Source organism: Halichoeres trimaculatus, unplaced genomic scaffold (genome assembly GCF_033239565.1).
Source record: "Halichoeres trimaculatus isolate MK-OKI-2021-1 unplaced genomic scaffold, fHalTri1.1 fHalTri1_scaffold_16, whole genome shotgun sequence".
Classification (NCBI taxonomy): Eukaryota; Metazoa; Chordata; class Actinopteri; order Labriformes; family Labridae; genus Halichoeres; species Halichoeres trimaculatus.
In genome coordinates, this window is record NW_027437194.1 from 384,790 (window position 1) to 525,994 (window position 141,205).

The 141,205-nt window shown below is 42.4% G+C and overlaps 2 protein-coding genes across 3 annotated transcripts; both read left to right on the forward strand.

Moving 5' to 3' along the window:
- The first annotated feature begins 65,070 nt into the window (after positions 1 to 65,070).
- tbx3a (T-box transcription factor 3a) lies at positions 65,071 to 73,172 on the forward strand. Of its 2 annotated transcripts, none has more exons than XM_074690379.1 (7): positions 65,071 to 66,184; positions 67,179 to 67,461; positions 67,885 to 68,031; positions 68,945 to 69,021; positions 69,352 to 69,509; positions 69,840 to 70,486; positions 71,514 to 73,172. In XM_074690379.1, exons 1-7 carry the CDS (start codon positions 65,793 to 65,795, stop codon positions 71,964 to 71,966), a joined length of 2,157 nt encoding a protein of 718 aa, XP_074546480.1. In that variant the 5' UTR covers positions 65,071 to 65,792; the 3' UTR covers positions 71,967 to 73,172. The 2 variants fall into 2 exon arrangements, with proteins under 2 accessions (XP_074546480.1, XP_074546481.1); XM_074690380.1 differs by having other exon boundaries at positions 67,179 to 67,446.
- Positions 73,173 to 89,548: 16,376 nt separating this feature from the next.
- tbx5a (T-box transcription factor 5a) lies at positions 89,549 to 121,491 on the forward strand. The gene is made up of 9 exons (XM_074690918.1): positions 89,549 to 89,622; positions 100,437 to 100,610; positions 101,275 to 101,369; positions 102,664 to 102,783; positions 103,868 to 104,015; positions 111,920 to 112,072; positions 117,399 to 117,490; positions 118,816 to 119,048; positions 120,795 to 121,491. The coding sequence occupies exons 2-9, from the start codon at positions 100,467 to 100,469 to the stop codon at positions 121,385 to 121,387; spliced, it is 1,578 nt and encodes a 525-aa protein (XP_074547019.1). The 5' UTR covers positions 89,549 to 89,622; positions 100,437 to 100,466; the 3' UTR covers positions 121,388 to 121,491.
- Positions 121,492 to 141,205: the final 19,714 nt, after the last annotated feature.

The following is a 141,205-nucleotide window of genomic DNA, read 5'->3' on the forward strand; positions in this document are numbered from 1 at the left end:
TAGCGCTCGCCGTGGGAGCTGGGGCATCCTGGTCACGGCAGTCAGAGCCATCCATCAGCCGCGCTGTGACGTGCGTGCCACCTAACACCAGGCAGCATTTGTGCTCGCCCTTCCCCTCGCCGCGTCTACGTGACATGCTCAGACACGGCGTGCTCTGCAGAGCCGGGATGGATCTGAGCGCTGAGCCTGTTGACATTTACTCTGCGTCTCCCACATAGTGACAAAACGGCTCCATCTGTAGCCAGAGCAGCACGCAGCGCAGCAGTTGGTGTGCAGCGAGGCACCCCGGGCACCGGCCTCCCTCTGTTTGTGTTGGAGCAGCCCTCCTGCTGCTCCTTCAGCTGGACGCCCCCCCCTCCTCCACCCTGAGCTTCCTATCCGCTGCTCTAAAGCAAACAGAGCCAAATCAAACACAGCTAACATAATGTAGCAGCGTGTCAGAGCCGGGCCCTGCAGCAGCTCTGAAACATGAGCCGCTCTGTACCAGCCATTAGCCACAGAGCAGCTACCACTGCTGCTGGACGCCAGGCCGCACGCCGCCCAGCACACGGCCTGATGGGAGAGTGTGTGTGTGTGTGTGTGTGTGAGTGTGTGAGCAGCAGATTGACTGATGTATCCTGTGTGGCTCTGCTGTGCTCAGTGGGCCAGAGAGAAGTCCCAGCAGGGGACCACTCCTCTCTGAGCCCCCGGGGCACTGCACTTCATCAATCTGTCCACTGGGAAAGGCCTGCTACACACACACACACACACACACACACACACACACACACACACACACACACACACACACACACACACACAGTTGTGTTAACTTAAAGAGAAGAAGAATCTTTAGAGTTAGTGAAATCAAACCCTGAGATGATTAAAAATCTTTTTATCATGATTTCACTCTGAGCGTCACCTTTCCTCGTGTTCATCCAAAGACTGTTTGTCTGTAAAGTCAACCAGGAAAATTTAATTTTTATTTGTAACATTTTCCTCTCATTAACCTCGCTGATATTTCTCTTTCTGTAATGTGTTAGTAATAATGAAATATTTAAACACTCAAATAGAAAAACCAGAGCATCAATATTTCTTTGTTTGTTTTGGGCCTCTTATTTTTTTTTATTTATTTTATTTTTTTTAGTTGTTTTATTTTTTTTAAGTTGTTTTATTTTTTCAAATTGCTTATTTATTTTATTTTATTTTATTTTATTTTTGGGGAGGGGTCGTTTTTTGTTTTTGTTTTTTTTTCATTTTTTAAATTTTTTTGTTTTGATTTTTTGTTGCTGATTTTTTTTTGCTTTGTTTTGATTTTTTGTTGTCGTTGTTGATTTTGCCAAGTCTTGTTGTGTTCTTGTTAATTTTCTTTTGTTTGTGTAGTTATTTTGTTTTGTTGTTGTTGTTGTTTGTTGCTTTGTTTTTTGTTTTTTTTATTGTTTTTTGTTTTGTCTTTTTTGATGTTTGTTTGTTTTTTATTTTTGTTGTTGTGGTTGTTAAGTTTTTTGTTGTTGTTTTCTGTTTTGTTTTTGTTTAGTTTTTTAGCTTTGTTGTTTCGGTTGTTTTGTAGGTTTTTTTTGTTGTTGTTTTTAGTTTTGTTTTGTTGTTTTTTTAATCTGAAATTACTTTTGTCAATAGCTTAAGTCAAAATGTTTCAGTGTAAATGGTCAAATGGAAACTAACTGGTTTGAACTGATACTTTATTTCAGTCGTATTTCTGAGTTTGAACAGAATTATTTGGATTATTTGTCATTTCTCTCTTTAATGTTATTATTTTTTCCTAGCTTGAATTTTATTTGTTTAAGATTTCACATAATTTCATAAAGACACTGAAAATGTGCAGATTTTTCTCTCAGAACGTGTAAAACAGAAATGACAGTGATGTTTATAAATACTTGGGTTTAAACAGCAGAACATTAAACGTTAAGTTGATTGACTGTTTAAGTTACTCGAAAAAAACTTCTCAACAACCAAAAGCAAAACTGAAACCTTTGACGAGAAGACTCCAGGTTTCATCCTGTCTGGCTCTGATCTGTGGGGCTGTTTTTCTGGTTTTCCTAAAGCGTACACGTGACGATCAAACTGATCTGATTTAAAGAGTTAACTCGTCTCCACTTCCTGTTTCTCCAGAGCTGATGTGCAGTAAACCTTCACTGCTCTGCTCACGCGACCCGTCTTATTGGAAAGGTTGTGGGGAATCCTGTCTCTGGATCCTTTAACTGCAGAGACGACGTTGATGAGGTGAGAGCTGAAAGCCTTCCTCTCCTCTGGTGAAATATCTGCGTCTTCCCGTGGCGCTGACATGATCCTGCTCTGATTGTAGCGTCAGCGTGCTGCGAAATGAAAATGAATAGAGAGGCGTGTAAAGGTGGTCTGATACTTGTCGTCACTTGTTTTCCCTGCAGCCGGAGGAATCTGTCGCTGTCGGAGTGGAGACTTCTCCTTGGAGACAGAGTTTAAAGGAGGCCTGAGCCCAGGGGAGCATGTAAACACAGCGTCTGTGACCTCGGCGAGGGCCGGGCCACAGATCCAGTGAAGGTGAGAAATATCTGAGCTCCTCTGGACTCCACCGTGACTCTGAACCCTGAGAAACATTCAGGGAATTTCTGGAGGCGCAGTGGGAAGCAGGGATCCTCTCCGGCTCGTTTGTGGTGTTTCTGTTTTCTGCACAGATGGAAATAGCAGCAGAGAAACGCCACGGGTCGAGCTTCAGCCTGATTTACGGTTTGTATGGTTTGTCCTCAGCCATGCGTGGTATTCAGAAACAGATCAGGAATCAGGGACTTTTCCAGTCACCCGTTCCTCTGCAGGAGCTTTTACAGTTTGATTCATGGCTTTGTCCAGTTCAGAGGAAGAAAAAGGAGAAACTGAGCGCGCTCAACGGAAAAGGAGCCGGAGCGGGCGCGGAGAGTTGGTTTACAGTGCAATCAGCATTAAGGAAATTGGTTTGCACTGGAGCCGCCAGAGGAGGGAGGTGATTGATGCTAAGCTAGGCTAGCAGGAAGGAAGTGCAGAAATTAGTGGCGGGCCAGGGCAGTGAGAGCTGTCAACTACTTCCTGGTGGATCTGGGGTGTGAAGTGGGCTTTCAGTGCCAGTGTTTGAGCTCTGTGTGTGTGTGTGTGTGTGTGTGTGTGTGTGTGTGTGTGTGTGTGTGTGTGTGTAGGCTAAGCTACATAAGCTAAGTATAGTCAAGGAAAAGAGGAGATCTGATGACTCCTTCTTTTTACAGCCACAAAAGGAAAACTTGTTATTCTTTGGGAGTGAGTCAACATCAAGGTTAGACCTTTAACAGTGACAGTGTGAGCAGGAGCATGCTGGGAAATATGTGTCCTCTGTCACACAATCAGACATAAAACAGCTCCAGGTGAAAACTCTGATTTGTTTCAGACACTAAATAAACTCTAAACCTCTGACATATCAGCCATAGACAGTAAAGTACATGGACACAGTCTCTGTGATGTCACCCATTTGTTTCTGATGCAGAGTTTTGCAGCCGTCAAATCAGACCAAACTCAGTTTAATAACTTAGAGAAGAGAAAAGAGCCTTTTAGACCAAAAACTGTTTTTTAAATCGGGCTGTAAATACGTTTATTAATCCTGTCAAACTGGCTCTCCTAGCTTAGTGTGTTTAGCCCGTTTCCACCCAGCAGTCCGTTTTGGATCAGTACGGTTCGGTACAGGTTGGCTAGTTAAGACTGATCCTGTTTGCGTTTCCACAGCAAAACGATTCTTTCGACCAATCAGCAGTCTGCCCCAAAAAAGTGTTTTCTCTTTGTTATCTGGGGATCCGTCCCAGGGTTAAAATGCGTGCCGTACTGAGGCGAACCGAACTGAACCACTTTTATTTTGAAGGGAATCCACGTCATGTCAGTGGACATTTATACCAGCAGTTTTTCCATAACCAGCCAGCGTTACTCAGTCAGTCAGAGTGTGATCCCTGTAAACACAAGAGAAGAGATACAAACTGCAGTTTCCTGAGTGTCCACTTTGGGGTTGTGCCGGATGTACTGGAAGCCACACACACAGCAAAACAAGAAGATGCGTCAGTCACATTAATAAACATTTTTACAGCCCAGGGCAAAAAAAAAAAAAAAAAAAAAAAAAACTGTACACACTGGATGGAGGGTGAACTTCTTTATAGCTCATTATTTTCGAGTTACTAACACTGCGTTCAAGGCAACCCGTAACTCGGAAATATCCCTGTTAAAATCTGAGAGTTTCAACCTGAAAGTGTTTCTGGCAAATTACGACTTTGGTTTGAGCTCAAGGAATTCTGGGATATTAACAAACCAACATGGCCGACATGATCAGCATAATTCTTCATCATTTCAATCACCAAAAAAACCTGCTACTTGCTAATTTGACTATAACTGAGTTTCCATGTGGGAGGTTAGACGGTAGACAGGTAGGAAAAACACGAGTTACAGTTGGAAAAACACGAGTTATGGGGGAAAAACAGGAGTTACAGGTGAAAAAACACGAGTTACAATTGGAAAAACACGAGTAACAGGTGGAAAAACACGAGTTACAGGTAGGAAAAACACGAGTTACAGGTAGGAAAAACACGAGTTACAGGTAGGAAAAACACGAGTTACAGGTAGGAAAAACACGAGTTACAGTTGGAAAAACACGAGTTACAGGTGGGAAAAACACGAGTTACAGTTGGAAAAACACGAGTTACAGGTGGAATAACACAATTACAGGTGGGAAAAACACGAGTTACAGGTGGAAAAACATGAGTTACAGGTGAGAAAAATGTCAGCTACAGGTGGGAAAAACACAATTACAGGTGGGAAAAACACGAGTTACAGGTGGGAAAAACACGAGTTACAGGTGGGAAAAACAGGAGTTACAGGTGGAAAAACACGAGTTACAGGTGGGAAAAACACAAGTTACAGGTGGGAAAACACGAGTTACAGGTGGGAAAAACACGAGTTACAGCTGGGAAAAACAGGAGTTACAGCTGGGAAAAACACGAGTTACAGGTGGAAAAACACGAGTTACAGCTGGGAAAAACAGGAGTTACAGGTGGAAAAACACAATTACAGGTGGGAAAAACATGAGTTACAGGTGGAAAAACATGAGTTACAGGTGAGAAAAATGTCAGCTACAGGTGGGAAAAACACAATTACAGGTGGGAAAAACACGAGTTACAGGTGGGAAAAACACGAGTTACAGGTGGGAAAAACACGAGTTACAGGTGGGAAAAACAGGAGTTACTGGTGGGAAAAACACGAGTTACAGGTGGGAAAAACAGGAGTTACTGGTGGGAAAAACACGAGTTACAGGTGGGAAAAACAGGTGTTACAGGTGGAAAAACACGAGTTACAGGTGGGAAAAACAGGAGTTCCAGGTGAGAAAAACATGAGTTACAGGTGGAAAAAAACAAGTTACAGGTTTGCCCATTGGAGGGCATGGATGACTTAAGAGACAGGAGATCAAAGCCCCGCCCCTTTTACCTCATCCTAACTCAGACAGATCTCAGTTGAATTCCCAAAGTGGCCTCCTACAATGACTGGCTCTAAAACTCTGAACCTGATCCACTAACCCAGGACCCTGGACTTTCTCCTGGTTCCCACAGGACACTCTCCTGGTCTGGACCTGACTCATACTGGGTTTATTTGGATGCCTGCTGTGAGGGACGGTCTCACAAAGTGCACACAGGATCCCCGTCCTGGAGTCGTCTGCTGGCCTCGGCTCGCTGGCCTCGGCACACGAGCCTTCAGCGCCACATCACAACAACACGGCGCGGTCTGCAGGGCACGGTGTCAGAACTTGGCTCGGCGCACGCCAACAGGAGCGGCCACGTCAAGCCCCTGACAGCAGCAGCAGTAGTCCACATGTAGTGTAATTAAGCAAGGCAACAGAGGACAGGCGGAGAGGAGGAGGAGGAGGAGGAGGAGGAGGAGGAGGAGGCACAGAGATGCCCTTGATACTCGGGTGTCGGCGCTGACAGCATTCCCTGTGACAGCTTCATCTCGTCGGCCAGCGCTGAAGCCCCTTACGTCTCCTGACATGTGCTTTACTCATCCCTGCCTCGCTGCTGCGATGCCTCGACATGACGGGGAGGAGGGGAGGAGGAGAGGAGGAGGAGAGGAGGAGAGGAGGAGAGGAGGAGATGGACGGAGGGATGGTGACGGGCGGTGCTTGTTGGTGTAAGCAGTCAAAAAAAGAGTCTGTGCACGGAGTCGTCTCTGGAGTGTAGGGACTGAGAAAAGACGTTATGGCCTCACATCCAAGATTAACGATATCAGAGAGAGATTTTGTTCAAATCTCTTAAAAAATCTTCACTTTACGTTTTATTTTCAAACATCAAAGTGAGAGTGACAGGAACAGGTGTTAAACTGGTGATACAACACAAAATAACACGTGGATTTTTGAAGTTATTAATTGATGCAGCACGGCACGATACGACACCACAGAGCCCGGCACGGTGCAGCGTCTGAAACCGTTTCCAGCCGCTGGTTCCAGCTCAGAGACTCAAAGTGACTCTTCCTGAGTCTGGCTCTGAGGTCTACAGACTGAGAGCAGAGGAAAGCTGGGCACTGACCGACCCTCTTCCTGTCTGTGATCTGATTTATCTCTCAGCCTCTTAGAAGAGGAGACAGATGGAAAAGCAGACGACTCCATCGGAGAGCGATGGCCACATCACAGAGAGCCATCTTTTACCCAGCACTCCATTCCTCTCAGGCAGTATTGAGTTAACATCCCCCTCGCCTCCCCCTCGCCTCCCCCTGGTCTCCCCCTGGTCTCCCCCTCCTCCCCGTTTCGCAGTGACTCGCTGTCTTGATTTATCTGATGGGAGGAATTCAGCACAGGGCTCTGGTCCTGCTGGTATCCCTATACTGTAACCTTTCCCCCCCACCAGATGTTCCCCTCTCAAAACACGCCAACGCTCACCCCCCAACCCTGCACAAACATATCAGGTGCTCGCTGCGCGTTTACACGGGACAGGGACGACAGAGGGGACAGGGACGACAGAGGGGACAGGGACGACGAGGGGACAGGGACGACAGAGGGGACAGGGACGACGAGGGGACAGGGACGGTGACACAAAGTTCAGGATGAGTGAGGAAATATAAGACAGACAGAAAGACAGAGAGATAGACTGAGGTGTTGGACACATGCTCCTTCCAGCTGACGACACCAGGATGACCCAGAGAGGTGCAGTCAGTCTGGGGCAGGAAGGAAGTCGCTAACGCTCATAAACCTTGTAGCGGCTGATCCTCAGGTTCAACAGTTTACCTGGATCCAAACGTCTGAGCTGATTTATTGGATCAGACCGTTTCTTCAGAGTCTACACTCTGTCTCCGTTCATCCCCGACAGCTCCAACGAGGGTGAGGACGGCTGTTAAACTCTCTGTGAGGAGGAGACGTTAACTCTGAGGAGCTGGGACTGAACATGGAGAAATGTGTGGATGACTGAAGCTCTTCATCTAATCCATGATCAGGTCCAAACACCTCATAGACACCGTGTCTCACTGTTCAGGACCAGACCCAGAGAGACCACCAGCCAGAGCAGGCTGCTCAGCTCCACTCAGAGAAACGGTTTGGACGCTCACTGTCCTAAGGGTTTTTAAGAGTCAGCTCAAACTAAGACTCCAGGAAAAAACAGTCACATGATCACTGATTGATCCTCTGACGACAGATAATGAAATGTAAACATGTGGGGACATGAGGTGTGATGGTTTTATCATTTGTGTTGTGATGTTTCATCTTCCTGCCCAGGATCCACAGAGCAAAATTAGTGCTAAAGCTAACTCTGGATGGACGGTTTCCTTTGTTTTGTTTGGTCCCTGTCAAAGAAACTGATTCAACAAATTAAATAAATAAATAAATTACATTAGAGATTGGGATCAATGAATATGATATATGAGATACTACGGTGGCCCTGAAGTTCAAAACATGCCATAAAAAAAAAAATAAATAAATAAAACAAACACAACAACAAAAAAACTTCAAAAAATAAAATATCAAAATGCAAACAGAGAAAAAGAAAACACAAAAAGGAAAGGTAAAAAAAAAAAAAAAAGCAAAAACAAACCAAAAAACACGAACAAGAAAAAAAGACATAAACATCAAAAAATTGTGCCAACAATTAACATGAAAAATTTTAAAAAACAGACACTTTTTTGTATTTGCCTTCTTTTTTGTGTTTTTGCCTTACATTTTTGTTTGTGTTTTTTTTGTTGAGGGTTTTGTTTTTTTGTTTGCTTTGTTTTTGTTTGATTTGTGTTTTTTTTTTTTGTCTTTTTTGTCTCTTCAGGGCCACCATAAACACAAACTCAGTTTTGTGTTTTTGTTTTTTCCTTTTTTTGTGTGTTTTTGTTTTTGTTTTATTTGTTTGCTTTGTGTTTTTGTTTTTTCTTTTTTTGTGTGTGTTTGTTTTGTTTTTGTTGGCTTTGTGTTTTTTGTTTTGTGTTTTTGCTTGTTTTTTATTTTTGTTGTCTTGTTTGTCTCTTCAAGGCCACCATAAACACAAACTCAGTTTTGTGTTTTTGTTTTTTTCCTGTTTTGAGTCTTTTGGGGGTTTTTTTCTTTGCTTTGTGGTTTTGATTGTTTTTTGTTTTTGTTTGTTTTATGTTTTTGTTTGTTTTGTATTTTTGTTTGTTTTGTATTTTTGTTGTCTCGTTTGTCTCTTCAGGGCCACTAATCCTGAAACTCTTTAATTCTCTCTCAGTTTTTCTTTGTCACCGTCAAACGTGACGGTTAGCGTGATGCTAACGCTCTGTTAGCTTAGTAAGCTAATCCTCAGGCTTGTTTTAAAGAGTCAAACTTTGATCTTCCTGTTGGCGCTCAGTTTTCTGATCATGTGACATCGGTCAATTTAAAATGACACGGGCTCTGCTCGCCTCTGACTTCACCACCAGTGTTTGATGTTTGTGTGATTTCTCTGTTTCGCCTTCGACAGGAAACGATAGATAACGAGATGAGCAGAAATAACAGAGAGAGAAAAAAGACGACAGTCCTTGTGATGGTGATGATGATGATGATGGAGGAGAAGCTTCGTCACAGCCGCTGACAGCTCCCACCGCCTCAGCCAGTGTTTGTCACTCTCATTTGATGAGCTTTAATTGATTCAGTCTGCCTCCTTCTTCTTCCTCTCTACCTTTCCTTCTCATTTCCTGTCTTCTTCCTGTGTGACATCACGGCGAGCGGGGTCCAGATGAATGGATTGGAGGAGGACGAGCAGCGAGCAGCTCTGCCCCGTCGCTGACCTCCTCCATGACACGAGGAGCCCCAAACTGCAGACATGACGGAGGATCAAGTGCTTCAAAGTGAAACGGCAGAGATAAACCCACCAGGCCCCTCGGATGATGGATGGCGCTGCGGAGCAGGAGAAGAGCATCATGTAGCGAGCGCGTCACCTGGGCTGTGGCGCTGGGAGCAGCACGTCGTGGAGCTTTAACGGAGTCGGTCTCATAAACTTTATTGGATGTTAGGATTGAAGCAGGAGTCTCTGTTTGAGGGCACAGGAAGTTTAAGACGTTAGGATTGAGCTGTCAGTCGATAACGCTCGATGGGGGAAATCTTCAGAGGCTCTCCACGCTTTCTTTGTTTTCAGGAACATTGTGTCGTTTGTCAAACGCTCGTCTCCAGGTTGGATTAAAAACATCCCTGAGCTCTAAAGTGTCCTGTTTCCATGGTGTTTGGACCAAGGCTAGCCTTTCTCCAGGCCTGTGTCTCTGCGCGCGTCTTTTTCAGGCTCAGATCGTCTCTGGACACGTTCACCTTGGTGGCTCCTGAATAATCTCTGCCCACTACAGAGGGAACCATCGCCAAAATTGATTTCCTCTTCTCCCTTTGTGACGCCAGGAGCTTCGAGTGCTTCCCCTCTAGAAGTGACGTCCTCCCCCTTTGGGTAGCCTTGGAGCAAATGAATGACGAGTGTGTGTGTGTGAGTGAGTGTGTGTGTGAGTGTGTGAGTAACAACAACTTGCTCCATAAACACACCTCTGTTCATGGTTTGTGCGTCACAGATTGTTTCAATGACAGAAAGCTCTGAGGAACGTCTTCACCGTGAGCTGGGTTGTTGAGAATCCTCCTTGAGGTGATGCTCAAGGAAAACAAGGAGGAAACGCTTCAAAGCTCTGGTTCTCGACCCCAAGGAGGACACAAGGGCACTCCAGGGGGTCCGCGAGTTTCAACAATGTGTATTTAAAAAATAACAACCACGCAAAATTCAGTTTATTCATTCAGTTTCTAAATATAAACTAAGCTTAAATTCATAGACTGAATTTTATATCCAGTAGGTTTTCAAATCCATTTCACCCGAGGCACAGTGAGTGTTGTGAAGGGAGAAATTAGCAACAGTAGCATGAAGCTAGCTCATCTTCAGCAGCATTTTTATTTTTTTAGCTAATCTTTATCTAGAATTGAGTTTATTTGTTCATTTTTTATTGTGTAGAAATGTCTGTTGTTAAAGCTGCTGTGAGGAGGATCTGTTTTAATGTGACTGCAGCGCCCCCTTCTGGCCTGGAGTCTCCTCACGCTATTGTAAAGACTTATAGTGAGGCGTGTGTTTGTTTTGGAATTAAAACGAGTATTTATCAGCACAGTTACGTAGCGATACGGTTTGAAACTTGTAGCAGCCGGCTATATGTAGCGCTATTGGCAACCCAGTGCTACTGTGACAACAAGCTAACTTTGTCAGATTGTAGCGTGGTTTAGCAGCTGCTATATTTCTCTCTCCTCACAGCCCGGTGCTCTGAGACGTGTCTGTAACGTGTAACGTTAGTGAATCCTGGTTCTGTCCTACCAGAGCTCATCTACCAACTCCAACCTCACCAAGCAGAGCTAACGTAACCTGGCTCTTCATTTTATTGATAGACTCTCAAGTTTGAACAGACCACTGCAGAATAACTGCTGACTGTGGATTGGAGTCAACATTAGCACAAAAACATTAACCTGGGGTTTAGCATTTAGCTCCTCTTTTAGCCTTTAGCAAGTGTTTAAATGTTTAGTCTGATATAGCCTTTAGCCTGTGTTTTAGCCTTTAGCCTTTAGTCTGTTCTTTAGCCTTTAGCTCATGTTTTAACCTTTAGTCCATTTTTTAGTCTTCAGTCCATTTTTTAGCCTTTAGCTCATGTTAAAACGTTTAGTCCGTTTTTTAGCCTTTAGCTCGTGTTTTAACCTTTAACTCCTGTTTTAGCCTTTAGCTCGTGTTTAAGCCTTAGCTCCTGTTTGAATGCATAGTCTGTTTTTTTAGCCTTTAGCTCATGTTTCAGCCTTTAGCTCATGTTTTAGCTATAGCTCCTGCTTAAACATTTGGTCCATATTTTAGCCTTTAGCTTGTGTTTTAGCCTTAGGTCCTGTTTAAACATTTGTTTGTTTGTTTTTAGCCTTTAGCTCGTGTTTTAGCCTTTAGCTCGTGCTCTATCTCTCTCCTGTTTCTCTTTCTTCTGCTCTTCTGTCCTTTTTCTGTCTGACAGTTAGGCTCCAGTGTCCACCATCACTACAAAATTAATCACAGAAATCATTTTCAGCAGAGAAAAACTCAGATCTCTCTTCTCTCTGATAAATTTCATCAGCTGATGTGGTGTCGCCATGGAGACTTAGACGAGCTGTAAATCGATCCAATCAGGAAGCTCAGAAGTATAATTTTAAAATAACCTGTAACCTGTGATATTGGTGCTGATAATCGCGTGGATTGGGGTCGGGCACGTTATAGAAAAAGCACATTTCACAGCGGGAACATGACTGAAAAGTTTGATCACCCCTCTTTAAAGCACAGCCCATCTGACGACCACGTGCTGAGAAGTTCCTGATGAACGGCGGCAGAAAAAGAGAGATTGGAGCTGATGGATGTGAAGATGCTCCTCTCATCAACTGAACTCTGCTTCATCTTCCGTTTCATGTCGGGTCGCTCTACGTCACGTGACACACCTTTAATCTGGGGCCAGGGCGCCGTTTGACGACCAGCCCGGGATAACAGAAGGAGCAGCACTTCCTTCACAGGAAAATCCCCGAGCGCCTTCGCCGAAGCTGTCAGCCTGAAGTTTGAACGCACGCTTGATGCTTTTAAAGCGAGCGCCAGCTGACTTCCTGCCACCATGTTTCTCCTGAGGAGTGGGAAAAGCTGGAGAGGAACTTGTTTCAGGCGAGCGTCAGGAGGACGAGCACGCCGCGGCGTTATTAAAGAGAGCGTGGTGTGCTCCCCCCTCCTCCCCCGCGTGCGCATTATGTGGCTGTGCTGATGTCACATTGATTATGCTGATCGTAAACTGCCTTTGTTTGTCCCTCGCTGCCTCCCGTCACTCACCCGTCCGCGGCGATGAGCAGGACTCACACTAAAAGCCATCTTTTGCATGTTTTCTGCATTTTTTAGGTCGCGGCGCGGATGACGCCAGTCCCCCTGGAGGCCCCGGGCCCCCTCTCCTCCTCCGCGCTCTGGTCGTATTAATTGCTTTTTAATGTTCCCTTCTCTCCTGGAAGTTGTTGCGTACCAACAAATCAACAACAATCAGGTTCCTGTGGAGGTTGCGGGCCACAGCCAGGACTAAAAGGCTCAGCCCCTGAATAATCCATGCAGGCTGCGCTGGAGCCAAGGCGTGGCGCTGCGTGGAGACGGCGGGAACAGGAGGCCATTTGGCTCGTCTTCCTCCTCGTCTTCCTCCTCGTCCCCTGTGTCCTCTGCTCCCAGCTGTGTGCGTGGCGCTGAACGGGGACCGTGGTGTGAGCAGGGACGGGGAGATGTAAAACGGATCCAAGCGATCAGATAACCCCGTGAAGCGAAGTGACAAGCCCCCTCTGTCTGCAGCCACAGCTGAGGAGAAATCAGAGTTTTTAGCATCCATTTTTAATCTGCGGTGATGAGGAAAAAGCTGCAGCGCTTCAGAGAAAGTCCAACAGATTAGGCTGAATCTCAGGAAATCCACGGAGACACACGATGTTACACATTATACTTTAAAGAGGAGAGGAGAGGTTCATAACCAGGAGAAATCCTTTAAATCCTTCAGGGAGAGGCTGGAGACATGCGAGCAAGACGTAAAGATCCAAGAGGAGTTTCTGACTTCAGCGAGCTGAGAAACACGAAATGGTTTCTCCTTTTATTCAGCTCCACGCCCTGACAGCGTCTTTACTCGTCTGCAGAGAAATCCTCAACGAACGAAACAACGAAACACGAGCGATAAACCCAGAGTTTATATTTACTGAGAGCTGCTAACTTTTATTTTTATTACAGCTCCCATATCCTGCTCCTTTCCTGCAGTTTAATCTGGATCATTGATGTCTTCATGAAATGGTAGTAACATGTTTTGGTCCAAAAAGCCAATAAATCAAGCACAGCAGCATTGTTTCCAGGCTCTCATAGCCCCTCTGTTCAGAACGCTCTGATTTAGTGGGCGTGGCCTTCATATGTAAATGAGCCACCGCTGATACCGCCCCGCTCTTCCACGTCACTGAGAGCGGCGCCACGAGCTCCGAGTGCACAATGTTTAGAAAACAGAGAAGCTCCTTTACCGTAACATTACAGGCTAAAACAACAGGCTAACTGCAGCTAAAGTTAGCATCCTGAAGCTAACACAGAGACAGGGGGGACACTGAGGAAAAGCTCTTCCATCTGCTCCACAGCACACAGCATTTAAAATACTCACATTTCCAGGGTCCCAGGTTTGTTGGAGGATGGTTGGTAATGCGCCTGGATTCAGGACCAGTCTATTGGCTAGCCCTCTGTTGGACTGTCCAAAGTTGGAAAAGCAGTCGGCCGTGAAGTGACTAGCACACACATGCTCAGTTTTACTGAGTGTAGCTGGAACATTTCCTGATAAATGAACTCTAGACACTTAGTCTGTCTTCTTCTGAGATGGGAAGCTTGAGCATGGAGCTATGTGACTGTTTACAGACAAAAACAGAGCAGTGATGGCTCTTCAACTTTGGCATTCTGAACAGCAGTGGGGAGAGGATTGGGCCATATCTTGCTCCTGATTGGTCAAAAAAGGGAATCGCTGACGTCAGCAAACCCCCAAAATCCAAACAGCTGGTTTTAGGTCAGGATTTTACATTAACAAGCTCTACTAAGAACAGGTTTGATCATTAAATATCACATTTTGTGGGCTGGGAGGAAAGACAAAGACCCACACATTTCACTAAAAGACTTAATAAAGTGATTTTTGCAGAATATGGGACCTTTAACTGGTTTTGTAAAAAGATGCACAAATATCACTTGTTTTGTTCCCGAGCAACAGATCAGAAAACTCACACCCAAAGGTGACAGGAGGACGAACTACAGAAACTTGTGTTTTTCCAAGCACCACTGCCCAGCTGATCAGGTAAATATAAAGAAGTGAGACTTTCTTCCAGATCGCTAAAAACATGACAAAACACTAAAACAGTGAAAGAAGTTTGTGTTAACACGGCCATAAAGCGGAGCGTGATGTCAGCATTTCTACTAAAAACGCCGCCTTGCTGTTTGTGTCATATTTCAACTAAAACGCCAATTTTTGTCCAGACCAGAGGCTGAAACACAGAAATACTTTAGCGTTTCATCCCAAAACACCCTGTGTCGCAGCAAAAAGCGCAGACAGCTAACGTTCAGCCTAACGTTAAGAGTATTTTTAGTGAAAGAAGTAAAGAAAGTTTGTTGTGTCTTTGAGGTGCTGAAATATGGTTCACACTACGAAGCGTAGGGGGCGCTGGTGTGGCCTAGCGGTCCCACCCCCAGCCATGGGTCCAGCTCTATCCTCGCCCTGTCTTTCTGATTAAAAGCATAAAAAGCCAAAAATAAATTTCTGCTGTTATCAAGCTCAAACCTTTTCCAGCTCATGGTTCAGTTTTTCCAAACAGGCGGCGGCGTCTCCTCAAACATCAGAAACTCGCCCCGACACGCCGGCCGTTAGCCGTCAGGGTCAGATTCAGGAAACTTAGCAACAAATTGTCTGAAGGATGAATTAGTTTCAGCTTAAGCTGCTTTGAAGGCCTCCTGCGCAGCCTGCAGCAGATTCAGGAGCTCGCTGGGTTTAAGCTGCGGAGCTGCTGCAGGCTGTGGCTGTAACATGACGCCTGCTGCTGCTGCTGCTAACAGACAGCGAAGAGGAGCAGGAGCTCAGTGGGAAAACTGTTCGTCAGGTTTGTTAAAGAGACGTCTGAACGTGACAACACGACGAGCTGCAGATTTTATTTTCTTGTTTTCCTCCACACCAGCGATCATTTTCAGAGATCAGTCTGAAAACCACTGATCACGTTTGTTGTAGTTTGTTTCTCCTGTTTTGAGTTTTCCTGCTCGTAGCAGCAGCTCTGCAGGGCGAGGAGCGCGGGGGGCACGGGGGGTCATCAGCGAGTGTTTGGAGCTTGAGTTACAGGACCAGCATCTGCCATCCGGCCATCAGGCCCTCAAATCCATCACTGGGCCGTGGCGTGGCGCAGCCCGGCGTTTGTAAAAACACCCAGAGGAAATGGAGTCTCTGGGCCAGACGAGAATAAAATTAGCTTGATGACTAAGTTCCTCCTCGGGTCCCAGCGGGAAAAGAACTCTGCCATTTGTTTTCATTACTTCCCTTCGCTGTGGATGGGAGGACAGCGTGTGTGTGTGTGTGTGTGTGTGTGTGTGTGTGTGTGTGTGTGTGAGGCCACAGGAACAGGCGCTGTGTGGTGTGTGTGTGTGTTTTCCAGGACTGTGTGAGTTTAATCAAACATATTCTCCCATAAACACACCACTTCAATCTCAAACCTCCGTCCACGCACGCCGTATTTTCTTCTTCTGTGGAGGTGACATTACGTTTGGACGCCGTCCACCGCCCTCCACGCCACACACACGCTCCGCTCCGGCCACTTTACTGCATCAGCCTCAGAATATCTAATAAACACGCAAAGGTTATAAAAATTGATCTGCTCGCAAATGTGTTTTCATCCGTTCTCGGCGTGATGACCTCAGCTGAGTTTAGCAGAAATAAATGTGTAAAGATTTGATTTTTGAAGCTGATGTGAATGAAAAAGACACGCCACAGTTTGTGCACTGCAAAAACTCACAGTTAGATTATCTCTTTGTGATCAGAGACAAAGGAAATGTCTCATTTTCAGAGGTCGTTAGCAAAGAAGAAAGGCTGGAGTCCTCGAAACACAGGAAGCTGAATGTTTCAACACTTTTTTTTTTCTTCAGCTCATTTTACAAACAGAGCATCTGACGCAAACACAACAAACATAAAGTGACAAAATCTACCATGCTCTTAATAAACTGATTTAAAAATATAAACATTTGAAAAATATATGAAAAGTTCAGAGTGGGCCTGGGACCCCTGGGCCCACCCATAGCACCACCCCTGCTAAATCAGAGGTTTGTCTGAATTTTTCCTGTGAGTGTTTTCTGTGTATCCGAGGCACTAATCAGAGAAAATGTCAGAGTGTCTCCATGAAACATCATGTATCATGAAGAGGAACAAAGGACAGGCCGTCCCTGCTCTGTATGGTGTGTTTCAGTAACGTCTGCTGAAGCAGGAAGTAGATGAAACTGAAAATCATGAAACATCAGAAACTCTCAGGGCGTGTTTCTGTCAGCGAGCTGCTGCAGCTTCTCTGAGCGTCACCAACAAACAAATTCACCTCCTGCTTTGAATAGCTCTCACCTCGTCCCTGGCTGTCTGTTTCACACCCTTAAACACACACAGGGACACACACACACACACACACACACCTCTGTGGGATTAGTTCCAGCTCCTGCTCAGGGTGTGTGTCGGAGCTGAAGTGAAGACGTCTTCTTTAAAGCATGAAGCATTAACACCTCTGCCCCCTGAGTAAACCCCGAGTACTGACCCACAGCGGCCTGGGACACACACACACACACACACACACACACACACACACACACACACACACACTTTAGGATGCAGCAGAGTGTGTGTGTGTGTGTGTGTGTGTGTGTGTGTGTGTGTGTGTGTGTGTGTGTGTGTGTGTGTGTGTGTGTGTGTGTGTGTGTGTGTGTAAATGTCAGGGCTGCAGGTTTGAGTCAAAGCTCTGGAGGAAGGAAGGAATCAGGAAAGTGTGTGTGTGTGTGTGTGTGTGTGTGTGTGTGTGTGTGTGTGTGTGTGTGTGTGTGTGTGTGTGTGTGTGTGTGTGTGTGTGGCCTTGAGCTGGAGGTGTGAACACAGAGATCCGCTCAGATATTTGACACATCACCTCCAGTTTCTCTCTTTCAGCTCTCCTGGTCTCTCCTTATTTTTAATCAGATAAATAAATAAGAAAATAAGAAAATAAATAAATAAAAATATTTGAAAATAATAATAACAATAAATGAATAAATACTTATAAAAATATAAATAAATAAATAAATAAATAAATAAATAAATAAATAAATAAATAAAATATGAAAATAAATACATAAAATTTTGAAAATAAAATAAATAAGTAAATAAAATAAATAAATAAATATATAAAATAAGTAAATAAATGAAAAATAAAATCAAAAAAATATAATTAATTAATTAAATAAAATACATACATAGATAAATAACTAAATTAACTGATTAATTAATTTAGTTTAATTAAATAAATAAATAATTGAAGATCAGCTGAGATGAAAGGTAAAGGAAAGGTGGATAAAGATAAAGATCCTCAGGAACCAGAGAGGCTGAAACCTGATGATTTAACTCTTTATGTTTTGACTTTCTTTTTCCTGCAGCTCTGTCTTGTTTAATATGACTTTATTTTCAAGAATTTAAATCTCTGTTCTCGTAAATTAACTCTGAAATTCTAATGAAACTCATTTATTCTCAGACGTGTTCAGATGTCTCCTCTCTTCTGAGCTGAGTTTGGTAAATCTTTAACTTTACTCTTCAAAATGTTTCACATTTGGTCTCTAACAGCTTCATTTTATAATATAATGGCCTTCATGTTGTAAATGTACAATGTAAGATTTTTTTCTGCCATAAATATTTTAGAGTTTTATTAATTTTCACTTTCTTTTGTGAAATAACGTTTTCTGACTTGTTTGTGTGACACCAAAGCTCAAATCTGAGAAATTTTGACTTCATTTAAATAAATTTGCATCTATTCTTTAGATATACACTGAGACTCTTATGATACTGTGCAACTTTTAGTCTCTTCTGACTTAAGTTTTCTTCATTGTCAACTTTTTGTTTGTCAACTTTGTTCTTTTTTTACCAAAACTTTATCCTCATTAACTAAAACTTTTAAAACTGTTGTTAAATTACTGTAAAATCTTAATCAAACTAAAGTTTATCATTGTAGCTGCTTTAGTTTTTGTCTCAGGAATTAATTTTTGAAAGAAAAACAAACTTTTCTTCTGAAAACTGTTCAAACTTTGCTCAGTCTCTTTTTCTTTCTGCCTTGTTTTGTCTAAATATCTCAATCTCTGTCTCAATTTATCATCCAACCAGAAACTATCAGCCTAGATGATGATTATTATCTTGTAAAGTAGGTATGGGTATTGGATGTTTAATGACATAAATGATATGTGGTGTATTGACTGTAAATGTTTAAACCTGTTGATCTAACGTCTCAGTTTGGAAGAGAATAAAAACGTCAAGGATCAGATCAGTTTAGACTTCCTCTTATTTGAACTCCTGTGAACTGAAATGACTGGTTCCTCAATCACCTGTTGCTTTACAGTCCAAAGAAGACAGAAATAAATTTGTTAGAATATGAAAAAAACTTTCAAATCAAACAAAAAGACGTTTTGTTTTCATGTTTTTCATGGACGAGCTCTTAAAGACGAACTTCCTGTTGAGCTGTTCACGGTTAGAAAAGAAAAACTGAAACTACAGAATCGTGATGAAATGAAGTGGTCCTGTCCTCACCAGGAGCAGCCTGACACACACAGACAGCCTGACGTCTGCAGAGCGGCTCGAACGTAATGAGCTCTGATCTGCTCATAGACAGAACAGAGACGGAAGCATTACTCCATTTCCCAGAGCCCCCGGCTGCTGGAAGCAGGAAGTGATTTCCTCTAACGCATCTCTGGGTTATGTCCCCGTCCTCCCACACCGGCAGAAACACAGGTCAAGGAGAGTGTGTGTGTGTGTGTGTGTGTGTGTGTGTGTGTGTGTGTGTGTGTGTGTGTGTGTGTGTGTGTGTGTGTGTGTGTGTGTGTGTGTGTGTGTGTGTGTGTGAGAGAGAGAGCTGGACAACCAGAGAGGGAGGAGAGAGCAGTGACAAGGCAGTCGAATAAAGGGAAGAAAAGCTCCATTTCCCCAGCTAAATGTCCCCCAGGGAGGAGGAGGAGGAGGAGGAGGAGGAGGAGGAGGAGGAGGAGGAGGAGGAGGATTTACAGCCAGTGAGTCCTGAGAGCTCTGCTTGTTTCTTCAGCCAGGTTAAACTATCTGCAGCTTTGAGTCAATCACACACTTCCTCCTCTCTCTGCTCCTCCTGAAGAAACCCTGTCTCCTCCTCAACCAGGCCCCAGCCTCCTGGAAAGTCCACGGCTGCTCCCAGCCCAGATGTTCTCCTCCTCTCTCCTGGATGAGGGTCTGGGAGTGACAGCAGGAGGAAACCCACAGTGTTTGGAGGAGCTGTCTGCACTCCTGATTGTGTTTGCCTGAGTTATGTCATCAGCCAGCAGCAGCTCCTCTGGAAAACCAACAGGACGGCTCAAGCTTTATTGAGTTATCTGCTACCAAAACCAAACGCAGAGCGTGCACAGAGCGTGCACAGAGCGTGCAGAGCGTGCAGAGCGTGCAGAGCGTGCACAGAGCGTGCAGAGACCGGGCGCCGACGTGAGGAAAAACTCTCCATTTTCTGTTTGATTGCAACTTGTGGTAGAAATTGTTTGTAACTTGATCCGCTGTTTGATTTGGGCCGAGAAGAGAGAAGGAGAGGAGGAGGTAGGAGGAGAGAGGAGGAGGAAGGAGGAGGTAGGAAAGAGGAGGAGGGGAGACTGAGGATGGTTTGGGGCAGGTACGGGGTCAGCAGAGTGTCTTTTTCATGTTGCAGATTAGAAGCAGATGTTGGTGGATTACACCGCCAGTGTCATCACTCACCCCACAGCCCAGCCTCTGTCCATACACAGCCTCACTACTCACACACACACTCACACACACACACACACACACTCACACACACTCACATAAAAAAGAGTAAGGGGGTTGGAAAGTTTCACTGTAATCCCCCACAGAGGAAGGAGCATCAGCGCCTGATTTGATGCACGAACCCGTCATGAAACTTGTTGATCTGAGCTGGATCCTGATCTGAGCCGGAGAAAACACGGAGCTCTGACGTCTGAACAAATCCTTTAACTGACTCTGATTCACATAAATCAGGCCGCGTTCACACAACGCTTCAAACCGAAACACAAAAACACAGTGAAAAAAAATCTGCTTTTACACAGAAACTCTGAGGGAATGAACACGCTGCAGTGAGTATGCCGGGCCTGTAGTTGGCGCTGTAACTGTCTTGTCCAGAAGCAGCTTTTGGTAGATCTCAAGTTCAGTCCTGTGCTCTGTTTCCTGTTGAGAGCATCAAAGGACGCAGTTCACCAGGCGGCAGGTTTAAAATCATGATTCAGTCGCTAATATCATGTTTGTCTGCCCTTCAAAATAAGAGTCTCCTACACCTGTTTGATTTGGGGTTTGGAATGAAATAAGAAAAACAGAAAATATTTCAAGATCACTTTCAATTTTTTCTTTTTTTTTTTTATTTATTTATTTTTTTTTTATCAGAGTGCACTTTTAGCTTGCTTTTTTCCATCACTTTTTTAATTTGTATAATTTCTAAAAGGTATTTTTCTAAATTTGTTTCCTTTTAAAAAAATTATTTATCGTTTATTTATTTATTTAATTTTAATTTAATTTGTATTTATTTATTTATTTATTTATTTATTTATTTATTTATTTATCATTTATATATGAATGTATTTAATTTTTATTTAATTTTTATTTATTTATTCATTTATTTAACTTGTATTTCATTTTTATTCAATTTGTATTTATTTATTTATTTATTTATTCAACTTGTATTTATTTATTTGTATTTTATCTTATTTTTTAAACTTAATGATTATATTTTAGGCTGCCTAACTGATAACTGGCCGGGGACTACAGCTGGAAATTAGCTGTAAGGGCTAAAGCCGCCTCTTTTACTGTACATTAAATTAAAGGGACTGTTCACGAAACAATCAACAATCCTCAGATCCTATGAACGCTGGACGCAGAGATGTGGGATGAGCAGCCATGTTTGTCCTCATCCTCGCTGTGTGATGTCAGCAGAGCTGTTTCCTGCTGTTCGTACAGACTACAGGAGCCTGGAGGACCCAGAAGACGCTGCTGTGGGGAGTCAGAGCTGAAACTGTCAGTGTTTATGGTTTGTGACAGCGTCCACACTGAGGCCGTGAGCACAGACACATCTGCTGAGAACGCCGCCACATCCTGACAGGGTGTCGCTCTGCTGACCACGGCGAGCGGCCGGCGCAGCCTGGCAGCGTCTTTCTGATGGAGGTCAAAGGTCAGCAACCAATGTCAGAGGTAACTGTGGATCAAGTGTTTCTGTGGGCGCTCAGAGGAGACTGCTGGTCGTACTGGGAACAGTTTCCCACATTCATGATGACCACGATTGAGACGACTTCCTGTACCAGAGAGGAATGACGTTGTGTTGTTGACAAACACCAGTAAAAACTCTGTGAATGGGTTTGGAACAACTGAAGTGATTTCTCGTCAGAGTCTAAGAACTACAGAAAAAGTAGCGAGGTTTTTAGCTAATCGCTTTTTTGACAGAGTTGACTAAAGAGTCTGAAAAGTTTGTTCATTGTAAAAATCAAAGTCACTAAATTGGAAACTCAGACAGAGCCTTGGACTCAGAGGCCTCTGGATAGTTTGCACTGAGGGTAAGAAAGCATGTTAGTCATGTTAGTCATATCACCTTCTTAGCATGTTTCAGAAGTTGCATCATGTGAACACACGGTGATTTTCCTTGAGCTGACATGTAAATGTCCCAGGTATGAGTTGTGATGTTTGCTTTATGGTCATTTCTATTCCTTTGTTTGTTTGTTTGTTTTTTGTTTGTTTGTTTTTGGTCTTTTTGTTTTGTTTTTATTTTTATTTTATTTTATTTTTTGTTTGTTTTATTTCTTTTTATTTATTTTGTTTTGTTTTTATTTTTTTTCCTTTTTGTTTTGTTTTGTTTTGTTTTTTTGTTTGTTTTATTTTTACTCATTTATTTTATTTTTTTCTCTTTTTTTGTTTATTTTTGTTGTTTTGTTTTTGGGTGTTTAATGCTAATTGTTGTTACCAAGCTAACCAAGAGAGCTGCTCCAGATTACCTTTCCTTTAGGGTGTACCTGATGCTAGCTGAATTAGCTCTGTTTGTTTGTTTGTTTGTTTGTTTGTTTGTTTGTTTGTTGTCTCAGGAGTTTCCAGGCCTATCAAGTCATTTGTAACTTGAAGCATTATCATTAATCTTGCAGGGTTTGTTTTCTGGGTATTTTAATGGTTACGTGTGTAAAATTTTAACTATTGGTTAATCCAAGAGGTTTTTAACTTTAACTCGTCTTCTGCTTGTGTTTTGTATTTTTTTGTTTTAGTTTTAGTTTTTGATGATGGTTTCTTTAGTTTTGTCTTGTCCTGACCCTGATGCTGTTTAAAGGAAGGAAATAAAGATCTTTAAAGAGGCCTGTTGAGAGTTAAACCCTGGCCTTAGCTGGAGACGCCATGTTTTTTGGGCTCTGTATATTTTACACTGATGAAGAATAAAGGAGTCAGTTCATTTAAAGACCTCGTGTCGTGAATCAAACAGGAAAAAAAACAATAAACAGAATTATCTCACAGAGGTTTTAAATCACCAGGAAACCTCTCCTGCAGTATCAACCCTGGTTATCTCGTCCCATGTGTGTGCAGCAGTGTGTGCAGCAGTGTGTGCAGCAGTGCGTGCAGCAGTGTGTGCAGCAGTGTGTGCAGCAGTGTGTGCAGCAGTGTGTTCATGCTGTGTCTCCTTATCTCTTTGTTTTGGTGACAGATGTTCAAACACTTCAGCAGCACAGAGTCGTTCACTGAGCAGGAGAATCCTGAGACGAACCCAGACGTGTTTGGATCCTGGGACACGGGCCTGACGCTGCTCGCCGTGACCTATATTTAGCTTCAGCGTTGGCCGTGTCCCCTCACATTTCCTGCTCTACGCGCTGACTGCGAGCGAGCCCTGAGTGCTTTCTGAGAACGGCCCTAGAGCCGAGAGCCTGCTCTTGAGTGACTATCTGTGCGCTCTTGACCCAGCAGCGCGGCTCGCAGACGGCCTTAACCATGGTAACCGATGAGCAGGGGCGACATTTATCTCCTCAAAACTTGCTGCGAACTTCTTCACAGAGTGCCGAGAAAAGCTCTCTGAGTGCTTTGTTTGCTGCGCGTTGGATCATCAGGGGCTGATCAGTTGAGGCACTTGGCGGCGAGGCCGAGAGCGGCTTCAGGACGGAGAAATGAGACAAACTGAGCACAAAGCGAAGCCTCTGTTTGGGCTTTAGCTCCTTCAGTCCATGTTTCTGCTGCTTCTGCTGAGAATCCAGGGATAAAAACACAAAAACACTCGTCGTCCTCCTCCTGCCAAAAAAACACCTCTTCAGAGTGTGTGTGCGTAAAAGTGTGATGCTTTTTTTAACAACTTATTTTTGCAAATTTGTGCATTTTTTTCTCATTTCATCTGCAAAAAACTAAAATCTTACGAAGTGTTTTTGTTTTATTCCCCATAAAAAATGTTTTTTAGAAATTTCTTCTTAGTTTCATCAGCAGATTTTGTTTTACTTGTTACTTGAGCAATTCAGACCTGATTTCGTCTTAAAATAACTTAAAATAAGATGTTTTCTGAACTGGAGAGGAGAATGTGGCTCATATCATGTAGAAAAATATTTTTTTTGCTTGAAATAAAATAAAAACACTTGATAAGATTTCAGATTCTTGTGACGCAGATTCCTGAAAACGTCTCCAGCGTAGTTTCACTGCGTCGCTGACTCATAAAAACCTCCTTTTTGAGGAGAAATGTAATAATTCATAGGGAAAAGGTGAATACTCCTCTGTGGGCTGAATAACGGCCGTGCAGTCGGCCCTGACAGCAGTTATTGTTGCAGCGAGGTGCAGCTCAAGGCCACTTATTCATGTTTAATTCCTCTTCATTGCCTTGACCTGCGCCCGTATCAAGGATTTATACCCTGAATCTGCTCCCTGTGACCTACAATTAACCTTAATGAAAGCAGGAAGACACTCAGGCCCTTGTGCTCACATATGTCTCCTAAGTGGGCCTGTGCATACACACCATGTATGTTTTTCCACATCCTCTCCTCCTCTCCTCCTTTCATGTTACTCCTCAGCAATTGAAATCAAAGTAATGACTGGGCAGGGAAAAGAATGTCCTTTCAATAGATAATTAGGGAGATTGGTTTACCAGGGCCACTCAGAGCCTTTTCACATGCAGGGCTGAGGCGGGCCCTTGTTGTCTGCCGAGCCCCAAAGGCTCCCAGGAGAGGCATTCGCCTTGGCTTCATTTCTCAGAGCAGGTGCCTGGCAGGTAGTCAATGGAGACGGCCGCTTGAGATATAGGAGGGACCCATCCCCCTGGACACGGGGTCAACATCACAGGTCAGGGGTCATGAGCAGAGGTCACAAGGTCAATGTTTAGCACACGGGACGGGCAGATGACTGGAAGCGCAGCACGGACGGGCGGCTGTCAGGTCTGTGCCTCAGAGGGAGCAGGAAGAGGAGGGACAGACGGCGTTAGCTGATGCTTTCACACCATGGAGGTTTACGCCTTTACAGGGCGCAAAGACAGCAGTCACAGAGAGGAGTCCCTCTGCTTCTGTTCAACGTTAACAAACATGGATCAGACTGTCACTGCTGTCAGTGAAGAGGAAGAAAATCTGTGTTTTTATCCATATGATGGTCCTCAGGGCTATAATCATGAGCCTGTTAGGAAAGATGGAGACCAGGAGCAGGGCAGGATCAGGAGGAATAACAACTGTTAGCTGTTAGCTAGTGCTATGTAGCTTAACGCTGTGCTTACATCAGCGTATTTACAGTTTGAAATCAGATAACTGACTTCAAAAGTGAGCATGAGAGCTGATCATAAAGCAACGCCCTTCGAGTCGTCATGATAAAGTCCATAGAGAGAAACACAGAGAGGTCTATCAGAGTCTGTCCACTGATCCAGAGTCAGAAAACCAAGATCACGTTTCCATCACGTTGAATCTCTGATAAATCCTCGTTTACGTCTGTCACCAGGATCCGAGCTACGAGCTGCTGCTGCGTCAGTCTCACCTGGACCTGGATCCAGTATCCCATCCTGAACTCCATCCACAGACTTTATAAAACAGACTCCATCACTTCACCAGGCTCAAGACTTCCTGTGGAAAAACGGGCTCCAGGGACGACTGTGTTTTGTCACCTGCAGGAAATAAATCCTAGCACAAGCTAACTCACCAAGTCTGAAAAGGCGGACTTGTCCTGTCAAGCTCATATTTCTGAATCCATCCATCCAAAAACAGTTTAATCATCTTAAAGCTATGGTCTACGATTTGGAAGCTTTGTACATCTTAATAACATCGTTTATAGCGCTGTAATGGTCCAATCTACACAATAAAAAGACCAAAAAAAATCCATTCAGTATATCCATGAGTCCATCCAATCCCCTGTCTCCCTCGCGTCGCACCATCATGCCCATGGTCCCACCTCGTCCTTCCCCACTACCCCTCTCACGTCAGCTAGCTGCTCAGCTACCGAAGCGTCATGGAGCCAGAGAAGACCCAAACCAGGAAGCTGTTACTGTTACCCTCCACAGGGAAGGGAAGAAACTGCAGAGGGATTTGGGACTGAAGACTGACACAGAGACAGGTGAGTTTCTGTTGAACAGGTAATGGCTTTGTTTCCCACAGTGGGAGATGTCAGCTGAATAACTCTGGTTAGTCTGAGCCTGTACTGGCTAATGACCGAACGCTGCTGGTCTGAATGGGTCAGCTGTCAATAGATGTTAGCATAAGTTAGCCACGCATCTTTAGCATTGTAAACTGAGCTAATGAAGACACACAGAGAAAGGTAAAGCCCCGCCCACAGTCGGCTCTGTTCTGATCAGCTAGCGGTGGCAACGCCAGACCTGCTTCTCCAGCTAATTCATGGTTTTGGTCGCGCTGGTCTGATTGAAAAAGCTCCCACTGTGTGTTACAGGAGGATGACTGTCTGTTTGTTACATTTTCTGCTTCTTGCTCTGTCTGAGGGGGCGTGTTATTAGGAGGTGAAGAAGGGCGATATGAGCCTCTCATCAGCCAAACTGGGTTTCAGATCGTAGACCAGAGCTTTAATGAACGGTCCATCGTCTTTATTTCTGCCTTTTTTGGTTGAATATCATAAAATCAGTGACTGACTTATTCTCCTGTTATCAGACCATGTTAGGTGTGAATTTAAAAAACAGTTAAAGCTGCAGTCTGCTCTTCAGCTGATCCTTTCTGACTGACTCTTTCTCAGTGTTTTAAATCAAACTCGTTTCCCTCATCCATCCACGTCCCATCATGAAACAAGTTTAATTGGAGCTCTTTTATTTCACGTTAACGCCGTCCTGCCTCCCCAGCGAGCTCTGAATTCCTCCCCGTGATAAGAACGCAGCGTGACTGCAGGTCAAAGGTGACTTTCTCTCTAATATCTAATTAAATCTCAGCGTGGAAAAGTGATCTGTCACTGCCCATCGGCTGTGATTGACACGAGCTCTGCTGCCACGGCTTCACACGCAGGGACCGAGCCCCCACCCCAGCACCCTGAGGGAAACACTATATAACTGTCAACGTCCCAGAAACTGCTGCTGCAGGAGGCTGTTTAGCCCCCTCTGTCACTCTAGTGGTGGTTCCTGGAAATGCAGCGTGATTTAGGGTCAGATCTTCTTACACAGCCCTGGTTGTTGTAACTGAAACTCTGTTTGGCTGGCAGAATGTGCACACCCAATCCCTGCAGGGCGTGCACGCCCCCGTACACATGTAGAGGAATGATCAGGGGGTACGGCAGCCCGCAGAGGAACCAGAACTCAGCCCGGTCCTGGTCCACTCTGCTCAGGTATTTCATCTGCATCTGAGGTGATCAGCTGAGCAACATTTCCAATATGCATGTCAATTTCCCCTCCAATCAAATAGAAAGCCTGTGAAGTAAATATCTGCTTTCCTACAGCCTGCCTGTTTACAGCATGGGGGAGCAGCTACATAAACACCATGAGTCCAATGAGGAATTTCTTTTAACATATCGGCCCGGCCAGCATATGCCAGATATAGGAAACCCATAGCGTCAGTGGCTCCATATCGGCTGCAGGGGTCAAAGGCTAGGGAGGGTCAAAGGTGTCATCCTCCTCCTCATCGTGAAGTGCATTAACATCCTCTCCCCGTGCCGTCTCCTCCAGATGGCTGAGCGCTCCCCGGGACAGATGCCCCCATTTCCAAACGTCTCAGGGATCCAAAATGCACCATCGAGAGCAAATATGGCTTCATCTCCACGACATCATATTTCAAAGGAATATGGAGGCGGCGTGAGGAGACGCGCATTGATCCACGGCCGACTCGTGACAGCTTGCTCTTTAAGGTTCATGTTTTAAGCAGAAAATGTTTCATATGGGGTTAGCAGCAGTCATCACAACACAGATTTGGATTAAAAAATATAAGAAATTAAGAAATGTTGGAGTTTACATACTACAAACAGCTTTATAAGTGAATCCATCATGTGCTGGGGTGGATCCTTCAATAACACAGCTTCATAAAAAGTATCTGACGCTAAAAACACGTCACAACTCAACTTTCCACCTTACCCCTTTCTCTTTCAGGGTCACTCAGAAAGCCTCTGCTGGCTGTCAGTGGGCTAAAGGCAGGTACACCCTGAGCGAGTCACCAGCCAATCACAGGCAGGGCTAACATGTAGCGACAGGCAGGGCTAACATGTAGCGACAGGAAACATCACACACACCAGAACTTGATAAACCACCAAAAATTAAAACTCTGTAGAGAAACTGAGGAAATGTTGAAGATGCACAACATTTCATTACTCATTAGGCACATTAAGCCATTTAAAGCTAACATTTAGCTTGCTAATAAACAGTGTTCATGGCCAGAAAGTGGCTTTAAGCTAATGCTACTCTTTGTATGATTGATAGATAGGAAAGTCACTTATTCCTAGCTCGCCTGACGTTAGCTTTAAAATGACTTCCTTAAAGTTAGCATGACTGTTTGATAGATGGGTAAGAATAGCATTCTTTCAGCTAACATGATGTTAGCCTAACAAATACACAAAAAAGTGCCATGAAGCTAATTATCATGTCAAATGAATGTTAAAAAAAATAGTGTTTTCTTAGCTAGCTAGCAGAACAAAAGCTTGAACATGACTTACTTGATTGTTAGAAGGGGGATAGTTTAGCTAGCATAATGTTAGCATTAAATTGACTGAAACAAGAACCTCAAAGGTTAATGTCACAGACAGGCGTTTGTTACTTGCTAGCATAAAGTTAGCCTAAAAGTTACTTCCTGTCAAAAAAAGGCCTTTGCCTCTTTGGCTAAAATTGTTTGATAGTTAGGAAAGGCATACACTTGGCTAGCATGATGTTAGCTTAACATTTACCTGCTCACTAGTGCTTTAAAAGTACATTACTTTTGTTCCTAGCTAGCATAGTTAGCTTAAAATAACCCCTTCCTAAATGAGAGGCTATAAGCTCTTGTAACTTTAGCTGTGGTTGGAAAGACATTCATTCAGTTAGCTGGACGTTAGCCTGACACTTACCTACTTACTATAGCTTTCAGGCTAATATCATGTTTAAAAATAAAGACGTTGCACAAAGTTAGCTTAAAAAATACTTACTTGAAAACAAGTAGCTTAAAGCTAGTCTAGGCTAACTGTTGGAAGGAAAGACTTTCATTTCCAGCTAGCATAACATGAGCTTTAAAATTACATCTTTAGTGCACTGTTGTGTTACATACATTTGCCATAGGTGACAGAATGTTAGCTTTAGCAAATGTGGACATTTAGATAGCTGGTTAGCAAAGATAGCTAAGTGGTTTTACCCTGAAATGTGCCAGAATGTTCCTCCAGATTTTCACCCATCACCATGATGTAGTTTATCTCTGAGAGAAAGCTGGAGGATGATTTTTCAGAGAGGTTTGTTGTGTTTGTGTGACCTTTGACCTTAAACATTTAGAGTCATAAACCACGAGGACGACATCAGAACCAAGATCCGCTGGAAACAGAAAAACTGTGAGAGGAAAGAAGTGTCCAGAGAAGTTTTGCAGCTTGGTTTGTCTTTTGTTGTAGTATTGAGAAAGTTTGACATGTAGCTGTTTAACCTGTCATCTGTCCACTAACCAGCACAGCCCATAAACAGATGATCCCTTCTTTCACAGCCCGTCTCACTTTTTACGACACCAGAACTCTTCCCGGCACGCTGCAGTCAAACGGATGGAGTCGCTCCAACCCAAACAGAGCACGGCACCCTGCCGGGAGCTTTGGGTTGGCTCGCCTACAGCTCCTCAAACATACACACACATTATGTTTGGAGAGAGCAACAGCGTCTCACACACACACACACACACACACACACATGCATAAGTGAATGTGGCACGCTACCCTGCCCAGAGACCTCTGACTTGAACCTGCTCCACTCACTCAGCGATACATAAATCACGGGCTCTCAGCGGCGCTGCTGGCCCTCAGTGCCATGCTGAACTTGACTCCACGGGAATAAAAGTCGTAACCGGAGACAAAAACTAATCCAGGGCAGAGACAATCGCTGGCATACGGCGGCTGGAGAGGTGCTGATACCCCGTGTGATGATATGCAGTTTGTGTCAGGGGAGATCTGACTGCTGCTCTGAGGAGACACAGGCCGGCTGGGTGCTCCTGCTCCTCCTCCTGCTCCTCCTGCTCAGGGAGAGAGGAAGGAGCCGATGAGACAAACACATTTATTCAACTTATTCTGGCTTTTGAAACTGACTTCATTTCAACTTTAGATATTTAAGTTTTGCATGTTTCTGCTGAAGACGTACAAACACTTCCAGTTTAACCACCAACAACCACTGATCTGTGACAACTCTCAACCTCATGAACCACACTGACCCAAATGTTCGACCTGTTTTCTTCCTGGATGTTCGTCTAAATAAAGAAATCAGCTGTACACCTCAGTGTGTCAGCCTCAGATGTCATTATTTGTCTATAACACAGCCCAACGCTGATGGAGAGGCACGGTGATAATCTGGATCACAGAGGCTCAAAGTGCCAACGATACCAGCGTCAGGGTCGGTAAGACTGTTAGCATCTGTTAGCATCATGTCAGTAAACAATGTAGCTGAAACACTGTCATGCGTATTCTGCAGGTTAAACAACACAGATGTTTCTGTCCCAGACCTTTTTGACGGCAGCAGAGCGGGTGATAGAAACTTTAGGTTATGGGTTTCTACAGAGGAATGTCGACATGAGTGACACTGATGGTGTCGATGGCGGTGATGTTAAATATTGTGACATTTTGTTTCAGCTGTTACAGACGGATAAAAATCCATCCCCAAGAAATTAATCATACTTTTTCTAAAAAATGTGTATTTAAATCATTTTGAAGGGAAAAAAAATCTTTTAACCAACATTTGTTTTTACATAAAGGCTCTGTGAGGACGTCCAAAGCGATACTGAAAAAAGTTACTTCTTTTAATTTCCCCGTTTATAATCCAAGACTTAAAATGTTTTAATAATCCCTGAAGTAGGTTATTTCTAAAAGCTATATTTAGTTTCCTGTCCAGGTCATCCAGGACGGGGCTGATATATATATATATATATATATATATATATATATATATATATATATATATATATATATATATATATATATATATATATATATATAAATTTAGTAAAATTAATAAATGTATTATATTATATTAGATAATTATATAAAATATTTGATTATAACAAAAGGAAAAAAATAATAACAATAACAATTATTATTATTATCATTATTATCATTGTTGTTGTTGTTGTTTTTTTTTTATTTTTATTATTATTATAAAAACCTTTATTTCTATAGAACTTTTCAGAAACAATTTTACAAAGTGCTTTACATAATAAAAACAAACAGTTATTTAGAAATAAAACAGTAAAAGTAAAAGAGAGGTAAAAGAGAAACGTCTGAAAAAATATAGAAATATAAAAAAGGCTAAGAACCACAACCAGATAAAAGAAAGAAAAACATCTGTAAAATAACATAATAAAGACTACTGTCAAAGCAAAAAGTTTAAAATAAAATAAGATGAAATAAAATAAAATAAAATAAAATAAAATAAAATAAAATAATAGCAGCATTTGACGATTCAAACACACTCAGCTGAAATCTCCAAACTATAAAAATCTGTTTTTAAAAATGATTTAAATGAGGACAAACCCTACCTTAGCCATCTTTAACATCATCTTTATCTGGGCATCAACAAAACAAACTTATACGTGGTTAACATAGATCATGACCATTAAACCAGAATAAGAGAACAGCTCCACCTCTCTGTCTCTATAAAACCATCACCTGTCAGGTGTAACCTGGGAAAAGTTGTGTCCCTGATCCGTCTGGGTGTCAGGACGCTGTCGTCTAACCAAACAGAGCTCTGATAAAAGAGGGTGTCACTTTAATCAGCTCAGCTGCTCAGAGCAAATAATGAAAGTTACAGTCAGAGACGAAGGAGGGGTGCCTTGATAATTGCTCTGGAGATTTACGAGGCCGTGCTGAAACACAAAACTGCGTTTGACATCCTTTTGTTGCCCTGTTAGTCTACTTAAGCCTGCAAAACAAAGCCCTAATAACACCCCGCTGTAAATAATCCAACAACACAGCAATGTGGCAGCCTCCCACACCACTCCCTGTGCTCCTGCAGCGTCCTGCAGCGTCCCGCAGCGCTCTGAGCCTCCTGCAGCGTCCCGCAGCGCTCTGAGCCTCCTGCAGCGTCCCGCAGCGCTCTGAGCCTCCTGCAGCGTCCCGCAGCGCTCTGAGCCTCCTGCAGCGTCCCGCAGCGCTCTGAGCCTCCTGCAGCCTCCCAGCCTCTGAGAGCTCCGGCCCGTACGAGCTCAGCGGCCCCCAGCCGCAGCGACAGGCCCGACAGCAGCCGGCTGATACAGGAATGCCTCTGTACTCCTCTGCTGTGATAGCAGGGCCACTGTTCCCTGTGATAACATCAGGCACCGGGGCCGTGCAGCCGAGAGGCTCCCAGACACACTTTTATGACTCGAGTATCTCAGACTGATATCTGCAGCCATCAGCTCGGTACACCCTCATCACACACTTACACACACACTCACTCAGACACACACTCAGACACTCTCTCTGGCTCTAAGTGAGGCATGAGTGTGTGCACACACTCCCCAGCAGGCCTGCAAACACACACAGCCTCACTTTGACTGTTGACTGTACAGAGTGTGTGTGTGTGTGTTTGAGTGTGTGTGTGTGTGTGAACACAGCTGAACGTCTGTGTTGTTTGGACCAAATTCAATCTGCAGTTACCTTTAATTCACTTCCTAATTCTGACCAATTAGACTAACTCAGTAACTTTAACTCAATCCCTGAGCAGACCCTCTCTAATTCCTAACCACACCGAGCTAAACGCTGCGTTTTCTCCGAGCCAGACCAGACTTTACTGTTTGGGATCAGAGATAAAACATGTCCTGAAACTGAAATGTGGATTATACATTTATATTATTTAATTTCAATGAAGTTTTCCTTTTTTGGCTTACTGTTTTTGTTTTGTTTTTTCATTTCAACTTCCTGTCACTCAGCTGGATCCTATGGACATTATAAAATGATGAAACAACAGGTTTGCAGAGGTCCGCTAAACAAGCTAGCCAGTGTTAGCTAATAAGTGTTACCTAGCTAACCTGCAGCTAATCAAGAAAGAGTCCATCTCTGAGATTTCTTTTGTTTCTCCAGGAGTTTGAGGCCAACTCATCGCCGACGAGGCCTCATAAACGTTTTAACCCAAATGTTCAGCAGCATCAAACTTCAGCTGAGTCACATCAGCAGGATTAGGATTATTACATCATGTTAAAGGTCCCAAATTGTGCAAAAATCACTTTATTAAGCCTTTTAGTGAAGTTTGTGGTCTCTGTCTCTGTGTTAGCTTCAGGATGCTAACTTTAGCTGCAGTTAGCCTGTTGTTTTAGCCTGTAATGTTACGGTAAACCAGCTTCTCTGTTTTCTAAACATTGTGCACTCGGAGCTCGTTGCGCCGCTCTCAGTGACGTGGAAGAGCGGGGCGGTATCAGCGGTGGCTCATTTACATATGAAGGCCACGCCCACTAAATCAGAGCGTTCTGAACAGAGGGGCTATGAGAGCCTGGAAACAATGCTGCTGTGCTTGATTTATTGGCTTTTTGGACCAAAACATGTTACTACCATTTCATGAAGACATCGATGATCCAGATTAAACTGCAGGAAAGGAGCAGGAGATGGGAACTTTAACTTAAGTCCATCCCACTTCTTGATGAACAGCAGCAGAAACAAATGGACTGACTCGTGGTTTTGCAGCTCCAGGTGAACCTGTGGATGTCTAACCCAGACATGTAAGAAAAAAACGTATCCAGCATGTTGGATGAAACCAAACAGCATCTTTTTGTTCTGATTATTAACGTTGGGATAAATGAAGCGACAGTGAGGTCACTTCCTGTCTGTGCTGAGGCCAGGATGAATCACCAAAGACGGTTTCAGACCTGAGGATTGTTTGAATCTCTTCATTTCACGTTAGTTTGATATTTATTTGCAGAAAGCTGACTCAGCTCTCAATATTTGCATATTTCACCAACAATGTTTACATATGCTAATTACACCCTCATAGCTCCTCCCCCTAAGCTTTCACCTCCGCGCCAAAGGAGTGACAGGAAGTTGAAACTAAAAATGATAGTAAGCCAAAAAAATCAAAAAAATATCTAAAAGAAAACCATGATCAAAACTAAAAACTGTCATGAATCAAACATCAAGAACAAATAAATAGAATATGATTTAAATTCAAAACTTTATAAAGAAAAATATAAAGAATTTAATGCCTGTGTTTGTAACCGTTATAAAAATGTTATCAATACCATTTCCTGTTTTGATGCCATTATAGATTTTTCTAATACTAGTGTTTCTTTTTTAATTTCTGGATATGTTTTTAATACCAATTATTAGAGGTGTCCTAGTCCGATATTGATATCAGATATCAGTCCGATATCAGTAAAAAAACAAGTATCGGTATCGTATCTGAACGTATCTAAAATCTCTGATATCAGCAGTTTCTGTTTCCCATTGGTTAATAATAAATGGGTCAGTTTTTCCTCATACCTACTGTTGCTGACGACTGTTCTTTGTTTGAATAATATCACTTCATCAAGCCTTTTCTAACATGACAAACTACAGAATAAGTAATCAAAGTATGCATGTTTAATGCTGATATCGTATCAGATTAATATCGGTATCTGACAGTACTCAATACTGCAGTATCGGTATCGGAAGTGAAAATGTAATATCAGGACAATCCAACCAATTTTTTTGTTTCCTTCGCGATCATTAAAGTCTGTGTTTTGTGTTTTGTCCCCTCACACTCTCAGACCCAGTGACTGTAACCCTGACTCGACTCTATCGGAGCAGAAACAGATCAATCCAGCTCCTGTGTTGTTCCCCGTGCAGAGATAAGCATCAGAAGCAGCTCACAGGACGACTGGTGCCAGAGAAAACGGCGTCTGAGCTCCTGATCTGAAGCATCCCGTGAATAAAAACCCAAACCGAGCACCTGCTGTCTGACAGGGAGGACCCCACTTCCCCTCCTCTCTGACCCGGGACAGGCAGCGCCGGCGTCCTCCCTTTGATGGACAGCAGCACTTCAGTCGTCTCATTGATGGTCAGTCACAGAAACACAAAGCGGGATGAGATGAGCTCCTCAGGGGAGTGCGGATAATAAAATCAGGGTGTCTGTGTGTCCTGAGCGGGGCACGTTCGATGCTCTAACAGAATGAAGGTCTTTGGCGGCCCGGTCTCAGCTCTTTTAGCTAAAGCAGCACTTTCTTTGAAGCCGGCCACCTTGGCAGCCGAGCCATTACTCCAGCTTTTTCTTTACATTAACCACGCTACAGCAGCACAAGTGCATTACAGGCCGCCGCCGCCGCCGCCCACCAGGGCCCGATTGTACTCCCTCTTGTTAAATATTAGCCCAACAGAGCTTTTGATTTTATTGTCATTTTTTTCTCCCCTCGCCGCTCGTCCTCCTCCCCTCCCCCGATCGGATTAGGATCGATCGCTGCGTGGCAGAGCCGGCCCAGACACGAGGACCAGAACGGCGCTCCGGCGCGATTGTGCTCCTCAGACCCCGCCTTGGAGACTATTCAGGCGACTAAATAGAAAGATTTGCCCTTAGATGTCAAATTTCCTCCGAGACAAGGATGTCAATACCAATTAGATTGTCTGCAGTTGCCGTAGTTACGCCAGCCTGCCCCTCGCCGCCAACATCGCCACCCCAGCCTCTTTCCCTCCAAAGATGCTCTGGCTCTCTCCGAGCGTCTCACTCACATCTCTCCCTCTGTGAGCAGAGTGGAGGTCTCGGCACCAAGCCTTCAGCCTCAAATCAGCTTTATGGCTGGCGCTGTGCAGACATTAGGCTAACTCCATTAGCCTCTCTAAAGGAGACGGCCTGAGGGGATACTGAGGGGCCAGGACGCGCTGAGTGTGTGTGTCACTGTGTGTGTGTGTGTGTGTGTGTGTGTGGGCACGGTGAAAGGGTGAAGGGGTAACATTGTCTTGCAGAGTCTTTTGGCATCTCTTTAAAGGTCAGAGTCTGCTGGTCTGAGGAGGCCGAGGAGGCCGGAGCGCTGGAGCAGGAACATAAACAAGGAGGAGAAGTGGGCAGAAAATGGATTAATGAAGAAATGTGATTAGGAGGAGGAGGAGGAGGATGGAGGGAGTGGGAGACGACTCTGTCTCCACTTAGCATCGGGGCTCCTGCAGGCGCTTAAGTGCTAACATGACAAACAGATGTGGCCATGGCCGGCCAGACATGGGTCTGCAAACACACACACACACACACACACACACACACACACACACACACACACACACACACACACACACACACACACACACACACACACACACACACACACACACAGAGGAGGGTTAATACACTAACAGGAGCTGCCTCTCAGCCTCACTGCGCACAGTGAGAAGACGGATGAATCCCGTCAGTTCTCAGAGAGTTAGCGACTCGTGGCGTTCCACAGGGCTCAATGCTAGCTCCTCAGATGTTTCTGTTTTAAACTCATCATATCTGACAATCGTCCAAACTTTGACTTTTTGCTTCTTTGTTGAAACCTTTACAGCATCATGGCTTCTCCGTACATTAAACACAACTCAGGATCTTTCAAATAAAGTCAAAATTTAAACAATTTAAGGAATTTTGCGAATATCTATACCTTTCGTCAAATTCATTTGCACTAATTCTGTCATAAATGTTAAAGCTTGGGCAGTTATAAACCAAACAAACCAACTATTTCAAAGCAAGAAATCCATCTTAAAGCAGATGTTAATAAAGAAACAGCCACTTCAGTGTGTTGGAGAAAAGAAATCCCAACGTTCAGGTCCATAAATAATGTTTGATTTTCTTTTTCTGAAACCATTTGAGAGTCAACTTTGCCGTGTGCTTTGGATTGTTGTCCTGCTGGAAGGTCCAGCCACGTCTCATCTTCATCATCCTGGTGGATGGCAGCAGATTCAGATCAAGAATTTCCCCATACATGGCTCCATTCATTGCTCCGTCAGTTGTATGAAGTTTGCCAACACCATGAGATGAGAAACAACCCCATGCCATGATGCTTCACCTCCAAACTTCACTGTTGGTGTAGTGTTTTTTGGCTGATGTGCAGAGCCATTTCTCCTCCAAACATGGTCTGTAGTATGACAGCCCAAAAGTTCAGTTTTGGTCTCATCTGACCAGACAACATTCTCCCAGTATTCTACAGGCTTGTCAAGATGCTGTTTAGCAAACTTTAAACCAGCTTCAACATGCCTTTTCTTGAGGAATGGAGTCTTGTGGGCTGAGCGTCCATAGAGGCCATGGCGGTGGAGTGCATTGCCTGTTGTTTTCTCTGTAACAATTGTACCTGCTGCCTCCAAGTCTTTCTGGAGCACTTTCAGGGTGGTCCTTGGCTGGTTGAGTCCTCTTCTGACTAACTTTCTGACTCCCTGGTCAGAAATCTTCAAGGAGCTCCTGTGCGTGGCCTGTTGATGGTAAGGTGGTGCTTCTTCCACTTGTGAATAATGGCCCCAACGGTGCTGACTGGAATATTCAGGTGCTTTGATATAAGTCTGTAACCAGTTCCATTCTGATGCTGAGCAACAATCAGGTTGTGAATGTCTTCAGAGAGCTCTTTGCCTTTACCCATCATGAGGTGTGTGCTATTTAACTGCTTGGTGAAAAAAACATCTTTTTTATAGGACCATCAATTTGCTCTAGCCCAGCTGATGTTGGTTTGCACTAATTGGAAGTTCAAGTAATAATTACTGACAGATTTCAGGTGGTATGGTGCATTTCCTGTCCAAAGTATTCAGCCTTTCCATGGTGTGTTCAATACTTTTTTCCTGTGTTATCGTACTTAATTCACCATAATCATTATTTATGGACCTGAACGTTGTGATTTCTTTTCATGTGTGGATTATTTGAGTTAATACCAATGTCTGGGAGAAATTTGGTTTGAATTGCAGCTTTAGAAATAAATGTGATGAGAAAAAAGTTGATGCGTTCAGTACTTATTTTTCCCACTGTAACTGCTAATCCTGAGTCCCAAAAAGTTCAAGTTTTTTCTGTTGCACCTGAAGTTGAAGAAACTACACACAAGTATTAGCTGTGCTGATTGCTATTAGCTGCTTTTGCTCAGTTTGTTCATAGAAGACAGATTAAAGTTACACATCTTGCTAATAAACCTGATTTCACTGCAGACACTGGAACATTATCTAAACTACTGCACGCCACCTCTGCATGTGACTGTTTTGGGTTCGGCCACCCCAGCCAGACAGTCGGGACACACCCCTGCATACAAGACTGGAATTAAGAGACTTAACTTTGAAAAAAAAAAGACGGCACTTTTGGAAACCAGGAATAGATTCAGGGACAGGACGTTTGACCTTCTGCTTCCTCAGCCTTTGATCCGTCACGTTCGCCCCGTGGTTGAAGCTCCGCCTTCTTTACTCAGCTGTCCGCCAGCTCTGGCTGAAGTCTGTGGGAGCATCTCGTCTGGATTTCAGCATCAAACTACAGTTGGTGTGCTGTTAACTGCATAATGTGTTCAGGAAGGAACATCCTTGATGTGTTGATGAACTCATTACATTAAATATTTGCTCAAAGGGCTACAATGAGTGATTAATAAGTGTCTAACTCCCTTTTGTTTAGTTTACATGTCTGCAGCTACTGGAATATGAAACCTTAGACTTTCCTTTCCAGGTTTCAATTAGCATCTACAGCCACCATCAACTATTGCAACTGAGGGAATCGATAGCTTCCCAGAAAGCTCGGAAACCAGCAGAAGATAAAGTCAGCGGCTCCTTTTTCACTGCGTGGTTACACTTCAACGTGAAACAAGTGGGTTTCTTTAGGGAGACATGACACCAGCATAACCTGACCCAGAAATAACACCATGACCTGTGAAAGTGTGTGTGAAAGTGTGTGTGAAAGTGTGTGTAAGGGATCAACATAATGCACGCATGTTCTTGTTAAAGGCGCTCTGCTAACTTCTCTCCCTTCCCCCGTTTCTTCAGGACCCTGCAGCCTGCTGTAGGAAGAGGACTTGCATTTTGAAGTTGGTTTAACCTCGCAGTGACACCTATTGCGGATGCTTTGAAATGGTTGAGAACAATCGTTTCCGCATGGGGGAATCTGCAATTAAGCGGCACATCTGCAGCAGCGGCGGCGGCAGCACCCCGGCGTCCCCCCCTCAGTCTCCAGAAACCTGGCGTGCTCGGGGCTCGCGCTGTTGGTTGGCAGCCAACACAAACATCTCCCTCCTGCGTAACTGTGAATAATGTTGTGAGATGAATTTCAACCGCTCAATTAGACGGGTTTCAACTGTGAATATTTCAAGACAAAGGGCGCGGGAGCGGCGAGTCAGGAGCAGGCCGAGCAGGAGGAGGAGGAGGAGGAGCGCGCAGAGCCGGGATGAAAGATAAGGAGGAGAGACGGCCACCAGAGAGAAATTTACAACCAGATCATCAATTAAGCACTCCAATCACAAAGGATCAGGCCATTAAATGTGCATTTCTCCCAACGACGTCCTGACTGACGGGTCCTGATCTGGTATTGATGGCTGCGGGAACACGGAGCGGCCCGGAGACGGAGGAGTTCACTGTTTGTCATCTCATTCAACACATGCAGTCAGGGACAAAACAAATGTCCGCCCCCTCTCCTCTTACATACGTCTCATTAAATGCAATCCGCTTATTTCAAGCAGCAAGACGAATGCCCCGCGCTCGCCGGCTGGCATGTTTACCTAGCTCTCGTTTTTCTTGTGCTGAATAAGCACAGAAAGTGACCATTAAATATATTGCTGATGGGGAGACAAGCCGAGGGAAACGTCAATATTTAAGTGACCTGGAGTTACTGCCTGGCCGCGCCGCCTGATTGGCTCTGCCTCCGTGACATCACCGTCAGGTCAGGTGGGGGATCAGTGACGGCTCGACTTGCCGATGAAAGCCTGTGATTGGACGAGCTGTCTTTAACTTTACAACCTCAGAGCTTTGGATAACACGTCCACGTTTGCTGAACTGTCTGGATTTTAAAAAGTTAATAGAAAGTGAAACCGCAGAGAATCAAAAAGACCCGTCGGACACTATACCTCCTACTTTCAGCACCTCTCAGTTCCCACCTCACCTCCCCCAGAGGAGCTATTAGAGGAGAAATATCTCCTCCCCTGCTCCTTCAGAGACACACAAACTGTGTCTAACCTCCAGGACACCAGGAGAAGTCAGGGAAGGAAAGAGGACCCCGATCTCCAGAATAAGCCAGATGTTAGCGTGTCATGCTAACATGTGGAGACATGCGCGCGCCGTGGGCCTGCATTAATGAAGCTGGAGATCCACACACACACACACACACACACACACACACACACACACACACACACACACACACACACACACACACACACACACACACACACACACACACACACACTCAGAGTTAACCGGTCACATGTGGGAGCAATAAGTTGGCCTCGCTGCCACTCTGCAGGGACAAACAGACGGAGCTGAGTGAGTTTCTGAAAAACTCAACAACAAAAACCTGATCACTCAGAGAGAAGCAGGACTTTAAAAATCAGCTTTAATGAAGACGTTTGTTTCCTCAGGTGGTTTTAGGTTTATCACTCACCTGGCTGTGTGAAATACTGGATTCTGATTGGTTAAAAAAGCATAAAATAACAAGTAATCCTGAGTGAACACGTTGAGTATACGCATGGTATCAAATCAATCTGTGAAACAGGCTGACAGACTGAAGTGTTAGTCTATAAATCAACATGCATGAGTCTTTACTATAACTTTTATTTGAATATTGCTATATATTGAAAAAAAATAAAATAAAATAAAAAAAAAAAAAAAATAATAATAATAATAATAATAATAATAATAACAATAATATAAAATAATGATAATAATAATAATAATAATAATAATAATAATAATAATAATAATAATAATAATAATAATATAAAAATAATAATTATTATAATGATAATAATAATATAAAAAAATTATTATTATTATTTTTATTTTTATTTTTTTTTTTGGGGGGGGGGGGGGGGGGGGGAATAATCTTTTTTGGGGGGTGGTATCCGTTATAACAGTATTTTACAGCTCATTCATTGTTTATGAAAATTTCTTTCAAACTAAATAAAACAACAAAGATAAATCCTACTTAAAAATGGACAATGCACTTGTTGAGACAATCAAAACAATACACACAACCAGGGCAAATCTGGCCAATTTCACCACTAGCAGTCGGTAAATATCACTTCTGTTCACAGGGAACACGAGAGAAGTTCAACTGTTTATCAATTAAACCCAAATTAACTAAAATGGTTTACTCTTTGACGGTAAATGAGCCTGAATAAGTCAGCTTCATGTACAGACTGCCTCTTAAACTGAAGTTAAACTTCAAACAGGAGACAAATATGTGACGACTCAATCCAAACTGAGCAAAATGAATCACAAAAAGGACAAAAACCATCTGCAGCTTCAGTTCCTGATCAGGACTTCAATAAACAGGTGGATCCATTCTATACTGCACAGCTCTATGAGCTACAAACACTAAGTAACACAGAGGAACGATAACAGATACTCCACATATCAGCAGCAGCTTCAGTTCATGACCCAAAGGTCGGGTATTTACTCAGATGTGACACTAATAACAAACCGATAATATCACGCATCTCTAATTTATTACCACCACCTTCAGTTTTCTTTTCTGTATTAAATTTCCTCTTTTATATTATTTAACAGACTCTAATACTCTAAAAAAAACTCTTCCTTTGACATCACTAAGGTATTTTATGGACATTAGTGACACTGACTCAACATTCATGACTCTTTTTGCGTCGTCTCATCAGAGGCAGTGATCGTTTCAGTCACTTTGTGGAGCTAACTCGCTTCATGGCCTGAAGATGAACCTGGAACTGAACAAACAGGAAGATCCACCCAACATCAACATTAGCATAAACTCAGGCTAACCTCAACATCAGAATATTTTTAAACATTCAGTAAAGTTTTGGTTTTTTATGAAAGTTTGAGACCTGTTAGCATCTTTAGCTGACATTAGCATGAGCTAGGTAAACCTTTGCTAGCTAGGCTCAGGTTCTTGTGACATTATCAAACAGAAATGAATGGATTTGATTTCTTTTTTACAAAAACATGTCTGTTAGCTAACAGTAATAATCTGAAGCGGGGATGCTAATATTTTAGCGCTAAGATGTTATGTTGATCCATGTTAGCGAGGGCGTAGGACTGTTTGTTGTTGAGTCTGGACTCTGAAACTGAGCCACATGTTGAACCACCTTATCACTCAGCTGCTAGCAGTCAGTTAGCTAACAACACACCACAGCTAACGTCTTTATCTTTATTGTTTTTCTTCTACGTCGCTTTGGAAAAAGCGTCTGTTGAGTGAAAGTGTAGAGAAATGATTTCATTTATCATCTCATTAATGTCGTTTATCTCTAACTCCAGGTTAAACTTCACCTGTAGCTGAAAGCATCTGTCCTCCCTCTGCGTTATGAGCGCTAATTATCCCACATTCCCCTTCATAAAGTCTGTGACGGCTTTAAACAGGAAGTTAAACAAACAGACGTGTTAAGAGGGGATTAGCGAGCTGCTCTGGTATGGCGTTGGCTGTGACACGCCGTGTGTTGGGCTGTGACACGCCGTGTGTTCGACTGTATGTTGCGATTAGCCGCACATTCACAGACACTTCAGTGTAATTAGGGCTCAGTGTGTACATTGTGTGACTCACATCTCCGACATGGCGCTGTAACACTCTGAGGCATGTTCAGGGCGGCGAGCAGCGTGTACGTGGTGTTTCTGAGGAGGAGGAGGGCCGAGCGTGTCCCAGATCAGACGCAAGCGCAGGAGGAGAGGAGTAAAGGAGGAGAGCCAGGGTGATAGAAATGTAAAGATTGTGAGGAATGCTCCTGCGTGAACTTTAGGTGAACCCCCTCAACCTTGATCTCCACCTGACAGAGTCTGTTCCCGCCCTGACGTTAGCACGCCGCACGAGCACGGAGAGAGCAGAGGACGCCATGTCAGGGTCGGGGTCACAGGTCAGAGCGCTCCATGTTTCTGGGTTTTTGGGAAGAAATGAACAGAAAAATGATAAATCTATTCATGCTGAAACAACTGAAGCTTTAGAAACAAACATTTTCTTTCTCATGTCTCAGTTTGGTGCCGTCACACACCCTCAGGTAGAAATCAACGTTTCAGCGTCAGGTGATGGAGTTAAAGTGGACGTCTTTTAAAATACCTCTGACCTCCTGATTGGTCGATCCCTCCCCAGCTGTCCTCTGACACACACACACACACACACACACACACACACACACACGCTGAGGTAATGATGACCACGGTTGCACGTTCAGAGCGCTCTCCAAGCGGCCTAATGCCCTGTTTGTTTTCCTCCGTGCTCTCCCAGTGGCGCTCTCCACCCGCCGCCGTGTGCTGAGAGCTGTGATTGGTGTGTGTGTGTGTGTGTGTGTGTGTGTGTGTGTGTTTCTCTGCGTCTGTCACTCACTTTCCCCCTCACTCTTTCTACTTCCCCTCTTGATGTCTGCTCGTTTCCTCCTCCTCCTCCTCCGTCCCTCCTCCCACAGGGGCTGTGTGCATTCCTGCCAGGAGGGGCGGAGGTGTCTGTGATCCGGGGCTCGATAAGGACCAGGCCTCCCTCCCTCCCTCCCTCCCTCCCTCTGGTTTCCCCCTCACCCCCTCCCTGGGAAAGTGGGAGCACCCTCCTCCTGGCAGGCCGCGCTGCCCCTTTGAGCGCGCTGCCAGCCGTGGCAGCACAGCCTTAGCATGATTTGTTTGTCTGCTGCTGCTGCGTGTTTGCACCAAACCCCCAGAACGCCGGCCCCCACTCGCTGCCGCCGGTGGTTCAGGGGAGAGGTCTGGTTAGCGGGTTCGGCTCTGGAGTCAGGAGCCGGTGGGGGGGAGTGAGAGGAGGGTTAAAGGGGTGTTAAAGAGGGTGAGGCGGGGGGAGAAATCAGGGTTAAAATGAGTTTGCTCTACGAGCCTGAGGCTGGGAACATCCAAACTTTTTAAAAATGGCGGCTGCGGCAGGATCAGAGACACATGTGCACGAAACTCCTCATCCAACGGTTGGCGTTCGCAGAGACGGGTCCTCTCCCCATCCGTCCCCCGGCGCTGTAATTGGCCGGCTTCCTGCTGCAGCGGCGGACAGCAGGCGCAGCAGCGGCCCGGCCCGGTCGGCCCATTGATCTTTCATCAGCCCATAGAGTTAAAGTGGAAGGCACGAGGGGGAGGCAGGGGGAGGCAGGGGGAGGTGGGGGAGGCAGGGGGAGGCGGCCCACTCCTTTTTTATGGCAGCTCGCTGGAGCCTGCCTCAGATTGTTCCTGCTTCCTCAGATTGTTCCTGGGTTAGCCAGGGTGCAGCACCGCGCACTCTGAGGAGCTGAGGCCAAGTGTCGCAGACATTTACAGGAGCACGTAACGGCAGCGGTCTGGGTAGGTGGACACAATGGTCGGCAGGGCCTGATTGCTGATAACATTTGAGTGGTGGTGTGTGAAAGTGTGTGTTCACGGTTCAGCTCGGTGTGTTTTCCTCAGCAGAGCTTCAACAGGCCTGAGATTAGCAGACATTAATCTGACTCTTAATCTGCACAAACAGTTTGAGAATCAGGAAAATCAGCAAACAGAATCTGAAAGTGTGTGTTTGCTTTTTGCTGTTCACTGCAGATTATTTCACCTCTCTCCAGCTCACTAAGTCAGCGGCCTCTGAGCCTGGGATTAGGAGGTTTGGTGCCAGATGACTCTGTGCTCATGTTCAGTAAGTTTCAGGTTGTTTTACAAACAGGAGACAAAGTCCAGGTGCACACAAACTTCTCTTTCTTTGGCTGAGGATGAGCTGAAGATGTCTCTTTCTTTACTGGACGTGCGTGGAGTTTGATTTAACTCTGTGAGCATCATTATGAGTCGTTTCCCGTGCTCCAGAGCAGACACCAGGAGAGCAAGTGGCCTCAGTTTGGCCGGGATTGATTTTTAGCTAATGATAACAGAAACAGTCAGAGATCGTCAACATATACAGACATCTTTTTGTGTGTGTGTTGTTGTTTTTTTTGTATTTATTCAAAAAAAATCTAGATTTTTATATTTAGATTTTTCAAATTTCATTAAAACAAATCTGCAAGTTTTTAGTCAAATCACTTTTTTTTAATCTGAAATTAGAGTTTTTTAATTTTTATAGAAAACAATGGTTTTTTTTGGTTTTTTTACATTTTGCAAATTTCTTTTTTATATATAATTCTGCAAGTTTATGGCAAATAATTTATTTTTAAATTTGAAATTACAGTTTTTTTTTATTTATTAACAAAAATCCAGATTTTTTTTTTTTTAGATTTTGCAAATTTCATTTTTAAAAAAACCTTAAATTCTTGAAGTTTTTGGCACATTACTTAATTTTTTACATGGAAATTACATTTTTCATTTTTCTGCAAATTAATTAAATATTTTGCAAATTTTGAAAAAATTCACAAGTTATTGAAATCTCATTAACTTTGCAAATTTATTAAATTTATGACTTTCCTTTTTTAGAATATTTGCAAATTTATTGGAAATTTAAAAAAAACCTTTGACATCACATGTACATTTTTTTAAACACACAAAACTCCTTGTCAAGATAATCATTCACTAGATTTTATCTACATTAAGAATTTTATCCACTTGTTTGTCTGTGTTGTGAAGATAAAGTAGATTATTTGGCTCCTGATTGACTTTAATCCAGGTGAAATGGCTCCAATGAAAGTAAAAGTTGCTGACGCCTGCTCCAGTCCCACCTGTAAAACTAAAACCTGGACGTTTCTCCACTTCTTGGCCAAACTCAGCTCATTTATAAAGACAGGGGATCTAACGAGATCAAGCGTGAAATGACAAATTACACATTAAACTGATTTATAAAACTATAATTAAAAAATCTTTCCAAGTTTTAGGACAGGCCTGTTGAAAAGTGGGGGGACCTGCCACCGCTGGGCCCACCCATAGCTCCGGCCCTGCTCCAAACAGCAGCACTGCTCCTTCACTGACAGACACATCAGGCCGCTGCTCTCGCTGATATTTCTCCCCCGACTCCCACACGATTAATCAAAACCGATTTGCATTAAGAAAAAGAAGCAGGAGCTCTTAACGCAAATCAAATTTCACTTAAGGGCTAAAATTACCTTCATCAATTTGCATGAAAGCCGCCGAGGCAGTCAAGACATCCTGGAGAGATCCAATCAGAGGCTGCGTTGAGCGTGTGGGTGTGGCCTCCACGTATTCCCAACAGCGATCCATCGATCCCGGGCTGCGGCTCCGGGCTGAACTTGGTCCTCGCTGATACGTGATATTAGGATGCTGCTCCACGGGGATCTGATCGCAGAGAGGAGAGAGGAGGAAAACAGACTTCACATGAGCAGATCGGCTTTCTCTGGACTTTCTGAATATTTCATGTTCAGAGTCGAGCGTCCAGTCGCTCGTCTGCATCTGGTCCTGGACGTTTGGAAACAGAAAAAATCACAAAAAAGAGGAAATCATGAGTTTAAAACCCAAACTATCTGAAAGAGAAATATAAAAAAAGCCCAAAACACAACCAGGAGTTTATTTACAGTACAGGAAAAATTTACAGTTTTTTACTTTAATATTTGCAGAAAAACGTACAGGGAGAGTTTTTTTAGTAGATTACGGTAAACGGGAAAAATCAGTGTTTACAGTAAATCACTGTAAAATTAACAACAACCTTTTTACAGTGTGTGAAGACTGAAACATTTAACCTGTGACTGTTTCTACTTCCTGACTGTGAGAAGATGTTCACACACACTCACACACACTCTCATGGCCTGTAACCCAAAGGGGGACAGGTCTAGATCAGGTTTCTGGTCCCAGCTAACATGTGGTGGACGTAAAGCCGTGATCCTGACTCAGAAACCTTCATGTGACTCTGCGTGTTCACGTTACGGCTTTTATTGATTCACCCTCGGTCGTTTTTATCCCCTCTGAACAGCACACGATGATAAAACGCCGGGATGTAAACGCCACATGACTCTGGAGTCAGAGCCGGATCAGGCTCTGAGTCAAACGGACGGTAAATCTATCCTGAGTATCAGCTCTGACGCTGAAATAACCCACACCTGACCCCTAGACCTGCGCCCACCGAGCAGGATGAGCGTCTTCAGGGCTCTCCTCTCCTCGGCAGAGACGCGGGTGAAACCGGAGCCGGCAGCCTCTGGATTTGTTTATTAAGTACGCTCTCGGACTGGCCTGGTCCCAGGACGGCTGTAACTGAGAGATTTGTTCATGTAGGCATCAGGACGCGGGCTATCAGTGGTGAATTATTTATTGGGAAAAATCTGCCGTGCTTGACGGATGAGGGGATATGTAGGGCTGTGTTAGAGGAGCGGTGAAAACATGGTTAACCACCAGGATCTGACGCCTGGTTCAGACACGGAGCAAAGCTCTGCTTCAGGGAAATAATCCTGAATACTGACGCTGACAGAACAACCAGAGACAGAGCTCGCCTTTCCCATGATGCATCAGTTATCTCACATCACGATATTAGAAATACTTTTAAACACTTCAAAAAAAATATATCTTCTTTTTCTTCTTTAAAAGCGCAGAGTGCTGCTTTTTTATTTGTGTGTTTCCTCCTGAGACCCAGCAGAGCACGTTCACAGCTTTATTTAAAAAACAAAACAGTCGAAGGATCAAACAAGACAGTTATCAGATTTATGCAAATGCTACTTTTAGAGCTAAATTTTGTATTTTTATTTAAAAAAAACAAGCATCTAAGCTGTATTTAAGAAATTTTGATGTCTTACTTTGTTTTGTTTTTTTTTACTCGCGGTGGACATGGGGATTTGATAAATCTATATTTTCATGTGAAATGCAGGAAACTCCAGGAGACAGAGGGTTGATATACTAACAAATTAACCACACACATAAACACACACACACACATAAATACACATAGATACAAACTAGGGCTGCAAATAACGATAATTTTCATAATCAATTAATCGGGTGATTATTTAATCGATTAATCGATGAATCGATTAATTGGATAATGACACATTTTTGCTCTTTCCTTTACGATTTAGCTTAAAATTGTTTTAGGTATTTTCTAAACAGCAATAAAGACAATAAAAAGCATTTTTTCCTTTCTCTTTCTTGGGAGTAGAGCTGGAGCTGCAAATATAATCGGCCACGGACTCATTTTCAGTGAACGCGCACCTCTTTCAGTAGCGCTTTCAGTAGCTCTCTTGCTGTACAGTAGAGTACGGCAAGAGAGCGGGCTCATCTCTTCCGAACTAACATACTGTAAGCTACAATTTCATGCACCAAAACACCCGGGATTAGTTGCCGATGAAAATCGATTATTAAATTAGTCGCCAACTAATTTAATAATCGATTTTAATCGATTTTAATCAATTTAATCGATTAGTTGTTTCAGCCCTAATACAAACACACACATATAAAGCTCAATGCAAATTTAGTTTGAAGTTTTCAGTGTTTTGTAGAGATTTAGTGACATTTATAGACCTGGAAAAAGAGAGTGCAGCAAGCTACAGCTGCAACAAGCTAACTTTAAGATAGTCAATGATTTATGTTTAGTTTAATAACAAAACTGCGGGTTCCTCCTTTAAAACTGTAGAAAAGATGCATAAGGATGTCCAGCTGTCTCCTGCAAAGCACATTCAATTAAAAAAAATAAAAAATTACTATAAAAATAATAAATTAAAAAATAAATAAATGAGAATAAAATAAAATAAAAATGAAATAAAATAGAATAAAATAAAATATAAAATAAAATAAAATAAGAAATAAAAAATTAAAAAATAAATTAAAAAAAATAAATTGTGAGATGTTTTTTCTTCCAGGTGTCGGAGGACACGGTGCATTCAGGTGCATGTATTTCTAACCAGAGATGTCGTGGATTGCAGAAGCAAAGCAGCAAAACAATGTGAAATAAAGGGAAATAAAAACAGGTCACAAGTCAAAGCAGACGGCTCCAGTTAGCGTGGACATCCCTGCTGCCAGATTCAAATCACAAATGATTTGTTCATATCAGAATAAATCACATTGGGTCAATTTTCTCTGCCCCGCTTTATTATGTTAGTTTTTCCTGCTCTGCAGCAGCAGAGAGGAGGAGGGGGGGGGGTTATTGTCATTCAATAGCTGAGCCATTTTGGAAAAACCTCTCGATTTGCTCCCGCTGCCCCCTCCTCCTCTGCTCCCTTATGGCTGCTCGGGATGGAAGGCTTCCTTTTATCATTTCCAACTCACACACACACACACCCTCCTCCTCCTCAGACCAACACACACACACACGTCAGAGCTGAGCTGGTGGCTGAGCCGGGCCCTGGTGCAGGCTGGGAGCAGTGAGGGATGGACTGTTTGGATTAATCCAGGAGCGTTCAGAGCTCAGAAGCTGTTTTTAAATGTTGGAAATGAAAGAGCACGAAGCGCTCTCTGGTAATTTATCGCTGAAACCCTCTCTGTACGGGTGTTTGAGCTAAAAGCTGCTCCATTAGCAGGAGGAACTAATAATTGTGATGTATGTCTGCTCACTCAGCAAATAATCAATCATGCTTATTTAGTGAGCTCCAACAGGAATCTGCTCAGGATTTAAAGACTAATCACAGCGAGGCCCGTCTGAGAACACGAGGGCCAGCCCCGAGCAGACGTTTCTGGGTGACCTCCTCAGCCCTGAGCCTCTCCACGGACTGAAACGTCACTTTTAACGCAACAATGGAGCTAATTTCTTCAGCTCCAGATCTGGTCTGAATAAAAAGCGCTCAGACCGAGCGACGCAGCCTCATCCAAACACTCACACACTGCCACACAAAGAGCCAGGAAGAGAAAGGGGCCCGTGACCCATTTAGTGCCCCGGCCCCTGTTTCAAGAATAACCTATGAGACCACGCCGCCATCAGTGAGTCAGCATCCCTGAAACGCACTCACAGAGGGGGAGACGGGCGAACAGAGGAGAGAGGAGCCGGGCAGAGAGGTTTCCTGAACGATCAGGATCTGCAGAAATCTGCTCCTCTGACACAGAAACAGACTCATGGGAGGACAGAGAGCAGCATGAAACGCTTTGAAACAGTTAAATCCTGCTCACACATGGGCTGATTAATACACGGATTATATATTTTCCATCACACTGCAGCAGGGGCGGAGCCAGGATTTCAGGTTTGGGGGGTCCAGGCAACTTTTGTCTGGTCCTTAAGTTATAAAAGTTTGTAAATCATTGATTTAATTAATAAAAATGACAGATTTGTTTTTGTTATTCACCTTTAATTGCATTTTTTTTACCCTTTAAGGCATCAGACAGATCTACCTGCAATCTACTGACCAAAGGGTGGCGCTCTAACGCACCAAGAGGCTGCACTACTACGATTTATTGTAAGCTGTACGAGCAACAACATTAACCAGGGTTAAGTTAAATAAATAAAAATTTACAGTGTTTCCCACTGAACGTTTTATAACTTTTTTTCCTGATAAAAAAGGGGAGAAAATTAAGAAAAAAAAGGAAGCAAAAAAAGAGAAAAAGAGGGGAAAAAAAGAAAAAAAAGAGAAAAAAGAAAAATGGAAAAAAAAGAGAAAAAAAGAGAAAAAAGGGGGGAAGCAATAAAAGAATAAAAAGGGAAAAAAAGAAGAAAAAAAAGGGAAAAAGAAAAATAAGAGAAAAAAGAGGAAAAAAAGACAAAACAGAAAAAAGAAAAAAGGAAAAAAAGGGAAAAAAGGAAATGGGAAAAAGAGAAAAAAATGATTTTTATTTTACGACATGCTAAAATACGCGTCTCATTTTACAAAGACAGAGCATCTAACGCTGACACAACAAACACAAAGTGGCAAAATGCCCTTTCAAAAATATATAAATAAGAATTATAAGAAAAATTTGGGGTGGGCCTGGGACACCCTGGGCCCACCCATAATGCTGCCCCTGCATCGCACTGAGGAAGACAGCAAAAAAAGCTGAAATAAACCAGACTGTTCCTCAGGTAACAGGTGGTTTTATCCACGCAGAGACAATGATGATGATGATGATGATGATGATGATGATGATGATGATGATGATGACACCAGAGGAACTTATTCTTATCGACAAGGCCTGAAACTCCACCAGCTGAACCATCAAACAGCCTGTTTGTTTTTGTGCCAGCATCCAGAGCAGAACAGAGGAGAAAGAGGATCTGTAAAGTTTTTATTCTACGACAGTCTTTTTTAAATTTAAGGAAAAACCTAAATGTGCAGAAACATGAAGATTTTGAATCAATTTTTCAGTCTTATTTATCAGAAACTTCAGGTATCTTTAAAAGAAAAATAAAGTGAGGAGTAATAAACATGTGGCCTGTTTGCCTCCATCCTCCTGCCTCTTGCATGCGAGCAGCCCTCAAGTGTTGTGCCACAAGTGATGACATGACAGAGCGCCCGAGGAGCCGGGACTGAAAATCCAGATCTGTATGCTGATTAGCAGAAAGTAACGCACTAATGATGACACTGTGTGCTCTCTAATGTGATGAATTGATTCCACCAGGTTAAAAGCAGACCTGCACACGTACCCTGCTGCTGGGAACGGGGAGAAAACACGGCGTGGAGGTACTTTAACATGTTGTAACAGCCACGCTTCAGTGTGTCATCCTCAGCAAGAATCAGGAGGAGGAACGCTGCAAAACAGAAAGGTCAGAGTGGGGTCAGAGCGGGGTCAGAGGAGCGGCGTGGGGGTCATGTGGAGACATCAGTGTTTGAATTGAGCTTTGAGTTATTAAATGTGGTCTGAGTGAGCTGCTCTGGGAGAGTTTGGGTTTATTTTAGAAATGTGAGTCCTCATCTGGTAACAAATGTCCCTCATCAGCCTCCGTGGAGTCTAAAACCTACAGCAGCCATGAGATCAAACGCTCAGAGTGTGTATACACACACACACACACACACACACACACACACACACACACACACACTCTGGATGTATCTCTCTCTCGGTGCAGGATGACCAGCTGCAACACGTGTCTGCAGGACGCAGTTTGTGCGCCAGGCGCCGAGCAGAGTAATCAGTTTACAGTGAGCGCGTTGATGGTCATTTTTTATGATGTTGTTTAATCCACAGAGGATGAGGATGAAGAGGGAGGGAGGGGGGTGAAGGGTGAGGGTGAGAGAGGGGGGGGGCGTCTGGTAGAAAAAAAAAAACCCAGACAAGCTGGCTCCAGCGGCCATCTCTGTAGGCTATAGGCTGCGGTGTTTGAGCAGAGAGACAGGTGTAAATCTCTCCTGCGATCTTTGCTCTGCGCTCCGTGCGACGCTCACCTGGAGGTAAATAAATGCTTTATGGCCGCGCGAATGAAGCACTTCTCTGTGCGCGTGCGCGGAAAGCAAACAGCCGCGGGCTCTTGTTGCTATTGTCGCGCGCTGAGGTGAACTAATGTATGGTGTGTGTGAGAGTGTGAGAGTGTGTGAGTGTTTGAGGTTCAGGAGGGAAACCAGTGATTTTATTTTTTTTCTATTTTTTTTTTTTCTATTTTATTTATTTATTTATTTAATTTATTTCTAGAAAATAACAAGAAACTAAAACTCTGATTTAACTTTTTAAATTATTTTACTTCCTGATGAGAATTAACACATTAAAAAAAAAAAAAAAAAAAAAGTCACGCGCTCAACCGGAAGTCTAAGAATTATACATTTAAATATGAACTTTTGAATCTTTTTATATTTTAAATATAGAAATTACTTTAATCCAAATATAAATAGGATGGATTTTGTGATGATGTTTAAATTTTCTTAATTTGGACATTTTCTTCCATGTTCAGGTAATTTGGGACAATCTTTCTGGGTTTGAATTGAAACACTTTAATAGTGTAATCATTAATTACATGCTTTAGATTAAGAAATCCTCACAGATACTGGGGAAAACATGTGCCTTTGGACCTTTTAGAAACGAATCAGTCATCAACATCCAGGCAGAGGAGGGGGCTGAGACAGACACAGACACTGACACACATGTAAAGAGGCCCAGAGGAGATGGTTGAGCAGATTATTCCTGTTAAAGTTGACATGTATATCCACTAAATATTATTAAAGGGTTAATAAATCTCAAACATTTTTCTGATTCAGTCATGTTAGTTGTTCTTCTTATGGAAATTGTTAAAGCGGTGCCTTGATACAATCTGACCACGAATTCAAACATCTTTTGGTGAGATACTTTGGTGAGTCCTGCACCTGTATTTTTATAAGTTATTGCAGCACAATGCATTATTCTACATCCACAGGTCTTTGTCCCAATTTACCAAAAACAAGTTTTGTGTTAACACCTCTAAAATAGAGTGCTGTGCCCTAAAAACATTGAATTGAATTTATTTATTTAATAGGGACGATGCAGTTTAACATAGCTCCACCACTAAGTGTGAATGCGCTGCACAGAGAGTTTATAGCAAATGCTAATTTCCAACTCTTGTCCCTAGTTGGGCCTTTAAAAGTCAGAAAATGTACAATATTCAACAGCATGAAATAATAAAAACAATAAAATACACTTAAACATCAAAACAAGTGATCACACAAACCATATTTTTAGCACTTTTTCTTTTTCCACATGGAATGTAGACATCTATAGAGGAATAAATAAATATCTGATCTGTTGGGTATTTATTCATCTTAATGACAAATTGAGTTTACAAAAAATAAATAAATAAATAAATAAATGTGTATTGACATATTTTCGTGAGGTGTGATTCGTGTTTGAGGTTTTTAGATTCTCTCCACATTTGTCGCCCCACGTCACGCAAAGTGTGTGTACGTGTTTGTATATGGATGAATGTGTGTATGTGCGTGTGTGTATGTGTTGCAGAGGGAGAGCAGAGGGGGAGGAAGGGGGAGGGAGGGGGAGGGAGGTCGGGGGGCTATTATACCAAAGTTCTGCAAAGTAGGTCTGTGCCACTCCTGATTAGGGTCTGCTCCCGAAAGATGGTTGCAGACATGAGATAATGAGGTCCTGTGATAACGCGGGTCTCCTTTAAGTTTTTCCCATGAATCGAGACTGTCGCCAGTCCACAAAACGACACTGTGCATCGGCACCACGCTACTCACTTCTCATTTGGCCAGCACAAAAGCTGATCCAGCACAAATCCGCACTAACAAACCGGGGCCGGGAGCGAATCATATAATGTTCAATCGCGTTCACTTCGCCACTAATTAACTGGAATCCCACCTTATTCTTAAATACAGTGACCAATTAAAGCGCCATGTATGCCAAAGGTCTCCGGGGCCACCGTCGGTCGCCAGGAGCATTTGTGAAGGTCTGCGGCTTCACTAAAGGCAATGGATCTTATTAGGTGGGTGACCCCGGAGAGGAAAGGTTACAGACTTTTTCACTGCCCTCGGTTGGAAAACTAAGATGTTTCCTAATCGGATTTTAATTGGTTGGTTGGTGCTGGTGTCCTGTCGGTGTGTGCAGCGGGATGGATGTTTGGATTTCAGCGCAGATCCACGAAAACAGCCTGATGCGCAGAGGAACTATAACGGCCTCCTGGCTCCTCTGTGAAGATTCCTGCTCCTTTATTTCAGAGGAGCAGTTTCAGCTGCTGGATGTCAGCTCTCCAGCTTTAAACACGCATCAATAAAATAAAAATGAGGTCGTTTCACCGCAAATGAGCATCTTTTCAACACTCACCCCCCGAGCTGCGCTTTACGCAACACTCGCCCTATTTCATCCCCTCCGCGCTCTTTCTGAGCCACTTCCAAATCCTTTACGTTTCCAACAGCTTACGTCCACATACCCCCCCCTCCCTCATTACCCCTAAAAACGTCTTTATGCAAAACACATGTAGGGGGCTTCAGTGAAGGAAAGACCCCGCACCGCATCCTCCTCGCTCCTGATTTTCATGTGGTTTTCCTGTATTGTCTAACTCGGTAAATACGGCCGCGCAGGCTCATGTTTCAAATGTCACAAGTCCTCTGACGACTCGCAATTTGGAGATGAAAAAGCAGCCAAGGCAAACAGCGAGGAGAGGAGGAGAGGAGAGGAGGAGAGGAGGAGAGGAGAGGAGGAGGCTCCCTGCGCTCTCATCCAGCTCCTGATGGATCTGAGGAAGGAGCTCAGCGCGGTCTATTTAAGAAGGGAGCTGGTAGTTTAATGTCAAACATGATGGAGCATAAAGCTGCAGATGATATATCAGCCTGAGGAGGCCCGCGGGGGCGAGCAGCGCGCGCCCGGAGCCAGATTAACCTGTTGACGCAAAGCATCAGGGGTAACATGAGGAGCAAGGAGACAACTTCATGTTTGCAGAGTAAACACAGAGGATGTTACGTCACACTTATCATCATCATCATCATCATCATCATCATTATTATTATTATTATTAGAGCGAGCCTGAACAAATTCAGACAGATCAGAATAGACGATCTTTGTTTTTTGGGATTTTAGTTTAAGATCTTTGTTTAAAATGTGCAGAAATTAAAACTTAATTAAAGGTTAAAAGTGGAAATAATAAAAAAAAAATGTAGAGAGATTTAAAGATTCTCTAAATGTGATAAAATGATTTGATCACAGGCTCCACACTCTGGGGTTTAACAGGCTCCATACAGCGAGCAGAGGGATTCATCCATCGCCAAGAGAAGCATGTGGGAGACTCAATTGACCGCACTCAACTTTGCCGCCGCCTGAGCTCGCCCCATACACTTCGGATTGTTGTTCTCGCTACTGACAAAACCGTTAATTCACCCAGAAACGGGAGGTCAAGTTTCAGCAGGAGCAGAGGGGGGAGCAGAAAGTAGCCGACAAACCCGGAGGAACATTTGCGTCTGGGCTCACACACACACACACACACACAGCTCTGGAGGATCCACTCATGGCCTCATATTATCTGTACACACCACACCTGATGGTTTTTATTTTTTAAAAATGTTCCTGAACATTAAAATCTGCTTTAAACTGAAATTCAGGTGCGCGCTCTTTAAATGCGCACGGTAAAGAGTGTTTTACGGTAATTCACTGAGAGGTGAAAAGACTAAAATCAGACAAACTAAACATTTAAAGAAGAATTTCCTCACTTATTACATTTTTTCCTGCTTTTACAAGAATTTAATTTATTTTCTGAAATGACTTAAATTTATCTTCTCCAATAAAACTTTTAGACATGCTTTAAAACTTTAAAGTGACATTTTCTAATCTTTCCCTGCACCGTGGCTCCAGGCTAACAACAAAGTTCCCAGTGGGAAGAGCCGCTCGTGGTTAAATCTGCCCTGAAAAGCCTGGATTATGGGCTCAGGCCTGAACACAGCACCTGGAGGGAGTGGCTGCAGATTTCCAGAAATAACCCCCACCACCACCCCTCAAAAAAAAAAAAAAAATACTCATCCAACAAGGTGGAGCAGGTAAGAAACAGAGCTCCTGAGGCGGGAACCTGGGATGATCTGAGTCCTGACCGGAGGGGAAGTGACACCTCAGAGAGTTTTTACAGGGTCATCCAGGGAGGATGAGATTTACCTGGAGAAGAATTCCTCAGAGCGTGAGGCGAGGCCTTAAAGCCGCAGTAACACTCCTGATGTGGTGCCTCTGTGAGTGTAACCACCTCACTTCCTGTTCCCCGCCTGTCACTGAGCTTATGATGGATTCACTTTAAAGATCTCTCCTGATCCCTTCACCAAGATCTGTGTAACAAAACGTCTGATTGAAGGGTAAAAACAGGCCGAGCAGACGAGTGTTCAGCCGTCCCCTGAGTGGAAACGACTGGTTCCTCTTACCCAGCCGCTCAGCCTCTCAGACTGCATGCCACTTGCTTTTCCGCCTATGGTTTTCCATTTCAAAGCCCAGTGTCTCCATGTAAATACCAAAACACAGTAATCCAATCTGACCCCGTCGCAAATTTTCCAGAAACTATAGGGGGGAGTGGGGTTGACATGAGCCACACACTTATCCCAATTAACCTCCAGAAAGCCATCCCATAACCCTTTAGCCTCAGATCCCCTCGCTCTGAGGAATGTGCCGCTTTAGACCGCACTCCTCTTAAAAGCTCCGGGTCCTGGGTTCTGGACTCAGACACTGAAAAAAAAACGTATTTTCGTGAGAGTTTAAACTCAAAGCAGCAGCGAGCCGGTGCCAACAGTGGCGAGGGGTAAATAGACAGCAGAAACCCACATGAAGGGCCCCACCCTGCCCGCTGCAAGCTGCAAATCCAAATACTCTGATTCACGGCCTCCAACTCAAGCCTCTCATGGAGCGGGCGCTTCACGCTGTGCTAACGTGATGACAAATAACCTGAGGATGCTCTGCTTCTCGTTAGCTAATGTTAGTTTTCCAGCATGCAAAAGTAGCTTCAGAACGGCGGGAAAGATGCTAATCCGCCGCGGTGGCTAGCTCTGGCTCACAGCGCCGTGCTAAAGGCTCTAACACATGGTCCACATCTGAGGCGTCCAGCGTCCTGATCGGCTCGCAGAGAGCGCCTGACGGCTGTTTACCAGACGAACCACAGCGTTATGCTCTACAGGTGATGCAGCACTGCACTCTGGGAAAAGCAGCGCCGCGCTTCCTGTCCTCACTGCTCAGCAACAGGTGATAATGAGCAGAGCTGGTTTTATGTGAGGGGGAAGCATTAAGACGGTGTTTAGGGGATTTACTGAGTGACAACCCAACGCAAACAAGAATCAGGACAAGAGTTAGCTTCCTGGGATTTCTGAGCCACAGCTGGGTTCATCCCTCAGACACCGCCGGGATGGTTACCACGACCCGGGCGGTTACCACGGCTCGGATGGTTACCACGGCTGGGGCGGTACGCTTTCTCCTCCTCCGATTCTTTCGCCGATTCGATTCAAACCGTGATTCTTCGATATTTCCACTTTTTGTTTGCTTTTTCAAACCAGACCAGGTGAAAAAGTTGAATGAAGAGGTCTACACGCTACATAAAGAGACACATTTCCCCAATACATACTGGTAATTGTGGTATTGATCCGATACCAAGTAAATACAGAGCTAGTATCGCTGATACTGATACGGATACTTTTAACATGAAATGTAATGATCATTGAATAATTTTGTGGAAAGATTTCAGGCAATAAAAATGCTTTTTTTTTAACTAACTCCAACAATAGAACAACATTTTAACTTTATAAAATTAATAACATAATTCTTCTACCACCACAACTGTTTAAGGAAAAAAAAATCAGGAGTGCAAAATAACAAAAAGTTCCCTCCCATTTGCACAGAGAAGCAGCAGATGGAGGAAAGTAAAGTAAATTACTGGACGACATAAGAGGAACTGCAGTATTGATACTAATACTCATCTTGGTATTGATACTATTAATATTTAGATCAATACGCCCTCCCCTACGAAAAATACACATCTCATATGAGCAGGGATGGGTACTGAATTAGGTTCTTTTATAGGTACTGACCAAGTTCTGTCTGTGGTACCAAGAACTAATTCACAGAAAACCAAACTGTACCATGTTTGTGACTGAGGGAGAGGGAGAGTAGGGGATTTTCCACGCTGCACATGAACACAGCGTTACAAGGTTATATGATGAGGAAGAAATATGTTACACTGAAAATGTTGATTTCATTATTTTAAAAAAAATGTTATCACATAAAGACACAAAAGTGCTCTGAAAACTGGTACTGTTGAGTACCAATTGCCAGGTACCATATTGTTTCTAATATGAGGGCACCCCTCCCTACATGTGAGTTTCTTTTTAAAATCTACTCAGAGGATCTGACAGATCAACTTTTCCAACCCAGCTCATAAACAAAGACAAAAGTAAAGGATTTAAATTTAGAAACAAAAATACTTTTGAACTAAAAATCACGGTTTAAAATCATTGAACAAATAAATCCTGATACTACAATATTTCGATTTTTTCTCCTATTCCTCATGTTTACATTTAAAAATGTGGCAAACGCAAAGCGCTGAGATGGATTTCCAAGTGGTGCTTGGCTGCAGATTTGTTAGATCAAATTGTAGCATTTGTTAGATTTTGATTTACTGAAGCTTCTGGATGAATTTGTGACACTTCTTAGACACTTGTATACCACCACTGTTGGTTATCAAACAGTTTTTAACTCTTCCAGTTATCACAGGTTAACAGAGAAGTTCAGAGGTCTCTGTCCTAAACAGGATGTTGGTTTTTGTTACGTTGAAGCTCCTGAGACGAGTTTTTAACTCGTAATGAAAAAGACGGGAGCGAAGAGAAGAGCCTCTGTTTGACCCACAAACACAGAGACGAGATTTTAAACTGAACGCTGAAGAAACTGGGTTTTAAAATAAGCATCAATCTAAAGAGAGTGATGTTTGAGATTTGTTAAAATTTGTCTGGAAACCCTGCTTAGCGCCCCCTTTTTGTCTGGAGGTGGAATAAAACACAGAAAGTCGCCTATAGGAGCTTTAATCTGAGCGACACAGATAACTTTTAAGTTTACTTCTTTAAACTAACATCAAGGTCAGAGTCAGAGTCCTTACTGTGTTACCTGTGTTTAATGTTTGATACCTGTCTTCACCTGAAGCATCAGTTTAATACAGCTCAGACTCTCTGTTTAACGCTGTTTCACTGAGTGTAATATCTGTTTATCATCGTCCATCTTCCCTTGTTTTACCTTTAACGTAAATATTTTATTTCCTATTCATCTGGTTTTACGACCCTTTTACATCCTTTTTTCTAATCGCTGTGTGAGGAGCGATGGTAATTTGGTTTCTGCTCACTGCTCTTGGCTTGTGTTGGTTTTGGCGCCCCCTGTGGACAAAGCTGTATTACCATCTCTTTAATTATCTTGTTATTTAGATGTTTAGGAGGACGTTTCTGCAGAAAAACAGAAACCTCCTCCTGGTTTCTTTGGCTCTGTAGAAACGACATGAACAGGTGGTAAAGATTAGAGATATTAGAGATGTTAGAGATGTTGGAGATACCTGCTCAGATCTCTTTGCTGATGCTCATCTTTGTTTGTGCAGCTCGTAAAATGACCTCAGCTTTAATTCCAGTTTCTTCCTAAACCACAGAAACTCCTGACTGAGGCTTTAATGGAGCAGATGTGATATTAGCGTATGACGGAGTCCAACAGTCTTAATCAGGACTAACTGTCTGCAGAGCACGCTCCCATTTCCTCCTCAACCTGTGGTCAATGCTCGCCGTCAATAAGCACATCCCCTAATTAACTGGGAGAGTTTCCATCAATAGGCAGAGCAGGAAGTGATGGAGCGAGGGGGGGGTGACTGGAAATGTCACAGCGACGATTCATCAACAGGTGAGGAGAGGAGAGGAGAGTCTGACTCTGACGCTCACATCCCTGAGTCCAGGTCAGACTCAGCTCCATCCTCAGAGGGAGACGGTCTGAGTCCAGGTCAGACCCAGCTCCATCCTCAGAGGGAGACAGTCTGAGTCCAGGTCAGACCCAGCTCCATCCTCAGAGGGAGACGGTCTGAGTCCAGGTCAGACCCAGCTCCATCCTCAGAGGGAGACAGTCTGAGTCCAGGTCAGACCAGCTCCATCCTCAGAGGGAGACAGTCTGAGTCCAGGTCAGACCAGCTCCATCCTCAGAGGAGACGGTCTGGGTTTAGCTCAGACCCAGCTCCATCCTCAGAGGAGACGGTCTGGGTTTAGCTCAGACCCAGCTCCATCCTCAGAGGGAGACGGTCTGGGTTTAGCTCAGACCCAGCTCCATCCTCAGAGGAGACGGTCTGGGTTTAGCTCAGACCTAGCTCCATCCTCAGAGGAGACGGTCTGAGTCCAGGGCAGACCAGCTCCATCCTTAGAGGAGACGGTGTGGGTTTAGCTCAGACCCAGCTCCATGGTCTGCGTTCAGAGCCATCAGGCCGTGGATTGAACGTGTCCCCTGGCTCTGACTCAGGATGTCTCTTAATGAAGTTTGCTGGTTGAATTTCCTAATCTTGTGATGTTTCCCCTCCCGTCCAATCACGTCGCGTTAGCCCTGATGACTCTCAGCAGAGACAATCTGGTCCATTGAGGACTGGTGCCACCAAGTCTGTCCTGGCTTATCATTAACAATCTGCAAATAAACAGGACAGCATACATTACATCACTCGCAGCTCCCTGATCAATTCCAGGAATGTCTTTGAAGCTTTGCTTAATGAACCTACACACTGTGTGAGAGTGTGTGAGAGTGTGTGTGTGAGTGTGTGTGTGTGAGGCTTCATAACCCATGACCTTAATGCAGTTTCTCCATATCCTCCTGACTATCAGGAAAAAAAATATCATCCAATCACAAAGTTTTTAAAATTCCCCAAAAAGTGGAAATAAGAACAAGTTAACTGTCCGTTTTCCTTTTTGTTTTGCTTTTTTGTGCTTATTTGGTTTAATACTTCAAAAAGCAGCTCCTCTTCTTGGAAACACAAAGGAAAACTTTGCACTTTTTAAACATTAAATATGTTTTGCCCTTGCAGCAGGATCTGTGACATCTTGCTGCATGTTTTTGTCTCCATCTCTGGAAGATGGATGGATGTTGGTGTTGGACTCAGCGATCGTAAGGGACACCTGGACAAACCTTCTGTCTTTCTTGGACCTTTTTTGCAAAACAAACTGAAGGTGAACTTTGGATTTTTGCTCCACAGTCGACACCAACTGGACTTAGATGTGGACCGTTCTGTCCTCTGAGTTTCATCCTCAGAGCTCTCTGAATCATCTTCCTCTGCATCTTCTTCATCAGACAACTCGATATCAGAGTTTCTATCAACAACTGCAGTAAAACTCTCTCTGCTTCTGAGAATGAGTCCCTTTCTTTCCATTTAAAAAAACAGAACAAAATGAAGTAAATAACTACTACTTTTTTTGCTCCTGATCCGATTCTGATTTTTTTATTTTGAGTATCTGCCGATCCCGATATTTCCCGATCCGATCTTTCAGCAATGCATTAGAAAAAAAGAAAATAAAAAAACTCCTACAAGTTGTCCTTTGAGTTTTATTTATTTTATTTAAATGAAGGAATCATTCTATCCAACATGGATTTAGCTTTTTTTCTCCACTTGGTGCAGCACTGGATCAACAAGATGAAAATAAAGCTTCTCAGTGGTTCACCACAAGATAACTTTGTATGTGTGTGACAATAAGGTTACAATTTCTTGTTTACAATATCGTTGTACTTGTTATAACGACAAATAAAGTTTTATTCTAAAATGAATGATGATGTTCTATTATACACATTTTAACTAAAAACAAGAAGTAAGGCCCCAGGATTTTTACGATTCTGTCTCCTCCGATCTCCGATCGTTAAAAAAAGCCCCGATCCCGATCACGTAATCGGATCGGGACATCCCTACTAATGTTCACTACAGAGGACAAATTTTAAACACTTAATTACAAAGCTAAAATACAGTAAAATTATTCAGACAATGTTTAAATGTGAAGTTAAGAGTCCCATGTAAAATATGTCACCAACATTTCAAGACAAAATTTGCAAATTAAAAAGTTTGGTATCGCTTTATATAAAGGTCCTGTAATAAGCATTAATAAGACGTTTGTAAGTACTAATAAGATGCTTATTCACATTAATATTTGTTTATAAGACTATATAACTGATTAATAAGTGTTTATTAAGGTCATTGTATTAGTTAATAGAAGACAGGTTAATCTTTTAGGTATATGAAACCTAACCCTCTTTGTTTTTTGTTTTCTGCTTTTGTCTCTCATGACCCTTCCCCTAAACCTAACCATTCAGGGCCCCATGCCTAAACCTAACCATTCAGGGCCCCATGCCTAAACCTAACCATTCAGGGCCCCATGCCTAAACCTAACCATTCAGGGCCCCGTGCCTAAACCTAACCATTCAGGGCCCCATGCCTAAACCTAACCATTCAGGGCCCCATGCTTAAACCTTACCCTTATTAAACACTTATTAATCAGTTATATAGTCTTATAAACAAATAATAATGTGAATAAGGATTGTATAAGTACTAACAAAGGTCTTATTAATGCTTATTACAGGAGCTTAATATAAAAAAAGTTTTAAACACTTATTTTTCCTCTTTCCATAAAATGCTCTTCCACTGATGGACGCCATTTTCCTTAGTGAAAAAGAGAAAGGTACCAAAGCCCACCCTTTATATGTGGTATCATTGAAAAGCCCTAAGCGTCCTCTGTAGACGGCATGAGGAGTTTATTCAGCAGTGTGAAGTAAGTGGGAGATATTCAGGTTAAGAAATGTCCTCCACAGAGGACAGATTTGAACTACTGGTAGTCAGGAGGTTATTGATATGAAGAACGTCTCTCAGCTCACTCTGCACAGATCACTGCTCCTTTCTCCAAGTTTAAAGCACACCTCCTCCTCCTCCTCCAGGAGTGGGAGCTCAGAGCCGAGGCCTCTGGTATCTCCACAGACGAAGCGCTGACAAAGTTCCCTCCATCAATCAGCCGTGTCAGCTCCCAGCTCTTTACAGCCTCCTGCAGCCCCTGAGAGCCCTAACCCTGTAAAGTTTATACAGCGTATTGACCATTCCTCTACTTGCTTAGCTAATGAAGCCAGCCTGGCCGCAGAGGCTGAGAAAAGGCCGCCACCGCCGCCGCCGCAGTGTCAACACTGCTTCCTATTTGATGACACCTTCCTCTGAATTGAAAAGTGCTGCTAATGGAGTGTTTGGAGAAGCTGCAGTCAGTGACACAGCGCTGACCTGGGGACGCCGTGCAGAGGGTGACTCTGACACACAACTTCCTCCAAAGGTGTGACTGACAGCAGAATCCTCAGGTGTGAGCAGGATCCACAGATAACACCCTCCTCCTGCCCGAGCCGGCATAAAGAGGCCAGTGTGACACGTACAGCTCGCATCATGATGGACAACAATCGAGCTGCGAAGAACAAAACATGCCTACAGCAGAGGCTCCACACTAGTGCTTGCATGCATGAGCTGTGCTGAATGGAGACTGAGCTGCAGCTTCAAAAGGGCCACAATATGAGCCCTGAGGCGTTTACTGACAATCAGGAGAGCCGGGACTCACAATAAAAACTCACAACAAGCTCCAGCTCTGTGAGCAACAAGCAGGTCAGAGAAAAAAACAACAGAATTAAAGAAAAAAGAAGAAGAAGAAGAAGAAAGTCTAATGACAAGTATTGACTGAGGCGCAGTGAGAGCTGCTGCTTTTGTGCAAAGTTGCTCCATTTAGTTCCCCTTCAAGGACTTTGAGACCCAGCTCCACAGCTCAGGTCTCAGCAGGAGACAGACAATTGACTGATAATTGATGGTCAATGTTTGTCCAAGATGGCTGAGTGGACACAGCTCTCTAGTTTGCTCGTGAATTTGTGGGTAAATTGCATTTTAGCGAAGCACTAAAGTGTCTTTGTGTGGAGACGCGTCGCGCTGAGGCAGGATGATTCCTGCGCTGCAGAGCGCGAAGAAAACCGCAAAGTTTGATCCATTTAAAGCACAAGGAGAGGAAAAGGCAGATCCTACTCACGCAGATTGCTTTTTTTTAAATAGATAATAAATTAATTAGATAATAAGCTGTTTCTTTTGTGCGTAATTTCTCTGATTTGACTGGAAATAATAAAAACATCATCGTCTCTGGCACATGTGGAGTCACTGCGCGTAAAGTGAGATCACAGCAAACACACAGCAGCCACTTTCATTCAGAAATCTGTGATAAGGGTCAAAAAGAGAGAGGAGCACAAAGCAACACAAGACTCAGCTCGGCTTTAAAATAAAAACAGAATCAACGAGAGAAAATATCCTCACTCATCCAAGACAATCCGGAGATAAAACTGATTAAATATAAAAAATGAAGAGTGTGAAACAGCAAATATAAATTCAGCCTGAGAGAAACAAAGTGATCCAGAAGCAGTTTGTCTAATTATTAACATCAAACACACAAAAACAGAAATGATCACAATCAGAAAAATTAAAATCTGATTCTGTTCTCTTCATATTTGCTCCAGAAACCGTCTCTGATTAACTCTACATGACGGAACAGACGCGCGCTTCACTTTCTCTGAGCCATGATTTCAGAGCGAGGATGTTACAGGAAATACAAGCCGCTCTCTGGAGGATCTGGAGGATCTGGAGGATCTGGAGGATCCGGACTCTCACAAACCCCGGATTTAAAAAGTGTTAAATCAGATCAAATGTGTTTATTAATCGTGGAAACTCTTGTGAAGAGGAAAGAGGTGTTTCGCTACGGGAAGCAGGAGGAGGTCGACAGCGGGAAGGAGCTGAACATCTCGCCCGCAGAGCGCGCCGGCTCCCCGGCTCGGCTCGGCTCGGCCGCCCTCCTCCTCCGCCGGCTCTCAGAGCGGCCGACAGCGCAACTTCTCTAACGATGTTGGCATATTCACACAACAGTGACCAGAAAAGGGTGGCGTTTCACGGCAAAGCCCCCTTTCCAGTTCCCAAACACCTTTTTATAAGTCTGAAGTCTGTCCCCTCCACCCGACCTGTCAAAACCACGCCTACGCAGCCACACAATTGGTCCGAAAGCGTCAAAGAGCCAATCAAACGGAGCGCTGCTGCTCGTAACATGCAACACATCCATACAGTATGAAGCCCTATGGGCCACAGAGGCGCTAGGAAAATCACGGAGCGGGGACCTTACCACCTCTCACTCTCTGGCTCTCTCTGGCCGTCAGCGGACTCCTCTCTGCACACGTCTCTCCCTGAAATGTGTGTGTGCGCGGCAGACAGAGCGGGACCAAAGTGTGTGTGTGCGTGTGAGGGTGCATGTCCGGAGCAAGTAAAGGCAGGGGGATTATTCGGCGCTATCGAAATATTTCAACACGTCGCCGTCGCTGCAGGACTGGAGCCAATAAGAGGGAACGCTTTTTAACAGGAATGCCGATATTGTAAACAGAAGCGGAGCAGAAAGAATGCGCTGCAGTCAATTAAGTGACTCACCAGAGTTGCTTTAATTCGACTAATGTCCGCCAGCCAGCGAGACGCAGGAAGGTGTCCGGAGCGCGTCAGCCGCTGAAGAAAATCGCTCTCGCAGCACTTGAGAAGAAGAATGGAGAAGATTTCTACATTTCTCTGAGTCCTGAGCCAAATCCAGCAGCGACGAGCAGAGATTTCCCTCAGCTCCCGAGAAAAACCTGGATTCTTACTCCTGCTCTTCCTCCAGAGGATTTCCCAAAGCTTTCCAACTTTATTTCCCGGCTCTCTCGGTTTGTTTGGCGGCTCCGCTCGGGCGCAGACCTCCGCGCTTCCAGAAACACTCCAGTCCAAACAGCCGTCTCCATTTGTTGCCTGCTCTTGGATGAACTTCCTGATGAGAGATCCAGTCATACAGGGATCAAGTATGGCATATCATCCGTTTATACCTCACCGGGGTCCGGAATTTGCCATGAGCGCGATGCTGGGGCACCAGCCGCCGTTCTTCCCGGCCCTGGCGCTGCCTCCCACCGGCTCGCTGTCTCTGCCGGGCGCGCTGGGGAAGCCGATCATGGACCAGCTGATGGGAGCCGCGGAGACCGGCCTGCACTTCTCCTCGCTGGGGCACCAGGCTGCTGCCGCGCACCTCAGGCCGCTGAAGACGCTGGAGCCCGAGGAGGAGGTGGAGGACGACCCCAAAGTTCACCTGGAAGCCAAGGAGCTGTGGGAGCTCTTCCACAAGAGGGGCACGGAGATGGTCATCACCAAATCCGGAAGGTACTAAATATTTTTATTTTATTAAACCTTAAAAAAAAAATAATAAACCCAGCTGAAGCTGCTGAGCACTTCAGGTTTTTATTATTCCACCCAAACCTATTTGTGCTGCGTGTTACCTCTCACCTGGACTTTAGTTTGACCACTTTTACTCTGGATTAGGTTTTTAAATTATGCAGCAGCACTGAACCTCTGAATTATCCTGTTTGTACTCATGAGACACAGATTACTGCAATTACTCCATGGCTGGTCTGGTGTACATTAAATACAGCTTAAAATAATCCAGCACACAGAGAAAACATGACACTAAAAAATTAAAATTAAGGATAATTTTATTTTAAACTGACAGAAAAAAAAACAGAGGATTAATTATAATTTTTAAGATAAGCTACGTGAAATTTTGAAAAAGCGAAATTAAAAATAAGCAAACAGCAGAAACAGCGTTTGGAGCTGAAATATTAAATTGTAAAATCTGTTGTGTAGTAAATATAAATCCTCTGATAGCAGCAGCAGCTTTTATAAAATCCCTAATTTAAAAAAATAACCGTCTTTTAATCCCATTGTTTGCTTTCACGCCCGGTTTGTCCAAACTTCGCTTTGACGGATTACTCCATTGAAATGTCAACTTTCAGCGTGTGGAGCTCTGACTAAATTATTTCCGTCATCATCACAGTGACAGTACACAAAGATGGCTGCTGTGTGTATCAGTGTGTGTGTGTTAAAGTGTGTGTCCTTGCTGGTGTATGATGGCATTAAAATCAGGACGCAGTGTAAACACTGACCGGTGGTAAAATCCAAATAACGTCTTTTATCTGTGCGTAATTACGCGCAGCTCGGGCTGGTTTAGCTCGCAGGCCTCGATGAGTGGAAGCTCAACTCAACTCACTTTGTACGATTTAAAAAAAAAAAGGAAAGAAAAATAAATGTTCTTTTCCTCCTTTGTTGATGTTTCTGAGCCAGTTTTATCAGCGCTGATCGTTTGTTTCCCTCCTCACAGACGGATGTTCCCTCCTTTCAAAGTAAGGTGCACCGGTCTGGACAAAAAGGCCAAATACATCCTCCTGATGGACATTGTTGCAGCCGACGACTGCAGGTACAAGTTCCACAACTCGCGCTGGATGGTGGCCGGGAAGGCCGACCCTGAAATGCCAAAGAGGATGTACATCCACCCGGACAGCCCTGCCACCGGCGAACAGTGGATGTCGAAGGTGGTGAATTTCCACAAACTGAAGCTGACGAACAACATCTCCGACAAGCATGGATTTGTAAGTTCCACTAATGTATGTCCATTTTCCTATTTATCAAATTACCCTTTTAGTCAGCAACATGTGGAGACTGTTTCTAAATCTGTTTTTATATTTTCATTTAAGGTTTAAAATGATGTTTGCGCATGCGTAAACCCGGAAAGCTAATGTTAGAGAATTACACTTTTTATTTAATGTGATTTATTTTTATTATCAAACGATTTGATTTAGTCTTTATCCAAAATTAATTTATGGAAAAACTATTTTATTTTACTTCCTCACGTAATTATTTTAATGAGCTGGATTTTTTTTTTTTTTAATTCTGCAAATTTAATAAAACTTTTTCACTCCCTCCAGATGCAGCATCGCCTCATTCCTCCTTTCTGTAACCACCGACACAAAGGCTGAACAAACAGAGAGCTGATCTGTTTTCTTTTGTCTCTCTGTGATTGTTTGCAGACCATTCTGAACTCCATGCACAAATACCAGCCCCGCTTCCACATCGTCAGGGCCAACGACATCCTCAAGCTGCCGTACAGCACCTTCAGGACCTACGTCTTCCCCGAGACGGATTTCATCGCAGTGACTGCTTATCAGAACGACAAGGTGAGCGCGTGAGCCTGTGCGTCCCCTCCGCGAGCCGCTGGTCGCTCGCGCTCTGCGCCGTTTTGTCGTCATAAAATATGGAGGACGTCATATTTGTTTGAGCTGGTGGCGCAGGGGGGGGTCTCAGTGGGGGGGTGGATGTTTCCATATTCAGCTGCTTGTGGAGAAATAATTCTGAGGAATGTTATACAGCTCGTCTTCCTTATATTTAATCACGTGGAAAGGATTTGGCACAGACCCAGACTCCCTCTTTCCCTCCGTGTGTGTGTGTGTGAGTGTGTGTGTGTGTTAGTGTGTGTGTGTGTGAAAGGGTTGGGGGTTGAGAAATGAGAAAAAGAAGAGGGGCAACATGCGGCTGAATGGAGAAAATGAAAAGGGAGGGTGTGTGTGTGTGTGTGTGTGTGTGTGTGTGTGTGTGTGTGTGTGTGTGTGTGTGTGTGTGTGTGTGTGTGTGTGTGTCAGGCTGCGCTGCATGCATACTTTTTATTCTCTGGAAAAATAAAAAAATGAAAAATGATGGAAATCGTTTCCATATCCCTTTGATTTGGTTGGGAAACACTGGCACACACACACACACACACACACACACACACACACTCTCTCTCTCACACACACACACACTCCTCCCCCTTGTGTGCGGTTGTAACACTGCGGAGCCTCAGAGGAAGTGGTTTGGGAGTAAAGTTTGAAAAGTTTACGCAGAAAAGAGAGAAAAATCGTGCCAACCGTGCGCTCTTTGTGCGCATGTTTTGATTTTAATCTGTTAAACTAAAAAAAAAATGTTGGTGTCATAATCCTCATGTTTCCTCAATTTAAAAAAAAAACCCTAGCTTTGTTTTGTTTTTTAAATCACGCGTATTTATTCAAATAAATATTTATCTTTGACACTAAAACTCGATTTCTCTGATTTCAGATAACGCAGCTGAAAATCGACCACAATCCCTTCGCCAAAGGATTCAGAGACACGGGCAATGGACGCCGGGAAAAGAGGTGAGACAGGAGGAGAAAGTGTGGAAATAATCTGCAGATGTTTTAAGATTTAGACAAGAAGAAAATCGTGTTCTCAGCGGATTAATCCGGCGTTAAAGCCCGACATCACCCCTCAGGGAGTCTGGATCCTCAGCGCAACAGGCCGAGATCACTGCGCCTCTGAGGGCTCAGCGCGTCAAAATGAACCTGTTCCTGCTAATTATCATTTCTCTAATTGTCCCAATTTGTAGAAAGAGACTGAATAAACTCTGACAGATTTTATAATCCCAGCTGCGTAAAGCTGTCTCTGCTCTGACTCTCTAACCTGAGCTGTGTCCGCCCTCTGCGCAGGAAGCAGCTGGCCCTGCAGTCCATGCGCTCCTACGAGGAGCAGCAGAAAAAGGAGAACGGAGCTTCAGACGACTCCTCCGGAGAGCAGGCGTCCTTTAAGTGCTTCGGCCAGGCCTCGTCCCCCGCCGTGTCCACCGTGGGCCCCCCACACCTTAAAGGTAGGCCGAGGGACCCCACAGTTAGTCACACATGCTCCAATCACCAGTGGTGCGGAAAGTCGTAAAATATCCACGGTGGCGAGAGTCTGTGCAGCGTGACGCGGAGAGTGTGAGCAGATGATTACAGCAGAGGTTCGCTCCGGATGTGGGTTAAAATCCACAACCAGCTCCGGGATTATTGAGCTGATTAACTCTCTGATTTAATCTGTCAGCCTCTGGTAGCGGTGTGTGAATTCATCATTAAAATAATCTGCAGAAACAGCTGGATTACACCGATGTGGAGCCTCAGACTCTGGATTAGCAGACTAACACCACTCTCTCCTCTGACAGATTTCTGCGACAGCGACGAGGACAGCGACGACGAGAGCAAAGACGGACACCTCAAAGACGGCCCGGACTCCAGCAAGATCTCCACGACCACGGAGGACGGCAAGGAGCACGGGGCGAGCCCGGCCAAAGGCCACGTCTTCGGCCACAGCGACAGCAGCAGCAGCCGGAGCAGGGACAGCGGAGCCCGCACGGAGAAGAGCCAGGCGGACTCCCGGCACAGCCCCATCACGCTCATCTCCAGCACGACGCGCTCCGGAGAGGAGCTGAAGAGCCCGAGCCTGGAGCAGCCCAAAGCGGAGGAGTGCGGGCCGATGGCCAAAGACTCTTTCCTGCCCCTCACGGTGCAGACGGACAGCGCGCACTTGGGCCACGGACACTTGCATAATTTCGGATTTCCCACGGGGCTGACGGGACAGCAGTTTTTCAACCACCTCGGGAGCGCGCACCCCTTCCTCCTGCACCCCGGGCAGTTCAACATGGGGGGCGCGTTCTCGAACATGGCCGCGGGCATGGGGCCGCTGCTGGCCGCCGTGTCCACGGGGGGAGTGAGCACCATGGACACCACCAGCATGGCATCACCCGCGCAAAGCCTGACGGGAGCGCCGGGCCTGCCCTTCCATCTGCAGCAACATGTCTTGGCATCACAGGTAAAACCTGTTCCCTCTGCCGCGCACGCTCCTCGCGCACGCTCCTGCGGCTGCGCGTGTGTTGCTCAGGCCTCCGAGGCCCGCCTGCGTCTCCCTGTGTCAGATTTTAATTATCCTTAATTCCTCATCCTTTATTCACAAGTTGTTTTTTAATCTGTGAGAAAGAAAGTCAGAGTGTGTGTGTGTGTGCGTGTCTGCACACGCGCGCGTCTCCAGCGTGGGTGTTTGTTGACTCGGCTCTGGTGCCAAATAGGCCAACACTCAGCGCGGAGCGGGCACTTAGACTGACTCTGCTTCACAGGAGGGTTCCCCCTGTCCCTCTTGATGTTTCACATGTTGGAGGATCCAGGTTAAATTAGGAGATCCGGATCAGACAGAGTCCGCTTCAGCTTCACATGATCCGTTTTTAACCCGGAGATTTCTGAATCTGCGTCAAACAGCCGGAATGAGAATAATCAAACTACCTTAACGCCTTAAAGATAATCTGTTTGCATGTAGATTTATTTTTTCTTGCTTTTTAAATTTAAAAAAGGAGAGAAAGTGTTTTTGCTGACAGTAGGATGAGGTAATCTTCTGATTTTATTTTGCGCACTGACGCGTAAAAACATGAATTCTGCAGTGGTGTCAAACTTTACGGTAAAATGTGTTTTTTTTTTTTTTAAGCTGGATGTGAAAATAAATCCTGGCTCTATGGAGAAACTTTCTCTGCGCAGATTTTGGATCAAGTTGTTTTGACCCAGAGCCAAGTGTCAGACATGGCCCTGAGCCTCCAAACAGAGCGTCACCAAAGCGTGTGAACGGAGGATGAGAATCAGAGCTGAGGAGGGGTGGAGGGTGGAGGGTGGAGGGTGGAGGGTGGAGGGGTTTATAATCTGTTTTTCTTTAAGCCTGATTTTAATTTTAAAAATGTAGAAATGTGTGAGAAGCTTCCTCCTCAGGCTGATTGTCACTGCGCAGTGTGTGAAGTGTGTGAAGTGTGTGACAGCCGCTCCGAGCCTCACACTGTCCCCCCTCTCTCTCTCTCCAGGGTCTGGCCATGTCCCCCTTCGGCAGCCTCTTCCCCTACCCCTACACTTACATGGCCGCAGCCGCCGCCGCCTCCTCCGCCGCCTCCTCCTCCTCGGTGCACCGGCACCCCTTCCTGAACGCAGTGCGCCCCAGACTCAGGTACAGCCCCTACTCCCTCCCCATGACGGTACCGGACAGCACGCTGCTCACCACCGCCCTGCCCTCCATGGTCGGCGGCGGAGCCGAGCTGAAGGGGGACCGGATAGTCCCCGCCAGCCCCGTGTCCGGCGTCACCCTGGACTCCACCTCGGAGGTGACCAGCCACTCGTCCACCATCTCCTCGGGCTCGGTGTCTCTGTCCCCAAAGACTTGCAGCGCGGAGAAGGACGCGGCGAGCGAGCTGCAGAGCATCCAGCGCCTGGTCAGCGGACTGGACTCCAACCAGGACCGGCCCCGGAGCGAGTCTCCTTAGGAGTCCTCCTCTTTCTGGACCTGCTTTCCGTGTCGGTGTCATGAGGAGTGAGGAGAGTGACAGCCTCGGAGCTTCACGCAGCTCGAGTTGGACGAGTTATTTCTGAAATGCACTTTGGTTCACACACACCTGAAATGTATGTTTTCTTTGTTTGTTAAGTTAAACCACGCGTTACCCTGTCATTGAATACCGTACAAGTATTGAAACTGAGAGTTGGCCTGAGTGAGACTAAAGGGTTGAGGAGAAGTTGCTGCTGTGTCCTGTCTACACACGGAGAGATGTGGTTGATGTGCACTCTGAGCGGGTTGGACGCGCTGACCTCCCTTTGAGAGACTGCTGTATTTTATTTACACTCCTCTTTGATTGGCCTAAAGATGCATGTCCCCAAACTCCAGCGAATGTTATTTATCTCTAAAAGTTTCCAAAAACACCTCATTTCCTCCATTTAATCCTCTCTTTTTTGCGTGTTCACCCTCTGCGTCATGGATTCCTTAAAGTGTCTTCACTTCACGCCTTTGGATTTTAAGAAACGAGCCCAGTGCTGCGTCAAACTTTGGCCCGAGCATGCGCAATCCAGCCCAAACGTCCAGCAGGCAAAGGGAAGCAGAAATGAAATATTGATGAATTGAAAAGGTATTGATTAAAGGTGTAAATAGGGATATATAAAATATTTATGTAATTATTTCATATTGTTATTGCGTGTAAATAGACGGAGTAGTTTGTTTTTAGGAATCTCTTTAATTTATTGTCACATACCTGTGTAAAGATAGTTTGTGGGCTTTTATCCTTCTGTTGCCATCTACATTTATACACTCCCTCCCTTAAAATATGGACTTCACCCCCAGATACCCACTGAGCTAGTTACTCTCACTCATGTGCCATTGTATTTCATTTCTATCGTCCCCGTGTGTGAAGTGCTACTGTTTCCAAACGAATGAGAAAAGCGACAACGCACTGCACCAATGGTCTGAGACTTTTTCATTTGAAAGAACAGAAAAACAGAGAAGTGTTGTTCCAGTGTGAAAAAAAAGTGGTCTATTTTTCCTGTTGTTGAAATAATAATTTGCTGAGCTGAGCGTTAAAGTGCCGCGTAACGGAAAAAGATGAAGGTTTCTTTTTTGTGTTTGTTTTTTGTTTCTTATGTTGTCAATGGGTTCTGTTGTGTTGGAGTTCTGTCTAGGCTAGTTTACAACATGGACATCGTGTTCTTGGAAGTTTCAATAAAATGTTGAAATGGTTTTTTTTAGAGTGTGACCAAAGTTTCTCCAAATCAACGGAAAATTACAACAATTAAAAAAATATCACGTTTTTCTGCTGGTGCCGTGAAGGCAGCACGGAGCAGGCTGGGTAAGGTGTCAGCTACAGGTTCAGGTGGAGTCATCTGTGCTGACAGACGACAATTAAGACAACTCAGGTCGCAGCAAAGACCCCCAAAGACCCCCAAAGACCCCCTGAGCTCCGGAGACCATACCTGGGATTCCTACCTGCGCAGGAGGCTGCGCAGTGTCAGCGTTTTTATTGGTCTCATCACTCAGTCAGTTTGACTCTTACAGCGCTGTTACACAGCTCCGTGACCCCGAGCAGCAGGCCTTAAACTGACGCTGTTTTTATGTTTTTATATTTAATTAGTAGAAATTTACAAACGTGGTTTCTGCAGCAAAACTAAAGCGTTGGTTGACTGGTGACTTTCTGTTTCCCAAACACACCGAGAAACGACTTTCTTTTGGATCATATGGATTGAATTTAAAAAAAAAAAACAGTAAAGGATTAAAAAAAAAAATTTAAAGACAAAAAATAAAAATAAATAAATAAAATAAATTAAGTTAAGCAAAAAAAAAAAAAAAAAGATAATAATAATGAGGAAAAAAAAATCCTGGTGGTGATTTCTCTGATCCACTGTCATCACCCAGGCTGCACACTAATTTGAGGTCAACCCAAAGCAAAGCCTATATTTTCAAACTGTCCCTGAAAGCATCACAACAAAGTGTTTAAAGTTTTCCTAAAACTCAAGCCGCAGAGCAGGGGCGTAGCCAGGACTTCTGTTTCGGGGGGCCAAACAATTTTTTTCTGGGCCTTAAGTTCTAACATTTTGTAAATCATTGATTTAATTATTTAAAAAATAGTATTTGCTTGTTTTTCACGTTTAATTTAATTTTTAAAACCTTTTTTCTGCATCAGAAGGATCTGTCTGTTACTACTCTGCATGATACTGACCAAAGGGTGGCGCTCTCTAATGCACCAGGAGGCTGCACAGCTACGGTTTATTATAAGCTGTAAGAGCAAGGACGTCAACCAGGGTTAAATAACAGTAAAATAAAAAAAATAATAATGTCAAGATCCTGCCCATATTAAGATGAATGTTACATAACAAATGATATATATATATATAAAAAGATTTTAAAAAAATTACTGCTCGCCCATTACCAAGTAGTTGTTTCTGGATGTAATTTAAGCCTGAACATATTTTACTTTATTTTTCATTTTTTCTTATTGTTATCTGACATGTGCTGCTGACCTCTTGGCCAGGTCGCCCTCGTAAATGAGATCCTGATCTCAATGGGATTTATCTGGTTAAATAACAAAAAAATGATGATAAAAAATAAAAACTTTTTTTCCAACAGGCGAAAAACATGATTAATTTTACCAACAGAGCGTCTGACGCCAACACAACAAAAACAAAGGGACAAAAATTACTGTGCTCTTTATAAACCAAGTTTTAAAAAAAATGTTTATAAAAAAAAAATATATAAGAAAAGTTGAGGATGGGCCTGGGACCTCTGGGCCCACCCATGCCAACGCCCCTGTCTCACTGTTGCCAACTGCAGGTTGATCAGTCAGTTTATTCTCTCAGCGCTGATACAGCTCCCTGAGGAGCAGGCCTAAGACTGATGCTGTCTTTGTGTTTTTTAAATAAATTCACAAACATGGTTCCTGCAGCAAACAGAGTGTTTTTTATACACTGAGGGAGAGTTTGAGTCAGCTGAGACTTTCTGTTTCCCTCTCAGAGAGCTCAGCGGTGAAGTTTGTGTTAGCGGGAGATTTATAAAGAAAAAGAGGAGGAAGAAACATGGAGCAAACTCACTGAGGAGCTGAATTAAAACATAATAATAAAGGAGGAAAATGAATGTAAAATAATAATGAGGAAATGGATCCAGTGTATGACCCAGGCTGTACAGTAATCTAAGGTCAGCCCAAAGCAAACCCACATTTCCAAACCGTCCCTGAAAGCATCACCATGCAGCGCTGGAGGTTCCAGCATCGCCTCCTCCAGAAGTGTCACCAGGCCAGAGGTGGAGCCGCACAGACAGTGACCCCCTCCCTGATTAGCCCGCGTATTGCTCCTCCAGTCAGAGTTTATCAGCTGCATATCTTTATTTGTTTATCGTCGGGTTAATGTGTAGCGGGGCTGGCGCTGCTGCGCAGCTGTAAACATGGTCCTGGCTGTCTCTCAGCTCCGTCTTATTGCTCACCTGGCGCCTTCCACGGTCATATCTGCGCGTTTATTGCACGGAAGGCGACAATGCGTCTGTAATCAAAGCCAGGTACGACGCCCCCAAGCGGCGGCAGCAGAGCCAAACAAAGCAGGGAGGACTCCGCACAGACTGCGCCCTGATAAGGATTATCTGTCCCGGTCATAGACCCGCTGCTAATCCCTGTAATACGCGCTGCTTTACGGCTAATAAACGAGTGTGAAATTAATTTTCTCCCATATCACTGCAGAGCGGAGGTGGATCTAAATTAAAATCAGTGTCTCTGTCCGTGTAATAGCTGCGTCCACAGATTGGGCCGCAGATATTACAGGAAGCGGTGAGGACATAAAGCCTTCATGTGATAAATGGATCAACAGGAAACTCATGATCCAGTCATTAAAACCACATTTGGAGGTTGGTGTGTTTTCTCTTTTCTCTGGGTTTGGAGAAACACTGAGGGACGAGTTTCAGTCACAGTTCACCAACAAACACTGAAATTATTAAGATTAATTAATGTCAGTGATGAGAAATGAAACCAATGTTTCAGCTGCGCAGACTCTTAGAAAAAATGTGTTTTCACAGAGTCCAGTAATCTGCTGACCGTCTCCTGGTTCAGATCCTCTCACAGTCTGATCCAGACCGACCAAAGACCTTTAATCAGTTAATTTAATAATGTTTGACACGGTCTGTGCTTCAATCCAGCGTCTGTTACTGTCAAACATCCACTACAGGTTTCTGGGCTCAGCGTTTCTCACAGGTTGCAGAAAGTAAAGGAATCTCACAGGCCAACTGCGCCATCTAGTGGCAGGAAATCAGAAAGGAATGTGAAAACTGATGTTTTTATTTGTTACTTTAAAGTCTTTCTTTTTTTCTCCCATGTAAACACGTTTCCTCAAACTGATTAAAATCCAGATTTAAAACAGTTTAATGAACAGTTTAAAGCTCCTGTAAGTGATTTTAGCTTGTTAGCTTAAACCAACTGAAACTGACTGTAGAAGCTCAAATATATGTAGCCTGTTTCTTTAAACAGGTTTTACTTTATATAGGCTAGTTGTGACGTCATGCTTTTGATGACGTCACTGCTTTGACATATTGCCGGTGTGTTTTGTAATTCTTTCTCTTTTTTTTTCTTTTTTTTATATTCTATTATTGTGTTTTATTTTTATTTATGTATGTATGTATTTATTTATTTATTTATTTATTTATTTATTATTCTATTTATTTATGATTCTATTTATTTATTTTTTAATGTGTTTTATTTTAATGTGTTTATTTATTTATTTATTATTGTTTTTTAATTATTTTATTTGTTTTTCAATTTTTATGTTGTATTTATTACTTTATTTATCATTGTTTTTTATTGTTTTTAATTCATTTATTTTTTTATTATTATTTTTTATTTCATTATAATTTTATTTATTGTGCATGGTGACAGGAATTTAGGGGACAAAACAAAGCAGTCCAGCACACATGCACTGCCAAAAATATCATATCAAGTGTTTTTGTCTCTTTTTTAGTCAATCTGAGCCACATTCACCTGACCAGTCCAGAAAAATGTCTTGTTTAAAGTCGTTTTAAGACAAAATGAGCTCTGAATTGCTGTAACAATTAAAAAAAAAATACTACCAATAAAAGAAGAGAAATTAGCTTGAAACTAGAATAATAATTTTCTCTTCTTCCATTGACGGGTTTTTTTTAAACTTGTTACAGAAATTCAGAGCTCATTTTGTCTTTAAATAACTTGAAATCAGAGATTTTTCTGGACTGATCAGGTGAATGTGGCTCACATTGAGTCTAAAAAAGACATTTTTACTGAAAATCAGACAAAAACACTTGATAGGAGTTAATTTTTTTTACAGTGTGACGCTCACATGTTTTTTGTTGACCGTTAACCTCACCATCATCACTTGTTGAGTTTCATCCAGTTTTATTTTTTCCTGTTATTCCTGACTCCACGTTGGCTCGTTTTCAATTTTGGACAAAGAATACTTTGAATTTTTGGACCCTTTGAGTTTTTGGACACATCACAAAAATGAGAGCTTCACTGAGTTTAGCCTCCTAGCTGAACTTTTTTTTTGTTTTGTTTTTTTTGTTTTGTTTTTTACGCAGCTGAACTGTTGAACAACAACAACGCACTGAGCTGAAAATAGAGATTTAAAAAAATACTGAACTATTTTTTAGCTCACAGCAGCTGCCACGGGGAAGGTGTCGAGTGTTTTTTTTATTAAATAAATGAGGAATAAATGTGACAGATGAGACAGTAAGATCATCTCTTTCTCTCCTGTAAATCAACTATAAATGATTATAGAGCAGACGAAAGATACGGCAAACAGGAAAGTCCAAAAAGGAGCTTTAAAACTCCCATGACAAAATGAGAAACAAAACAAAAAAGATGATTTTATCTTTGCTGAAGTTTTCACCAGCTGTTCACTCCTCCTGCATTAATTTACTTTGGATAAAACGGTGGCTCATTGTTGATACCTGATCCAATCAGTTTCAGTTAATAAACTCACTGATGGTTTTATTTACTTTTATGGCTCATGAAGAGGCATTAAATTAATTTTAGACCTTTTTATGACCAGATAAGATAATCACAGGAGCTTTAAATGAAATGTTAAAAAAAAACACAATAAAACCAGCAGCTGCACATTTATAAAGTAATTTTAAATTTGTTCATCACCAAACATTTCTAAACTCAAGAGTCACTGAGTTTACCCAGAAGCCTGAGTATTTCCTAACCTCAGCTGCAGAGTCTGTCCAATCAAAGCAGATTAAAACTAAAATCCTGAGAGCAGATATGAATGTTTTCATAAAAACATGTTTGAGGTAAAGTATCTGCCTCTGTCGTTACGAGCAAAGTTTGGTGTCGTAGTAAAAAGCAGCATCAGATGTTGACGTCTGGCTCTCAGAAACGTGAGGCGCATACCATGAATGTGTTTCAACACGATCTGATTGGAGAGGTTCTCGGGAATCATAAATTACTCTGAGAATAGGAGGTGTGTCTATTTCTGTGTGTGTGTGAGGAAAACAGGATGTTTATCCCTCTGCTCGGTGTGAAGTCTATTTATATCCACTTTCATCTGCCACATTAAACCTTTTTAAGGATTCACAACCTTCAGAAATATTCTTAAAAAAGCTGGAAGCTGCTTCATCAGAGGACTTTCCGCAGCGTGCAGTCAGAGCAGGTTATAAAGGTCTTTGTCAGTCTGCTCACTGAGCTCAGAGTCACAGTAACATGTTTATTAATCAGCTGCTGTGATGATCTGTAGGTGTGTGAGTGTGTGACACTCTGACGTGTTTCTGCTTCAGGTAAAGGTGACGCTAACACTGTTAGCTTCTGTATGCTAAACACACACACACAGGAGACGACACCGTCACAAGGTCTCACATCCTCACACCAGGAAACTATAACCACATCATGTTAATGCAGATACACCCATGGGTGGTGTTTTCTCTGAGGGTTGGTCTCAGCTGGGGGGTCAGGGGTCTAAAGTAGGTCAAAGGGTCAAAGGTCAAAGCCATCAGGAAAAAGAGGTTAGCTGTGTGTCTGAGTCCTGATGGTGTGTTTGGTGATGAAGCTCAGTAAACTCAGCTCCTCGTTCACACCGCAGTGGGTCAGAGATGGATCTGAGGAGCTGGACTGGGATCCTCGTTAAGGTCTCGGTGGTCGGGCTCAAGGCCGGACCAGTGAGACCAGCTGCTCAGACTCTGGAGAAAAAACAAATATTTTGTTGTTTTTTCTCCAGAGTCTGGTGGTCTGGTCTGATCCAGAGTCTGGTGGTCTGGGTTCAGAGAGCATTTCTATAGACTTTCCAAATGCTGTTACAGGACTTCAGGTGAACCTTAGCTCCTGGGTTTGAGTCCCAGAGATCTGCTCTAACTAAAGGACAGACTTCACCTGCAGTTTTTCTCCAGGTGTTTTTAATAAATTATCAAACTTAATTAAACTGAGAAAAAAAGTTTCCTCACAGAAATCTCTGCACGTATTTTCATTCACAGCTCCTCTGAATTTCAGCCATCGCTCAGTCAGCTTTCCTTTACATGATGTTGCAGCGCCCTCTAGTGACCAAAGGAAGTTACTACAGGAAAATAAAAACTACAGGGAGATGACAGAGCAGGGTCAGGATGATGAGCTGTAACATTTACCTTCTCATTAATCTGTTTCTCATCAGCACTTTGTTTGAAGCAAAGGGTTAACGTTGAGGTGGATTTAAATTCAAGATAAATATTTTGTTGTTTTTTCTCCACCTTAATGTCAGTTGATTTAGAATTGATCATTCCTTTAAATGGCTGCAGGAATTTTATTTTATCTTGAACGTTTGTGCTCATTGATTAAAAAATGTGATAGTCAGAAATTTAAATTTTATTTAAATTATTTATGTTCTTAAACTGAAAGGACAGAGGTTTACAGTTTGAAAGTAACAATTTATTATTATTATTATTATTATTATTATTATTATTATTATTATTATTATTATTATTATTATTATTATTATTGTTATCAATATAATTATTATAACTACTATGATTATTTTAGTTCTATTTTACAAATATTATCATTATTATCTTTATTATTGTGGTTGTTATTATTATTACTTTTTATTTTATTATTATTATTATTATTGTTGTTGTTGTTGTTGTGGTTGTTGTTATTATTATTATAAAATTGATGTAATTATTATTATTTCTATTTTTACTATTTCTATTATTATTATTGTTTTTGTTTTTATTATTATTATTATTATTATTATTATTACTATTATTATAGCTGTTGTATATATTTTTTTCTGTTTTTATCGTCTTCATCGCACTCTCTGTTTGTATCCATTTTTATTTTTCATTGCACAACATTCAACGTGGATAGCAAAGGAAGTGGATAGACAGACAGATAGATAGATAGATAGATAGATAGATAGATAGATAGATAGATAGATAGATAGATAGATAGATAGATAGATAGATAGATAGATAGATAGATAGATAGATAGACAGACAGACAGACAGACAGATAGATAGATAGATAGATAGATAGATAGATAGATAGATAGATAGATAGATAGATAGATAGATAGATAGATAGATACATAGTTTTGTTTATATAAACTCATTATTATGGGACAGTAGAAATGAAGAAACCAAAGACAGAGCCGTAGCTTTACTCTGAAGTTTGCTGAAGCTGCTGTTTAAAATGATAGAGAAATGCATTGTGGGTACACTGAGACAAACTTTAGAGATGGTTATACCACTAATACAAATATTCACCTGTCTTTTTATTCTGTGCAGTTAGTGACCCTGTTTAGGGTTTCACATTAGCAGCATGGCTGGGTGATTGAGGAGATGCAGAGACTTTAACACCAGCTGGAGCAAATTTATCTTATGACTTTATTAGCTCATAAATTTGATTTTGAGTCTCGTAATTTAACTTTTTCTCATCATTTCAACTTTTTTATGTCATAATTTCAATGTTGTTTCCCCATAATTCTGTCTTTTCATCTCATTATTAAACAAAATCTCAACAACACAAAGTTTGTTAGTTTGATTTTAAACTGTCATTTCATAAAGTTGACACTTCTTTCCAAACACTGTCAGGTCAAATCTGAGCTACAACATGATTCTGATCAAAACAAGCCGTCCTGCAGTCCAGACACCCTCTGGTGAACTCTCAGCAGTCTGACTTGATGCAGGGACCGTCTATAAAGTGAAAACTAAAGACAGAGAGGGGCTCATGTCTCCTTTAACTGCCTCACTCCACACTCCCTGATTGAAAAATGAGTAATCATGACTTTGAACGCAGTTTAAAATAAACAGTTTTAACGTTTCTTCAGCAGGATTTCAGACTGAGCTCAAACTTTGACTTAAGGAAAATTACATCATCGTAACTGAACCTGAGTAGAATAATTATCACTCTTTACACCTGTGCACGTCGTAAAAGAGCTGCCACTAAAACAGGCCCTCTGGGTTTGTTTAAGGAGGCTGAAGGAAATAAAAACCTCTCCGAGCTCCTGACTGTTTGAGTTCAGAGTTAAACACATGAAGGAGTTTCTCCAGAACAAGGGGAGGACAGGAACTGACTGACAGGTGAATACCTCGTCCAACCAAGAAGTGAAAGTCTATAAAATCTATAAGAAAGCTGCGAACACGGTTCAGGACCCGTGACGTGAGGTGTGACCTGAATAAGACGAGCAGAGGAGTGTGTGGGACTAAAACCAGCCCCAAACTGAGGGAGAAATCTGAGCGCCTGGTTTCTGACTCGCTGACTCTTTGAAGGAAAAAGGCCGGGAGCAGGAAACCTGAGGAGCAGGTTGAGAGGAGCTGCAGCTCAGAGTATCACTGCAGAGGATCAGGTTGATCCTTGATGAGCGGCTCTGTGACGAGCCGAGCTGTCAGTCAGAGAAACTCTGTTCCTGCTGCTGTCAGCCTCTCCTCAGCCGGGACGCTCTGCCCTGGAGGTGAGCAGCTGAGGAGGTGTGTCAGAGGGAGGTGTTATATCTGACTCATCTCACAAAGTCAGTCCATAACTTTAACTTTATCTGCAGATTTTATGAAACTGCAGCCACACTCAGCAGAGAAGAGAAATTGGTGGGAAAAGATGCACACTGCGTTCAAAATTATTCTGCTAATTGTATTTTTCACAAATTTTCCTCCATAGTTAATTCAAATAACAGTCAGCATAATGTTGAAGCCGTTAGAGTTTAATTCAGATGTTGTTGAACAAACCTGTAATGATAACAGAATTAAACAGAGCATGCACTGTTCCAAATTATGAAGCACAGCAGAGTTTTAATGCTTTTTATGTGTTTAAAGAACTCAAAATGGTCGTCTGTTGACTTTATTAAGGGGTTGTATTTAGGGAAATCAAAAGCTACTTCAATCAGAAACATCTTTAAACAGGTCAAGTTACATTTTAACACAGGACCCCTTGTTTGACAGCAGCTTCACTTTTCTTGAATCCATTGAAAATGTGAGTTTTTGGAGAGTTTCTGCTTGGATTTCTCTGCAGGTTGTCAGAACAGCCTCCCAGAGCTGCTGTTTGGATGGAAACTGTCGACCCCCCCTCATCAATCTTTAGTTAGAGGACGCTCCAAAGGTTCTCAATAGGGCTGAGGTCAAGGTTATGATAGTTTTGGATTTGTCACTATACTTTAGTTTAAATTAGTTTTAGAGCGGGCATTCTAGTTTTTATTTAGTTTAGATTTTTGCAACAAGGCTTAGTTTAAGTTTAGTTTTAGTTTAGTTTTAGTTTAGTTTTAGTTTAGTTTGAGTTTTTCATCCCTTATGAACCAGGTGCAGGATTCAAAAAGCTCAGGGTAAATATTTTGTTATACTGTTTATTTTCAAGTCCAACTGGTGTCAGTCGAAACGTTGGCTGCTGCCTTAAACACATGAAAATAATATTAACAACGTATTAAAAATATAAGCATATATTATATAAAATAATGTTAGCTAAATTACATAAAATAATATAAACAAATTATATAAAAATAATATAAACATAAATTATATTTATTAATCTAATTTATTATTAATAATAATAATAATAATAATAATAATAATAATAATAATAATAATAATATTATTATTTTTTTTTTAATTATTATTATTATTATCATTATTATTATTATTATTACAATAAAATAATAATTATAATAATAATAATTAATTTATTAATTTTATTTATTTAACTATTTCACACTTTCCAGCAGCAGAGATCATTTCTCTTTCCCATGTTGTTGGAAATAACCATCTGCTTAATAAAGTGGAACATCCTCTGTAGGAGTTTTTCCTTTACCTGGGCGCACCTGGAAACTAATTATCACAGGTGTTTGAGGTTGACTTCAGTGACTCAAAGAGCCCTGAGACAAAGACCATTCATGAGTTTACCCGAAAATCAAAAAGATTTAGTCTTTATGACACTAAAATGCAGTCTGCAGAATAATTTTGAATGCAGTGTAAATGAGTTTTTCTTCTCTAATTTAACTGAGGTGGATGTGTTTGTGTTACAGCGCCCCCTGCCGTTTGGGAATAGACACCGCGTGAAGTGTTAAAACGTAAAAAAGCCACACACGCTCTCTTAAACTTTCCATGTGTCACTGTCTGGAGAAAACATGACACCGCTTTAAAGCTCCCTGCTTCACAAACCCCTTCCTTCTGATTGGCCAGCCCTCTGTGTTTGAGGCCCACACCTCTCTCTAACTGAACTTAAAGAGAGGATGGTTTTATCTGTCAGGAAAACACTGACCCAGCATAAAAAAGGCTTTTTCAGCCCATCTATCCTCTGCCTGTGGTGAATGAGAAGTTTTTAACCTCCTCTAATCCAGCAGATAATCCGCGTGCAGACCCTCACAGAGGACCAGACGTACAGAGAGTCTGCAGTTTGTGTGGTATGTCGTGTGAGGCCTGCTGAAGTGTTTTCTCATGCAAACCCTCTGCTCCTCTGTTGTCTCACACTAAATGGCTTCTTTACATGCCTCTCACTCATTCAGCGACCTTAAAGAGCCGCCCGGGCTCAGCCGCAGGACCCGTCCTTCAGAGAGGCAGCGTTTCATCTGGGCCTGGGCTGGAAGTTTAAACGAGCTGTGGGGAAAAGGAGAGGACAGCCAGCCCTGCTTTCACGGGCCTAATCGCCTCCACCGTCAGCAGCACTTCATACACAACCAGGGGCTGGCAGATTAGAGGGGCGGCTCGCCACAGACACGGGAGGACGCACGCACCGCCGTGGAGAGGAGGCACGGCGTGCGCATGCGCTCCTGCTCAGAGGGAGCTCGGGGAAAGCTCAGACTGTGCCGGACTCACAAAACTTTACACAAAACTTCACACATGACGGTTTTAGAGAAGGTGAAGCAACAATCAAGCTTTCTTTCTTTGATCAAATCAGATATTTACTTGATAATTAATGTGAAACAAGGGGAATGAACAATCTGAATTTAATCTCCTTCATTAAGACTTTATCATCACCATAAGGAAATCCAAACCAAAAGATCAACAAAGACTGAGACAGTCCATCCTTACTCCACCATAAACCAGCTTCAGTTTGCTCTACCTCCACAGCTGGAGTCTCATTCGTTACAGTTATTAATCATAGTCCAGTCTCAGGTGTGAGAGGATCGTAGTAGTGGAGTCAGATTTACACAAAACGTGTGCCTATGTGTACCAAAGGAGGAACTTTTATTGGTACCGACCATAGCCTGTAGATAGAGTGGACAGCATAATCACTTCCTGACTCTACCGCCGACGTATTTTACAATCCCCCCCAAAAATACAAGATCGTCAGCTGTTAATCATCGTTAAACGTTCAGTAAAGCCTTGTTTTTAACCTTGTATAACTAATGAAAACAAAACTTTTCAGAAAAAAGAGGACTTGGATACAAGACAGCCAAATGATATCTTCAAATCACCACAACAATCAGACGTGAGAAACATTTCTACCAGGTGGATTAATTTTTTAAAGTTTGACCACAGCCCATCTGGAATGACTGGGGAGATGGACTTTCTAACCTATACTGCAGCCAGCCACCAGGGGGAGCAGTTTTTGTGGAGACCTCACTTCGAGCCGAGCAAGATGACGTCCATTTTTTTACAGTCTATGGTTCAGACCATGTTTAGGTACCTGAATGCACCCTTGTGACTGTGAGGGAGTGGAAGTAGATATATCGGTATAAACATCGGCATCGGCCAATGTTTACTCATTAGCTGTCAGCATTTTAAGAGCATCTTGAATGATCTTTAAAGACTAGTAAATGGGTGCTGAATTAGGGCATTACAAGGTTATATATTGAAAAATGAATATGTTGAATTGAAAAAATATATATATTATTATTAAACAAATCAATATTTTTATGCCACATAAACACAAAAAAGTACCAAAAATTGGTACCGTTGAGTACCAACCGATAGCCAGGTACCAGGCATCTGTACCACATCATTCCAGATGTGAACGGTCCCCATCTCTATTCAAGACCCAAATAATCTTGTTTTCTCTGACTCTGTAAACACCAAAACTACCTAAGAAGGGTGGACTCTCTTCTTTTATGTCTCTCTTCCTGTTTTGATCCAAAAAACAGACAAAACAAACTTTTTGATCATGTTCATCTCAGCACTCCGTCCTTTGATCCTCTCCATGATCGTCTTTTCTCACAGTCATCACGATTTTTCTCTCTGAACCACCTCCACACATCATCTCACTTTGTTTTTTTTTTGTTTGTTATTTTTACCAATATTGCTATCTGTACATATGGGTTATCAGCCATTACAACAATATTAAAATCAGATGTTGGTATTAGTCAAAATTTTCATATCAATGCATCTCTAAGTGTAAGAGTAGGAGATTTTCCTACTGGACATGAACACAGCGTTGCAAGTTTAACTATTGAGAAATAAATGCATTAAACTGAATAACTTTGAGATTAGGAATCAAGGAATCGGTACCGTATCATTTAAAAAAAAAGAAACTCACAAAAAAAGGGGCAATGCCAGAAGCTCAGTCGTTGTCTACCTTGTTTTTTTCATGTGGAAATGTTAAATTATTCTGTTTAACTCGTGCTTTAAATCTGTGTTGAGATACAAAAGAAACGACAACCAAGTTAAAAATCTAGATCAACACTTTACAAATCTCCTTTAGGTCCTGTGCGTAGCTAACGTTTACCAAACTATGGTGTCAGCTGTGTACTTACTGTATTTATGTGAAACTGGATCCCATTGGCTCAGCCAGCTCTGGGAACGCCATCAGACACGTCACAGCTCATGAAGTCGAAGCTTTCAGAGTTAGTCAACAGACAGTGTCAAGACTGAAGGAGGCGCTCTAATGTCCGCTTCCATCAGACACAGTAAACCAAACACATTTCATGGCCCCAAAGGTCTCACAGCAAAGGATGCTAGTTAAAATTTATCCACAGTTTCACAGGCTGAGTTTGGGTTTTCTGTTAGCTGGATCTACCAACATCACCAGCTAGCGTCAAACAGGAAGTAGATACCAAAAAATATAAACATGTTGGTGCAAATATTTCAAACAGAGCCATTTTTCCCCAACATGTTGGAAAAGCAGATGATTCATCACACTTACAGATTGATGTAAAGAGGAGGAGCTGAGTGTTTCAGGAGGATCACAGATCTGGTGTTCAATAAGCACTTTAGCTGCGTCAGACATCAGTAAAGAATGACCAAGAAGATGCTTGAAAACATGTAGCACACATCACAGAGTGGAGCACGCTGGAGCTGACACAACAAAGCTTTAAAGACAGCGGAGGTATGAGTTAGCAACAGAGGAGAGAGGACACTGTAAACTGGAACACACAACCATCAACGCTAACACTGAACTTAGCTTCCTTAGCAGGAGCTACCAAGACAGGACACTCTGCACAGTGAAATCAGTGCAGGCCGAGCTAACACCTGGATGATAATTACTGCACACCTGTTCACTCCTCCTTAATGAGTGAATCTCCATGTTTCCTTTGCTTTTTCCACTATCAGTTGATTCATTTTACATAGCAAACATTCAGCAAATACAATCACTAAAATGCTCCATGCTGCCTCAGAGTACAGGGGTCAAAACTCTAAACTTTCCAGGTGAAACTCCTGCTACACCAAGAGGTTCAACCCTTATAAGAAATTACACCATAACTTAACAAACATGACTTTAAACTTTATCTGCTCCAACAATATCAGCAGCAGACTGGTTTGAAGCGTTAGCATCATTAGCTAAAGGGGTAACATGCAGTGAAAACCAATGATGACTGAACTTGTTGGTGTGTTTCTACTCACAGCTTCCTGTGGGACGTCAGCAGGATGGAGCCAGATTAACTTCCTCTCCCTGGTCACAAATCTTCAGTCTTTTAGGATTCTTCAGGAGTTTTCATCCATAACGCCGGATTTCAGCATCCAACTGGTTTCCATTCACATTAATCCACAGTCCGCCTCTTATCCTGGATCCCAGAGTCCAGTCCAGTTGATTTTATAATCCAAAGATCTGTTTCTGACATCCTGAGTGTTTTTAAACATAATCCTTCACTTTCACTCAGTGTGTGTGTGTGTGTGTGTGTGTTTCTGAGTGACCGTCTGTTTCCGTGATTTCTTCACGCTGTGTGAGGTAAACTGGGCCTCAGACTCTGCTCTGGTCTGAGGTGGTTTGAGTTCTGGCCTCTTTGGGCCTCTTTGGGCCTACATGTGCTTTTTCTTCTTCTTCAGTTAAAGCAGGCCACCACACCATTCTGCTGCCCCCTCCTGGCCTCTTTCGTTAAAGCCTTGAAACCATTTCTTGGTCTTGTTGTGCAGTCAGATTAAAGCAGTGTTTCTCAGTCCTGGTCCTGGAGGACCCCCTGCCCTGCATGTTTTAGATGTTACTGAATCCAGCACACCTGATTCAAATGATCAGCTCGTTATCAGGCTGAGCAGAGCTCCATGACAAGCTGATCATTTGAATCAGGTGTGTTGGAGTCAGGAACATAAAAACATGCAGGGCAGGGGTCCTCCAGGACCAGGGTTGAGAAACACTGATTTAATGTAATCCAGCAGTTTCCTGACTTTAATCCAGGTGTCTGGATCGAAGCGTGAGCTCACACTGAGGCAGGTTTCAGTTTTCTTCTTCTTTAGTGTTTTCTTCTTCCTCTTTGGATTTCATGTCAAACAGCTCTGAGGAGCATACTGCCATCTATGGTACAGGAGTAAAAGGCATCAATTCTACCTGTGCACTTCCTCCCCTAACTTCCCATGTGACAGGAAATGACATCACAAAATGATGGCCTAATGTCTCTGTTATTAATATTGAAGTTAAAAATCATTTTGTAAATTGAAAATGTATAAGCTAGCTCAACATTGTCTGTCACTTTATGTTGACACGCTCCTTACTTCCTTACTTCTTTACGTACTGTGAGCTGATACAGAAATAAATCACTCAGACCAAAACCATTTGTTGAACCAGGCTGTAAACACGTTTATTTTTGTTGTAAAATCAGGTTTTTTTTTTTGCTTTTTGTGAATCAAGGAGCAGCATCAGGATTAGAAAAGTGAAAAAAAAATTTCCACATTCAGACGATGAACAACAAGAGCTGCATCTGTTCAAACAGGAAGTCACCTGCAGAGGGTCTTGGTCCAACAGCAGGTGAAGGGACGTGAAGGTCTTCATCATCCATTGTCCTCTCAGGATTCATTAAAGTAAAAATCTAGAGCTGGACATCAGTACTCCATAGCCCCACCTACAGGAAGGAACCATTTCACTGATAAAAAAGTCATGTTTGTTCCTGAATTCAGAAAGATCAAAATTTAATTATTCATTAATTTATTTATTAAACCATATTTTTGTTTTTTATCTATTCATTTTTATCCTAATTTTTTAAATTATTTTTTCTTTTTTCCACATTTGAATCTATTCATTTAATTTAATTCTGTTTTGTTTTTAATTATTGATTGATTTTTCTTTTTTCAATATTTTCATTAATTTATTAATTCATTTATTTTTCTTTCCTCCATATTATTTTTTTATTTAGTTTTCTTTTTTAATGTATTTTTATTAATAAATTTTATTTTATTTTTTTAACATTTTTTAATTATTGATTGATTTATTAATTGGTTTTTCTTTTTTCAATATTTTTATTTATTTATTCATTTGTGTATTTATTTTTCTTTCTTCCTTATTATTATTTATTTTCTTTTATTCTGTATTTTTACTTATTTATTTAATTTATTTTTCCATGTCTTTATTTATTCAATGATTTATTAATTTTTCTTTATTCCAATTTTTTTTTCAAATTATATAAATTGATTTGATTTTATTTTTCCCCGTTTTCTTATTTAATTAATTATTTATCTATTTGTTTATTTATTTATTTATTCTCTTATTCATTTATGTCTTTATTTTACTTTTCTCCATATTTTTTTATAATGTATTCATTTATTTTTATTTTTTATATGTTTATTTTATTTATTTAGTTTTTTTCCATATTTTACAGACAGATCACAATTTAACACCATAATAATCTCAAGAAACATTCTGTATAAATTACTATTATGGAAAGAAAAAAAGGAAAAAAAAAAAAAAAAAAGCTTGAACGTTCCATTTTTCCCTTAAATGTAGCTCAGCACCCCTCCACCTGTCTCAGAAATGGTTTATTCCGCTCAGAGCTCCTCCATAAAGGTGAGCCAAACCCCCTCAGAGGGTTTGGTAGTTCCTGAGTCTGAAGCTGGTCGGAGTGAAGGTAAGAGATTAAATCTGAGCTGATGTGATGAGAAAGTTTGACTCATTTTCTAAAGAAAACACAAAACAAACTCTGAGTGAGTTTTTGAGAGCAACACCAGACAAACTGCTGCTAACAGGCCTCACAGGATGAGCTGGTTAATGACAGATCGGGTCAGAGGAGGAGAAGGAGTTGAAGGAGTTTCTGTTTGAGGAGTTAAAATCTGCAGAATGAGGAGACTTCCTGTCAATCAGTGGTTTTCTCCTCCTGTTTTTGTCCGTTTGAATTCAGAGTCCTTCCTGGTGTGTTAGCATCAGCTAGCATCATGATAGCCTCACACTACTGCCCCCCTCTGGTGATATTTCTCCTTAAAACAGGATAATCTCCCCCTGCTGGTGACCTCTAACCCCCCAGAGGAGTCTGTTTTTATCCTGGACTCATGTTTACAGCTTTCACCTGTCCTCCAGGTTTCCACACACGCTGAGGCCACAGTTAGCGTCACAGGCGGGAACCTCTCTGTCCTCCTGGTTTCTACGAGTGTTTCCACGCTGGTTTAGACACAGAAACAGATCAGTGGTTTTCCTTCATTTTTATTTGTCCGTGGTGTTTAAAAACGTTTTATTCTTATCTGAGGCTGAGTTAGAAACCAGACGATCCAAAGCTGGCCGTCAGTCACTTCCTGTTTTCAGGGTTTTATCTCCAGCATGTTTCGTCTCTGGAGAGCAGCGGTGTAATTGTCTGGGATTGGAGGCTGTTCCTGGACAAAGCAAAGGCTGCGAGGTGAGGAAATACCTTTTTCATCGTTTCAGGGTTTGACAGAGCCATAAATTGTGCATCTGAAGACGTCAGAGCTGAAGGTGCTTTGACCTCTCTGAGGTGAGACGTGACGGCCCGCAGGCCCCTCGGCCCCCGGGCCCTCAGGCTCTGTGAACGTGGCCGTGCCGCGGCGGACCACACCGCTCGATTCCCATGATCATTACCACAGCTCGCTCGGTGGCTGCTGGTCTGCATCTGGGCTGGAGTCAGGTCTGAGTCTCTGAACGTCCTGCAGAGACGGATGATGTTACAGCGCTCTCTGTTGTGGCTTCTTAACGACAAACGTTTGGTTTATTCAGCAGAGCCACATCAGAAAACCTGCTGCGTACACTGACAGGAACAAGACTTTACCTGACACAGACACAGAGGCTCAAGAAAAATATTCCCCAACATCTCAGAAATCTTCATGTAGTTTAAGCAAACAAGTTAAATAATCCACGTTTTAACACCTTAAAATAAAACTACCTAAAAGTAAGGTCTGACTTGTTTGAAACAACTGAAATAAATCACCAATGCAACAAAAGAAATTGGCTCAAAAATTACTAAAAACTAGAAAAATGTTTTCATACAAGTAACTTTTCTCTTCTTTCACTGGCAGATTTTATACTTTCTACATATTATATTTATATTTATACTTTTATTTTACATGATATACACAGTACAGATAACAACACTGAAGTAGTTTTCAACACAACAGATTATTTTTTGTTTGCTTAATGAAAAAAATTACTTTCAGGCCAATTTCAAGTTTTTATTTTTACCGTGTGTGAAGCCAGCCCATCTGAAAGTTCTTCAGAGACAAAAATGATAAAACAAGAAACCCAACGCAGGAACGACGTCTGAAGATACAGATTCTGATCCAGGAGGGTCCAGCTGACCCCACAGAGACAGGAAGTCCAGACACAGACCGTCAGCAGGTGGATCCACGCCGCACAAACTCAGACCAACCAACAGCCACCAAGAGACCTCATCCTGATCCACATCTGCAGGAAAAACCTCCACATGACGTCACAGGAGCTTCAGCAGGGGTCAGACCAAACTGGGGTCAAAGAGAGACTGAGGTTAGCCCCAAACACAAGACCTGGACCCCCAGGACCTGGACCTCCAGGACCTGAGCGAAGACTCTGAGGTCACATGAGTCCAGCTTCATCCTCCTCCAGCTGATGTGAGGCAACGCAGAGACCAGACTGAGCTTTACCTCCAGCAGGTCCAGGACCTTCTGTCCACATGCCCCCTTCTGCACGCACTCAGTCCAGGTCCAAACTGGATGATTCATCAAGACCAAGTCCCTCACCACGTCCAGGACCAGGAGACCGTGACTGATCTTCATCTGTAGTTTCTGCTTCCCGTCTCTCGCTGTCTTTCCTCTGCAGCCGAACGCTGAGCCACGAGGAACCAGCCTGAAGTTTGGGCTCCCTGAATATTTACAGATAAAACCACAGATCCACCACGCCGTCAGCTGATGGAGCAACATGTTTCAGGAGGAAGAGGTGAAATCATAAACTGTACAAATGTGTCAGACTCCTTCCTGTGGACTGATTTTAATAACTGACTCCACATTCATTTTATTTTTGCTCTGTTTATTTAACTTTTGTTCTTTAGGTTGCTCACTTTAATACCTGGCCTGGGACTATAGATGAAAACTAGCTTTTTGGCTAACTCTGGCATATTTAATATAATGTCAATTTAAATGCATTTTCCCTGTTATTAAATAACATAAAATTAGATTAAATTAAATTTTATTAAATTAAAATCTATTAAATTAAAAATTATTAAATTAAATTAAATTAAATTGAATTAAATTATTTTTTTAAGATAATGTCCACTTTAATAATCTCAAAGGAAATTGTTTTTGCTAGAGTTTAAATATAAAAATTAATGAAGGCTAAAGACAAATTGTAAGTAAATGATTAAAAAAAACCACAAAGAACAAATTCAATGTCTGAGTCAAATGCAGAAACAGAATTTGAAACAAGCAGCTAAACAGATCAGAGGGAGCAGATGTGAAGTGGAGTTAGATAATGAGGATGCTACACATGGGTTCAAAATCACACTTTTTTTTTTTTTTAGTTTTTTATTCATTTACTTTTTAACTGTTGCTTTAGTAGACTATTTCCTATCATAATAAACTGAATAAACAAACTTTCAGATATTGCACACAGGACGTCTGTGATCTGGTCGTCTCTGGTATCACTCACACTTTTCAGAAATTATCACAGTTATTCAGTTTTGGCTGGGGGTTAATATTGGCAATAACCTCACAATATGATAGAATCACAATGTTTCACAACATTATTGTGATATATTGGGATATTTCACATTCATACACTTTACTTAAAAACAAAGTTTATCACTACAATTACTGTGGTATTAAATTAACTTTGCAAAGAAATTATTGGATGGAAGATGTGGTCAGTTAGTGTAATCAGTGTTACTCATAAAACATCTAATATTGCCTTGAAAAGTTACTATGGTTATAATTCAACAGTCTAGACATTGCTTACAGCATCAAAACCCCATCATCAAGTTCAGGAATAAAATATTTTGAATTTACTTTAAGATAATATTTATTATACAGTTTATTGGCAACATACAGCAGAGGAGCTCTTTGGCGCCATCTACTGCAGTGGAGGTGCAGAAGTTATATTTTACTTTCGTATATATATATATATATATATATATATAGATGCTGACAGCTTGTCCATCATTGTCCAGTCAGCCAGCCTCCACCTCCACAGGGTCCAGGACTGAGCTTCTTCAGCAGTCTGTTCAGTCTCTGTCTCCTGGATCCTGTCTGCCCACAGCAGGTGAAGCTCTTCCAATGTGGCCTTGGTGTCTGCTGTTAGCTCTGTTAGCCATGTCTGTGAATAGCATGATGCTACTCTGCCCTCTGGTATTCCCTCTGTTGCTGGGTTAGCACAGCTAGCTCGTCCATCTTATTAGAGATAGATCTTACGTTCCCAATAACGATGGATGGAAGGACAGGTCCATGTCGTCACTTCTTAGCTCACACCTGAGAACCAGCACGTCGTCCTCACCTCCTTCTCCTCACCTTGTGGGAAACATCCGGCCTAGCACCAGTTAGCATTGACATGCTACAGGCTGCTTACAGCTGATTTCACATGTAAACAATTCAGCCATGGTTACATGTAGGATCTCCAGACAAACACAGGAGAAAAAGTAGTAAAAATATCACTGAAGACACAAAAAGTTTGGTGTCCATGACCAACAAATGAACCATACAAAGTAATGATCCACTCCAAATACAAAGATTACGAAAAAGAGATGGAAAAATTACAGGAAATTGACAGAGAAGAGAGAGCTGCTGCAACAGGCAGCCATAGCCTAGCTATATAAATATAAATATATATAAATATATCCTAAAATATAAATATTCAGTGTATAGATATCGATATTTATCAGAGGTCAAAGTTTTGCAGCCGTATCAATATTTTTTCACACCTCTAGTTTCGACCAATCAGAATCAAGTACTGAAGCTGGTGCTATGAAAATGCATTATGCACATATCTAATCAACAAATACAACATGAAATATTTAATCTGCTTGTTCTAGCTTTACTAAATCTGTGTTTTGTGATTTTCTAAAAAAAAAAAAAAAAAAAAAAAATACAGGCCTTTGAAAGGTTTGAACTCTGTGACCTGACATTTGTTTCCTGAATGAAACATGACAGAATATATTTGTTTACATTTAGAGAAGACAATTTAAGGTTGTTTTTTTTCAGCGTTTATTTTTGGTCATGGCTGAAGAAAAGTTTATGCACTTGTTTTTATTTTAGCTGCAGCTACTATCACAAACCACCACTAGAGGGCAGCAGAGGATGTGTAATGTCTCTGTCACACGTCTCATCACAGGCGTGTGTTTTATTTAACCAACAGGTCAATTTGTCACCATGAACTGGATCCAGATGTGTTCACATCATGTTTACTTTTAATGACTTTATTTGATCTAATTTCACCTTTAATGATAAAATATTTCTGTATCTGATCGTTTAAATATTTAACGTGTGAAAAATGTTTTAGAGTTTGTTTTTTTATTTTGGTTTTGATTTTTTTCAGTCCGGAGAAGTGACCACCTCAGAGCCGCTCAGGTCTGCACCGCTCCACCTCGAGCTGTGTGTGTGTGTGTGTGTGTGTGTGTGTGTGTGTGTGTGTGTGTGTGTGTGTGAAGAAGGGGGAGTGGGGTTGGTTCACCAGGAAGTTGGAATGTGGGTCCCTGTGTGTGTGATGTGATTGTTAGCAGAAACGTGTCAGCCCCGACCCACCACCTCCACCTCCACCTCCACCCTCCACCTCCACCAGGCCGGGGCCCACAGCCTGGCCCGGGTTATGAAAGTCCAGTTCTGTATTCCTGTGTGTGTGTGTGTGTGTGTGTGTGTGTGTGTGTGTGTGTGTGTGTGTGTGTGTGTGTGTGTGTGTGTGTGTGTGTGTGTGTTAATGTACGGCACTAGAGGCCCAGATACCTTATCTCTGCCTCTCTAGTGGAACAAGAGGTAACCCGGCTCACGCGGCTCAGGCTGGTCCTGGTGGTTGGGGGGGCAGACCAGCAGACCTCAGACCTCAGGCCCATGTGTGGCCATGCTGGGTGAGACCGTGCTGGATCAGGAGCTGGTTTACAGCCCTCCATCTTTATTCAGAGACGCTGAGATGGAGCAGGGTGGTGGAGGCTAACGGGGAGTGCTAATGCTCCACTGCAACAAATGAGGCATCACTGGGTTCACACCAACGTCCAGCTGAACTGGTTTGATCCCAGTTTGATCTCTGACACATGGTCTCCCAGTTTTTACTGAAGCACAGGTTAAACTGTCAGGATAAAAAACTATCTGCAAAGTTTTGATTTGGAGTTTGGCTTCCTGCAGTTTTAATAAAGTGAACTTTAAAGGTGCAGTCCGCAGAAATGAAGCAACTTCTTTATGCCAAACAGTTTTTCTAACTCCTAAAAAATTAGTGTATATTTCCTTCATTCCATCAGGCTCAAAGAAAACTAATTTAATGCATCACTGATTAAATTTACTGAAAATAAAAATTCTTACCATATGTAAACACGAGCTGTTCTCTCTGCAGCTCGTGTTTTCCTCCTCTCTGACTCAGATCCTCAGATCCTCAGGTCCTCAGGTCCAAACCCTGGATGTGTTTTCAGCCACAAACCTCACAGCTGCTCTTTGCAGAGGAGCATCTGGGCAGGTTTCCCTCCACCCTCCACCCTCCACCCTCCATCCATCCATCCACCCGGCAGCCCTGCCTGCCCGGGCTGCCTGGGCTGCCTGGGCTGGTGGTTAGCCACACCGGTTGCTTTCACCTTCATGGAGTCTCAGCAGACTTAGAGCAGCTCTAAACAAGCGGTAACTTCAGACCACACACTCCAGAGTCCGGGAGGTACGAGCATGCATCAAAAACTCACAGTGTGTGTGAGACTGAGTGTGTGTTTGTGTGTGTGTCTGTGTGTGTTGAGTACATTCTGCTCTCTTCAGCTCCAGTTGTTGCTCTCCTGCACACTTTTTATCATAGTTCTTTTCTTCCTCTTTCTGAACTTTTCTGTTTTTGTTTTAATTTCTCAGATTGAGATAATCATAAAGTCAGACTTGTAGCTTCTCTCTGAGCGGATCAGTCTGGTCCTGGTGGAGCAGCAGGTGTAGTGAGACGCCTCAGTAGCTGGACTGTTTCTCCCTGAGTCCTGTGGTCCATGCTCTGTGCGTCTCCCAGGCTACATTTAGATTTTATGTCTCAGAGTAAGTACTCGTTAGCATGCAGGCTCACGCACACCCTGTGAGGATTGATTTATTTTTTGGAGAAGGAGGAAAAGTTTTATGGACTTTACAGTGCACGTAAACAGAAGCAGCTTTTTTTTTTTCTCTGTATATTTTATATTTTTAACCTGCTGTGTTTGCATTGCATGGTATTTTTAGGGAGCTCAAGCTGCAAATATTTTTGGTTCAAACAGCATAATTTAACTTAAAGCTGAAAGATTTTTTAAGATTAAAGCTGAAGGTAGGATGTTGCATTTTTTTAAGCTCAGATTTTTTATTATTTATTTTTTTAGTTGCATTTCCTGCAGAGTTAGTGAAATGTTGCATTAACTGAAAGTCCCTGCAGTGTAAATGTAGACTGTGTTTGGTCGAGTTGGTGTTTTAATTTAACATTTCCTGTCTCCTGTGTCCTTCACGGCCCTCCGTAGCTTTAGAAAAAAAAGTTTTTCCTTTCCTCTCGTTTGCAGATTAACTTCAGTCTAATTTATACCCACGCGTAGTTTTATTGGGCAGCACATGGTCTCATGATTAAACATCGTTCAAAAGCTGACAGGGATTTTTTTTTTCACCTTTCCTTTAAAGACAGATTTTTTTTTACTACACCAACTTGCTGTGAATTTGCACCAAACTGATTTAGATTATTTGAATTTGAATTATTTTTTTCTTTTCTTTTTTTAATAAGAAAGTTTCCCTCTTGTTGCAGACCTGTCAGATCTGTGCGCGCAGTGGCTAAACACTGATCATTACAACGAAATATGAGCAAATCTTGTTTGATTGACTCACAAAAGAAAATATTTTTCCTGCTTCTAATTTATTTTTATATATTTTAACACATGAAAAAAATGTTAAATAAATAAAAAATGAATATAATAAAATGAATTTCTTCCACCTGTTGACTCTGGCTCAGCTCTCACACAGGGTCTGATTTTCTCTCCGTGAGGATTTCGGTGTCTTAATAACCTCAGTGTGTGCTCCTCTCATTAGATGATCCTGTGAGTCTCTCACTCCATGAAACTATTGATTCTCCTCTTTTCTTTCATCTCTCCATCTTTGCTCCAGCTGTTCCTGCGCACGCGCTCAGATTGCTCACGCGCCTCATCCTCAGAGTCCTGGTCCAGGTTTTTCTGTCGGGTCTGTGGATCAGGATCTGTGTGTGCAGACTCAGACTGGTGACCTGGTCCAGGGCTGAGCTGCTTCCTCCGGGCCCTCGGTGGACGGGTCGCGGTGATGACGCTGTGAAAGTTGGTTTCCCGGTTTTCACGAGGCCGCGTCACGTGTTTGACACGTAATCAGTATTTTTTTTATTATTAACTCAGAAACAAAAGTACATTTTGTGCTGCTTTAAAAAAAGTGTTTTCACAGTTATTTTTTACGGAGGTGAGAAAAGTTGGAGGCGCGTCCAGAACAACAGATACTGGAGTTTGTAGATTGAGATTATAGATTATTTATAAGAAAAAAATAAATTGAAAATGTCATTTTTTGCTGAAATATTATTTAAAATTAAACTTTTTTTCTTTATTTAATTTTTTCTTATAATTATTTGCTGTTTCAGTTGGTCACGTGATCTCTGGATCTAATCATCTCATTTATTCAGACTAATGTAATCATGTCAAATTGTTTCACGGGACTTTTTGAACCTTCTCCCCTCCCGTACAGGAATTAATTTCCTTTTTTTCCTTCATAGAACACATTTTTTCCTTTCTTTTCTTTTCTTTTTTTCTTTTTCTTTTCTTTTCTTTCTTTTTTTATTTTATTTTTTGCTTTTTATTTATGATTTCATCAACACAATTCATGCAGGGAGTGCAGGATATAATCTGTAAGCAGGAAACTCAAATTCACAACTTTCTTATTCGGTGTTCCCAACATTAGCTCATTAAATTGCCTTAATTAGTATATTTAACAAAAGGCACAAGAATGAAACAAAGAAGAAAAAACTAATAATATTAAAAAAAAAAAACATATTTCTTATTTTTTTATTATTTATTTTTCATTTCTTTCTTAAAGTTCAGTTTTACAGCAGCCTGTTGGTTGGTTTATTTGGTTTATTTGCTTTATGTTGTCGTGTAGTGTTGGGGTAATTTAGGACAAATTAAAACTAAGACCCGGATGTTCGCGCGTGCAGGAATCCACGGACCTGGGCCCACGGTCAGACTCATGTTTGTGTTTCGGTACCGAGTTCTGCAGAACATTGGTTGGTTCTGTTGACTCAGAAATGAAGAAGTTCCGAGCTCTGCGCAGCTGCAGAGGCCAAGTGTGTGTGTGTGTGAGTGTGTGAGTGTGTTAGAGATAAAGGAGGTGTTTTGCGTTTGCAGATTTCCTAAATCTTCCGCAGGTTGAAAATATTGATCTAAACTTTTTGTTTGGAGAAATAAACTGAAGTTTTTGAGGAATTGGATCCTGAGCCGCGTCAGGGATTTTGTCTCCTGCTGGTTTGATGAACATATTTTTGACCCAAACTCCAAATTTTAACCCTCTCCTCTGTTTTTTTTTTTTTTTTTCCTTGAGTGAATTATTTACCTCCTTATCCACTATGTTTATTTCTGGCTGTGCGTGTGTGTGACGCGGGGAGTGCGTGGATCTGTGGCCATCTTTTGTTTTCTGTTGACGCTCATTCTGCGCAAACGTGGCTCCGCAAAGTTTCACAAAGTTAAAATGAATCTTGTGGTTTGTTTTGATTTTTTTGCGCCAGGTTTCAGAGTCCGCTGAGAGGCCCAGACTCAGCCTGTCCCAGACTCAGTGCGTGTTTATCTGCTGCGTGTTTCAGATCCATCTCTCCTTCCTGAGGATCTGGTTTGATAGAATGTGTTTTGATGATTTAAAGAGAGGAGCTGTTCAGTGGTGTCCTTTCTCCCTGATTCTCCCTGATTCTCCCTGATTCTCCCTGATTCTCCCTGACACCAGACGGAACAAAAACATCATCAGCTCCTCGGTGGATCAATCAGTGACGCAGCGCTTCCTCAGCCAGCCCCACGTTGAGCTAATGATGCTCTGCAGATAGAGATGAAGCTGACTAAACCTGATCTGTGTCTCGGGGCTGTCGCAGTTGGCGCGTAATGGCGCAGGAAGCAGCAGATATTAAATGGACTCCGCGCACCGCAGCGGGATTATGGAGCAGAGGGTTGGAGCGGAGAAAACCTGGGGTGGGGGTTAGGAAGGAATTATTATGTGGGGTATAAACCAATACTATTCCTACACAAAGTGCTCCCCCACCTCCCCCCTCCCCCCGTCTACGTCGTGGACCCAGCTTCCGCTTCGCACGGCTGGTCATTGATGCGCAGTGGAAGCTTGGAGAGGGAGCGCGGCAGAGGCAGAGAGGAGGGAAGAAGGAGGTGACGGACTTGCTCCTCTGGGAGTCGGATACAGCCTTCTGTTGGGTGCTATCGACGGGGTTGAGTCACAAAACGCTCCTCGGTTGTAAAATGCTCCAATAAGGCACCGAGAAGCGCCCGCTGCCGCCACCGAGCTCCGACAGGACCTCCTCACGGCTCCGCTTCGTGGGAACCGGACTAACACTGCGAGAGGGGCTCCGAGACGGATTCATGGAGGCTCTGTAGCAGCCCCTCAGGAAGGCGCCGGGATTTACGGACTGGGTGGAGGGACTGGACGTTTGGAGACGGGCTGCTGGTGCTCTGCTCCTCCTCGAGCCTCAGACGGGTTTTGTTTTTAGGTAAGCTGGTCCCGCTCTGACCCGGGTCTTCTTTGACGTGCTGTTGTGTGACGCTGCTTCACGCTGCTCTGATCCGCGGCAGTGACACCGTGTGCGCGCAGAGGATCCGTTTTTAAAGGCAGGAAAATGTCTCAGTGTGAGGATGAAGCTGGTCTTTGTTTGGAGTGTTTGGTGAAGCGGAGGATCCTCCTCGGTCTGCAGCTTCTCTCTGATTCAGTCTGAGTTTGGTTTGTTTTCAGGGGAAACTGAGATTCTCTTTATTTGAGCGTAAAAATGATCCTTTCTGCTCTGACACAAACTCCAGGAACTCTGATCATGTTTGAAGCTCAGAGCTGAAGCTGCTTTAATTTTTATTTAACTTTTAAAATCCAACAAAAATACAAACCTGGATGAAATGACACCATGTTGCTTTTTTTCAGTTTATTAAAGTTTGATGAAGAAGTTTTTCCTCCGTGCGCACAGTCACAGTTTATCCTGTTGGTTTGATTCTGAAATCTAACATTTCATTGAGACTTATTTATTTTTACTCTGACCAATAAGATCCAGCTTTCTGTAAACATTTTCCCATCTGTGTTTCGGCTCTTCCAGCTCGGCTCAGCCGTTTTCCGCGCTCCGGTCATGGCGGACCAGGAGGAGACTTTCGGCCTCCCAAACTCCCCCAGCGGCTCGGACTCCAGAGAGGTACCGAGCGAGAACAAATCCGAGAAACAGAACGGGACCTCGAGCAAGTCCCCGTCATCACAGACAACATACATCCAGCAGGTCTGTGTCTGTGTGTGTGTGTGAATGTGTGTGTGAGAGTGTGTGTGGAGGCCGAGGCCGCTCGGTGGACCTGTGAGGTCAAACTCAGGGTTGAAATATGACTGATTATTATTTACACACTCATCTGTTTGAAAGCTGTTCAGTAAGAATTTGCTAATTTGATCTTTTGGTTTGACTTAAATTAATATCCTAAAATAAAAAATCAGATTTTTTTTGTAAATCGATATTTTTCTGTCACTGTTTGAGTGAAAAAAAAAACTGACTGAAGTTTTTTGTTGACGTAAACTCTCAGAAAAGTTTTCCTCTCATCTCCGTGTTTATGTCATTTAAATTAAATTAAATTAAATTAAAGAAACACCAGTTTGACGCTTGTGTCACATTTTACGTTATTTGGGATTTTGACGCATGCGCACTATTCCAGGACTTATTTATCTTGAAATTTAAAACTCTTAAAAAGCAAAACAGTCTATTTTGAAAGCTTTTTATTTTTTCATCTGTTGTTTACTGGTTTTTATTTAAATCCCAGTTAATCCAAAGCAGAACAGACACGTAGATGTGTGTGTTTGCGTTTTTACGCGTACAGATCCGTGCGCGTAAAAACGAAGCAGGCCCTGTGCAGCCTCTCTGTGTGAACTCTGTGCACTAACAAGTGTTTGTTTTGAAGGGCATGGAAGGGATAAAAGTCTACCTGCACGAAAGGGAGCTCTGGTCCAAGTTCCATGAGGTGGGGACGGAGATGATCATCACCAAAGCAGGGAGGTGAGACGACAAGGAGGATTTCTCAGAGACTCTGCGGGTGGAAACAGAAAATGTTGGAGCCTTAGAGTGAAATTTAAAAATCCAGGCTCGGCTGTGTTTTTTTTATCATTTGTCTTTCGTGGGGGAGTCAGAAATCTACACCGTAGAGAAAACACGGAGCATCTGGCAGACGCTTCAGCTCAACACCACGAGAGCTTCAGTCCATATTTTAGTCTGGGTGGGCTGATGGGAAATGCAGTTTGGGCCTGAGTCTCCTTTATTTCAAGCATAGATTAAAAAATGTTGCGTATTTTTCTAGATTAGCATCGTGCCACTGCATCTGTCATGCGTGTGTGTGTGTGTGTGTGTGTGTGCGTAATTGTGCGCAGACTCCTCTTGCGTGCAACACGTTGCGCAGACACTGTACATGTGTCAGGCTGTCTGCTCCACACTCGCCCTCATGTTGCATCGAGTCAAAACAGCGCCCGTCGGCGGAGTGTGAGCGCGCACATGCGTGATGGCGGCTGGTGTGTGTGTGTGTGTGTGTGTGTGTGTGTGTGTGTGTGTGTGTGTGTGTGTGTGTGTGTGTGTGTGTGTGTGTGTGTGTGTGTGTGAGTGTGTGTGTGTGTGTGTGTAGCTCGGAGGTTTGAATTATGAGTGATGAATATTTAAAGTATGACGCAGGATCTACATGTAGCAGGAGGTAGTTTCGTCCGCGCAGCTGCGTAAAGTCTGCGTCCTGCGCCTGTCACTCACTCACTCACTGCAGCTTTTAGGGCGAGAAATGATACAACACATGCATCCTCTCCCCTCCTTCTCCTCCTTCTCCTCCTTTCTCCTCTTCCTGTCGAGGCTGCTGAACCTCCTTCACATGGTGTGTTTTTCTCCTGTGTGACAGCTCCCAAATATCCCAGTGATTTACTAAACGGATCCTGCAGAAATCTGGCCCACACTGAGAAAACGCTTCATAATGCGCAGGCCCCACGCCCTGCCCTGAAATAGTCGCTACCTCTCCAAGGAAAACAGTCATTTATTTGACATTTCAAACCACCCCGCGTGAGCTGCCCGCTCTGGGATGACGTTTTCAGAGAGGAACCGTCAGAAAAGTCAGAAAAGTGAGAAGACTTTGTCTTCAATCTGTCTCCATGTTTGTTTCCTGCAGCGCGTTTGGAAACTTCCAGATCTCAGGTTCCTCTCTCTGAGCAGACACGCATGAAAAACACACCACAGTCTATTTTTGCCTTCCCCTTTTTTCCCCCAGTTGGACAGAAACACCATATATAGCTGTATAAACCGTCTCTTTGTCCTTCTACAGGCGAATGTTCCCCAGCTTCAAAGTGAAGGTCACAGGATTAAACCCCAAAACTAAATATATCCTCCTCATGGATGTTGTTCCTGCAGACGACCATCGCTACAAATTCGCGGACAATAAGTGGTAAGAGAAATTAAAAACGCACCGACAGGGTTGGGAGATGTTTGGTTTTACGCACAGGAGGTCAGGGTTTGTCTCTCTGCGGACTTCACCCCGGCAGGAACTTTTATTTTGCTGTCCTGATGGACGAGGATCGGAAGTGAGCATATTAATTCCCCCAGAATCATGAACTGTGTGTTTTCTCATACGAGCCAGAAAAGGAGTCAGCTGGGAGAAACGTCTCTTTTCTTTTTTTACCCTCGGATGTGAAAGGAGTCTGTGTTTCTCTCAGCGCGGGGCACAAACGCTGCTATTTGTTTAGTGTCATGTCCATCTCTCTAACCTTGGTCAGGAATGCGCAGTGTGGGTCAGCGCCTCTCAATGAGGGCTTACTTAAAGAGAATAATCACATGCCAATAGTGCCGATAATGACCTGTGCAGAGCATGTCCTGGAACTAATTCTCCTCTTGATCTGACGATGTTGGAAAACAACGTCCAGCAGCTCTGATCTGACCTCTGACAGCTCCAGACCAACTTTAAAACCATTAAAGAAGATCTCACCAAGCACTTTAGATGTTTAGTTTTATTATTTTAGAGTTAAATTAAAGAATCTAAAGCACAGTTTTATAAGTGGACATCCTGTTGGGTTGTGCGCTACAGCCAAACACAGCAACAAGATTTACGCACAGGTTTTTCATCTTTTTATTATAATTATTTTAAATTTCCTGTTTTGGTTCAAGCTAATTTAAAAAGTTCTTTCACTCAAAATAGTTTTGCTTAATTTTAAGATTTAGAATAAATTACTTTGACTCAGATTTTCTGCGTAATTTCTGGGAAATTGCTCTAAAGTGAACAACTTCCGGTTCAGATTCAACTCGTCAGATATTTTCTGTTTCATTGAGATAATTTCAGTCTCACTTTTTTAAAACTCTGGAGTGATGCTCAGTTTATTTTAAATAATCTGTGCGTAATTTCTATGATTTGTCAGAGCAGAGCTGTCTCCCTGAGGTGATCAGGAAACGCTGTATTTACCTGTGTTCACCTTCCTCCTCCTCCTCCTCCTCCTCCTCCTCCTCCTCCTCCTCCTCCTCTCCGCTGCGTGTTCCAGGTCTGTGACCGGGAAAGCTGAGCCCGCCATGCCCGGCAGGCTCTACGTGCACCCGGACTCTCCGGCCACGGGCGCGCACTGGATGAGGCAGCTGGTGTCCTTCCAGAAGCTGAAGCTGACCAACAACCACCTGGACCCGTTCGGACACGTAGGTGCCTATTGGCCTGTCACCTTCACTACTTCACCGTGTGTGTGAGAGAGAGTGTGTGTGAGAGAGTGTGAGTGTGTGAGGATCCCAAAAGTTTTTAAAGCTGCTGCTGGATATTTCAAAGTCGTGTGTTGGTCAGAGGGTTCACTGTTTGACGAGTTACTATATTATTATTATTATTATTATTATTATTATTATTATTATTATTATTATTATTATTATTATCATTATTATTGTTATTATTATTATTATTATTATTATTATTATTATTATTATTATTATTATTATTATCATTATTATTGTTATTATTATTATTATTATTATTATTATTATTATTATTATTATTATTATTATCATTATTATTGTTATTATTATTATTATTATTATTATTATTATTATTATTATTATTATTATTATTATCATTATTATTGTTATTATTATTATTATTATATTCTATCATTATTATTTTTTATTATAATTATTATTATTTTTATTATTATTGAAACTAGGATTATAGCTTTTATAGATTTTATGCTAAAATAAATTTCCATGAGACTGTTATTGAGTCAAAAATAAAAAAATAAAGAGGACAGTAAAGTTGATTTATTGCAGGTTATGTCCTGAAAAAAAAAAAGAAATAGATAAAAATAGAAAGATGATTAAAAAAATAAAAGAAATAGATAAAAATAGAAAGATGATTTAAAAAAAAAAAGAAAAAAAGACTTTAAAAAAAAAAAAAATCATTTAAAAAGTTGATAATAAAATGTTGTTCTTTATCTTTTATATGAGGAAATATTAAGTCTTTACATTTGAGCATATAGGCTAATTAAAAGTCAAACCAAAGCAGCAGAAACTGTTAAAACTTTTCCTGAACTTTGATTAAAGTCAGTAAAAAAAAAAAAAAAAAAAAACTTTAGCTCTATTTGAAGCTGGTAAAAACATTTTCTCGCTGTCAGAAAAAAACGTTAAAGTTGTAAAAATGAAAAGTCAGCTCCCAGCCGCTCTCCCTGTTTGCTTGTTAAACATTGTTTTGCTCAGTGAAGCGTCATAAAGTCTAAACTTTATCTGTGAAATAAACTTTTTAAACGTCAAACAGCTTCAGGCTCAGTGAACTCACTGACTCTGCTGGGTTTAAACTTTGGGGACAGAAAGTTTCACAAACTTTTTCATTTTTTCCTGCTCTTCAAAGATTTATTCATTTGTTAGAAAAAGTTTCTCTGTCAAACTTTTTGTTAAAGATAAAGACAACAGAGTTTAGCTGAGAATATCTGGACACATGGCTTCACTTAAACACTCATTAAAACTGTGTCTGCTGCTGTTAAAAGTCTGATATCACGTTTCAGCAAAGTTTGAAAAACTGTCACACTGTGAGAAAATCTTTTTTTTTTCTGAAAGTGAAAGAAAACTGTTTTTAATCTCAGATCAAAATGAGACTCATCAGAGTAATTTGGATTTTCAGTTCCTGTCCAAAAACACATGAAAGCCTCAGACAGACGAGTTTAAACAAAGAGTAATTCTGTTTTTCTGAGACGAGATGGAAAAAATCCAACAGTCCCCTCTGTCCTTTAATGAAACACACTTTCAGTCCTTTATTTCCTCCTGTTTGCTTTGAGCTGCTTCTAATGTTTTCTTTAATGTGTGTGTTTATCTGTTTTTATCTTGTTGTTGGTGGTTGTTTTTAAAGTAAAGTTGCTTTGGTATGGAAACGAGGATGTGACTGGCTGCACAGTTTTGATCCAGTGAGTTTTTTGTGGCTTCAGACTGAAAAGTTGAACTTTCCTCAGAGTGAAAATGTTGTGATCAGGAGGGAAAGTGAACGTCTTGTGCTTCGTCGTTTGATGGTTGGGTTGGATGAGCTCTGCCTCCTGCAGCCTGGAGCCTCTGCCTCCATCACGGCGCCCCCTGCGTGCCTGCAAGTTGTCGACCTCCTGGAAGTCAGCCCGCTCCAGCCGGGCACTTTTAGCAAAACGGAAAACTGCAATTGCACCCCCATCCTCTGCCTCTGCCTCCCCGCTTCGTGCATAATGTGGTACCCATTTTCTAACTGTTACCTCCTCATTACTCCTCCATCCATCCATCCATCCCGCCCCGGGCCTTTGTGATTCCTTCAGAAACACAAAAACATCACTTACTTCATCTGCACGGCACCACGGCCTGCTGCCTGCAGGTTTTCATCAGGGCTTCACCGTGAGGCCAAATTAGAAGTTGTTGGAGAAACAGAATAATTAGTTTCTCTGGGATAAAAGGGGAAAAACTTACAGGCTTGGCAGAGGCCTAACGAGTCTCTCCTTCGTTAAGGAGATGGTTATATGAGGAAAAACACAGAAACTGGATTAGGTTGAAACTGTTAGAGTTGTTGTGTTGATGCTGAGTGGAGCTCTTAAAGTGTGTCCTGACTGGGTCTGGGTCTGGGACTGGGACTGGGTCTGGGCCTGGTGGTGGATCTGGACTTCCACGCACACAGGCCTCTCTCTGTCCACATGGCGCCCACAGCGGTCCCTGCCCCTCCGGAGCCCAGCTGCTGGGCTGCCGAGCTGAAACCAGATCTCAGCAGGAATGCTGTAAATTCTGGGTTTGGAGCTCGGCTTCTGATTGGCTGCAGCGGTTCCTGCTCCCCCCGGCGCTGCTGCAGTCTCACCCTGGGGTCCATAAAGGAAACGTGTTCCTGGGGCTTGTTGGTCCAGCTGGTTGAAATAACTGCTCCATGATTTATAATTAGCAGCAGGGAGAGCTGATGTGGATCTCAGTCAGGTAGAGAAAGACTGAAGAGCCGTTTTTCTCCAGAAACTCTGGGTAATTAGACTCATGTCAGAGGAGAGAGGAGGGCCCGGCCCAGCAGACCAGGTCTGATCAGGTCTGATCAGGTCTGACTAGGTCTGACCAGGTCTGATCAGGTCTAATAGAAAACCAGGGGAGCTGGTCTCTGAGGCCTGGAGCTGAGGATGGAGCAGGCTGAGTTAAAACTTTCTGTTCAGGTTCATTTTTTCACCACGGTGGAAAAAACGATGCTTTTCTTCCTGAATGTTTGTGGAGGAAACTTTTTCTTAACTTCTCTGTTTATTTTTTAATGTGACACCAACCGACCTCTCCCAGCAGATACCATCAGTAAAAATGAGGAAACAAATCATTTTTTCATTTTTAACGTCATAAAAATGCCAAACTTTTATTTTCCATCTGTTTCATAAGCATAAAAAAACACCAACAGTAGCTTTAGGTGTAATAAAATCTGCTGCAGGGATTAACTTTCTGAACAGGATTAAACTTGTTTTTCTGCAGCTTTGTGTTTTTGTCCAGGAAACAAAAATATTTATACATCTATTTATCTCTGTTTACTTTTGAGAAACACAGAAGTTTCAGTGATTCATTTCAAGCTTAACATCCTAACAGAATCAATTTAATTATTTTTAATGTTTTAATTATATGATGGATCCTGTGGTTAAAGTCAGAGCCTCCATTATCTGTGATTTAAATAATAGATTAGGTCCTGCTTACCTATTTGTGTATTTTTAAAAATTTAAAAAATTTAATTGAAATTATTTTTGAAATTAGAATAGTAAAAAATTAAACTAAATAATGAAAAATAATAAGTTACACTAAACTTAAAATACTCTTGATAATTATTAAATAACAGGATAAATTAAAATTCTGACATGAGATCAAAAATATTACATTTGTTTACAATATTTATTTATTTATTTATTTAAATTTACCTGTGTATCTATAGAATACTTTAGTATTGTTGGAGAGTGGCTTAATAAAGTTTCTCATCATTTTCATCAAACTGAAACTCATTGTTTCTCATTAATATTTATCCCACACATTTAGTGGTGTTTTCTAAACTTAATATCTTAATATTTTCATCAGTGAGCTCATAAATATGGAGAATTGTCTAAACTGCAGAAAAATAAGTTGAAAAGTGCTTATCTGATCAAATAGACATAAATTATTGATAATTCGCAAACAAAATCTTTTGTTAACTTTTCTTCAGGAAGGACTTTCACTTAATTTCTTAAAACATTGCTTTAATTTTTTGCATAAACAATAATAATAATCATACTCAAAACAATAATAATGAAAATAACAGCAAAAGTTATAATGAAAATATTTTATTATTATTGCTGTTATTTTCATCATTATTATTATTACTTTTTTATTTTTTATTTTAATCATTATTTTAAAATTTTTTAGTATTATTTTTATTATTAATATTCATATTATTTTTTCATTATTATTATTATTATTGTTATTATTATTATTATTACTTTATCTAAAAGCGTCTTTTTTGACACTTTGGTCACTCTACCGTTTATTACCACACATTTAAAAAGAGATGATCACATCAGAAATAAATAAATAAAAAATAATAATAATAATAATAATTAAATAAATAAAATAAATTTGACAGTCTGAATCAGTGGGACTGGAGAAAGCAGCTGATGGGTCTGAGTTTGGATCTGAATGAGACCAGAGAGAAGGACGTGTCGCCATTAATCTGATGCTGCAGTTTTCTCCTTAAAGCTCCTGTGAGGATTATTTTTCTTGTCATGAAACAAACTGAAATTAACAGAGAAACCTCTCCATGAGCTGCAGAACAAACCAGAATTAACATGAGTTCATCTTTCTTTAGTTGGAGCGTGTAGAGTTTGGTCCACAGGAGGTAAAACTGCAAGTTCCTCAGAGGAGCTTTAAGGAGGTCCATGATTAAAGTCCAGCTGCTGAGATAATGGGAAACGTTTTATGGTTTTATGCAACACGAGAAACAACAAAATTAAAGCTTCAGGCTGAAAAAGCAGAATGAGAAAGTTTGATCCCAGATGTCAGAGAGATCTTCAGTTTAAAACAGTTTATTTTTAACTTTTTTAATGAACTCTGGTTTCTTTTCACACCTGAGCCTGAGTCAGACTTCAGACCAGCTTCAGACCAGCTTCAGACCAGCTTCAGACCAGCTTCAGACCAGCTTCAGACCAGCTTTAGGGATGTGGTTTCTTTCTGCTGCTGCAGCTGTTGGAGGATGTTCATTTTTAAAACCCTGATGTTCTCATCAAACTGTGTTTTTCCTGTTTCTCTGAATCTGATCATTCCTGTTTCACTTTGCTCTGGATTATTCCTCCGTCCTGCTCGTCTCCCCCTCAGTCTGCTCCTGCTCTGGTCTCCCCCTCAGTCTGCTCCTGCTCTGGTCTCCCCTTCAGTCTGCTCCTGGTCTCCCCGTCCCTCCGTCCTTCCCCTGTCCGTCCGTCCTCTGTCCGTCCTCCCACACATGTTTTCCTGGGCCGGCCGGCTGGAGTGTGAGGGTCTGTGTTTATATCTGAGTGGCAGTGTGCGCTGAGCAATAGATGATGGTGTATGAAGCTGCTGATCCCGCGGCTCGGGGAAACTCTCTGATGTGGGGGACATGAAAGCAGAGGGCAGCGGCTGGAGGCCCAGAGTGATCCCTCACTATCATTAAATACTATCATCCAGAGGAGGAGGTGGGGGGGCAGAGATACAGGGAGGGAGGCGTGTGCAGGGGGCCCAGTGGGTGGTCTGGATCTGCACCCCGACCCCCTTCACCTCCCTTCCCCACACTCACACACAGACTGGACTCTGGGCTCCCACAGTCAGCGGAGCGAGCTGTTTTCCACGGTGAAGCGTGTGTTTAGAAGTTTCCATGCAGCGTCTAATGTGTCTCAGCGGTCGGGGACGTTTTTAGCTCCTAAACCCAGTGACTGATGGCTTCGTTGTTGTTGTGGTGGGTCCAGATCTTGGATGCATCTCTGCAGACCTCAAAGTGAGACATTAATGAACGCGTGCATGGGAAAAACTTTGGTTTAACCTCCTTTTTTTCCCTTCACTCATGTGCTCGAAATTTCTGTATTTCCCTGATAAAGAAATCTGTAAATGAGAGCAGAAACCTGCAGGAGAGGCTGTTTCAGTGTTACCCACTTCCAGCCCTTTACAGAAACCTACTGCACCATGAAATCAACCCAGGTTTGGCTGGAAGTGGATAAAGAAGCACTATTGTATCATGTATGGAAGCCTGCAGGGCTCACTTGGCTCTGAGAAAGGATTCAGGGTCATGTGTGTTTCAGGAGGCCTCGTCTCCTGCAGGAGGAGGAGAGGACAGGTTTTTATTCTCTGATGTAGATTCACCTTTGAGTATGGAGTCCTCCTCTTTTCCTCCACGCTGCTCCACGCTGCTCCACGCTGCTCCACGCTGCTCCACGCCGCTCCACGCCGCTCCCTGCTCCGTCAAAGCAATTAGACTTAAGATGCACGGATGAGAGGGCCTGAAAGGAGAAGTTCAAGGCTCAAGTTCAGCGCGTCTTAACGTCGCCAAGCTGGTAGCAGTCGTCACTTTGCTCAAACTGGGTTAGAGAGGGTAGAGGGGCAAACAGAGGGCTCCTCTGCTCAGGGTAATACGGCTGTAATAACTATAACACTCGCTCTTTAAACTGCAGCCTGTTTGAAGAGAAATATTCATACAAAGGGAAAAACAGAGTAATGACAGTTCATTCCTCCTCCAGAGGAAAATCTGGGTTCACATAAAGAAGAAAAGTAAGAATTTTCCAGATTTATATAAAGGACTTTTAGGGAGACTTAATTACAGAGGTCACACAGCACAGACACAAACATGGATCCACTCACCACAGACGGAGCTCTCGTAAAATCAGAGGAGGTTTCTCTCAGGCCTCATGTCTGCAGGAAAAACCTCTGAAAACAGTTTGTTTCAGTCTGAGCTCCACAACTTTAAAAACACTCAGAGTTCACTAAAAACTGTCGCTTTAACCAAAAGTTGGTACAGTTTATGAGTTTGTGTCACCCCAAGAAATCAGGGAATGACTGACAATGAAAACTAAATTATGGATATATAGCAATGACATTAGAATATGAAGACATTAAATCTCTTTTTAGGATTTATTTTGACCATAGCTTCACTTCCTAAGTTCTTCTCATTCCCTGAGGATGATAAAGTGCTGGATCTGAATCTTTTATTATTTATTAAAAAAATTATCTGTGCTGAAACTCTGGATAAAAATGTGGTGTTTTGGAATTTTAATGACTAAAGTTTTAAACTAACAGAGAAAATAAAGCAGAAAAACTCAGCAAAGGTTCATTTTGTCTGATCAGTTTAATTTTATTTTTTTGCTTTTCTTTTTTTTTGTCGTTTTTTTTTAATCTTATTTTGTTTTTTTGTCATTATTTTTGTTAGTATTTTCGTTGCATTTTTTGGGTTAGTTTTTTGTTTTTGTTTTTTTGTTGGTAGTGTTTTTTGTTTTGATTTTCGTAGTTTTTTTTTGTTGTTTTTTCGTTTTTTTCTTTGTTTTGTTTTATTTGTTGTCTTTGTTAGTTATTCCAGTAGGCTGTTTTTGTAAGTTTTATGATAAGTTTTTTGTTTTTGCTGTTGTTGTTCTTAGTTTTTGTATTAGTTTTTTTATTATTATTATTTTGTTATTTGTTGTATTTTTATTTGTTTCTTTTTCTTTCTTTGTTTGATTTATTTATTTATTTTTTTAGTTATTGTAGTATATATATATATATTTTTAGTATTTTTTTGTTAGTACTGTTTTTTGTGGTTGTTGTTGTTGTTGTTTGTTTTGTTTTGTTTTGTTTTGTTTTGTTTTGTTTTGTTTTGACCATGTGGGAAACGTTCAGTTGTTTCTCTTGAACTTTCTTGAACTTCTCGTTAAACTTGTCAAAACTTCGCTTTTTGCTCTTTTATCCTAAATAACGCCACAGTGTGATCCTGTTCTCTCTGTTTTTAGTTTTACTCAAACAAAATCGTATTAGAAAAGAAAAGAAAAGAAAAGAAAAGAAAAGAAAAGAAAAGAAAAGAAAAGAAAAGAAAAGAAAAGAAAAGAAAATAAATAAATAATAAATAAACTTTCGGTGTTCCTCTAACTCCGGGCTCCCTGTCCCCTCCACAGATCATCCTGAACTCCATGCATAAGTACCAGCCGAGGATCCACATCGTGAAGGCGGACGAGAACAACGGCTTCGGCTCGAAGAACACGGCCTTCTGCACTCACGTGTTCCCGGAGACGGCCTTCATCGCGGTCACGTCCTACCAGAACCACAAGGTGAGTCCGGCTCAGGCCTGCTCTTCTGGATTTTTCCTTTTCTGTGTTTTATTGCAGCGTGACTCAGTAAAAAGGCATTTTTAAATTCACGGAGTTTTTATGAGGCGATTGTGTTTTTACAATGTTTCCAGCGTGGCAGAAAGTTCCAGAAATACAAACAGAGACACGTGTGGCGCTTTGCTCTGAGCCAACAGGCCGAAAGAGGAAAAGAGGAGAGTCTGTTTTTCTCTGTAACATCAGCTCTGTTTCCGTTATTTACCGTTATTTACCGTTATTTACCGTTATTTACCGTTATTTACCGTTATTTACCGTTATTTACCGGAGGGTCCCGGTTTGTCCCGGTTTGTCCCGGTTTGTCCGGTGAGCGCAGCGCGGCGCTGACAGCAGAGAAATGAAGGCAGCTCGTCTGTGAGGGTGAAGTGAAGCCTTGTCTCTGTCAGCTGGAAAGCTCTGATATCACAGAGTCACTGACAGACGAGGGGGACTTCAGATACCCGACGAGACGACGTCTGACCTCAGAGACTCTGGAGGTGCAGACCCGGAGCGCTTTGTAGAGAGGGGGGTCTGAAGATAAACCGGATCAAGATCTGGCGTCGATTTCAGACTTACTGGGTCCAGACTTACTCTGAAAACCGCAGTTACTTTAAATACACGGCTCGATTAGAAAAAAAAAAAGTTTATGTATTTATTTATTTAATTATCTATTTATGCATTTATTTATTTATTGAGCATGCCTTTACATATCTTCGCTCTTGGAAAATAAAATGTAATAAGTTTTTGTTTAAGTTATTTTGTCTCCTACATCTGAGATTTAGTTTAAAAAATCAATAACAGCTACTATTTATTTTATTTTCCTCAAATTTAAGTAATTAAACTAGCCTACCTTAAAAACTTCTGTTTATATTTATAATTTCTTAAGTGTTTGCTTTGGAACAAATGCTTTTTAGAAATTTATTTTGTCAACAGCTTTTCTCCATCACATTCTCGGACCAATTTATTATTATTATTATTATTATTATTATTATTATTATTATTATTATTATTATTATTATTATTATTATCATTATTATCATCATTATTTTTGTTGTTGTTGTTGTTAGTATAGAATAGAACTTTATTTGTCAGTGCAACCAGTGCAACGAAATTGCAATTATCATTATTTTGTTTTATTTTATTTTATTTTACTTTATGTTTTTATTTACAATAATACTAACTTTGTCTTTAAAAATCGCCTTTCTTGACTCTTATGGTCACTTTACAGTTAATTTAAAAACATTCAAAAGGAGAAAATCACGATAGAAATGAATAAAACCAGCGGACAAAAAGTTAAAATGAATAAATGAGATTGGAAAATGCAACTTTTTCCACTTTTCTATTAAAAAATAAATAAATAAATAAATAAAAACCCACACTTTTCATTATTTAGAAACGCGCAACAGGCTGCAGTTTTTGTCCAACCGGAAATGTAGATTTCAGTCTGACCTTATTGAAGTTTTTCTGCTTGCTGTGTGAGATTTGATCATTTGAAAAGGTCAGATAGGTTTACTGTGTCTGCAAGAGCCATTTCTATTATTTTAGTTTTGTGTTTGGAGCCGTTTGCTTTGTATAAATTCTTTAACAGAATAATTAAAAGTTGTTGCGCTGCGTTTTTACGCGTGAGAAGCTAAAACACCTGAAGGATTTATCGTTTTTTATTTCCCCCGTTCAGAAACCAGCAGCCTCGTACCTGGTTAAAAATAAAGGTCTTGTATTTCCTGAGGCCAGAGGTGTCACAGTTGTTTCCTCGCGTGTAGAAACTGGTGGAAACGGAGAAACTTGATTTTGGTTGGGCAGGAAATAAAATCCTGGGAATAAAAGTTTGTGTAAACAGCGTCTGTTTAACGTCATCTAACCGTGCGGGCCTCCATGTTTTTACTCCGGGGGAAAGCGGGAGAAAAGGGGCGAAGGCTCGTAATGTCCCCGCAGCCAATCACAGGCCGCGCGTGCTTCAGGGAACAGGAAGCGCAAATGACCGGGATTCTGTAGGAGCCATTCATTATTCCCCAACTTCTTATTGGGCTGGGATCGTAACCCGGGGCTAATTATTGGGGCTTTCCAGACCTGCAGGAAAAAAAACAGCATTTGTGATTTCCAGGCTTTTTTTTTTTTTTTTTTTTACCATAACTGTCCAATCAGAGAGTGAGACATCTGTCAGAGCAATACGAGCTGCAGGCATGAGTCCAGCTCACCTGACTCCTGCTAATGACCGGGGTGGACAGGTCTGCTTTAGGGTTTGTGCTGGAAATGAAACTCTCTCTGTGTTTGCAGGAGAAGAAAAGTGAAAGGAAGGAGAAAAATGTGGGACAGGAAACTCTGTTCCTCTTATTTAGGTTCTTTTTCATGCATTTAACTTTTTACCTTTTGTCTAAGAGAGCCCAACACACCTGGGAATACACCTGGGAATGTGCCTCTGTAGGCCTCTGATATTTAATGAGCATATTTTAAAGACATTCTTCTAAAACTGAGCGCTTTAATTTCTATCCTTTAGGCCCAGTCAGGAGGAAAACTCCTTTTTACACAATGTCTCTTCAGTTTGGAAAAGGCTGTTTGTTTCTCCAACCTGCAAAAAAAATGAAATATTATCAAGTGTTTTTGTCTTATTTTGTGTAGAAAATGTCTTTTTAGACTTAATCTGAGCCACATTCACCTGACCAGTCCAGATAAACGTCTAATTTCAAACTATCAACATGGAGAGGCAGCATTCAGCTTCTATGCTCCAAATATCTGGAACAAGCTGCCAGAAAATATCAGGTCTGCTGAAACTCTTAGCTCAATTAAATCCAGGTTGAAGACCCACCTTTTTACAGCTGCCTTTTATTAGAGTATTTTAACATTTCAATTTAATATCATTTTGATATCTTGTCTTTAATTTTGCACTGCAAATTTTATCTTTAAATCTGTTTTTATCTTATAATCTGTTTTTAAAATCTGTTTTAAAATCTGTTTTCAAATCTATTTTAATCTTTTGTTTGTCTTTTGTTGTTTGTTTTATTGTGTCTTTTTAATTGATCTCATTTTTAATTGAATTTTAATTGTTTTCTATAATTTGTTCTGCCTGTAAAGCACTTTGAATTGCATTGCTGAAATGTGCTATAGAAATAAACTTGCCTTGCCTTGCCTATTCAAAGACAAGTTTTTTAACTTGCTAAATGTGGCTCATATTGAGTATAATCAGACTTTTTTTTTAAAACATAAATAAGGCAAAAACACTTGATAAGATTTCAGTTTTTGCAGTGTGTAGCTTTGCGCCCACAGAGGGTAACAGGAGTTCAACAGGGCTCTGAACTTGTTTTTCCAAACTTTGTAAAAAGAGATGAAACAATGAACCACAGCTCTGCCAGGCTGCGTGTATTAACAAGAAGCTATATAGTAAGTGTCACACGAGAGATTTTACAAGCGTTGCTCAAAGTGTCAGCCAGCGTGCAGACTCAAACCTCCAGTCTGCTCAGGAAGCAGGAGGAGCTGCCAGCTAATTACCTGCCAGAAACCGCCGCTCCTCAGAGGGATCCCCCCGGATTGTGTTCAAGCTCTTTGGGATTAATTTGCTCTTCCAGGGTGGCGTGTTGCACGGTATCCTCTCCTGATATTCACAGAGACATTTATTACTAAAACACAAAGTCAGATAATAAATCAGCGTGTTTGCGTCCATCAAGCGTTGGCCAGCTCTGTGTTTGGCCAGATGCTGTGGATGTGACTTTATAAATTATGTAATGAGAATGTGTCTCATTGAGGCGTGCTGTATTCAGCTGCTTCGTTTAGGATCCCTTGAAGCCTCTTAAATCTCTGTTATTTCATCCTCTTGGGTTGTTTGTGAGCTATGATAACATTTTGTCATATTTTCATCGTATCCGCCTCAAACAGAAACCAAAGCCTGAAAAGAGATTCAGAAAAAGGATGGACATGTGTGCAGAATTAAGAGACCATCGTAGTAAAGTTGCACAACAACATCAAGTAAAAAGGCCGTCAAAGAAGATCCCAACTGCTGGTGTTTTTATTAATATTGTTAAGAAATTACATCTACTGGAACAAATTACTTTTTCAATAAGACTCAAAAAAAAGACAGGGGGGAAGAAGGATGTCATCTGTAACTGCTTAGCTAGGTTTGCATTTTGTGTATAATCTTTTTGGAAGTGCTTTCTTTGTAAAGAGTAACCCATGACCTCTTGTTCTGGTGTTTTTTTTAGTGTATGAATGTGTCTGTATGTGTGTAAACAAGTTTGTTCAAAAAAAGAAAAAGCAAATTAAAGCTGCAAGCAGGTCGGTTACTAACACTGTCGCCCATCCTTCATACTGGTTTCTCCTCCACTGTCAAGGTTTCATTCCTTTGTATTGTGTGTGTGTGTGTTACACATTCCATTTTCCCGCCTTGAGTGAGTCACATGACCAGCTGCATGGAACTGTCAGTCATTGTGACATCATTGGAACTCTCAATCAGTGTGACATCATCGCCAACTGCTGCCCTCTCAGGAGTGGAACCCACTTAAGTCTTAAAACGTTTCCTCATAGATGCCACCATTTTGACCAAATCTCTCTAAAAATCACACATTTTTCTAGTAAATTTTTTCAGGAATCCGCCCACGTCATTTTTAAAGCGGTACCACATTTACTTTTCTGTGTAGAGGCCTAACTGGCGCAGCTTGTGTAAAGCTGGATCTTCCTCTCCCATTTGTTCTAATATGAGAAGCTGAAAGGGCTTCTTTGGGGTTCACCGACTTTGAGGGCTTGTCTTTCGAAAAACGTTTGAGAGACGACAAATTCATGCATACATTTTGTAAAGCGTGGCCTACTCTATCATCTGAGCAAATTTCAAGTCGATACCATTTATGGCCTAGGAGAAGGTAACTTTTGTTTAAGGCCCTAAATTGTGGGATAATTTTATTTTGAAAGGCAAACTGCCAGCTTCCTGTTTGAAATAGGTCAGGGGTGTCAGCATATAAGTTGCGCGTCTCAGTAAGACGAATAATTTGACCTTTGTTTGATCTCTTTATAACATTCCTACTGCCATTGAGAGCTGTTTAGGTGGCGCTACAGAGCAAATTTTGTAAGTTGGGGGTCAATTTTTGTTGACATGGTATTATACTGAGTTTTTGGCCAAATCTAGGGTGTGTCACATTTTGGTGAGTTTTTGAGCACATTTAGAGTTCAAAGAGCTGGTGGATTAATAAGAAGAAGAAAGAAACAGACAGAAAACAACAGTGTCCCTTAGTGTGAGGGCACTAATGGAATTAAAAAGTTGCAAAACAAAAGTCTTTTGTTGCTAATAAAGTGGGGGTATTTTTTTTTTCAGATTACCCAGCTGAAGATCGAGAACAACCCGTTTGCAAAGGGCTTTCGTGGAAGTGACGACATGGAGCTGCACCGGATGTCCAGAATGCAAAGGTAGCCACGACTGTTTGTGTTTGAGCAATCTGTCTCCAATCGCTGCTCGGAAACGCTCACAGCAGCTGAGTGATGTCGAACGAGCTGGATAAATGTTGCAGGGATTACTGACATCCTGGTCACACTGTCACTTAACAAGCCCCTTAGCTTTAATCCTTCAATCATCCAAACGCCGGCCAGTTATGAGTGTTACTCTCACTCAGTGTTATTCTCAGTGATGTAAGTGTAGCTCTTGATCCGGGGCCAGTTTTCATGCTGGAGACTTTTATGGCTGATCTGGCAGGACCTCTGAAACACGACTGTAACATCTCCTTTCCATACGGCTGTGTTTCTTTAAGTGTGTGTGTGTGTGTGTGTGTGTGTGTGTGTGTGTGTGTGTGTGTGTGTGTGTGTGTGTGTGTGTGTGTGTGTGTGTGTGTGTGTGTGTTTGGAACCAGTGGTATCGATTGGTCCGGCAGCCAAAGCAGAACACGACCACATTGCTCTCTTTCTGTTATTCAGTCCAGATGAGGGATGGAGCGCACGTCCGCGCTGCGTGGAAAACACATTTTCAAAGGAGAAAATCTGGTTTTGAAAAACTGGAAGCCCACCCTCCCCTCCCCTCCCCTCCCCTCCCCTCCCCTCCCCTCCCCTCCCCTCCCCCACTGCTCGTTTGTGCAGCTGATGCAGACGTTGAGTATTGTGTTGTTAAAAACCCAAATCAGGGGAAAACACAGTGGAAAAGCTGCTTGGCTTAAAGACAAGGTGCTAAAATCCAACCTCCGTCCCATAACCTTTCAGTCAGAGCCAGAGAGAAAAGTTTTCTGTAATTAAGCATTTCAGATTAATGTCGAGCTTTATTATGAACAGCAAAATCCCTGGAAATCATGAGCTTGACTTTCAGGCTTCAAACGGCGCTTTTGATTGTTTCAGACACACGTTAAGTAACTTTAAGTAGGTGCGTGCCACAATTTAATACGACGTTTTGAGTGAAACACATTTCATTTATCAAAACTAGTGAATGTAAAGAGCATGGTGAAAGTCCAAACCACACCATCAATCTTCCCCGCCTCCGTCCAAGCCTGCAGAGCGCAGTCTGAGCTGCGCACGTCTGCTCCTGGTTACATTTCTGAAAGGAGGACTTATTGCAAAACCAGGTCGATGTTTCAACCGAGGGATCCCTGAAATCAAAGACGCAAAAGTAGCGAAATGATCTATTGACGGATGCTGGAGTTTAATAGGAGTGAAAGACGCTGGCGTGAGGAGTGGAAAGGGTTTCTCTCCCCGTGAGGAGGATGGGCGGCTGGTTGGGTTTATTATGAACTGGTGTGTTTCTGTGACTGCAGCACCAAGGAGTATCCAGTGGTTCCTCGCAGCACGGTGCGTCAAAGGGTGGGATCCAGCCAGAGCCCCTTCAGCGGAGACGTCCAGGGCATGGCCACCCCGAGCACCCTGAGCTCCCAGTACTCCCAGTGTGAGAACGGGGTCACCAGCACCTCACAGGACATGCTGCCCCAGTCCGGCTCCTACCCGCTGCCCCACGAGCACGGCCAGGAGTACCACTGCATCAAGAGGAAAGGTACGAGACAAAGATACCAGAGATCTGATTAACAACAACGCCTGTGAAAACTGGTCAGGAGTATCTTTAAAAACCTGAAACCATCACGAGGGAGAAGGTCCCAGATGTTCACAGTGACCGGTACATTTCTCTTTTAAAGAAGGTTTTTGTCTGTAAATGCTGCTCAGTCATGTACCAGACTGTTGCAGCTTCTCAGTGCCTTAAAAGCCTCATGAAGCAGAGACAGGTCCTGTATCTGTGCGACTCGCTGAAGTTTCCACCAAAGCCCCCAGAGGTCAGAGCGGTAGTTAGTCTGATTCAGCTGTGCTTTAAGGCCCCGTGTACACATTGACCTTTCACCCCAAAATGCAAAAAAGTAGAGAAAAAAAAACTGTGTTTACTCTGGAGGACTGAAAACGCTGCAGTGAGCATGCCAGGCCTGTAGGTGGCGCTGTAACTGTCTCATCCAGAAGCCACTACTGGTAGATCTTCTCTAAAGTAGAGTTGGGCCGATCATCTGGTGTGTTGGTGAATGCTAAGAGCAGAAGTGGAGCTTCTCCGGCTTTCTGTTCACACGGCAACGGTGTGTGCAGCGTTTCAGAAAAAATCCACTCTGGAGGCCATTTTCAAAAGTGTGTGTTTTAGGTTGAAAAACACTGTTTTGTGTAAACGAGAGGCTGAAACGAAACAAAACTTCGGCATTTCACCTTAAAACCGTTGTCGTATCAACAACCCTGAAGAGTTACTCATGGGATGTAATTTTGCGTTTGCTTGTGCTGAACGTAAGAGAAAGCACATGGTCAACAAAGATAACAGCCAGTCAACTTACCTCTCACATGTGCAAGTAAAGCAGCCACCTGTATAACTTAGCGGGTGTCAACCCAAGTGCCCACAAGAACCAAACCCACACTAACACCATGGAAACCAGGGCTGGGATTACACGCTTTACTCCCAATGCCGATTCTATTTGAATTACGATTCTTCATATTTCCAATTTTTGCTATCTTTTAGTTCATTTTTTTTTTTTTTTTTTAAACACCAGACCAAGTGAAAAAGTTTAATGATGATGATGTCTATAGACTTTATCTGGAGCCATATTTTCCCAAAAATGCTCATCACATGTGAGTCAGTTTATAGGGATTATTGAGAGGATCTGTCATCTCAACCTTTTCCAAACCAGCTTATGAACAAAGACTAAAACAAAGGTTTAAATTGAATAAAGAAATTTTGGGATTGTTTTGAACAAAAAAAAACCTGATTTAAAATTGTTAAACAAAAAAAAAACAATTCCAAGATACTTTTTTTTTTCTCGCCCCTAATGGAAACCAAACAAAAGTTACCAAACACAGAATAATCTATCTTAGAATAAATATTTGCTCCTACAAAGGCAAAATCAGCAAAGAAAATAAAAGGACAGGTAGCATTTTGTCCAGAGAGGGCGCCAGAGAGGGACTTTACAGCAGCTGTAGAGTGATCCAAGAAAATATCCACAAAAACGTCTGAATCAAAGCAAGAATATAAAATCTAGATACTAAAATAAAAAAATAAACGTTAAATTAAAGCTTCTGTCGTGTGTCTAGGAAATGAATATGAACATTTAAAACATGTTTTAAAAGGACATTTGAAACATGTTAACTTATTTTGTTGTTAATGATTAATTAAAGGTTTTTTAGAAAAAGGTTAAATCCAGCAGCACAGCAGACTTTGAAGGTAATGTAGTGTTATCGGCCTGAGCGTAAAGCTAATGCTAACTCTGTTTCCCTGCAGTGGAGGATGACTGTCACTCAGGTGAGCACAGCTATAAGAAGTCGTACCTGGAGAGCTCGTCCGGCGAGGAGGACCATTACTACCGTCCCGTCAGCTACGCCCAGAGCCTCGGCCTGGCCGGCGGCCCGTACCGCAGCGAATCCAGCCAGCGGCAGGCCTGCATGTACGCCAGCGCCTCCCAGGGCGCGGAGCCCGTTCCCAGTCTGGAGGACATCAGCTGCAACACGTGGGCCAGCGTCTCGCCCTACGGCGGCTGCTCGGTCACCGCCATGCAGCCCATGGAGCGGCTGCCCTATCAGCACTTCTCGGCTCACTTCACCTCAGGGTCCCTGGTGTCCAGGCTCGGCGGGGTCGGGGGCCACGCCTCCCCGCAGCTGGGCGACGGCCACCACCCGGCCATGTACCAGAGCTCCATGACCCACCAGACTCTGGGCCGCCAGTGCAGCCCCGGGGCGGGGATCCAGTCGCCAACCGCCGGCCTGCAGGGAAACGAGTACCTCTATACGCACGGCATACCACGCACGCTATCGCCACACCAGTACCACACTGTTCACAGCGTCAGCATCATGCCCGAGTGGAACGAGAACAGCTAAGACGACTTCACCCCGAGGACGGATGGCGAGAGAAAACAGGACGGACCAAAACAAGGCGGCGTAGAGGAACCTATATTTATATTTTTAGAGGACGAGTTTCTGATCGTCTTAACACGATCAGCGTTTCTTCACGGACAGCAGCTGACATCGGTAAGACTGTTAAATAGAAACAAACATCTAATCACTTAACTTCTCGTGACAGCGTCTGCACTTAAACGCTTAAAAACATGAGCATGAACAAACGGAGCTGGACCACAGGACGTGAACAGACTGCTCACGTGCAGAAAAACTCAACACTTGAGCTTCACGTGTTTCAGCGGACGTCCTGCTGACAGCGTCTGTGCAGAGGTGGCTCCTGGATGTTTCAAAGACGAGTGAATCTGTTTAAAAAGAAACTCTTGTTGTGTTCATGTCCCTGAACTTTTGTACAAAGAAAAAAGAAATGGAAGCTTCTCCTTTGCTGCAGTATGTTAATTTCTCATTTCTTGGTTTTGTAGATGAAATACTAAGCGATGGTGCTTTTTGTGGCTGAAAGCTGAAAGTCTTGCTCTTAAAGGTACAGGTGCATTAAAGGTACAGTTACAACAAGAAGTAGGAAAGCACTTCCATCAGACTGCTCATGGATGCAGAGATGTTTGGACAGGCTCGATCATTCAGTGGTTAAAGATGGAAACAATGAGCCCACTTTCACTAAAATGACATAAAAAATACAAAGTGACTGGAATTTTAACCCCAACCTCGTTGTTATTTCACGATTAAAGGTTGAATTACTTCTTATGTCCTCAGCCAATTCATAAAACCATTAAACGATACATAAAGATACTTTTTTACGGGTATCAAAATGTGAGCAGAAAGAAATCTGTTGTAAGTCAATTGGTTTAAGTCCACATATGTGTCGGAAACACACGGATTAATAATCATGCTACAGTACCACAACAGCATAATCTAACAAAAAGTTATGGTGTGTTCCATTTCTACTCGGAAATCGGGATTTACGAGCTACAAGTGTAAAATTTGAAATGGAACGCCCCCCAAAGTAAGAACTTTACACTGGTAAATTGGCGGACCTACACTACCCCTGATGGTGCGATCCATTAACATGGGAACTGGGAAGTTGAGAGTGGGAATGGCCTTATCTCCCAGTTAAAAGTGTACCAGTTGTCAAGTTGGAAAAACGTACCATAACAGCAGTGTTTCTGACGAGTTCCGTTCCTACGACCTGTCGTAACCCGAAATTCTATGCAAGTCAGATTTTTACCCTAATTCCCCCCTAAATCTCTAAATAACTAACCTAACACATGTCTTAAACTGATCCTGCTTTCCTTTTTGTGTCCATGATACGAAAAAAGTGAGGATACCAAGAAAATTACGGAACACAAACACCGACAATCTATGATCGCGTAGCACTGCGCGCGTATCTATACGTGTCAAAAACTAGCTTACAAAGAGAGCGACGTAACTCCAAACCTTCTCTATATCTTTATATGCATAAATTTATTGGCGTGAAGTAATAACAACCTAAGTCGGGGACAACCTGTATAAGCATTGACGAAAACCATGTATACAGCTGATTTATAGCGACAAACACTCGTCAGAGATGCTGAAATAAACGGGATATAACAGGAACTTAATTACCGTTAACGCTCATGGCGGCCATCTTTGATTGTAAATTGTGGTGAGGATCCACCAACTTCAGGTGGCGTCTCAGTTGAAGTTTCCCACTTGTAACTCGTAAATTCCAGCTTCCCAGAAGAAATGGGACACACCATTAGTTTACCATCAAAGATGGCCGCCCCAGGTTTTAACAGTAATTAAGCTCTTGTTATATTCTGACTAGTGTTGGTCGCGCTAAATCAGCCGTATACATCATATAACTCAATGTTTATATACAGAAATTTTGCTGTTATCGTAAGTTTTCTCGACTTGGCAACTGTAACGCTTTGAAATCAGAGATGACGTTGTTCCAACTCCCCATTTCTCAGCTCCGATGTAAATAAAACGTTCCGTTACAGTCAGAAATGTTCGTAGCCATATGTTACTTTGCTACTCTGCCCCCTGGTGGCCAAAAATCATTAATGCAGCCTTAACTTTTTGAAGTATTCTGTCGTTAGGAACCATTACAGGCTAGCACGGAGGTTAGGTCACTGTTTCCTATGGAGGGTTAGCTTAGCATTAATGACACAAATGAAGCAGGATGAACAGAGGGTTTTTGGACGAAAATCGTCTGATTTCAATCTCAAAAGAATTAAGTGTTAAAATCATCACACTGGTTTCAAACTGAGCTGATTACACAGTTTGAGCTGTTTGTGGTTATTCTGTTACCGTGATCCAGGCAGTTCGTAGAGCGCTAATGACTAAACATTAATAAATCAATACAGTGTAATTTCAAAAACAACCATTTAATAAAAAACAATCCAGAAAAAATTCACGATGTCACTGATTTAATAAAGAGGAAAAGCTCCAGTTGACAGTGAAAGTCAAGCTCTGTCATGATATTTTTTATTAGTCGAGCATCCTGGCACGAGCAGAGACCATTTGGAAACTGTTCATTACGACAACGAGCAACAAATGTGGTCTGAGCTGGAAATGTGTTTCTTTGATGTCCGTATGATGAAGCATGTTTTCCAAGTCCTGACATTCAGAGATGGGTTGTTTTTCTGCGCTGCCTCCAATCTTTCCACCGTCTGCGTGTTGTGCAACGTTGTTTGTTGGATTATACAACTTAACACGCTCGCTGGCCACTCGTCTGTGACGCTGAAGACATTTTACTGAGGTTTACACCGAAGTCTGCAGCTCTGCAGAGTTCAGAGGAGGTTCCTTATCTCTGCTTCATACGGTCCAGATTCAGTCTTTCTTTAAACGTATCCCTGAGACGACACTTCATCCCAACAATCAGACTAAACCGACAGAAATAATCAAACATTAAGAGACAGTTAACAGAATCATGAAGCAGGTTTGTTTTGGACGAAGGCTAACTTTAAACGCTCCTAGTTGATAGAATGCTATTTGTCAATAGTATTTATTTTTCAACTCTGTAAATCAGCTTGGCCTCTGCATGTATCAGAGATAGACGGTTTCTTTTTCTAATGCCTGTTTTTTATGATTGTTTATAGGATTTTCTAATCATACTTATATAGAAAACAGGGGAACACTATACAGCTGTCAGAGAGTATGGAGATAAGAATGAAACACATGGGTAACTGTGTAATTAAACATGTACATAACAGAATACCTGCAATAAATATGAAAAAAGTAAAGTCTGATCAGAATGTGTCTTTCTTTATAAAGTAATGTTTACGTTTCCTTAAAGTTTCACATCGTTGTTTTCCTCAGCCAACCCCGTCCTCTACATCGTCAGGTGGACATGAAACAGAGCAAACCATGCAAGGCTTCTACCAACTACAGCTACTGACTTTAAACAGTCAGATGTTTCACACAGTGAGAATTTTTTTTTTTTTCCAGAAAAAAATGTCAACAAAAGTTGTCAGCGTGGCTCAATCATGTAATTAGTCGCGGTTTGAAAGGTTTTCAGTAAATTCAGGTAATATCTTATTAGTAATGGTCTTTGTTTGCTGTGGTGGCACAAATGGAGATGAACATATTGAAAAAAAAAAAGAAGCCCTGTAACAGGCCCTGAGCTAAAACCTGCTGTTCCTCGAGCGTACACTAGAGGCTGGCTTTGAAAAACAGGAAGCCACATACACACTCTTTAATAACAGTATTTTTTTTTTTTGCTTCGTCTTTTTTTTCTTTTATTTTTTTATTGTTGTTTTTGCTTTTTGTTTTGTCTGTTTTTTTCTTTTATTTTTTTATTTTTTATTTTTTATTTTATAGTTTTTCTTTTGTTTCTTTTGTTGTTGTTTTAGCTTTTTGTTTTGTTATGTCTTTTTTGTTTGTTTTTTGTTTTGTTTTGTTTTGTTTTGTTTTATTTTGTCTTTTTATTATTCTTTCTTAACAACAAAAATAAACATGTTTACCATCTGGTTCAAAAAATGAGTTTAGTGTGATGGCGCTATAACATCAATGCAAGTTTATTTATATAGCACATTTCAGCAAGGCAATTCAAAGTGCTTTACAGACAGAAAATATTGAATAAAATAGATTAAAATTCAATTAAAAAGCAGATTAAAAATAAAAAGATACAATAAAACAAAATAAAATTAAAAGAAAAAAATCAAAACAAATTTTAAGATAAGTCGCAGTGCAGACTTGCAAAATTGTGCCTTTTTTTTCTAAAAAAAAAAAGTTATTAAAATAAATTGTTAAAATGCTCTAATGAAAGGCAGCTGTAAAAAGGTGAGTCTTCAACCTGGATTTAAAGAAGCAGAGCGTTTCAGCAGACCTGATATTTTCTGACATCAGTTTGAAGGAGGGATTTGATGTTACTGTAGGTTAAGTTTCTATGAAACAGGTAAATAAACATAAAGTCTCAGAGCGTTATGTCAAAAAATTCCAGATCTAACCCATTGAAGAATTGTCTGATAGAAGAAGAAAGAAGCATTTTTAGAGATTTCTCTTTTAGCCCTTGGAGTCGTCACTCAGAGGATGGGCAGAGGGTGGATGAAGGAGGTAAGTGGACAGGAGTAAAGTGAGCCACTTGTTTCTATGTTTCATAATCTAACCTCTGAGTCAGAGCAGACAAAACAGTGTCAGATTTTTTAGAGCAGATTTTTCTGGATTTCTAGAAATGTTTGCTAATTTCATCGGAGCCCCGCCCACTTTCAACCTGAGCAGGTCCAATCAGAAGACGTGGAAACGGCTGCATCAGAGTGATCTGTGCTGGTTAACCCAACGTGGTCTGGCTCTACCACAGGAAACAGGAGGGATGAGTCCATGTTGAAGGTAATTACCCTTCATTGTTCTCTGCATCCCTTTGTCCAGTGCGTAATCCAAGGGATTAAATGTCTGCTGTCTAGACAACCTCCATACCCTGTGCTGCTTAAGAGCTGCGACGCCTCCAACCACAGAGCTACAGTTCATCTGTGTGTGCGTTTATAAAGATGTAAATTCACAGTAAAGCACAGTGCTGTGTGTTTTTAGGAACCAGGAAATAAAGATCAGTAAGGAATTGGATTACCAACCCTGCCCCCCCTCTTCCCTTGACCCTCAGCGTCTCTCCCTTTGTCTCCGCCTCATCGTTCACTGTCTCCACCCGTCCCTCTGCCTCTCCATCTCTTTCACTCCCCGTGATCCTGCTCCCAATCCCTCCACCAGCCCCTTCACTCTCTCCAACCACCCCACGCCAACGCGCTGACCTGGACCCCGGCCCCCCCGGCCCCCCGGCCCCCTTTGATGTGAGCGATGTGACCCCTGCACTCCAGATGCCCCTGCACCGCCGGTCTTATCCTCGGCGAGAGCCGGCGCAGCCCGGAGAGAAACAGAGAGTCAGTCATTAACCCCGAACAACCCAGCCTCCCCCCCGCACCGCTTAAACACATGATGTATCACAACACCCACCTCCCCCACCTCCCCCCGCCTCCCCCACGACTCACCCAAACATGCATGTGTGGGCGAGGGATGATGATGCAACAGGCTCTTTAAACATTTAAAGAACGGGTCAGCGTTTCAAAGGAGGGAGCTGAACCTTTGGCCGCCGCTTCAGTTATCACGGTCAGCGGCTGAAAGTCGCCGATACGTCGCCGTGGAAACAAATGAACGTGTGATGAAGTAAAGCCTGGGTGATGGATGGAGCTTCACTCTGATGCTCAGCTGGTTTGTTTGGATTATGAGAGACTATCTTTGTCATACCTGTGTTAACAGGCTCTGATTGGATTAAACTGTAGATTGATGATGAAGAAAAATGACAGTGATCATGATGATGTGGGTCATTTTAAATCAGCTCAGAGCAGTCTCTAAAAACAATAACAGCTACACTAAAGTTCATGTTAACATCAAGAGAAGAAACAGTAGATTTTAAATCCCCAAAATATATTTAATACCTGCTTACAGTTTTTTCCCTCTTTACAAACACGCTGCTTTTTAACTTGACACATTTTCTCAGATTCTCACTGTTTAACTTTTTCAGTGTTTTCTACCTGATAGAAGATGAACTGTGTAAGTGCTTTTTAAGACTATTGGGTTTGTGCAATAGTTACATGGTTTTCTTTCTTTTATAGCTGGGTATGTGCAACATGTGTCTGTATGTGTAATACTGGTGATGTGCAATTTTGTGTTTGTTTTATCAGATTGTGGAGACTTTTAGCAGCAGGCGAGTCCAAAACAAATTTCCTCAGGGGATCGATAAAGTATGTCGTATCGTATCAAATCGTACCTCTGAAAATGTAATTCTTTCATTTGTCTAGAGATGTATTGGCTTAACTGTCTTCTCAGTAAGAAGGCAAAAAAACTGTGCTAAAGTGCTCTCCTAGAGCCTCAACATACACACTAAGGTGCTCTCTCAGAGCCCTAACACATGCGCTAAAGTGATCTCTTGGAGCCTAAACACACACACTAAAAAGCTCTTTCAGAGCCATAACACACACCAAAGTGCTCTCTTAGAGCCTTAACACATGCTTAAGTGTCCCCTTAGAGCCTAAACATGCGCTAAAGTGCTCTCTTACAGCATTGACACACTAAAGTGCTCTCTTAGAGCCAAAACACACACACTAAAGTGCTTTTAAAGAGAATGAACACGAAAAAGTGCTGTTTTGGAGCTCTAACACACACACTAAGGTGCTCTCTCAGAGCCTTAAGACACGAGCTAAAGTAATCTCTTGAAACCTTAACACATGCGCTGAAAAGCTCTTTCAGAGCCTTAACACACACCGAAGTACTCTCTTAGAGCATTAACAAACGCGCTAAAGTGCTTTTAAAGAGCATAAACACACGCAAAAGTGCTCTTTTGGAGCACTGACACACACACCAGGATGCTCTTTTAGAGCCCTAACACACACACACACTGAGATGCTCTCTCAGAGCCTAAATGCATGCTCTAAAGTGGTCTCTTACAGCCTAAACACACACATTAAAAAGCTCTTTTAGAGCTTAACACACATGCTAAGGTGCATTCTTGGAGCATTGACACACACTAGAGCTCTTCAAGAGCCTAAACACATGCACTAAGGTGCTCTCTTGGAGTCCTAATAAACACACTAAGAAAATCTCTTGGAGCCTAAACACACACAATTAAAAACTCTTTTAGAGCCTTAACACACACCGAAGGGCTCTCTTAGAGCATAAACACACATGCTTAAGTGCTCTCTTGGAGGACTGACACATGCTAAAGTGCCCCCTTAGAGCCTAAACATGCGCTACAGTGCTCTCTTAGAGCATTGACACACACTGAAGTTCTCCTTTAGAGCCTAAACATGTGCTAAAGTGCTCTTTTGGAGCATAAACACACACACTTTAGTGCTCTTTAAGAGAATAAACACACGCTCAAGTGCTTTCTTGGAGCATTAGCACAAACAAAAGAGCTCTTTTAGAGCCCCAACACACGCACAGAGGTGCTCTCTTAGAGCCTTGATACACGTGCTAAAGTGATCTCCTGGAGCCTTAACACACGCAATCAAAAGCTCTTTTAGAGCCTAAACACACGCTACAGTGCTCTCTTGGAGCATTGACACACTGTAGTGCTCCCCCTAGAGCGAAAACACACACTGTAGTGCTCTCTTCGAGCTTAAACACACACGCTAAAGTGCCCCCTTAGAGCCTTTACATGTGCTTTAGTGCTCTCTTAGAGCACTGACACACTAACGTGCTCTCTCAGAGCATAAACACAAAGGCCAAAGTGCTCTGTTAGAACCTAAACACACACACTAAAGTGCTCTTTAGGAGGATAAACACACGCTAAAGTGCTTTCTTGGAGCATTGACACACATGCTAATGTTATTTATTGGAGCCTAAACACACGCTAATGTGCAAAATACACACATTAAAATCACAAAAGAAACACGAAGCAGTGTGTATCTTTAAAGCTGTGTTAGACACTCTGAATCTCCGTATCCTGGAGTGAAATCTCCAGCTTTCTGTGACTTCAGCAGAGAGGAAAATTAAAACAAGTCATCTCAGAGTAATGATGAGTCACGGCCTCAGTCAACCCTGAATCTCAAACCTAAACAGAGCACAGTCTGAGTGCCCTGCATGACAAAAGAGAGGAGCTCAAGAACAAGAGCATTCCTGGGGGCAGAAAAACGAGGGAGGGATTATTTTATTAAGATGTACTGAAACACACATCAGCTCAGATTGATGAGCGCAGCACACGGAGCGGCTTCACAGAGACAAATCCATCTCTGCAGGAGTTACACATCTGTTTGAAACGGCCAACTGTTGCAGCTCCGGCTCTTTCATTAGAGAGTGGGAGCCTCCTGGAGGAACCTTTGGACGCCGAGCTCAGACATCACTGTCAGGCTGAAGCTGAGAGGACGGGCGGGGACAGAGAGGCGTGCTCCTGCTCCTCCAGGCCTTTCTGATGAACGGGCTGCAGCCTCACTCAGCAGACCATCTGCTCATCCTCATGAGGAGGCTAACGCTAACATCGCTCTTTCTGCTTGGTAAAATAAAGCCTCACACGTTTCTTGGCGTGGGCCCAGGGCCGCGCTTTGGTTCCTGGTCTGGGGCTTCTGGTGGGGCGGTGGCTGGGGGTCAGGCTGAAATTAGGAGAAGACTCCATCAGATAACACATTTTCTGCTTCATGTAAAGACTTCCAGGAAATCAGCACGGACATGCATCAACGTGATGAACAGTCTCCGTCTGTTAGCGTCTGCGCTCGTACTCGGCCTCCGCAGCCGGCCCAGGCAGGTCTCAGGACGGGAGCGCTGAAAAGGGAGCGGGGACCCGTCCATCTCCCACCATCCGGTCTTTCAGCACCACTCCTGGCTGGGGGCCTGGTGTGAGAGTGGGAGGACGGGGAGGACGGGGAGAGGGGGAGGCAGACAGGGACGGGGTTTGTTGATAGGGTGAGAACCAGGAGTTTATCAGGGCTGAGGAGCAGAGGAGGAGCAGAGGAGGAGTAGAGGAGGAGCAGAGGAGCGGCAGAGGAGGAGCAGAGGAGGAGGTGCAAAGCTTCGTCCACACAGTAGGAGGGAACAGTTTCACAAGAGTTAAAACTACCTGTGTGTTTCTGAGCTTTACAGATCTATCATGACAAATTCTACGTTCTGATCCTGATTAAAGTTTGTTCAAAAACCTCAAGGTTAAGAAATGTTAGCTGGATGAAATATTCAGGTCTGAGGAGTCTGCAGTAAAGTATATTGTGTTGTATTATATCATATTATATCATATTGTTTAGTATCAAATCTATGACACTGAATCTTATTGTATCAGGATCAGAATTACGTTATTAATCCCTGAGGGGAAATTGCTCTTTAGTCACAGCTACTTCTTCAAAAAGTTGAAAATAGAAAGTTCAAAAAAGGAATTACAAGATTTGAGAAAAATAATTTCCAAGATACCAATATGAAAAGTTATAAAAACAAAGATTTAAGAAATGACAAGTATAAGAACTGTAAAAATAGAAATGCAAGTGCACTTGAAATTGAACATAACTACTGAATATCCTGTCTTATTGTAATGAATCTATCATATCATGTTGTATTGATTTTTTAAAATGTCATATCGCAAAGACTAATCTAAGTAAGCGTTTTAAAAATTGTTTTGTTTATTTTTTTATTTTATTTCAAACTTTGAAAAAACAGAAAACAAAAGGAAATAAAGAAATAACAAACAACAACAACCAAATCCAACAAGTTAAGTACCTAACTGTACGGCTACAGTACGTTAACAAATTAAGCATGTGAGTGCAAACACATGCACAGCAACCAGTTTGAGAAGAAGCAGAAAGAAGCAAAAAAGCTTATCTGGTTCTGCCCCTTTCCTTTTCTTCTCTTAAGGACGGACTTGACACTTCCTGTCTAACACATTTACAGGTGTTATAACGCGGACATTCAACAAACTTGTAAATCATTAATGAAAGGAAATAACAAGTTTTTTTTTTTTTCCTCTGGGTTCATATCAGCATACTAAGCCAAAACAGAAGCGTCTCTATAACTAACTAACTGTTAACACTGAAACTGAGAGTCACCAGAAACAGATCAGAGGGGATTATTTCCAAAGTCTGTGACATCAAAATATAAACAAGAAAATTAAAACCTTTAACCATTAAACTTTTTAAAGGGCAAAAATACTTATTTAGTCACAGCAGCTCCTCTTTACCATAGCTGCTCAACCTGCTTCACAGGGATCACAATCATTCTGCACAGGAAATTTAATTTGACTGGTTTATTCCAATTAAAACTGAGCTTCCTGATAGCGGTGTCCCACAGGGAGCAATACTAGGTCCCTTACTTTTACAAAACCTTTTTTTTTTAATAGAAAATGAATCTATCTAATTATACATCATCAATGAATATTCTAATCTAAAGCTGTCATTTATTATGTTTTTTTTTACATGTTTTATTGAAAACAGAAGACTGGTAAACTTATCTCTGATTCTTTCCAGACAACAGCAGGATGTTGGTCACTCGTACACCCTTTTCTCAATTTACAGTTTAATAGATGTTTCATAAACTAAATCTTTTTATTTTACAGGAGCAGGAGTTAGGTTGCTAGGCGCCGCCCTGTTGGCTATGGCTGCCTTTTGCAGCAGCTCTCTCTTCTTTGTCTGTTTCTTGTAATTTTTTTGTCTCTTTTTCGTCATCTTTGTATTTTGAGTGGATCATTACTTTGTATGGTTCATTTGTCGGTCATGAACACCAAACTTTTTGTGTCTTCAGTGATATTTTTACTACTTTTTCTCCTGTGTTTGTCTGGAGATCCTACATGTAACCATGGCTGCATTGTTTACATGTGAAATCAGCTGTTAGCAGCCTGTAGCATGTCAATGCTAACTGGTGCTACGCCAGATGTTTCCCACAAGGTGAGGAGAAGGAGGTGAGGATGACGTGCTGGTTCTCAGGTGTGAGCTAAGAAGTGACGACATGGACCTGTCCTTCCATCCATCGTTATTGGGAACGTAAGATCTATCTCCAATAAGATGGACGAGCTAGCTGTGCTAACCCAGCAACAGAGGGAATACCAGAGGGCAGAGTAGCATCATGCTATTCACAGACATGGCTAACAAGGTTTCCACTGTTTCAGGATCTTCACCAAAGGAGGAGAAAGAAGAAAGCCTGTCAGTCTAAAACCTTAACACTGAATTCAACCAGATATTCCCATTGTCACGTACTGTACCTTTAAATCTGAACACTTTCTGGTGTGTTGTGGTGATCTCTGCTCTCATGCTGTTGCCATTACTCTCAAACCACTGGAAACCATTTGTTTTAATGTCATTTGATTCATTACTCAAGATAACTCCCCTCAGTGAGTAATATGAAGAGGTTGGACGGTCATCGCCCACATGAAGGAGACGGCAGCATTCCTGTGTGTCTGTCCTGTGACCTTCCTGCAGCTCAAAGTGAACACCCACCACACCACAACACAACACGACACAACACAACACGACTCGACGACTGGAGTAAACTTTACTCTACAGCGAACAACTGGACTCAGACGCTCAGTGAAAGCTCGTCCACGTGATCAGTAACAGACCGGAGAGAGGAAGAGGTTTCCTTATTGGAGAGAGTATTGAGAAACTGTGAGTCTGAGCCAAACTCTCTCTCAGTAACTGATGGAGAGCGCTCTGTGACAACTAAATTATGACTGCGCAACATTTCTTCTCCCAAAAAGCGGCGCGGGTGAAATATTGCTCTGTACCAACCGTGCTATCGGGTTTAGAGCAAAGAACACACGCATTCATCACCGCGCCGTGACGTCTCTGTGGGGACGCTTTTTAATCACGGCGCGCATTCATCAGGATTTGATTTTACAGTTTAGTTTTCATCAAACAGAAGATTCCTCTGAACTCAGACCATAACTAAGATGAAGTGAAATTAAAGCGTTTGCTCGGTAAAGCCTTCATATCAGATTTGAATAAATGGTTAACGCAGCAGAAGACTCATCCATCCCTGTCGCTGGGAGACCGGGCAGCGACGGCCCTGAGTGTTTCACTGTCAGATGAAAATGGCCTCCAGCTGTGCTATCATCAGCGCTGATAAGGCGCCCGGCTCCCGCGGTCTGTGAGACAAACACAGGTACAGGCCGGACGTGGAAACTCTTCCTCTGATCCACCTGGGCAGTAACTCCCCCATGTGGATCAGATTTACCCCGTGTCAGCCCTCGGAGGTCTGAGCTGGTTTGTTTCAGTCGCAGCATCTTCGGGAGGATCTTAATGTGTTGTATTTGTTCAGTTTCACACAAAACAGATGCTCGCAGCTTTTGAATCAAACCGAGAGACGGGCCAGACGTTGGAGAGAGGAGACAAAGGGAACGATGAGCTGATCGCCAGAGCTGCGCGTCGTAAACATCCATCATGGTTTCAGACTTTACTTAACAAATCCAGCTCTTCATATTTCCCTCAGAGACGAGCTGGATGATTGTTTCTGATGGGGATTTGTTTGTAACGTCACTTTTGATATCTGAACTATCCTCTCAGACTGCTTCAGATAATCGGACTTCATTTCTTCCTGTCCCAAACCATCTTGGCCAAATGAACTCTTGATCCTCCGATCAAAAGTTCATCCGATCATGTTCAGTCGCCCAATCACAGGCATGAACGATCCTGGTCTGGGTTGGAAACAGACCCCGCCCTTCCTACGGGAGGCCTTGGCGTGACCACAGCCCCGGCGTTGTCGGCAAACACAGCAGGGAGCGCTGTAACTGCTGGGGGATCAATACCGCGCCAACAGAGAAACTGATCCCAGAGGTAGAGGGGCACAGCCCGGTCCGGCCTCTCGGTGCCCCGGCTGAAAGTGTGCCAGCAGAGCGGGTCAATACGTCTGGAGGCAGCGGTATGGGGCCATCGCGTTGTGGGGCGGGGCGTTACTTCATGCGTAACACAGAGACCTGTGAAGACGAGGAGAGTCTGAGCTTTTTACTGCTGACAGGAATCAAACCGGCAACTCTCTTTCTGATACATCTCCTACAGTTTAAACACATGTTTTAGGGGGGGTCTAGTTTAAAGTCAACCATGGTCTGTTGGGTCTGTTTTTTTAGTTCATTACTCTGTTAATAAAAATGTACAAAACGAACTTTGTGGATCATATCACAGCAGAATCATCATATTTGATTTTAATCTTACACCACAATTTGTATCATTTATTAAAAATAAATCTGGAGGGTTTGACTTTCTATTTCTACAGCTGATGGAAAAACCTCCTCCATATAATCCACGTGTGGTTTAAAACAGTGAATTAGTCGTTTATTTGGGCTTTAATGACAAGAAGTGACAAGATTTACTTGTGTTTCTTTCTTATCAGTTCACCTTTATCTCACAGACCGTCTAACGTTAGTGTTGTTGTATTGTAGTTGTAATGCCGACTCATTCCAGTAGATGGTGAAAATTCACCAAAACCTGCAGCTCTGCATAGACAAACAGCCAAACAGCGTTAGTGCCATGCAGTGGTGGCTGCTGGTCAGTCAAGGAGGGGAAGCTCATTTTTTCCAGCCTACGTCATAAATTTGTTTATTTATTTAAAGGTAATTTCTCCCCTCTGTGTCAGCTTGTTATCAGCTGGAGCTGCTATGTGAGACTACGACAGGCTGTAAGTGTGAGTGACAGGGGGAGAAGCTCCTCAGCTGGAGCTGTAGCTGCTTATTGGTGAAAAGAGAGAGAATCTTTAAACACAACGCTCGTCGTTTTTAAGAAAGGTAAACTCTCTGAGGATCAATAAAACCTCTGGATCAGTCCAGAACAACTGACTGTAAAACTGAGAAGATGCTCCTGTGGAGGGTTATACTCCAAGATCTCTGACTGGCTCATTTCACTGTCAATCAAAAAGGGATTCAGCCTCAGACAGATCATCCAATCATCATGCAGAAGCCCAGCGTCCAGGCCAGCCCACTGCCTCATAGACCCCCAGAGACGCTGAGCGTCCGATGGGCGGGACAAAGCCCAGCGTTTATCCAATGACCGTCCAGTTTCCACAGTGGAACAACCCACTCTACACTTCCCCGCTGAAGTCAGAAGACACTCAGCGTCCGACTGTGTTAAAGCGCTGAGACGCTGCGGGGATGAATGAGAAGGAGGTGGAGCCAGTTACCTGTGATAGGAGCTGATTCTGAACTAAAGATGAAGGAATTCTAGCTCAGATTTTATCAATGAAATGTTCACACAGCAGAACAGATCAACACTTTTTAGGGACATTTTAGGGGAAGCTGAGCTTCTCTTGCAGTCTTAGAGCAATCACCACTGGCGCCATGCATTGTGGGAAACAGTTTGTCGGGTAGACTGAGGAATCTTCCTGGATCAGTTGGACATCCGGGGATTTTTGGCGCAAACAAACTGACTACTACAGACTGGATTTCAGCAGAAATAGCCGGCATGTTTCAGCGTCATGGGTCTACCTCAGTCAGCCAATGAGGTCTTGGTTGGATGGACCCTCATCTCCAAATCTTGACCTCTACCATAAATAAACCAAACAGGAGCCCTGCTCCAAGGCTTTCTCAAGGTGGAAATCCAAAGGGTAAAGCAGAAGATCCCTACGCAGCTCAGAAACCTCCATAACTGTCTCAAAGAAAGGCGAGAACGAAGCCCGTGGAGGCCTGCAGTCCTCTGGGGAAATTCAGGCCCAGGATTTGGGGAACAGAAAACATCACCTCACCTGCTTCTCAGGGCTGATCTTGTTTTTTCTCTGAAACTTGAATGTCACAGACGTCATCATCAGGATCTGCCAGAATCAGTTACTATACAATACTCTATAAGGCTTGTGTTGACCCAACCAAAGAGTGAAGACTTAAGCTCTCAGACCGGTTCTGGGAACCATTGGTCATGCTAAACGTTGGTGATACTTTGACTTTGACTCCAGCCGTTCAGGGACATCAAGGTCCAGTTCAAGGTCCAAACACCAGGGGAACAGCAGCGATCAACAGGGTGTCTGAGGGAAGTTTGTCTGTGAAGGTACCAACGTCAACCACACCAAAACCTGCGACTCCAGACCCGGTCTCTTCACCAAACACAACTCAACTCTATGGATCTACTCAATGGACAGTTCCCAAACCAACCTTAGAGATACTGTTGGTTTCCTCTTTACCCCCCAGGACCCACTGTCCCAGACCAACCCAGACCCTGAGAGACCCTGAGAAGCTTCATCTGAGTAAAATTTCTGTGAGACGTTGGGTTTCACCAACTGGACGGAGGTCATGTCTGAGTCGTTCAGCTTCTTCTGGTCAAAGTTAGAATAACATGTCTCTAAATTAATGGGATGTTGTCTTAGGGGCTGCATCCTCTGAGGATTATCCAGCGAGGTTTCCAAGTCCCTCTCACTCTCATCAAACAATCCCAGAATAGATCAATGCAGAGCATCACGTAATTACGCCGTCTTCCAGTTTCTGGTGTAAATATTTACATCGGGAGGTGACAGGAATAGATGACTCTCTGAAGGGATTGCTGTTGGTTTGGAAACAGAAAAAGAGACGACTCGAGTGGAGGACATCAGAGATATCGGCTCCTTTTATTTACACCACCTCCCGATCGATGCGCCCCTCCCTCTGGGGGGCGCCGCGGGCTGTTTGTGGCGAGGTATTGATCCCTCTAAATGCAGGTGTCTGCATGTTGCTTTGGCAGAGACCCTGTAGCCTCTCAGTGTTCCTGCAGACCCCGGTGCCCCCCTCATCCCCTCACTCCCCGTCTGTCTCTCCCGCCGGCACGGCGAGCAGCCGGCGTGGCACCTCTGCAGAGGCCGACGTGTGACTTGATGCCATCAATAAAACCGTGGTCTGACATGGGCTTCCATCGCGCCCCGCGCGGTTCAGGCAGACCCTCCGCCATGAGTCACCGTGATGGAGGAGGCCCTCCAGGAGACAAACACTCAATATCTCACCGGTAGGTTCTCTCCGATCCATACGGCCTCATGTTTCCACCTCCACTCGCTTTTTCTGCTCCGTGTCTCAGGTCTTCAGGGTTCTGGGTCAGCGAGAAACAGGACGACAGAAGTACGACGGTCTGAAGTGAAGAGTGGACGAATGACAGGGAGGAAACAGGCGTCACACTTAAAAACTTTAAAACACGACAAACTTTTAACTTTTTATGTGACAGAGAAAAAACAGCTGAGATTAAAGGAGCATTTCAGGATAAACTGAGTCTGTGAATCAGCTGCTCGGCCTTTATCTCAGCCCTGACGGTTGTTTGGGTTTGGTAACAGCCTATTATCAGTGTGTGTGAAAAGGTCACACTCCAGTGAGAGTGTGTGTGTGTGTGTATCACACTGGAGGTTGTTTTTTCTCACACTTGGAAACAGACCGGCCTTCTGACAGCTTTAATCCTCAATCTGTGAAAGACTAATTTCCACTTTTACCAGATCAGGACGAGTATGGAGACGAGCATGGAGACGAGCGTGGAGACGAGCACGGAGACGAGCACGGAGACGAGCATCAGAAGCTTCCTGAGCAGATCGTCTGACCCGCGGCCCTCTGCCTGAGGATTTAGTGTTTGCTGTACGAGCTCGGAGAGATTTATCTGGCATCTCAGGAACATTTTTCTTTTTAAAGCAAGTTAAGAAACAAATCAAAGCCTTTCTCTTTCTGTCTCACAGTCTGTCAGATTCATCAGGAAGTTGGGGATAGTTTGACAGTTGACAGTAACAGCAGGGAAGACACCCCATGGTCGTCTATCAGGACAGAGCGCCATATCAGGACGGATGGGTCTGAAGGAGCTCCTGATTGGACCACAGACGCGAGCGGAGATAGCGAGGTTTCTCGTCCTCTCAGGGAAACTTTCTCAGGGTTTGGCAGCTGGTGTTGGTGCAGGGGTATTTAGTACAGTCTTACGTATATTGTTTTAAAAAAAAAACAAAATTTGTGATTTTATTTTAGATTTTGACTCTGACACAAAGTGAGTTCACCTTTTTTTAAAATGTTAAAAAAATGATTTTTTTTTTCTTCTGTACTAAATATTACTTTTGTAGATTAAACTGAGGCTAAATTCAGGCCTAACACTGATATCAGTTTTTATTCTCAGTCTGCCATTTTTTTGTTTTGTTTTTTATTATCATTTATTTGATTTTTATTTCTTATTTATTTTATCATTTTAATACTTTAATAATTTCTATTTATTTTATTATTATTACTTTGTTTAAAACTATAAAATCAGGACAGGATGAGCTGGACCAGGATTATAATTTGCATAATCACCTGTTCATTAAGCATCATCCTACTTATTGTCGAGGTCCCACTTGAGGCATATTCAGGATGACATAAAATATGAATTTCATTGACTTTTCTTTGTTGTTTTCTTTTGTTTTATTAGTATTTGGCTTCCTTAAATTTTCATTTATTTTTTTATGAATTTTACATTTGTACATTATCTTTGGGAAGTTCTGTACTATTGCATATTCAAAGTAAATTAATTCATGAATAAAAAATAAATGAATAAAAAAAATCTTTAAATAGTCTAATTTTTATATATTTGCCTGTTCACAATCTATAATTTAAAATTAGATTATCCGCACTAAGATTTATGTCTAAATGCTATTTCCCAGTGTGTGTGCTCTCTGTCAGCTCGTTGTAACATGTCAAACAGCAGCGCTACATCAGGACAAATAAATACATTAACTCGTCATGTTGTGTGCTGGGAGAAGCTGTCTTGAAAGAAAAGTAGTGTTACAAGAAAATCATGCCTTAGAAAGAGTCCCATCGTTACACAGCGGGTCATGGCGCTCATTGGAAGACGTGTCAAAGCAGTACCAGCTCTGTCCACAGGTGTCACTGTTATCAAGGCTAATCAGAGAGTCGTTACGGTGCCGTTAAGACAGGGTGAGCTGAACCCTTAAATAAGAAGATTAGTTTTCACCTCCCTGGCCTGAGACAGACCCTCATGTTTTACCACAGAGTCAACAAGCTGAGCTCATACACGCTGCACTCGGACGGATTTCATATGACGTGTGGTCAGTTTGGCGTCTCTATGTGCTGGGAATGATGAATGTTGTTATGGAGTTTTGACCAATCAGAATCGAGTGTTGCGAACAGCCAGGTTGGACTACATGTGGACAAGGCCTGAGTCTAATACTGATAAGAAACAGCATTTCACAAATACTTGTCGTGGTCCCCCCCCCCCCCCCCCCCCCCGCTGTGTGTGGATCTCTCTCTGCCTCTGGTCCTGGTTCAGTCTGTGGCTCTGAGGACAGACCACTACAGTCCACAACGGGTCAGAGATGGATGAGTGTTTGACTCCCCTAACTCTTTCTATGGGAGGCTCACACTAAGCCATGGAGAGTGTGTGTGTGTGTGTGTGTGTGTGTGTGTGTGTGTGTGTGTGTGTGTGTCCTGGCTGTATAAACTCACCCAGAGGGACCCCGGCCTGTGGGAGATAAAGAGCTCTCCCAAAATGTAAACACTCTGTGAAGTGGCAAACTGAACAGCTGTAGCTGCGTACACACACACACACACACACACACACACACACACACACACACACACACACACACACACACACACACACACACACACACACACACACACACACACACACCACACACACACAAGTTTGGAGTAATGCAGTACCAAGGTGAAGGTTAAGCAGTTCTCTCTTTTAAGGCTCACTTTCCCTCTTGACCCTCCGTCTGTGGGATCTGCTGAAACATGGAGCGGCCCTGACCGAAGAATAACAGAGAGGAGGAGGAGGAGGAGGAGGAGGAGGAGGAGGAGGAGGAGGAGGAGGAGCAGGAGGTGCAGAGGAGCAACAGAACAGCTGGACACTAGAAGGAGGAATACCGGCACTTTGAGAAAATAAGAGAAACATTTTGAGCTTTTCAGCAAAGTAACGAACACTGTGAGTCCAGAAGTGAAGGATGATTAAAAAATGAACATTACATATTTTTATTTCCACCTAAAGCTCCTTTAGCAACTTTTTATTGGTTATGAAACAAACTTTACATTACAGGATCCTGTTTAGTCCATAATGGAAAATAAAACATGCTCAGTATCCTGGCTGTACACTGTGGTGTGTATTTCTTGTGCAGACAATGTGACCCTAAGTAGGTCACTGGAGCAGTATGGGAGAGGAGAGCAGCCACAGATTGATGCTTTTATGCAAATGGACTCTGCAGAATCAGGGAAAACATTTTGATGTTTGGGATCGATGCTGGTTACAAACAGTTTTCCTCAGTTTTTGTACATGGACAAAGATTTTATGGCTAAACATAACTGGAATTGAATTAATGACTGCGACTTTGACAAAATTTTCCTGAGATTTTAAAAAGAAAAATAAGTTTTTTCTTTTTTGAAAAAAATTCTGAAAGAATTTCCAAAATATTTTGCAATATTTTTTTCTTTTTCTAAATATATTTTTTGAGAAATTCTGAAAGAATTTTCGAAAAAAAATGCATTTTTTTATTTTTTGAAAGATTTTCTGAAATTAATCTGAAAGAATTTTGAAAAAGTTTTGCAAAATATTGTTTTTCTTTTTTCAAAAATTGTCTAAAAAAAACTTTTGAAAGACTTTCCGAAAAATTTTGCTTTTTTTCTTTTTTGAATTTTTTTTTGAAAAAATTCTAAAAGAATTTCCAAAAACATTTGCAAATTAGCTTTTTTTTCTTATCTAAAAAATTTTCCCAAAATTTTTTTTCGAAATTTTTTTAAAAAAAGGATCTTTTTTTTCTTTTTTTTTTTTTACATATCTTTCCTAAAAATTTTCCAAAGAACGGATTTTTTTTTTCTTTTTCTGGACTAATTACCAGTTTTATAAACTAAACTGAGGCTAAATTCAGGCCCAACATCAAAATCATTTTCTGTTCTCGGTCTGCCATTTTTTGTTTGTTTGTTTGTTTGTTTGTTTCTTTGATTTTTAT

Bases quoted from the DNA above. Each gene is read 5' to 3' on its own strand.
- tbx3a (XM_074690379.1), top strand. From the start codon at position 65,793: ATGAACTTCCTGATGAGAGATCCAGTCATACAGGGATCAAGTATGGCA. The intron at 66,185-67,178 runs GTACTAAATATT...CCCTCCTCACAG, and splicing joins GTCATCACCAAATCCGGAAG to ACGGATGTTCCCTCCTTTCA. The intron at 69,510-69,839 runs GTAGGCCGAGGG...CTCCTCTGACAG, and splicing joins GGGCCCCCCACACCTTAAAG to ATTTCTGCGACAGCGACGAG.
- tbx5a (XM_074690918.1), top strand. From the start codon at position 100,467: ATGGCGGACCAGGAGGAGACTTTCGGCCTCCCAAACTCCCCCAGCGGC. The intron at 101,370-102,663 runs GTGAGACGACAA...GTCCTTCTACAG, and splicing joins ATCATCACCAAAGCAGGGAG to GCGAATGTTCCCCAGCTTCA. The intron at 119,049-120,794 runs GTACGAGACAAA...GTTTCCCTGCAG, and splicing joins CCACTGCATCAAGAGGAAAG to TGGAGGATGACTGTCACTCA.